We start from the raw sequence: 134,270 nt of genomic DNA, 5'->3' as shown, positions 1-134,270 counted from the left end.
GACAGAGAGAGATCACAAGTAGACGGAGAGGCAGGCAGAGAGAGAGAGAGAGAGAGAGGGAAGCAGGCTCCCCGCTGAGCAGAGAGCCTGATGCGGGACTCGATCCCAGGACCCTGAGATCATGACCTGAGCCGAAGGCAGCGGCTTAACCCACTGAGCCACCCAGGCGCCCCAAGGACGGGTTTCTTTTCACTTGGCATATTTTCAGGATTCAGCCATATTATAGCACATCAATACTTCATTTCTTTTTATTACCAAATAATTTATTGCATGGATGTTTCCACATTTTGGTTATGAGTAATGCTGCCATGAACTTTTGTGTATGATATTTTGTGTGGATATATGTTTTCATTTCTCTTGGGTATATACCTAGAAGTGGAATTTCTGGATCGTAGGCTAACTCTATGTTTAACCTTTCAGATGTTTTCCAAGGCTGCTGTGACGTTTTACATTCTCACCAGTACTGTGCGAGGGTTCCAATTTTGCCAAGAATCGCTATTATCTTTTTATAAAGCCAACTGGGTGGTGATAAGTGGTATCTCATTGTGGTTTTATTTTGCATTTCTCTATTCTGAAGCCAATTTTTTATAGTCTGAAAACTAAGAATGGTTTTTACATTTTTTACGTGTTGAGAAAAATATTTCATGATACTTAAAAATTATCTGAAATTTAAATTCCAGTTTCTATAAATAGAGTTTTATTGGAATATAGCCACACCCCTCATTGTGTATTGTTTGTGGCTGCTTTCCTCCCTACAGTGGAGTTTAGTTACAACAACGACTTTATGGCCTGCAAAGCCGAAAATATTTACTGTCTGACCATTTACAGAGAACATTTACAAACCCTGATATTCAGTATAGTTGGATGAGACCATCTGGGGAAAGAAGGAGGAAATGTGACTGCCTTGTGGGAATGAATTTCTTTTTCTCTTTCTCTCCCCCGCCCTCTTTCTTTCTTTCAAGTAGGCTCCACACCCAACATTGGGCTGAAAAACTCACAACCCTGAGATCAGGAGTCACATGCTCTACCAACTGAACCAGCCAGGAGCCCTGGATTTTTTTTATTCCTTAGTGAAAATAGAATGCAAGCTGGCAGAATAAGGAGAAAAATTAGGATATTTTGGAACTTAGGTAGACCACCGTATTTCCACCTGGATCACTATTATAAGATCTTCCAAATCTGGGCTCTCCCTTTCTTACAAATTTCTCCTAGAATTCTGTTCCTAATCTGATGCTCTGATCATACATTGTTTATCAGAATCCTCTAAGGGTTTCCCACATCCGCAGGCTCTTAGGACCATTTAACCAGGGTCTGTATGATCTGACAGCATCCTAATTTTCCAGCACTCACCTTTCTTTTCTTTTCTTTTTTTTTTTTTTAAGATTTATTTACTAGAGAGAGAGACAGAGGAAGAGAACAAGCCAGTGCACAGGAGCTGGGAGAGTGTGGGGAGGAGTGGGAGGGGTGCAGAGGGAGAGAACAAGCTAATTCCCTGCTGAGCTGGGAGCCCAACTCGGGGCTCCTTCTCATGAACTGAAACCAGCAGTCAGACGTTCCACCAACTGAGCCACCCAGGGACCCCAATACTCACCTTTGACTAGACCTTTGACTAAACCACCCAGCCAGAATTTCAGGATTCTGTGTTTGCTTTTCTTTTCTTTTTTTCTTTATTTTTTTTTTTAAAGTAGGCTTCACATGGAGCCCAACATGGGGCTTGGACTCAGGACCCTGAGATCAAGACCTGAACTGAACCCAGTAGTCTGACACTTAACCACCTGAGCTACCCAAGTTCCCCCAGGATTCTGTGCTTTCATTCATAGTTTCTCTTCTACATGGAATGCTTTTCTCTTTTCCAAACCCTAGATACACTTTATTATTGTTACTGTGAAATGTTTCAAGTATACAGAGAAGTAAAGAGAATAATACAGGAATATCTGTGCACTCACCAACCACTGAGCTTTGTCAAATCTTACCATTTTCCATGTTCTGTACTGTTAAAAAATTATCACAGACTTAGGTATCTTTAAAATCTCCTCAAATACAGAATCTTCTAAATAGGCCTCCTTGAGACTATGCTAAGTGAAATAAATCAAGCAGAGAAAGACAATTATATATGGTTTCACTTATTTGTGGAACATAAAGAATAGCATGGAGGACATTAGGAGAAGGAAGAGAAAAATGAAGGGGTGGAAATTGGAGAGGGGAACGAACCATGAGAGACTAGGGACTCCGGGAAACAAACTGAGGGTTTTAGAAGGAAGGGGAGTAAGGGGTTGGGTGAGCCTGGTAATGAGTGTTAAGGAGAGCACAGATTGCATGGAGCACTGGGTGTTATACTCAAACAATGAATCATAGAGCACTACATCAAAAACTAATGATGTACTGTATGATGACTAATATAATAAAACAATTTTAAAAAATAAATAAAATTACACTGTATGTTAACTTAGTGGAATTTAAATAAAAACTTGGGTAAAATATGAAATAACATAAAAATAAAATTTAAAAAATAGGTTTCCTTGATGTACCCAATCAAAACTAAACTCTTCTTCCTATGATTTCCTGTAATACTTTCTTTGTGTCTCTTATCATCTGACCTGTTTTGCCCTTATAAAATATTTTTTTTTAGTACCTTCCTACTCTCATTCTCATAGTGGGGTACAAAGATTATTTTAGGTAGTCAAAGAAAAGGACATATAAAAATTTAAAAATTGTGTTTATTTAAAAATGTACATTTGAGGGTGCCTGGGTGGCTCAGTTGGTTAAGCAGCTGCCTTCGGCTCAGGTCATGATCCTGGAGTCCCAGGATCGAGTTCCATATTGGGCTCCCTGCTCTGATCCTCCCCCCTCTTGTGCTGTCTCTCTCTGTTTCTCAATCTCTCTCTCTCTCTCTCAAATAAATAAAATCTTTTTAAAAATGTACATTTGAAATATATGTGCACTTCCAGACTCTTTCTATGAAGCCTGCATTACCCTGACCCCCAAACCAGGCAAAGACCCTACCAGAAAGGAGAATTTCAGACCAATATCACTGATGAATATGGATGCTAAGATTCTAAACAAGATCCTAGCAAACAGGATACAACAGCACATTAAAAAGATTATCCACCATGACCAGGTGGGATTCATCCCTGGGCTACAAGGATGGTTCAACATTCGCTAATCAATCAATGTGATAGAACAAATCAATAAGAGAAGAGAGAAGAACCACATGGTCCTCTCAATTGATGCAGAAAAAGCATTTGACAAAATCCAGCATCCGTTCCTGATTAAAATGCTTCAAAGTATAGGGATAGAGGGAACATTCCTGAATTTCATCAAATCTATCTATGAAAGACCCACAGCAAATATCATCCTCAATGGGAAAAAGCTTGCAGCCTTCCCGTTGAGATCAGGAACACGACAAGGATGCCCACTCTCACCACTCTTGTTCAACATAGTATTAGAAGTCCTAGCAACAGCAATCAGACAACAAAGAGAAATAAAAGGTATCCAAATTGGCAATGAAGACGTCAAACTCTCTCTCTTCGCAGATGACATGATTCTTTATATGGAAAACCCAAAAGACTCCACCCCCAAACTACTAGAACTCATACAGCAATTCAGTAACGTGGCAGGATACAAAGTCAACGTACAGAAATCAGTGGCTTTCTTATACACTAACAATGAAAATACAGAAAGGGAAATTAGAGAATTGATTCCATTTACTATAGCACCAAGAACCATAGATACCTGGGAATAAACCTAACCAAAGAGGTAAAGGAACTGTACTCGAGGAACTACAGAACACTCATGAAAGAAATTGAAGAAGACACAAAAAGATGGAAGACCATTCCATGCTCTTGGATCGGAAGAATAAACATTGTCAAAATGTCTATACTGCCTAGAGCAATCTATACTTTTAATGCCATTCCAATCAAAATTCCACTGGTATTTTTCAAAGAGCTGGAGCAAATAATCCTAAAATTTGTATGGAATCAGAAGAGACCCCGAATCACTAAGGAAATGTTGAAAAACAAAAATAGAACTGGGGGCATCACGTTACCTGATTTCAAGCTTTACTACAAAGCCGTGATCACCAAGACAGCATGGTACTGGCATAAAAACAGACACATAGACCAGTGGAACAGAGTAGAGAGCCCAGATATGGACCCTCAACTCTATGGTCAATTAATCTTCGACAAAACAGGAAAAAATATACAGTGGAAAAAAGACAGTCTCTTCAATAAATGGTGCTGGGAAAACTGGACAGCTATATGCAGAAGAATGAAACTCGACCATTCTCTTACACTGTACACAAAGATAAACTCAAAATGGATAAAAGATCTCAACGTGAGACATGAATCCATCAGAATCCTAGAGGAGAACTTAGGCAGTAACCTCTTCGATATCAGCCACAGCAACTTCTTTCAAGATATGTCTCCAAAGGCAAAGGAAACAAAAGCGCAGATGAACTTTTGGGACTTCATCAAGATCAAAAGCTTCTGCACAGCAAAGGAAACAGTCAAAAAACCAAAGAGGTAACCTACGGAAGGGGAGAAGATATTTGCAAATGACAGTACAGACAAAAGGTTGATATTCAGGATCTATAAAGAACTCCTGAAACTCAACACACACAAAACAGACAATCATATAAAACAATGGGCAGAAGGTATGAACAGACACTTCTCCAATGAAGACATACAGATGGCTATCAGACACATGAAAAAATGTTCATCATCACTAGCCATCAGGGAGATTCAAATTAAAACCACATTGAGAGGGGTGCCTGGGTGGCTCAGTGGGTTAAAGCCTCTGCTTTCAGCTCAGGTCATGATCCCAGAGTCCTGGGATCGAGCCCCGCATTGGGCTCTCTGCTCAGCAGGGAGCCTGCTTCTTCCTCTCTCTCTCTCTGCCTGCCTCTCTGCCTACTTGTGATCTCTGTCAATAAATAAATAAAATCTTTAAAAAAAAATGAAAAACAAAAAAACACATTGAGATACCACCTTACACCAGTTAGAATGGCCAAAATTAGCAAGACAGGAAACAACATGTGTTGGAGAGGATGTGGAGAAAGGGGAACCCTCTTACACTGTTGGTGGGAATGCAAGTTGGTGCAGCCACTTTGGAGAACAGTGTGGAGATTCCTCAAGAAATTAAAAATAGAGCTTCCCTATGACCCTGCCATTGCACTACTGGGTATTTACCCCAAAGATACAGACGTAGTGAAAAGAAGGGCCATCTGTACCCCAATGTTTATAGCAGCAATGGTCACGGTAGCCAAACTGTGGAAAGAACCAAGATGCCCTTCAATGGATGAATGGATAAGGAAAATGTGGTCCATATACACTATGGAGTATTATGCCTCCATCAGAAAGGATGAATACCCAACTTTTGTAGCAACATGGGCAGGACTGGAAGAGATTATGCTGAGTGAAGTAAGTCAAGCAGAGAAAGTCAATTATCATATGGTTTCACTTATTTGTGGAGCATAACAAATAGCATGGAGGACAAGGGGAGATGGAGAGGAGAAGGGAGTTGAGGGAAACTGGAAGGGGAGGTGAACCATGAGAGACTGTGGACTCTGGGGAACAATCTGAGGGTTTGAAGGGGTGGGGGGGTGGGAGGTTGGGGGATCCAGGTGGTGGGTATTGGAGAGGGCACGGATTGCATGGAGCACTGGGTGTGGTGCAAAAATAATGAATACTGTTACGCTGAAAAAATAAAAAATAAAAAAAAAAAGAAATATATGTGCACATAAGTATTTAAAATATATATCTAGAACATCAACTCCATGATTTCCCAAATATCCTTTAGGACATGGCCAGAGTAGGTAGACAGAGTAGAAAATTATTTAGTAAATAATGATGTTAGAAAAATATTGAGTAAATAAAAATGCAGACGATATGGCAAAAATTTTGAGGATTGTACTCATGATTTAGCTTAGTAAACTTAGCTTATTAGAGCAGGGACCCAGTTTTTATTTTTTTGTATGCCCTAAGTACCCAACAAACTCAGAAAAGATGCTTATTGAATTGGATGGATTTCTCTCTGGGACGAAATCCTTGAAAACCATATGGAACCTCCTAAACCTTTGACAGACCACGTCAGACATTTTGCTCACATCCAGTGCCCCTGGCACATGTGTCAGAGACAGATGGTACTCTTCCGCCTTTCCCGTTCCTGTCCATTATGATACGCTGTTCCAGTCATGGCTTGATGAAGTCTGAAATAATGCTAGTGATAGTCCTGTTCTGAAGGAACGAGGAACCCAGCTTGCCAGAATGCTCTCATCAGCATCACTTCAACAGCCCAATCTCAACAAATGTCAGCCCGCGGACTACTTTAGTTCTTGGACCTGACCCACTACGCACACACACTCTTTCTCTTATGCTCAGCATACTTTATGTTTTAGAGGAATATTTCTTGGTCTCCTTAAAATTCACTATTTTGTGGCATCTTTTCATTATTGTTAACACTGAACCATCCGAAGTCACATTGGCAGCTGAATTTAGTCTTGAGACTTGGCAATGAGGAATCATTTTGTATAACCCAGTGTACAATGTTAGCCAAATTATGTCATACGGTTACAAAACTTCTGTCCTATCTTCCAGCTTTTCTGAGTAAATGTGGCTCTTTGAGAAGTTTCACTCCTCCTACCCTGAAATAACCTTACATGCTCTCAGATAGCAGATGATCCTAATGGTGATGAAATCTTTCACTTTATTTCCTTTCTTGTAGTCTGCTTTTTGAGGTGGTGTTTTGAAAGAGTGGGGAGTAGTGGGAACCCCTAAGACCTCTGAGTCACAGAAGGAGATCAGAACATGTCTGAAGTTTGGTTTAACCCCCAAAGCTTCACTCCTATTGGACTAGATAAGCCTCTGGGAGAAGCCTTTGAAACTGCTGTATGTGGCTTTAATGTCTTTGCTTCCTAATTCCTACTGCTAAGGCACAGGTCTTTGCTGATCTTAAAACTCCATGCCAGGACTAGCTTATAACCAGGACACTTTTATAAATGAAACGGGATACTGGGAAGAAAAAGGCATAAACCACACTTAAGTCCCCATATTTGCAACAGTTTGTGAGCTCCTTATTCTCTGTAGGAGACCCTTTCAAATTGGGGACTAGTTTTCAACTCGGAAGTCTGTGGGGTTTCTTAGAGAATTTAATGTTTGGTTTTCTTTTCAGTGAGATGCCGGTGTTTGCATTGTTTACACTGATCCATTGTCTGCCCATAACTGGGAAAACTTTAATTGTCCCTGGTCAAAAGGAGAACAGAAGCAGACTCTACTTAGAGATAGGGAAATGTTCAGGCCAAGCAAAGTCAAAGGACAGCATGGCCTGTAAATAAAGACATATAGTAATTCTGAAAGAGGAGAGTGAAATGTGGTAGCAGGATACTGAACTCAAAAGCCTATGTCGTACATTCTACCATATTCATTTTGCAAGAGAAGATGGAGTTTCAGCAAAGTGGCAGGCACTGCATTAACCATACTAATTATTAAATTTTATAAACTTTTCAATCATAAATTTATGTGGATTTAATAAGAGCATAAGGAGTTTTCTTACACCTAGATTTATGTTAGTACATATTTAAGAAGCATGACAACAAAAAAATAATTTTGAAAGTCCACAGGAATTTTAAAAGTTTAAGAGTCAATTCTCCAGCTTAGAGGAAAGTTTTGCTTTTATTTTTGTCATTCTAATACAGCTGTGCCCTCTGGTGGTTGTAGTTGCTAATAGAAGTAAAACATTCCCTTTATAAATAAAATTCCCTTTATAAAACCTTTTCACATTGGTTTGTAGGTCAGCTGTGCAGCAGACAGAATCATTTCTCTGTAGAAACATTATAAACAATGGCAATTACTGCAAGAGAGCCCACAGAACCCCACAGTTGCTCTGTGTCACTTGATCTACAACCTCCTTCTCCCTCCTCCGCCTTCCTCGCTGGCCAAACAGATCACTGTATCCACAGTCACTGCCACCACTACAACTCTGTCCCCGTCGCCTTCCGGAGTAGAAAGAGGACGAAGTAAGATAGTGCTTTGGTCAATTCTAGCATCTTTACTTATAGGCGTAACTTCTGCTCTGAAACCTCACACCTCTCCCAGGGCCTTCAGAGCGGTGGGCCACCTAGAAGGACACTTAGGTCCTTGTTGCCTTTTTCAGGAATTTTGGGGGCACATAATCTTGCTTCCTTTTCTTTTGCCTTTTTGCCTTTGCCTTCTTTTATCCAGAGTCCCTCTTACTTCTTCAGGGTCAGAATCACCTTCCAAGGAGAAAGCAAGAGGAAAGGAAAAGCAGACTAGAATGAAATGGAAAGAAAAGAAGATCCTTTCACTCAAGGTTTTCCCAAGCCCAGAAGCCAGAAATCTCTCATATCTGACCAATTAACCTTCAAACACCTCGTCTCCTTCATGCTTGAAAACCTTCCCTTACCAGGCCCTTCTAAGCACTGGCTGGATGAGGAAGGGTGGAGGGAAGACTCAATCTCGGTCGGCCTGGTGCTTATCATACCCTCAGCACTTACAGGAGATTCCGAAGGCCCCTCCCCGGTAAGGGACAGTGCCCATGTGGACCCTGCCTTATCTGAACAGATAGAAATCCTGTTTTATTTTGTTTTGTTTAAAGATTTTATTTACTTATTTGACAGAGAGAGACACAGTGAGAGAGGGAACACAAGCAGGGGAAGCGGGAGAGGGAGAAGCAGGCTTCCCGCCAAGCAGGGAGCCCGATGAGGGACTCGATCCCAGGACTCTGGGATCATGACCTGAGCCGAAGGCAGACACTTAACAACTGAGCCACCCAGGTGCCCCAGAAATTCTGTTTTAAAGGGACTAGAAGAACTCTTTGGAATACTATTGAATCCATTTAATAGTGACAAAAGGGAACATTTATATGATTTTAACAAAGTAGGAGAAAATAGCAAGAACGTACAGACGAGTGAAATGCTTTAGCTAAAGAACCTGACTGTGGTGAATGACTTAATTTGTAATTACCCTAACACTGCCATTTAAAATAAATGAAACTGTTTTTGATTGTTTTGTTTATCTATTGTTATTTAATAAACCCCTCCAGGGAGAGTGGGAGATTGTGATATGATTTTTTCTTTTTCTCTATCATTCCTGTAGGTAAAGAAAGGAAAAGAAAACAGGAAACATTGGAAAGATAAATGGAGTCTTTCCTGTGAAGGTGAGCTTCATTATTTGTCTGTTGAACTTTGGGAAAGCAGCAAGGGTTAGATTAATTCATGATTAGTAACAACTGAAGATTAGTGAGAATGAGTAGAGTTCCTATTACTACCTAAATATTTGTATTTAAATTTTTCTCTGCATCATGTATCCTATTTGACAATAATGTTTCTGTAAAGTACAACAACGAGAACAATAAAATACTTGGGGGTATGAAAAAATAAAAAAAACAACCAATCCAGAACTTAGACGCCTTAAACAACCCTTTATTTAAAAACAAAACAAAACAAAAGGTTGAGTTCACAGAAGCAGAGCAGAAAGTGGTTGCCAGGGGCCAGAGCACAGGGGAGAGAGGGAGAGATTGCTACTTCTCCCAGCTTTCAAGGGTACAGACTTTCAGTTGTGAGATGAAGAAGGTTTGAGAATCTTGTGTGTGATATGGTGACTGTAGTTGGTAATACCATGTTATATAAGTGAACTTGCTAGGAAAGTAAAACTTGAATGTTCTCCCCCAGAAAACCCAAACTAAGTAATGGATGGATGGGGGAATATCCTTTCACCCTGTCTAGGCAGATGAAATCATCACATGGGACACTAGTAAATAGCTTACAGTTTTGTCAGTTGCATTTGGAGAATGAAAAGAAAGGAGAAAACCAAGAGGTTTGTCAAGTTTCTCTTTTGGGCAGTGGGATGAATGATGTACCATTTATGGAGAAGACGGGGGAAGAAAAGATTTTTATTTTGGGGGGAGGCAAGGAAGAAAATATAAAATTCCATTTGAACATGCTTAAGTATGTTATGCCCACTCAATAATATGTAATTGAGCTAGATAGTTTAAGGTTTACACAAACTATACAATAATAAGCCAGGTTATAACAAAATGCAATATCATCTGGAAAATTAGATGATTAGTATTTAAAGTATGAGTTCATCAAGCAAGTTAGTGTGTCTATTAGGATGATAGCTACAATTTATTGAGGGGCCCTTATTTGTTTGAATTATATGAAATTGTGGATATTGACAATGCCATGTGGTTTGTCCCAGTATATAGTAGCCATAGAATTATTTGTTTATATATAAATGAAGGACTATTCACAAAAAGCCTTGAGGTAAGCTTTTTCTTATTGTATAGTTGATAAAGCAGAAGTTGTCAAAGAGGTTGAGTAACTTGCCAAAAGTCTGGTGACAAGGAAGTAGGCAGGAAGGAATCAAAACAAGGTCTTTCTGATGTAGCATCTGGACTCTATGCCACAGAGTTATACTACTGAGATTTCTAGCCAAGAAGTCGTGCTGCCTTCCAAATGGAAAAATCTTCAGACCCCAAATCACAGATATGCAGATATAGGAGTGCTGGGTCTGACTGGATGGAGAGTTGCTGACTGTCTCCCTCCTATAGAGACCCAAGTCCAATTAGACCTTACAAGCCAGCTTTGCATTTTAGAATGCAATGGACAACACAATGAACAAAAAAAAATCAGATAGTTAACACCATTAAAAGTTGCTTAGAAATTGCCATCAAGGGGCGCCTGGGTGGCTCAGTGAGTTGAGCGTCCAACTCCTGATTTCAGCTCGGGTCATTATCTCAGGGTTGTGATTTCGGCTCCATTCATTATTTCAGGGATGAGATCAAGGCCTGACTTGGGCTCTGTACTCAGTAGGGAGTCTGTGTGAGATTCTCTCTCCTTCTGCCCCTCCCCCTGCTCATGCTGTTTAAGTCAAAGGCTAAAAAAAAGTTTACATGATTAAAACGCTTTCCGTCTATCCTTGGAAGAATATTTCCCATATAGCTCTTGCACTGATAGTATCAGTTAGAGCCCACAGTCCTTCATGGTGGTAAGCCATAGAAATGGTCATTTGTCCATCAAGTCACACTCCTGCTAATAGAAAGTTGAATTTTTAAATTTAATAACCAAATGAATTGTTCTTCAATGTTATATTGATCAGGGGCTCTCTGAGTATAATAGCTAGTCCCCCAGTTGGTCCAAAACAATAAAGCCAGTACATTTATTTGTTTGCTTATTTTAAAGGCCAGTACTTATTAATCTATAAGTTCTTATCCAGCTTTGATATTATTTTAATAATATTAATGATAATGGTAATAATAATAAATATCATATACTGAATCCTTATTACATGCCACATACCATGATAAGTGCATTAACACCATCTTTGCATAAAAGCTCTTAACAACCCTAGGGATAGGTTATACTATCTTTGTTTTGACTGAAACATAGAGATAGTAAGGAATTTCTCAGTGTCCAAAACCTAATGCAGAGTTGAAATTTCAACTCAACCATTGAGGGGTACTCAGTCGGTTAGGTGTCTGCCTTTGGCTCTGGTAATGATCTCAGGGTTATGGGATCCAGTCCTGGTTCGGGCTCCCTGCTCAGTGGGGAGTCTCCTTGTCCATCTCCCTCTGCCCCTCCCCCTGCTTATATGCCTGCTCTCTCTGTCTCTCTTTCGAATAAGTAAAAAAAATAAATAAAATCTTAAAAAAAAAAAAACAAACCTCAACCATTTAAACTTAACTTAAACTCATTTAACCTCGGGCATCTGGTGGCTCAGTGGGTTAAGCCTCTGCCTTTAGCTCGGGTCATGGTCTCAGGGTCCTGGGATCAAACCCCACACTGGGCTGTCTGCTCAGCAAGGACGCTGCTTCCTCCTCTCTCTCTGCCTGCCTTTCTGCCTACTTGTAATGTCTCTCTCTATCAAATAAATAAATAAATAATCCTTAAAAAAACCTCATTTAAACTCAAAACCCATGTTCTTACCCCCATTATAGATATGTGTTTACACATACAATGCACACATATATTATATACAAAGTGGTAGAGCTTACTACCATTAATTTACTTTTAGTGCAGGTGGTAAATGGCAATACTTGTGTATTATAAAAGTGGCCAAAGAGTCTAGAATCTTCAGCCCAGCCTTAAAATTAGCTATGTGTGCTTCCATTTTTGATGACCCTTTGTATTTGTAAAAAGTTATATACGTGATTTTCATATGCAAAATTTTTCTACAGTTAGATTTCCTAAAAGCATTCTGTAATTGAAGTCAATATTTAGTCAATCAAATGTGCCTGATCACTAAGAGAGACGGATTATTTCATGACTTTCTTGGCTTTGGCAGCAGTGCAAAAAAGAGTGGGAAAGAACTGTAGCAGGATAACCCTTTCAAGTGTTGATTTGGGGGTTCCCCTCCCACACTGTGCAAACAAATAGACAAATGCCATAAGAAAATCAGGATGACAAAAATGCAGCCATTAGCTTTCAAGAATGCCACTGATGGAGCCCTACATGGAAGGACGCAGATGCGTTCTGACAGAGCTTTCCTCCCATGGATCTGATAAAGCATGCTCTCAAAGGAAAGAGAACAGTGGGAGAGAATAGGCATCCTGCACCTCAGACAATGGGAGGGAAGCCCAAGCCCTCTCTGGAGCCGGCACTGCTACTGGCCCAGAGCCAAGGCGCTGTTTAGAAGCTGAGGCAGAGCTGAGTTGACCCTCTTGTCATTCTGTGGGTTCCGCCATTTACCAGTGGACAGCCCACTGTCCATCATTAGTCCAGTTTGAAGTCTTGTTGCCTTTGTCCCCAAAATCTTTTCATATGCTTCTGACTGACCATCTTCCTGGGAGCATTCCCTCATCTGAGAGCCCAGGACACTCACAGACACCATTCCATGCCCTCCATCACTGCCCTCACACTGGAAACTAGACTTGTAGTCCTTGATAGGTGATGGTGGAGAGGGCTTGGATGCTTTATGGGCTGATGTTGGGGACAGCTGAAAGGGAAATGTTCAGTCTGAAGAAAGCAGGATTATTTGGAATCCACGTGAAGTCACCCGATGAACCAGGATAGCAGAGGAAGGCACTGCCCCATCACAGAGCATTAAGAAGGGGGAATGTTGGAGCTTGCGGAACATCTCGTCCCACCCTTCCACACAGCAGAGTAGACTACTTGTTTGGGGTCAAGTAGCTGGTTAATGGCTCAGCTACAATGCATTACCAGATGTCACGAGTGAGTTTAATTCTCTCTACAGTGCACGGCCTGGGCACATCTGGTTTGGAAGCTCTTTCTTTGGGGTTTTCTCTGATCCTCCTTCAAGTCATGGTAGGTCAAATAAAGGACCCACTTTCTAAGTTCTTGAAAGTCCAAATTCAATAGCTTAAAGTGAAGTTTTTGTTGGATTATTTTATTGCCATAAGATATAGTGAAGACATTTTTTCCGAATGGTTGGGAGAGCCATAACTGCTTAGAGATTTCTCCTCTGTGGAGACTCTATGAGATCGCTTGCACTAGCCCACAGGTGCCTGAACTGAGACCAGAATGCACTTAATTGTGTTGAAGAAAGTCCAAGCTTCCTTCCCTAAGATAAATGAGGACCTGACCTTCCTTACAGTTATGCCTGTGTTCTTCTGCTCATTCTCCCATGAATACTTATTTCACTAGAATTTTTACAGATGGAGAAGGAGGGTGTCAGCCTGCTGCTCGGCATTTCTTGTAATGATCACTTTGTAAACCACAGTTTATCTTTGGACATTTCAGTGACTTTCTACCGCTCACCGTTATGACACTAACAAAACTGATCAGGTTGTACTTTCTACAGTTGTTCTCCATGGCCTTCTGTTCCCTTTGTAGTTTTTTTAGGAACTTTTTGAGAGGAACATTTGTTTCTAGCATCACTTTACGAGTGTCAGTGTATTTAAAGTTTCTTTTTCGTGGCAGATAAACTTTCAGGACTTCTCTTACAGGAATTGTTGGAACATTCAAAAAAAAATCTGTTTATGAGACACAGGGATATCCAGATATTAAACAAATCAAACAGGTTTTCTCATAAATATTAGGTTGACTCCTGGTTAACATTTTAGATTCTTACTAATATTTTACACATTGTTTCTGTTCAACTAATTTCAGAACTTCATGAAAAAGTTGAATGGTAGGTTGGGTAAGAGGGTACCACAATGGGAGCCTTTTTTCCAAGGCTGGCATGTGAATAAAGTACCTGCAAATCATAAAAAGAAACAAAATAGCTTTAAAAACAAGAATTTCACATTGGTTACATCGGCACGTATACACTCACTGGGGTAGGGCTGTTGGATATGGTGGTTTAAGCTGCAAGATTTGGCCAACATTTTCAGTTGTTTGATCTCCCCTGTTGGGTGACCTAGATCTCAGACATGTGTGCCTTTTAGCTCATTGAGACACTTGACGACAGCAAAGGAAGTGAATTTCATTCACGATGTATCCCTTATCAAGGCATGAGTAGGGAAGCCAGGACTGTCCTCACCACAGTGTGGGCTGAGGCTCCTGCTTCTTGTTTCCTTGGGCAATACACAGGAAATTGAAATCAGAGGGTCAGATTGTGAAGGGTAGGGTTCATCCCCACCGCCTTAGTAAAAGTTTGGGAAAGGCCAGGCGAAGAAACGAAAGGGAGAAAGCCACAAGCCGTCTGGTGATGGGTTAAAAGACAGGCTCTCAACCCCTGGCTGCCTGCGTATTAGAATCACCTAGGGAGGTTTTTTAAATGTCAATACTGGGCCCCACCACTGAAGGTTCTCCATGAGACCTGGGTATCAGTATTTTTTCATAGTTGCTCTGCTGATTCGAATGCACGCAAGTTAATAAATCAATTTAAAACAAGGATCACAAACCTAAACGCCCAAGGTAACCCATTGGGAGGAAGGTCAGGTGAGAGTGGAGGAGGCAGGGCCACTAAGGGGTGCAGGGGGCAGCTGCTAGTGGGCTCCTGTCAACTGTTGTCACTCAGGAATGTGACACTGTTTTGGCAGTTGTTTGGATTTTCTTTTATTTTTTTTAAGGATTTTATTTATTTATTCATGAGAGACACAGAGAGAGAGGCAGAGGAAGAAGCAGGCTCTCCAAGGAGCAGGGAGCCCAATGCAGGACTTGATCCCAGGACTCCGGGATCATGACCTGAGCCAAAGGCAGACGCTCCACCCTCTGAGCCACCCAGGCACCCAGTTGTTTGGATTTTTAAATGTGCACAACTAACACTGGAAAATTGGACTGTGTGATACGGGCCACAACATGGATGCAGCTTGAAGACATGATGCTAAGTGAAAGAAGCCAGACACAGTAGGAGTAAGCCATGTATCTTATGATTCTGTTTGCGTGAAATGTCCAGAATACACAAATCCTCAAGGAGAGAAGGTGGATTCGTGGTTGCCAGGGACTGGGGGAGGGGACCATGGCATGTGACTGCTTAATGGGCACCGGGTTTCTTTAGGGGTGATGAAAATGTTCTGCAATTAGACAATGGTGATGGTTGCACAACATCGTGAAATGTATTAAAAACACACTTTAAAATAGTGAATTTCACGCTCTATACATTTTACCTTTAAAAAAAAAAAAGAGGAAAAACAAATAGGTTGTGTGGACCAATTCGGAGCAGGCTAAACAAATCCCTTTTATAGGAGCCAGAGTGGAACCTAGGGTGTAAAACCACATGGAGGAAAAACAAGGTCCACAAATTGGGCCAGAATGTTTTAAAAATCCATTCTAGGGCCATAATGTATGCCTCTACAACCTTTTATGTCTGCACCAGGACTGGGAACAAAGCTATGCCGGCTGTACCCTTTTCATCTTGAGTCCGAGGCAAGCTGGGTGTTTCCTGATAGGTGCTGATGTGGAACTGAGCAGCTGCCCGCCTAGAAATAGAAGGAGGAGGCCCTGAGGTGTAGAACCCCCGGGGTGGTGAAACCCAAGCTCGTTAACCGTAGCTCTTCCTTACTGTTTGCTGACTGAGGAAGAGAGGGGTGAAGGAGACAAACAGAAAGTAGTAACCACGCTTGTTAATTGTTTCTCCTTTATCAGCTGTGGTTTGCTTCCCCACACCCCCAGTGCTTCAGTTAAATTCGCCATCCCTAACTCGTCATCCCTTTCCGTAGGGTTTGTTCCTCTTGATTCCTCACAGCATGTGAAAATCATAACTACTTCTGGGAGGGGCTGGCTGCCACAAAGACAATGAGACAGGAACAGTTCTTCAGAGAAGAGTGTGAGGTTTCCTTAATCTTTTCTAGCCTGGGAATATACTTCAAATGGCAGTGGTTCTTAGAGCTCCCCCTAACCCTACCTTACCATAGGTCAAATTGAGATGCTATTAAACACAAAACCAGAATTGCCCATCTTTGCTTCTTCTGAAGATTCTGCCTGAAAACCAGAAATGAGCGGATGCTACTGCAGATTCGATTCAGACTTTTCTTACCTGAATTCTTCTCCATAGTCGTTCTTAATATACTCAGCTAAAGTCTTGCTGTGCTGCAGGCAGCTCCTGAGGATGTAAAATTGCTGATACAGCAGAACTGCTTGGCTCGGACTTAGCAGCGGAAATGAAGCTGAAAGCCCCTTTACCATTTGTTTCACAATACTGGCCACGAAAGTGATCTAAATGAGAAAAAAGCAGTTACATGTAGGGTGCATGCCACCCATAAGGCACCTGTTTCACCTGGGCCCTCACCTCTAAAGCTAGGCCGAAGTCCTCACCATCCCTACACCAGTACTCTTGCACTGTTTCTCATGGAAACTGCACCAGACCATAGACCAGTTGGGTTTACTGTTCACCCTCCTCTAAGCAGAAGCAGAATGAATACTGACTGTCAAGGAACTTTGGCTCCAATGTAAAAGGAGAACATTGGATAGAAGGGGAGCTTGGAAGGGTCCATGGCCTCCTCCAGGGTGGAAGATGGTTTCTCTTCTCTTCTACTGTGAAGGACAAATGGCCCACCAAGATAAACTTCCTGTGACTTTGAAAGAGGGCTCCAAGGTGGTTGTTCTCAAAATTTAGTGTGCATAAAAATCACTTAGGCAGCTCAATAAACATGCGGAATTCTGAGTCCCACCTCAAGATGTTTACCATAAACAATTCTGATGCCTTTGTTCCTCAGGCAACGCCTTGAGAAACACTAGGTGAAAAAGCAAAGAAAACCAGGCTTGACACAAGCAAGTGATATTGATGTCCCTGTTAGCTGGGGTTTTCATCAAGAGTATGTCTGCTATCATTTCTGAGGGGGAAATTAAAATGGAAATAGTAGCAATAATGTGAAGTTATTGAGTTGCTGCTTCTCACACACCCATAAAGAGTCATTTATAGGGGCGCCTAGGTGGCTCAGTGGGTTAAAGCCTCTGCCTTTGGCTCAGGTCATGATCCCAGGGTCCTGGGATCGAGCCCCGCATTGGGCTCTCTGCTCCGTGGAGAGCCTGCTTCCTCCTCTCTCTCTGCCTGCCTCTCTGCCTACTTGTGATCTCTCTCTCTCTCTCTCTCTGTCAAATAAATAAATAAAATCTTTAAAAAAAGAAAAAGTCATTTACAACAGAACCAAGGGGCATCTGGCTGGCTCCATTGTTAGAGCATTTGACTCTTGATCTTGGGGTCATGAGTTCAAGCCCCCACATTGATGTAGAGATTAGTTTAGAAAACAGACACACACACACACACACACACACACACACACACACATACACAAACAGAACCAAATAACAAAAACCAAGAATAATGGATTCCACACGTCTTTTTTTTTTTTTTTTTTTGAGGCGGGGCACATTTTTAAATAACTACCCATAAATGTAGGTACTATGAAAACAGGAAGGCACTCTAGTGTCCTTTCAAGCTCTAACCAGGTCCCTTTGCATGCCCATTAAATTAGTATCAATAAATATGTTGCCTTTTCTATTGATGTTGCTATTGGCCTTCTGAAGTAGGACAGGTGGTTTGGAGTGGGTTCTCCCCAGTCTAGATCTGTTTACCCGTATTGACTAAATACTGCATCAGGGAAACACAGATTGAGGTTGGGGAGTCTGGAGTAGTAGAACAAAGCAACGACCATTTGGGGATTAAATCTGTACCTTCTTTTGCATCTTGCTCTTACCAAGCAAGAGAATCAGCCAGAGCTGACTGACATACAGGTAGATTCAATGATCACAACAGTTTTCTTGCTTGCACATTTCTCTCAAATGACCAGTTTCTACCATACTCTTTAGAATGGAGTTAATATTGAAGCTTTCAACAGTATAGTGGTTCTTTTGCCACCTTTCATCCTGGCATACTTTATGGTCACAGACTGGCTTCATACTCAACTCAGTTCCTTTGGTGAACCAACCCTAGAGGTTGATAAAGAAACTTCCCTGTGGCTTGAAGTCTTTAGTACCCCCAGACTTCACACATCAGTTCAAATGATAGAGTCTGCAACGACTGTACAGAAAAAGGAAGGGTCTTGCATCTTGCACATAAGAGCTTCTGTTGCTATGAATGACTAGAACTTTACGATACTCCTTGAAGTGAAGAGAAACTAGTTACCATCTGTGTGCTGCTAAAGGAGCCAAGTCTATGGGCTCAGTCTCTGTATAAGGTAGCTGGCTGTTAAACTGACAAGGGTACCCTCTGGCCCTAACCAGACTTTTGTAAACATATGCCACAGGGATCTGGCAAGAAAATCTGCATTCCCGAGGACATGTTCAGCATAACTATAGAAAATACCCAAAGTAGGGAACCACTGATGACCAACATGTTTGTATATGAAAAGAGAACATATTATGTCATGTCAAATCCTCCATTAGCAATGAAAATTTAGTTGGGTTTACTACTTTTTGAAGAGCTCTCCAATTAATGTATGTTGATTGGATATATGAATATATGAATGAATAAAAGAAAATTAAATATGGGGAAATGAGAAGAGATTAAGGGATGAAACTTTTTTATAGAATTAATTCAGAAAGTTTTTTACTGAATATCCGTTATGTGCCTACCACAACAGACATAGCTCCCTCCCTTGTGGCGCTTGGAGTCTGTTGGGGGAGAATGACATCGTGTCAGTCTTGACAGACTAGGTTGTACTGTGGTAACAAATTTCACAACAGTTTACTACTTGCTCACATTGTATGTCCCTTATGGGTTGGCAGGGGGTTGTACTCATCGTAGTCACTGAAAACTCTCAGTGCTGCCACTCAACATGCCAGAAGGAAAAGAGAATGCAGAGAAGCTTGCACGTGCTCTTAAACCTTCTGGCACGAAGTGACACAGGCTACTTATGCTCACATTACATTGGCAAAAGCAAGAACAGAGACCTATCTAATTTGAGGTGGGGAGGGCAGTACAATCCTACTGTGTGCCTGGAAGGAGAGAGAGCCAGAATGTATGTGGGCACTAATGTCTACACAGGAAAGAACCAGATAGTAATGCCAACAAATGCCAACTGCAACAGTAACAAGTCCTATGAAGGGAAGGAAGAGGTCTTCTTCCCAAGCTATGACTATGTGTGCCGATAATGGGGAATCTGATCTGGTCAGAGGTGAGAAAATCATCCCCCACCCTGTCCCAGGAAGGGACACTGAGGCCTAAAGGATGAGTAGGAGTTAACGTGGAAAAAGGAGGGAAAAGCATTTCAGACAGAGGAGGAACGGTGAAGGTCCTGTAATGGAGTTGGGGGTGCTGGAGGTGGGCAGTGAGTAAGAGGCCCACAAAGGGAGAGTGAGGGACTAGATGAGCCTTGTAGGCTCTTTTTTATGAGAGATTAAAGCAAGGCATGACATAATCAGATTTTTTGGAATAGATCTCTTTGACTAGTCTGGTGGGAAGATAGGGTCAGACCACATATAGATGTGACTGTAATGTCAAAGACAGAACAGTGGTACTATGGATCAGGATGGCAGTAACCAGGACAGAGAGCCCCAGTGATCCCCAATGTTAATTCATACTCGCCAACTCATGCTCAGTGTTTAACATAAATGTTCAGGGGGTGCCTGGGTGGCTCAGTCGGTTAAGCAGCCTGCTCTCGATTTCAGCTCAGGTCATGGTCTCAGTACCCTGGAATCCAGCCAGGCTCAGTGGAGAGTCTGCTTGAGGAAGCTCTTCCTCTCCTCTGCCCCTCCCTCCTGCTCGTTCTCACTCTCTCTCTCAAATAAATAAATTAATCTTTTTTAAAAAGACAAATGTTAATATTTTCACTTATTTATGCAGCCAATATTTTAATGCATTCTGTTTCCTACAGAATATATCTTGGGATTTTTCATGAAGTGAAGATCACATTTAAGAGATCATTTCAGGGGGTTCCTGGGTGGCTCGGTTGGTTGAGCATCTGACTCTTGATTTTGGTTCAGGTCTTGATCTCAGGGACATGAGATTGAGCCTGGCATCTGGCTCTGTGCTGAGTGGAGCCTGCCTAAGATTCTCTCTCCCTCTCTCTGCCCCTCCCTGCTCATGGTCTCTCTCTCTCTCTCTTAAAAATGTTTTTTTAAAAAGGATATCATTTCAGTACCTTAAGCACTTAGGACCCAAATATAAAAATGCTTTTTTTAAATTAAAGAATAAAATAATCAGATTTACATTTTGCTTCTGCTTTATAAATATCATTACTTATAGAGAAAATTTGCATTTTATTAAGTAAGCACAAGAGCACCTGTTTAATTAGCTGTGAGTGGTGGTCTTGTTTCTGCTTCCTGGTACTTACTGTGGGAGGACGACTCTGGAGGAAGGACATCATCCAGCTAATAGCAAACTTAGTGGTTCCCAATCCAAGATTTCCCTGAAAGACTCGAGGAAATAAACAAGTTGTATTCATGAAGTCCAAATTGTACATGAAAGGATATTCATTCTCAGATACATTTTATCTTGATTAATGAAATCTCTATAATCAGTATTTAGCAAAAAATTTAAAAAGTAAAATCAGGAGGCACATGGGTGGCTCAGTGTTAAGCCTCTGCCTTCAGCCCAGGTCATTGTCTCAGGGTTCTGGGATCGCGCCCCACATCGGGCTCTCTGCTCTGTATGGAGCCTGCTTCCCCCTTTCTCTCTGCCTGCCTCTCTGCCTACTTGTGATCTCTCTCTCTCTGTCAAATAAATAAATAAAATCTTTTTTAAAAAAAAGTAAAATCAGTATTTAGGGAGATAAACTGGATGAGTACTTGAGAGCAAAAGTAATATCACTTAAGTTAGCTGACTTTGGAGACCATCTCTAATACAAGTATATTAAAGGTATATTATTATTCATATGATATAGAATCATAGGTATGTAATAGTCATATGATATATATAACAATCATATAGTATAACATATATGATAAAAAATATGTATGGTACCTGCTGAAAGACAAGAAGTATCTCATATAAAAGTGCTGTAGCTGTGTCTGTATATTCCACAATAAGCTTCTGTAACTGGAATTTTAAATAATAATATAATTAGCAGATCCAAAAAAATGGTAATTTCTCCTGGTTGCCATTAGGTACTTATAAAAGAATTTTTGATTAACTGAAAATAAAATGAGTGTGGTCAGTTTTCCTATTCTGTTTGGTTCAGATATTCTCAAAACAAATGAACAAAAAAATGGCTCATAAAAAGACTACACATTGAATAATGTCTATGAAAGTGGATCAGGGAAAAAAGATATAGAATGCTACTACACAAAAAACCCCTGCACACTTGATTTGCAAAATCATTCAGATCAATAACCCTACCTCATTTCAAAACTATTGAAATATGCTCCCTAGAATTAAGGTGGGGGATTCTCTGGGTAATTTAGGCTTAAGCCCAGCATGAACTACAACTCCCTCTGTGAAATGGGTAAATATAGGGCTTAGAGATTTTTTTCCTTTTTTTCTTGCAAGAACTCCATTTAGTGAGGCTGTCTTCTAGCTTCAAGTAACTCTTCTGGCCCATCCACCACTTGGTGCATGAGAGCTGTGCCTGTGGGCATTGATAGAGGCCAACACATCTTCCCTGACAGTATTCTTTGCAAGAAAGAGCTCTAGCTTGAAGTTCTCCCACTGTGTTAGACCTTGGAACCAAAATGTATATGATCTGCTCATGGCTGCACTAATAGCCCAGGCGCAAAAGATCACCAAGTCCAAAAGCAGGAAACTCAGACCTATCTATTCAGCCCACTACATATTTTTATGGGGATATACCATAGGCAATCAAGTAAGCTAATCCAAAACCAAATTCATTGTTCCCCTTTTGAACCTACTCTTCTTGCTATAATTCTTATCTGATACCCAGCCAGAATCTAAAAGTCATCCAATCTTCACAATTTATTTTCAACATCAAACTATCAGTGCAATTTCCTAAAAATTTCTGGGATCTATTCTCTTTGCAACTACCATCCCTTTTCTTTTCTTCATTAATTTACTCAACAAATATGTGTCCGACACTGTGCTAAGTGTTGGGGATACAGTGGGGAGCAGCAGAGACATGGACTGTGCTGTCATGGAAGATAGTCTAACCACAGTCTAACAATCAAATAAATAAATGCATTGTTGCTAACTGAGAAAGAGTTCTGAAACAAGAGTATAGGAAGTTAGGAGAGCTCTAAAATGAAAGCCTAAGTCTCGTTTTGGGGGTTGAGGATAGCTTCACTCTGGCCTCTATCATTCCTCACATGGATGTCTGCACTAGCTTCTTAGCCCTGCCTGAGTCTTGCTTCCATCCCAGTCTTTAAACCCTAATGTTACTTATTCCACTGTTGAAAATGGTATCATAGATACTCCATATAGTCTCTAATATTCATATATATGAATAGTTCTATAATATTCACACACATGAATATTATATTCATGTTATATTTAATTAACATCTGTCTCTCTAACCAGACTATAAACCAGTGAGGGCAGAGATTGTGTCTGTTTTGGTTCTTGTTTGGACCCCACTGCCTAGCACACTGTTTAGCTCATCACAGAGTTTCAATAAATATTTATTGAATGAATGAATAAATTTAAGAGTTTTCTAAAACATAACTCTAATTGTTTGTCTAAGATCTATCAAATCATATCCCATCCTTTAAAAAAAATCAGAACTAATAAAAATAAACTAATAAAAATCTGATTTATTCTCTCAGAATATGTGCTTTCTAGGTAGTCTGATATTTCTAATGTTTTAGTAAAACCTTGGAAAAACAAGTAATTCTCACTAAGTTTGCACTACTTAGATAGGTAATGAGATGGTAAACTAAAGCAAGAGAGTTAAAATCTCTTAAAGATTGTTCGTTTGGGAGCCTGGGTAGCTCAGTTGGTTAAGCGTCTGCCTTTGGCTCAGGTCATGATCCCAGGGTCCTGGGATCAAGTCCTGCATCGGACTCCCTGCTTCTCCCTCTTTTTGTCTCCCTCCCTCCCTCCTGCTTCTGCTCTCTCTCTCTCTCTCACATTCTGTCAAATAAATAAAATCTTAAAAAAAAAAAAAAAAAAGACAGTGCTTTTTTACTATTAGACCCCTACTGTGGAATTACATATACATAAATATTTTGTATAGAGGCAGATTTATCTAATACATACTAAATCTATTTTATCTAATATATACTAATTATCTAATACATACTAATTATCTAATTAATTATCTAATACATACTAAATACTAATTATTTTCCTTACATACTTTTTTCTTAGTATACATACTTTAAAACATATAAAATAGATATATATTAATATTGACAGAATACCCATTTAAGTTTTGAGGTTAATGGCAAAATATTTACTCTTTGATTTACATTAGAAGACAAGAAGCCAGGGCACGCCTACATATTATATTTAGTCTACCCCCAAATTCTCATCTCACCTTAGCATCAAAAGACATCTCAACTAAAGTTGAATCAGCCACCAACTGGATATCAAACACAGGACAAGATTTTGGAATCCGAGGTTCACTAATTAAAATTACCAAAAGATTAAACAGTGTTCCCCTGAAAAAATAAATAAAAAGCAATTAATGGATAAAGTTTGAAAAGAAAAACAGTAAAGCCAAGTTTGTAGGCATTGAATATAACTAAAAGTATAAAGCATTGCAGACCATTCTTGACTGAACTTTTGGATCCTTGAACATGCAGACAATGGAGTAGTGGTAGAACATTTAAATGAAAATATATAATTTCTTGGTCTTTTGACTCAAAGCAAGTTTTGTGTTTTGTTTTTTTAAAGAGTGTGTGCACAAGTGCAAGAGTAGGGAAGGAGGGGTAGAGGGAGAGAGAGAGAGAGAATCTTTAGCAGGCTCCACGCCCAGCAAGCAGTCTGACAAGGAGCTCAATCTCATGACCCTGAGATCATGACCTGAGCTGAAATCAAGAGTCCATCACTTAACAGACTGAACCACCCAAGCACCCCTCAAAGCAAGTATAGTTCTATAAGTTCACATAGCTTAGAAAACTTAGTAAGTCTGGACTTAAGGGAAATTTGGGTGATTTCAGTTAAAGCAGTATTTTCCAAAGGGCTCTTTCTGTACCCCCACAAAGGGCTTTTTATGGACTATTAATTCCAGGCAATATTATAGTCAAAATAGATTCTGTGATAGAAGAGGTATAGGAGATACTTGGTTAAACCAAATTCATTGAACATCTTTACTGTTGGACTTCTCAGAAGCTTTAATATGCTCCCATGCACTGTTTATCTCCAGGACAAAGAAACTGCTTTATGAAGCATTTCTTAAAATGCTTATTTAATCATAGGGTTTTATTGACTCTAGAACTCTTTTTTAAAAAATTTTTTAAAGGTTTTATTTATTTACTCGACAGACAGATCACAAGTAGGCAGAGAGGCAGGCAGAGAGAGGGGGGAAGCAGGCTTTCTGCTGAACAGAGAGCCCAATGTGAGGCTCGATCCCAGGACCTTGAGATCATGACCTGAGCCGAAGGCAGAGGCTCAACCCACTAAGCCACCTAGGCACCCCTCTTTTTAAAATTTTTTAATTGAAATAGTTGACATGTTAGTTTCAGGTATACAAGATAGTGACTCAGCAATTATATACATTATCAGATTCTTACCATGATAAGCATAGTTACCATCTGTCACCAAATGAAGTTATTACAATATGATTAACTATATTCCCTATGCCATACTTTTCATCCCTTGACTGGCTTATTTTAAATTTGTACCTCTTAATCCCCTTTACCTATTTTACACATTCCCCCCATTCCCCTCCCATTTGGCAACCACCTGTTCTCTGTATTTATGAGTCAGTTTCTCTTTTTTGTTGTTATCTGTTTGTTGGTTTACTTTGTTTTTTAGATTCCACATATAAGTGACATCATATGGTATTTGTCTGACTTATTTCACTTAGGATAATACCCTCTAGGTCCATCCATGTTGTCACAAATGGCAAGATTTCATTCTTTTTTTAAAAGTTTTAAATATCTTTTTTTTTCATTTTTAATACATTTTAAAAATTATTTTTATTAACATATATTATTTGCCCCAGGGGTACAGGTCTGTGAATCGTCAGGCTTATACATTTCCTAGCACTCACCATAGCACATACCCTCCCCAATGTCCATAACCCAACCACCCTCTCCCTAACCCCCATCCCCCAGCAACCCTCAGTTTGTCTTGTGAGATTAAGAGTCTCTTATGGTTTGTCTCCCTCCCGATCCCATCTTGTTTCATTTTTTCCTTCCCTACCCCCCAAAACTCCTGCCCTGCCTCTCACATTCCTCATATCAGAGAGATCATATGGTAATTGTCTTTCTCTGACTGACTTATTTCACTCAGCGTAATACCCTCTAGTTCTATCTGCATCATTGCAAATGGCAAGATTTCAGGTTTTTTGATGCCTGCATAGTATCCCATTGTATATGTATGTATATGTATGCATGTATGTGTGTATGTGTGTGTGTGTGTGTGTATATTCTTCCTTATCCATTCATCTGTTGATGGACATCTAGGTTCTTTCCATAGTTTGGCTGTTGTGGACATTGCTGCTGTAAACATTCAGGTGCACGTGCCCCTTCAGATCACTACGTTTGTGTCTTTGGGGTAAATACCCAGTAGTGCGATTGCTGGGTCATAGGGTAGCTCTATTTTCAACTTTCTGAGGAACCTCTATACTGTTTTCCAGAGTGGCTGCACCAGCTTGCATTCCCACCAACAGTGTAGGAGGGCTCCCCTTTCTCCACGTCCTTGACAACATCTGTCGTTTCCTGACTGGTTAATTTTAGCCATTCTGCCTGGTGCAAGGTGATACCTCATTGTGGTTTTGATTTGTATTTCCCTGATGCAGAGTGATGCTGAGCACCTTTTCATGTGTCTGTTGGCCATCTGGATGTCTTCTTTGCAGAAATGTCTGTTCATGTCCTCTGCCCATTTCTTGATTGGATTATTTGTTCTTTGGGTGTTGAGTTTGATAAGCTCTCTATAGATTTTGGATACTAGCCCTTTATCTGATATGTTGTTTGCAAATATCTTCTCCCATTCTGTCAGTTGTCTTTCGGTTTTGTTGACTGTTTCCTTTGCTGTGCAAAAGCTTTTGATCTTGATGGTCCCAATAGTTCATTTTTGCCCTTGCTTCCCTTGCCTTTGGCAATGTTGATTTCATTCTTTTTTATAGCAAAATAATACTCCACTATATATATATATATATATATATATATATATATATATATGACACCTTCTTTATCCATTCATCTATTGGTAGATATTTAGGTTGCTTCTGTACCTTGACTATTGTAAATAATGTTGCAGTAAACATAGGGTTGCATACATCTTTTTGGATTAGTGTTTTCGTTTTCTTTGGATGACTACCCAGAAATAGAACTGGACCATATAGTACTTGTAGTTTTAGTTTTTTGGGGACCCTCTATCCTGTTTTCCAGAGTGGGTGCACTAATTTATATTCCCAACAATAGCACCAAAAAAAAAAAAAAAATGAGGATGGAGCTTTTCTTTTAAATAAGGCATTTCAGGGCTTACTGTTCCACTGAAGTACTAGATATTAGTTAATAAAACTAATACTACTTTAAGTCTTTTCCATTCAAAACCAGTGTACTATCCATTAACCTACACTAATAACTCAAATTGTCACTATATGTTTGAATAATGTACCCTGTTATTTGAAAAGGAAAAGGAAAAAAAATCACAATCCAGATTGAGGATCCTGAGGGGATGAGGTTTGGCAGTACCATCTTCATATATGTTATATAATTCATGCATAGTTGAAAAGGAACCAAAAGCAGATCACTAGGAAAATCAGCTGCCTAACTGAAGACAGTATCAGAGTAGCTTTGATGATGGGAGCAGTAAAAGAATTTATAGATAGGACTATATAAAAATCCTCTATCACCATAACCATTTTCATAATGGACTAAACGAGACTGTAAACAATCCCTGTTTAGTAATATTTGAGGCTTCCCAATCTTTTTACAATCACTTAAATCATCACCATGATTAGAAGTTCATGATTAACCAAAATTTTAATAAAAACAATTCCCCTCCTTTCTCTAACTCAAAAAGCAAGTTAGTTCTTACATCTACAAAAGAAGAATCATGTCAGCACACTTCTCAAAAAAGCAGAGTATGTCCTACAGGATATTTGTTAATGTTTTATTCAGGCTACTTTAAAATGGCCAATCTTACTTTTAGAAGACCCTTCCAAAATCAACAAAATAGGGCGCCTGGGTGGCTCAGTGGGTTAAGCATCTGCCTTCAGCTCAGGTCATGATCCCAGGGTCCTGGGATCAAGATCAAGAGCCATGTGGGGCTTCCTGCTCAGTAGGGAGTCTGCTTCTCCCTCTCCCTCTGCCCCTACCCCTGCATATGCTCTCTCTCTCTCTCAAATAAATAAATAATCTTTTTTTAAAAAATCAAAACATTTCATTTAGAAGGTTTTCCTAATCTTTTTTTTTTTTTAAAGATTTTATTTATTTATGGGATAGAGAGAGAGATCACAAGTAGGCAGAGAGGCAGGCAGAGAGAGAGATGGGAAGCAGGCTCCCTACTGAGCAGAGAGCCCGATGTGGGGCTTGATCCCAGGACCCTGAGATCATGACCTGAGCTGAAGGCAGAGGCTTAACCCACTGAACCACCCAGGCGCCCCGAAGGTTTTCCTAATCTTAAGTTTGAAATGATATTCCATTTACTGATTTATTTAATGTCCTTTGTTTTCAGCAACAGCTTCTTTTCAAAGTATCATATATCCAGGGTTAAAGGAAGGAACTCTCAAATTCTGGGTCACTTTCTGTGATAATATATGAATTTAACCATAACAGTATTAAAATAAGAATGGATTTATGGCACATTTCAGGAAGAATTCAATGAACTGAATTGAGCCAATAAAATCTTTACTTCTAAAAAAATAAAGAGGAAAATGCTGAAATGAGTAAATGTTTTTTTATTTGCTCAAATGGAATTTAGTTTGAAATCTACTCTTCCTGTCAACACTATTTAAAATCCACGGGGTCAATAATAGAAGAAATCTTAATCTAAATGGTAGTTTCATCTCCAAAATACTTATTATAGAATTGACATCACATCCTTAAAAAGTGGTGTCAAAAATTTTGATACTTTTATTGTTTAGATTGTTATTATTTCCAATGTGAGAATTTTGAATGCATTACAATATATTTTATAATATATATACAGACTTTGAGAGGAAAACTCATGGTCTCATAAGTTACTCTGTGTTGTTTGTGGTTGGCAGAATTCTAATACAGCTTCCAAGATTTTTGCCCCTGGTATATGCACCCTAAATAATTCCTTCCTCTTAAGTATGGACAGGACCTGTGAATATATTAAGCTATTACTCCCTTGTGATTATGTTATGTTAGATGAGAAAGGTAAAGGGATTTTGCATACATAATTAAGGTTCCTAATTTGTTGACTTCTGAGAGAATCAAAGGGAGATTATCCCGGGTGAGCCTGATTATCCATTTGAGCCCTTCAAAGAGTGCTTAGAGCTTCTCTGAGTGCAGAGATAGTTTCTCGCCAAGAAGCAAGCAAGTTTATAAGGAAATTACTTCAGGCCACAAAGACCCAAGTGAGCTTGGAAGATAAGTCCAAGGCTCAGGTGAGACTGCAGCCCTAGCCTGTTGTCACCTTGACTGCCACCTTGTGAAAACCAGGGCAAGGTAATCCAGTTGCGCTATGCCCAGATTTCCTGATCCACAAAAACTGTAGATAAACAGTTGATATTATTTTAAGCCACTGACCTTATAGTAACTTGTTACAGGGTAATAGAAGATTAATGCAGTTATATTAGACATTAACTGTTAGTTAAGGCTACAAGTAACATGACTTGACCCTATGCATATCAAAATTGGCTGAAAAGTTAGTATTACAACCGGACTCTATTATAGCAATATGATATATGCATTGAAATACATGAAAAAAAAAAGAAATACATAAAAAGAATTAGTCATCTCAGGAAAGAGGCTACTATAGTAGGACTGATGTGGCCAAACCAACTTAAGACAGAACAGTTGAAAAAGCAGAGGATAGTAAGAGTAATGGTTCTTCAACTCTGAGAGAGGTAGGGATGAAAAGATGGACAAAAAGGGTAACATAATTGAGCAATAATTCAGTGTGGCTAGATATAAATGTAAGAAGTAATCTTGAATTTCTGTCCTGGAGATTGGGGAAATGATACTATCAGCTGCATAAAGAAGTATACAGAGGGGGCACCTGACTGGCTTAGTTGGTGGAGCATGCAACTCTTGATCTCAGGGTTATAAGTTCAAGCCCCACTCTGGGTTTAGAGATTACCTTAAAAAAATGAAATCTTAAAATAAAAAAAAGTATTCTGAGAAAACAATAGTGTGTGTCTTCCTTGTTTGCTGCAAAGCAGGGGTCAAGAAACTACGGCCTGTAGGCCAAATAGCCCAGAACCCGTTTTTATAAATAAAGCGTTATTGGAACAGAACTGTGCCCATTCATTTATAAATTGTCTATCACTCTTTTTATGCTGCAGTGGCAAAGTTGAGTAGCTGCAACAGACACTCTATGGCCTGAAAAGCCAAAAATGTTTATTCTATGGCCCTTTATAGAAATGTTTGACCATTCTGCAATCAGAGAAAGACAATTATCATATGATCTCCCTGATAATGAGGAAGTTGAGAGGCAACGTCGGGGGTTTGGGGGGTAGGAAAGGAATAGATGAAACAAGATAGGATCAGGAGGGAGACAAACCGTAAGAGACCCTTAATCTCACAAAACAAATTGAGGGTTGCTGGGGGTGGGGGGTGGGTGTTGGGTTATGGACATTGGTGAAGGTAGTATGTGCTATGGTGAGGCTGTGAAGTGTGTAAACCTGGCAACTCACAGACCTGTACCCCTAGGGCTAATAATACATTATATGTTAATAAAAAAATAAAAATTTTTTTAAAAAAAGAAATGTTTGGCTACTCTGGTGTATAGCGTAGTACACCCATAGTCCCTGGCACAGAGTGAATTGCTTAAGAAATGTTCGTGAGGTGTGCCTGGGTGGCTTAGTCATTAAGCATCTGCCTTCGGCTCAGGTCAGGATCCTGGGGTCCTGGGATTGAGCCCCCATTGGGGCATTAGACTCCCTGCTTGGCAGGGAGACTGCTTCTCCCTCTCCCTCTGCTTGTGTTCCCTCTCTCGCTATCTCTTTCTGTCAAATAAATAAATTAAATCTTTAAAAAGAAAAATGTTCATGTTATTATCATCAAAATTCATTTGTAAAGTTCTCTAATAAATAGCCAGGACAAACATTAAAGTTTTTATTCTTCTCCCTGGTTCAAATGTTTTAGAACCCATGGCCCTCATTTTCCTTCCACTTTCTAATACAGAAAATTTAAATAAGCAGTTGATGACAGTGGAAAAAAATTAAGATTATAGTCCGAACACTGGCTCAGGATATAATTCATAGTCTACAAACCATATAAAAAGGTCAAGCAGATATATGAAATATGCAAACACATATTTTCTGTGGCAAAGAATGCTGTTGTCCCCCTACTACACATTATTTCATTCTTCCTTTTAATAATAGGTGTCCCTATCACCATCCAAAGTTTAGCTAGCTACAGAGCCATGCAACTGCAGACACATCCAGCTTCTCTTGCGGCTAGATATGGGCATATGCCTAAAGTCCTCATTAGCAGAATATGAGCAGAAAAGTCTTAGATGCCTCTCTTAAAAAAAAAAATTTGCTTGCCTTCTACTTCTCTTCCTGCATCCCATAGGGTTTAATGAAGTTGTGAAGGTCAGCCAACTTCAACCATAAAGACAGAGATAGCATAATAAAATATGTCAGAGCAAAAAAAGGGAAGGAACCTAGGTCTCTGGCTGATCTCCTAGAGGAAATCTTGACTCTCTACTCTGGACTAGTATATGAAAAAGATGTAAATTTCTATCTTCTGTGGCCCACATATTTTAACATATCTTTATCATAGCAGCTTACTCTATATGTTAATAAACCCTCCCACTGTCACTCACTTCAAGGTCACACAATTATATATTAAATGAAGCTACTATTAACTCCTGCCTCTGCAATGTGATCTTTCTGTTATGTGGGGTTACAAGTACTCTGTAAAATTCTAGTAGAGAACCCCTGGCTTTTAATGTATGATGGGGCATTTGGGCTTTTTTCAAGTTCACCAGACAATGACAAAAGATAAAATTATGCTAAGAGAATCTTTGTGCCCTTAATAATCCAGAAAGCCTGGGAGAACTCACTATGTTCCGTGTTCATCACAGAAGGAAGTGGAAAGACAAAGGAGTTTAATATACTTATAAGGGGTTTGGACAGAGAACTAAGAGAGCTATGAGTTTTGGAAGACACTCAATAGAGTAGTTAATGGTTGTAACTACAAGGTGCCAATGTCTCCTAAAAGACCTTACCTTGGGGCGCCTGGGTGGCTCAGTGGGTTAAGCCTCTGCCTTCAGCTCAGGTCATGATCTCAGGGTCGTGGGATTGAGCCCCGCATTGGGCTCTCTGCTCAGTGGGAAGCCTGCTCCCCCAACCCCGCCTACTGCTCTGCCTACTTGTAATTTCTTTCTCTGTCAAATAAATAAATAAAATCTTTTAAAAATAAATAAATAAATAAAAATAAAAGACCTTACTTCTTAGCTGCCAACGTGCTCAGGCGCGATGACTCAGTTTCTGTTTCTCTGAACATCAGTCCCAGAGTCTGTATAATTTCAATGCATGCTCTAGAAAACAAAGAAAAGAAGCACAGGAGTGGCATGATTGCATGACAAGTTCAGAACTTCACAAAATTAGTAACCCCTGATAAAATTGCTCTCATATCTATATAGAAAACGTATGGGAAGGAAATTCTGTTTGTTAATTGTCAACATTGGTTGAGTCCCTACTCTGTGATTGCTACATAGTAAACACTCAACAATATTTGTTGAGCAAATTAATTAATAGCTGAATGTCAGGATTACAAGTCATTTTCATAGTGTTTTTGGTCCTTAACATTTTTTTCTGATAATTACACACTATTTTAAAATTATTTTTAGGGGAGCCTGGGTGGCTTAGTTGGTTAAGCATCTGCTTTTAGCTCAGGTCATAATCCCAGGGTCTTAGGATCGAGTTCCTTGCTCAGTGAGGAGTTTGCTTCTCCCTCTCCCTCTGCCACTTTCACTGCTTGTGTGCTCGTGCGCTCTCTCTCTCTGTTTCTCTATCAAATAAATACATAAAATCCTAAAAATAAACAAGTAAAATTATTTTTAATAATTTTAACTTTTTCCAATAAGTTTGGAATTTCAAAGGTAAAATTTCAATTTTCAAAATTTCAAAGGTAAAATTTCAAAAATTTCAAAAATTTCAAAAATTTCAAAGGTAAAAAAGGGAATTCAGTGAAAGTTGTTTTCTCTGATGCCTTTTTTTTTCCTTTGGGACAACCAATATTACTAATTTCTTATACAGCCTTTCTTTATTTTTAAGATTTTATTTATTTAAGGGAGAGAGAGAAGAAACAAGTAGAGTAGGAGCAGTGAGGGAAGGGGGAGAAGGAGAAGCAGACTCCCACCGAGCAGGGAGCCCGAAGTGGGGCTTGATCCCAGGACCCAAACACTTGACTGACTGAGCAACCCAGGTGCCCCTATAGCCTTTCTTTAAAAAGTAGAACAGGAACACCTGGGAAGCTCAGTCGATTAAATGTCTGACTCCAGATTTCAGCTCAGGTCATGGTCTCAGTGTTGTCAGATCTAGTCCTGTGTCAGACTCTGAGCTGGGCATGGAGCTTGCTTAAGATTTTCTCTCTCCCTCTTCCTTTGCCCCTCCCCCCGCTACGAAAAGTAGAACAAAATGAGTGCTATTTTTAAAAATCTATGTGAGGCAAAACTGGGATGCCTGGTTGGCTTAGTCGGTTAAGCCACTGCCTTCAGTTCAGATCATGATCCCAGAGTCCTGGGGTCAAGTCTCGCATCGGGCTCCTTGCTCAGCAGGGAGCCTGTTTCTCTCTCTGCCTCTGCCTGCCACTTTGCCTGCTTGTGTGCACGCATAATCTCTCTCTCTCTCTCTCACAAATAAAATAAATAAATCTTTAAAAAAAATCTATGTGAAGCAAAATTTGCAGCACATTAATCATTAGTACAGTATATATTTTATCCAGTGCCTTCCATTTATCTTCAGTACCCTCGGGGGAGAAAAATCTATAATTATCCTGTTGGTACTTACACCAGCTCATCGGCCCTTTGGCTTTTATTTTGAAGTGAGCTCTTATCTCTAGACTCTGGCAAGTACTCATGAAGTTTGTTCACCAGGAAATAGAAAAGGTCACTGGTCTGTGAAAGCAAGTAGGAAAGAAGATGGTCATTAGGTATCAGTTGGTAAAACTCTATCTTTACATAATAAAAATATGAAGATATTATTTATTCTCTGGAACCAAGTGAATTATAATACCTCTCATTAATAATAGCATAACCCAAAGTGAAAACACTTTTTACTTAAACCAGGAGACCACTGTCCTGGTGAACAGAGCCCGAGCTAAAGCCTAGGGGGTGAGGCTAAGATGCGGGGCTCAACCCCAGGACCCTCGGGGCTCAACCCCAGGACCCTGGCATCGTGACCTGATCAGAAGGCAGATGCTTAACAACTGAGCCACGCAGGCGCCCCTGGAAAAACACTTTTTAAACATGTTTGCTAACCTGCAAGTGAAGGCACAGCACTGATATAGCCTAATGAAGACAGTGAAGAATAATACTAATAATTCTGTTAATACAGTGGAAATGTCAATTGTCATCTCTGACAGAATAAACACTGACTTAAGAGTGCGCGAACCAGTTTTTTTGTGCTTCTGTGCAGTCTCATGAGATAAATCCGAGCATGAAATAAGCACTGGCCCATGAAATCAGGCAGGTTGGTACTAATGAGAAAGATAATGTAATTGCTTCTCTTTTCCTTTTCTCTCTTACTCATTTTTCCCCCAGGACTTTTGTCTACTAGTGACAAATTAGACTCTATTTAAAAAGGTATTACGTGTGGGGCGCCTGGGTGGCTCAGTGGGTTAAGCCGCTGCCTTCGGCTCAGGTCATGATCCCAGGTCCTGGGTTCAAGCCCCACATCGGGCTTTCTGCTCAACAGGGAGCCTGCTTCCTCCTCTCTCTCTGCCTACTTGTGATTTCTCTCTGTCAAATAAATAAATAAAATCTTAAAAAAAAAAAAAAAAAAGGTATTACGTGTACCTTTATTTAGGTGCTAAGGCATGGCAAGAGGCTGAGGATGGCAGGGGGAGAGAGGGACAGGAGGAGAAGGAGCAGGGTGTATGCCGGACCCTCTGAGAACAGCTGCCGTTTACCAGGGCCCTGGTAATTGAGCACAGTGTGGTGGCTTTGTACACTAACTCTGAGGTCACACCCCAGCTCTGCCACTGGTTAGCTGTATGATACCTGGCAAATGACTTACACGCTCTCTGACTCAGTTTATGTCTAAAATAGAGTTAATGTCACCTGGTGGGGGTTGCAGTAAGATAATATCTGTAAAGCCTGAACGGTGCTCAGCACATCATAAGTGCTTAATAAATTTATCAGTTACTATTGTGATCTCCCACCTGCTCACTAGTTCAGGAAGTTTTATTTTATTTACAAAGTTTTGTTGTTGTTATTTTTTAAGATTTTATTTATTTATTTGACAGACAGAGATCACAAGTAGGCAGAGAGGCAGGCAGAGGGCGGGGGGGGAAGCAGGCTCCCCACTGAGCAGAGAGCCCAACGTGGGGCTCCATCCCAGGACCCTGGGATCATGACCTGAGCCGAAGGCAGAGGCTTTAACTCACTGAGCCACGCAGCCGCCCCTTATTTACAAAGTTTTATTTGTAAAGTATCTTCTACCACCCTGCAACAACATGGAGAAATCTCAAAACTGTTAGGCCAAAGGAAGCTAGCACAAAAGAGTACAGAGTGTACATTTCTGGGTAAGTGGAATCCGAGGACAGGCAAAACTGATCTGTAGTGACAGAATGCACAATGATTGCCCGGGGCCATGGATGGGAGAAAACTGCCTGCCAAAGGGTATGAGGTTGCCTTATGGGGCTATAGAAGGGGCCTTATGGGTTGATAGAAGTGTTCTAAATCTTAATTGGGGTGGTGGTTATATGGGTTTATACATTTGTCAAAACTCTTTAAACCAAACTCTTAAAATGAGTGCCTTTTATTATATGTAAATTATATCCCAATAGTTTCTCCAAAGAAGAGTTACATATGGCCAGTAAGCACATGAAAAAATATTCAACGTCACGAATCATTAGGGAAATGCAAATCAAAACTACAAATAATCAGAAAATAACAAATGTTGACAAGGCTGTGAGAAAACTAGAACCTGTGTGCATTGTTAATGGGAATGTACAGTGGTACAGATGCTGCGGAAAACAGTATGGTGGTTCCTCAAAAATTAAGAAATAGAATTACCAGAGGATTTAGCAATCCCACTTTTAGGTATAGTCCCAAAAGAACTGAAGGCAAGGTCTCAGAGAGATTGACACACCTATATTCACAGTGGTAACGTTCACAATAGCTTAAATGTGGAAGCAACCCAAGTATCCATCAACGGAGTATGGAAAAGAAAATGTGGTCTTTACATACAATGGAATATTATTCAGCCTTAAAAAGGAAGCGAGCTCCAACACTGATGAACCTGCGAGACATGCTGAGTGAAATAGGCCAGTGATAAAGAGACAAATACTCAGTGATTCCACTTACGTGAGATATTTAGAGAAGCTAAACTCATAGATTCAGAAAGAAGAATGGTGTTGCCAGGGGCTGGGAGAAGGGATGAATGGGGAGTTATTGTTTAATGAGTATAGTTTCAGTTTTGCAAGATGAAAAGAGTTCTGGAGATGGCTGCACAATGAGACAGTGTACCTACTTAATACCACTGGACCGTATGCTTAAAAATGGTTAAAATGGTAAATTTTCTGTTATGTGTATTTTACCATAATAAAAAAAATTGTTGAATTAAGAAAGAACCTCATGAATTAAGAAAGAAAAATAAAGGGTTAGGAAGGAACAGGAATGGAGAACTCTTTCTTTCACTCATTCATTCATTGAACACATAACTACTGATTGCCAGCCATGTAGCAGGTGCTGTGCTAGATAATGAGATACTACCTTGAGCAAAGCAGACATGGTATCTGTAGTCCTAAAGCATAGGTTCAGTCAGTCTACCACAAAATGTTCTCATAATTTAAAATTTACTTGTGAAAAAAAAGAGAGAGAGAAAGAGAGATTACCTGAAAGAAAATTATACCCCATACAGATGATTTCAAATGGGGGAAATTGTGTGTGTGTGTGTGTGTGTGTGCATTTATAATACATAATATATTTATATACAATTATATATATTGTAAGATTTTATTTATATGAAATTATTCTATGTATAATTTTCCATCATCTTGCTCAGGAACCAAAAATTAGAGGTGCCTCTAATCTCCCCACCCCAGTGAAGGTCCCTAAGGAAGCTTCACACAACCTCATGTTCTCCAGGGAGCCCAGCACAAAGTGGGAAAACCACTGCTTAAGTATAAAGCCCTGATAACTGTTTAAAGAAAAAAGCTCCTGGGGTGCCTGGGTGGCTCAGTCAGTTTAAGTGTCTGACTCTTGATCTCAGCTTAGGTCTTGATCTCAGGGTGTGAGTTCAAGCCCCACCCCAAGTGTGGAGCCCACTTAATAAAAAAAAAAGAAAAGAAAAAAGCTCTGAAAGAAGATAAAAATGTTGACTTTTGTGAATTATATATGTTAACTCTGTGTAAACGAATATGAGACTAGATTGTGGTTATGGGTTAGAGAGAGAAAACATAAGGCTACCAGGTCTTGGTGGCATGGTGGTGGGCAGGGGGCCCACACCGTGTGTAGAAAGACCAAAAATAGGAGACTGCCCATATGCCTTTTATTTCCCTCTCTATTCATTTTGGCCTCTAATTTTTTTTTAATCCTTTTTTTTTTTTTTTTAAGTAGGCTCCATGTCCCATGTGGGTCTTGAACTCACGAGCCTAAGATCAAGAGTCATATGCTCTACCAGCTAGGCCAGTCGGGGGCCCCTTGGCCTCTTGTTTTTGATAGCTGAATTAGAAGATCAATTTTAGTCCATCTAAGGACATTACCTTAAAGAACAGCTGCATTGTTTTCTTTTTTTTTCTTAAGATTTTATTTATTTATTTGAAAGAGAGAGAGAGTGAGAGAGAACATGAAAGGGGAGAAGCAGACACCGTGTGGATCCAGGAGCCCGATGCGGGACTCGATCCCTGGATCTTGACCTGAGCCGAAGGCACTGGCCTAACCAACTGAGCCACCCAGGCGTCCTGCAGTGTTTTCAATTAAGCAATAGAACGTGAATGTTCTATTCCTAAACTTCTTTTTCTTTTTTAACTTTTTTACTTAGAGAAATTAACTTTAAAAGACATCTTTCTTTAAATATTTTTAATTCAATTAATTAACATATAATGTATTATTGGTTTCAGAGTTAGAGGTCAGTGATTGATCAGTCTTATGCAATGCTCAGTGCTCATGACGTCATGTGCCCTCCTCAATGTCCATTACCCAGTTACCCCATCTCCCCACCAGCAGCCCTGAGTTTGTTTTCTTTTCCTAGATTTCTGATCAGGTTAATTTTTCACAAGAGAATAGACTTTCAGTTCAGTATGAATTGATTATGGGCCCTGGTATAAAAATAGTATTGTGTGAGGCCTTAGGGAGAGTACAAAGATGAGTAAGACACATGCTTGCCCTGAAGAAGCTTATAGCATATAATGGTAAATAAGAATAATATGCCAATAACTATAGTGAAAAGGAGAATATCTGCGCTAATCTTGAGGGTAGGAACTGTTTCATGCTCACTTTCCTAATGCCTATTCCCATTACCTGGCACAGAATAGGCATGCAGTAAATATTTGTTGAATTGGACAGCATTGTCCAATAGGTAGCCAGTGGCCACGTGGCACTATTTAAATTTAAATTGACTAAACGGAATAAAATTAAAATTTCACTTCCTTAGTCATTGGCCACATTCAGTGTGGTTAGTGGCTACTTTACTAGAACAGCACAGATTGAAGAACATCGCAGAAAGTTCTGCCGTAACAGATCAGGAAGAGGAAGTTTCCAAAGCTCCCCGGGGAGGATGACAGGAAAGGCGGAAGAACAGCGTTTGAGAGATCACAGAGAGGCAGGCAGAGGGAGGGGAAAGCAGACTCCCTGCTGAGCAGAGAGCCTGATGTGGGGCTTGATTCAGGGCTCCATCCCAGGACCTTGAGATCATGACCTGAGCTGAAGGCAGAGGCTTAACCCATTGAGCCACCCAGGCACCCCTGAATGGGTAGGATTTTAACAGGAGACGATGGAAGAAGGATTAGCCTAGAGATGGTGAACAGCAGGGGAAAACAAGGAAGGGCTGGAAAGGACAGGGTATTTGAGTCATCCCTGTGGATGGAGCTTTTAGAGGAAAAAAGTGAAAACGATGCAGTGTGGGGTTGAGTGGGTTAGGCCTAGCTTTATTCTCTTTATCTACATCTTTCTTTTGCTGCACAGTTGAGACCCCCTGCATCAGGCCCATTTTAAAATGAGAGACCCTTAAATGGCCTTCAGACCAACACTCTGGTGTTCAACATCAACACCTCTCTTCCTCGTCTAACCTGTAGGACGTACATCAGTTCTCCTACCTAGCCATCTGCTTTAAACCCAGTCCCCTGATGGTGTCAAGTTTATCTAAATGGACATCTCTAGGCCCTTGCTCTGTCCCTTGCCAATCCTCTCTCGGCTGCTAGGTTTACTCTTGACAACCACCTTTATATCCTTGTCACCTCCCTAACCCCATATTCCATGAAGCCCCTATTGCTAAACTCTAAACAATCAGGTCTTCCTGGTGCCAAATGTTTGCGCAGACATTTGGGTATAATCCACCCACATGCTGGAATGGCCTGATGTTTCATTTTGCACACTGTGTAGACATCACTCTAACCCCTTGAGCACTGTGCCTTCCCTGGGAGTATCTACAGCTGGATTAGTTTGCCCAGGGCCTGCCCTGTGCAGATAGATGTTGGTCCCTTCCTGAAAATACACCTTGCTAAAATAAAGGCCATACCTGTCCAAACGGAATCAGTGACAGTGGTCATTAGTGGGGAGCCTTAAATGCCAAAGCCAAGGTGTTTGTACTCAGTAGGGAGAGGCTTTTGAGCCAGCAGGATCACACAGTCAGTGATGGATTAAAATGATGCCGTGTGTGACGGACTAGAGAGGAATATTTGGGTGGGATATACCAATTTCCTTAGGCTTTCCATGTGGACTCCCATTTCCATGTTCATAATCATTTTGGGTGTCATTTCAATGCCTGTCTATCAATTCTCCACAGTCCTCTGAAGTTTTGGAGTCAGAACCTGAATGTTCTATTCCTAACAGGCTGTATCCAGTAAAAGTCTAAAAAGATTTAGACTTGGTAGCACAACATTATCGTTACCTGTTTCAGTGTTATGGGACATTCGACATACTATTCTATACAGCTAATATGCCCTCTGATTAGGGTGATCAACCATCCCAGTGTATTTGGGACAGTCCTAGGTTTTGTACTGAAAGTCCCATATCCTGCGAACTTCTGCAGTCCTAGGCCAATTGGGACAGTTGGTCACCCAGATCGGGGCAAACCCACATGGTTCGTCATCCTACATGTGAAGCACTTAGAATCTAAGAAATGGCCAGGACTGTCTTGTATGTTGGGGAAGCTGTGCACTTTGCAGCTGCTCAGTAATGAGACCACTGGCCAGAATTAGGATACAACACAGAGCCATCAACATGAGCTTGACCCAAGGCAGGGCTCACCCCCTCCCTTAGGCCTCATTAGCAACACAGCAGTACTCACTGGAGCTTCTGAATTCCTTCACCTGAAACTGAATATGAAATGGAGTAAGTCTTTACAGAGTAAGTCTGTAACTTTCTGCAGTGCTAGGTTGCTTTGACTCCCCAAGAACCACCATTTTAAAAATAACAGCCCTACACTCAAAAGTCACTTTTTTTCATTTTTACTTTTGTTGTAGGGATACCTGAAGGTAAGACTTCTTGAAATCTACTCTTCCATCTCACAGTCCATACTCATGCATCTTGCATGCCAGAAGCTTCCTCTCTAATTATCTGTCTTTGACTTGACAACCCAACCCATCTCAGGTACTGTCTTTTGCTACCATTGTCTTCTTACCCCATTTCCCTGCAACACACATACACAGTGCTGATTAAATCACAATATTTCAAGTACTGAGTCATGACAGCATCAATATTCTTAAAATACAGCTTCCATCAGGGCACTGGGTGGCCTAGTCAGTTAAGAGTCTGACTCTTGGTTTCGACTTGGGGCTCTGTACTCAGCGGGGAGTCTGCTGGAGGATCGTCTCTCTCCCTCTATGCTCTTCCCTCCCACTACATGCTCTCTCTGCCCCCCCAAAACAAAATAAAATACAGCCCTGAATACAAGACATTTATTTGTATTTTACTTTATGCTTGATTATACTGCATCAGATAAACAGGTAGAACAAGTTTCAAAGATTAAAAATAAAACACCTACTTTCCAGAAAAGCCGTTTCAGAATGAAGTTTTTCTGGGCTGCTACTTTAAGTTCTGTAATCAAGTAAAGTATCTTCCTTAAAGTATTGTCTTTAAGAAAAAGTTCAGATTTCAGTTGACTGAAGTGCTTTATTTTCTCCTCAGATCTACAGAAACACAAGAAAAATATTTCCATGTGAAAAATGATCAGAAACAGCAGTTGAGGAATATCAGCGATTATTGACAGGTTTGTAAAACTTTGTTACTAATGGAATTTTAATTAGTTTTGTGCTTCTGTCTTTATCACTCTTTAGTAATGAACCTTGCTTTCCCCAGATTGAAATATTTATTACTCCCACCGGACATACTTTTCCCCATACCCCTTTACTCAAGCGATATCCAGTCCATCAGGAATACTCTCAGTGTCCCTCGGAAACTGTCGTCCCTCTTTCATCACCTAGCCCAGAGTTTGTTCACATACCATTTCCCATACTGCATGAACCATGTGTAATATTATTTGCTTCATATTTTTTCTTTAAATCAACTCACTTTGTGTGTGGGTGTAGAGAAGTTTATTTATGTAAGATTTTCTTTATTTGAGAGAGAGAACAAGCATATGCACTCATACATGGGAGCAGAGGGAGGGGCAGAGAGAGGGAGAGAATCTCACACAGACTCTGCACAGAGCACAGATCCCCACCAGGGGCCTGATTTCACGACCCTGAGGTCATGACTGGAGCTGAAACCAAGAGTCGGACACCTAACTGACTGAGCCACCCAGGCAACCCAAGAAGTTTATTTATATAAAGAAAACTTTATATCACGGCCTTACAGGGAGAACCAGTATCAATTGCATTAATAGCAGGTAACTGTGAAAGTAGCATGAAAGCATCACAAGTTCTAAGTTGATGCATGCATTCCAAGCCTGAGGCTCTCTCTCTCTGATAGAAAGGCCGATGAGCATGAGTTAGAGAGCTGCCATTTCTGGCACCAAGCCGAGGGTTTCTCCCTAATGAGATTGGACTACTTGGAAAAGGAATCACCTTTCCACGATGGAATTCAAAGTTATTTCCTGCCATGTCTGAGTATCAAATGCATTCATCTCTTGTCACTGACCGGTGTGTGTTCCACAGTTCAGGAAAAGCTGACTTTGCTGAAAAGAGGAACACCTTCCCCTTACAGCTTTCCCTAATTCCACCGTGAATGGGGAACCTCTCCAATAGCACTTTTTCCACACTTCTTATATATCACACTAATTCTGTTTTGCCCCATTGTTGTAATTTGTGTACCTGTCCTGGGCACTTATCATGGACTTGTTCATGTCCCACTAAGGGGGTTAGAGCTGGGAATTACTGTTGCATTTATAAGATGTTAGACAGGTTAAGTAACATGTCCAAGTTCATACTGGCTGGCTCAGTCATGACCTTGACTTCAAGGTCATGAGTTCAAGCCCCACGTTGGGCATGGAGCTTACTTCAAGAAAAAAAAAGGGTGTGAAGTAATGCTAGGAGAGGCATTTCATGTTCTGTGGAGGTGATGGAAACTTCTAGAATTTCTGACTTGAATTAAAAATATTTTTACCACCTACTCCATAAATCTTGATACCAACCATTTATCCCAATTCTACTATATGGAATCTTAGCTCTTGCCCACTACCTCCCCTGTGTTTAAAAAAAAAAAAATCTAGGATGTTCTCTATCCAATCAATGAGCCTCCTTTTTTTTTTTTTTTTTTAAGATTTTATTTATTTGTCAGAGACAGAGAGAACACAAGCAGGCGGAGTGGCAGGCAAAAGAAAAAGCAAACTCCCCACTGAGCAAGGAGCCTAGCGCTGGACTGGATCCCAGAATCCTGAGATCATGATCTGAGCCAAAGTTAGATGTTTAACTTACTGAGCCACTCAGGCATCCCAATGAGCCTCTCTTATTAACAAAAACATTAAGACTTCCCCCAAAACAGCCTCTTTTCTAGTGGAGAACATGGAAGAGAAATAATCATCAAGAATTCAGTGACAGAAGTCACAGAGGCAAGGGGTGCCTGGGTGGCTCAGTTGGTTTTATCGTCTGCCTTCGGCTCAGGTCATGATCCCAGGGTCCTGGGATGGAGACCTCACATCAGGCTCCCTGCTCATATAGGAGCCTGCTTCTCCCTCTCTCTCTGCCTTCCCCCCAGCTTGTGTGCTCTCTCTCTCATTCTGCTCTCTCAAATAAATAAATAAGACATTTTTTTAAAAAGTCACAGAGGCAGAAGAACACGATTATAAACATGGGGATTAGATCTGTCTCTACTCAGCTGAGTAATTACCAAAGGCAAATTACCCAGTCTCTCTGTGCGTCAGTTTCCTCATCTGTAAAATGGGGAGTCCCACTGTTTTGATACTTTAGTCTGTACTTAGTTAGCACATAGTAAGTATTTAATAAATGGTTTCTAAATAAAATAGGAATGAGCTTTGAGATCCTGCTTCCCTATACATCCACTTCTAATTACAATCACATTTCATTAAAAAAATAACTATAAAATTCCTCTATTCTCTGAGAACTGCAAAAATAGCAGGAATGTAGTTTTCACAAACTGATGAGCTTAGAAAAGCACAAGCTTGGAAAGAATACCAGCTGAATTACTTTCAAATTGACTTTCCTATTTTTCCCATTCATCAGCAATTTGCTGTGATCCATATAGAAACAATTTTTATCTTGTGGCACCTATGATAACAGACTGTAATACCAAACTTTTCTTTCAAAAAAAACAAAACAAGGGTGCCTGGGTGGCTCAGTCAGTTAAGCATCTGACTTTGGTTAGGTCAAGGTCTCAGGATCCAGGGATGGAGCCTGCAGTGGGCTCCGTATTAATCAAGGAGTCTGATTGTCCCTCTGCCCCTCCTCCCCAAGTAAATAAATAAAATCTTTATAAATAAATAAATAAATAAATGGAATTTCATAAGAAAAAGCACACCTCCTTATACTAAAAATCAATTCATATATGAATTGAGGGCTCATATACATCATAAATACAAGTTAGATTCAGCAGTCTGTATTTCTACAGAGTCACAGTTTTTTTTTTATCTTTCAGAGAACATTTGTCTTTACATAGATGATAAACTTTATTTGACTAATTTAAATAATAAAAAGTCTAGTGCCCGAAGACTCCCTTATTTAATTTCAGAACAGGGGGAGATTTTTCATCAATTTTAACATATATTTTATATTTTCATCAGCTAGAAAACATAAATTCACCCAAATAGTGTGGCAAGAAGGATTCTTCATCTAATGATAAGCTGTTTTTCCTGTATTTTTTTCCATTTTTGTGGATATTTTATATAAATAATACATCTGTATAATGCTTTACAGATGGAAAGGGTTTATCATAGATTATCTCAAAAGCACTGTGTGTATGTTCACAGGGGTCTCTATAAATCTATGTGAGGTTACAGAACTCATATTTGTAACAGTTCTAGTTTGCAAACCCAAAGAGTATATATTTACTCCCCTTAAACTTAAGGTACCTTGCAGGCAGAGAACTCTCTTGTATATCTTATACATATTACCACATTCCTCACAGTGCATTTTAAATTACTGCATTTTAATATGTTGCCTTTAGGAATTAACTTTGCAAGAAATTGCTTTCCCTGAGTCAAGCTAGTGGTAGAACTCTCCTCACCTTCAATGACAAATTTCAAGTCACGCATATACAAAGTTAACGCCTATTTTATTATCCAGTTAGTTTTAAAATCACTTTAAATTAAAACTGATACTTTTTTAAAGTAAACATATGAAAACATATAGGAATTCTTTTTTTAAAACATGTAGAGGGATGCCTGGGTAGCTCAGTTGGTTAAGCATCTGCCTTTGGCTCAGGTCATGATCTCAGAGTCCTGGATTGGAGTCCTGCATCAGGCTCCTTGCTCAGTGGGGAACCTGCTTCTCCCTCCACTTGCCTCTCCCCATCCTTGTGCTCTCTCTGACAAATAAATAAAATCTTTTAAAAAAATGTAGAAATTCTAAGCCATCCATATTACCATCTTTAAAAAAAAGGAAATCACAAACATTGTTATTTAACCCCTACAAACCTCAGAACACATCACAAGACAAACATTTCTTACAAGATCATCATTATCACATCCAACAAAATTATCAGTAATTTTTTGCTATTGGCTAATACCCAGTCCATACTCAAACGTCCTCTATTGCCTTAGAAATGTCTTTTTACTTTTGGTTTGTTAAAATCAAGATATAAATAAGATACTTGTTATATTTGTTTATTATGTTTCTTAATTAAGCCTTTTAAAAACTTTTCTTATGGAAATTTTTAAACATATACAAAAATGGAGAAAACTGAAAAGAAACACTATGTATCTGTCTCCTAGATCCAATAATCTTCAACATTTTTCCAGTCTTGTTTTATCTATTCCCTTACTTACACACACACATATGCACACACACACGTATTTTAAAATAAAAATAAAATATACATAATATAAAATTTACCACTGTAACCATTTTCAGGTGTACAATTCAGTGGTATTAAGTGCATTCACAGTGTTTTGCAACCATCACTACTATACTCTCCATTTCCAGAACTTTCTCATCTTCCCAAACAGAAACTCTATATTGATTAACTATAGGTCCCCATTTCCCTCTCCCTTCAGCCCTAGTAACCTCTATTTTATTTTTTGTTTCTATGGATTTGCCTATTCTCAATGCCTCAAATAAGTGGAATCATACAATAATTGTCCTTTTGGTCTGGCTTCTTTCACTTAGCATAATTTCTTCAAGGTTTGTCCATGTTGTCACACGTGTCAAAACGTCATTCCTCTTCAAGGCTAACAGGCCCACACTTTTAAGTCAGATTCAGGTTTAATTGTTTTAACAATTTATTCATTCATTCTATAAAGGCAGCCTACTATGTGCCAGTGACCAATGTACAGTCCCGGCCCTTAAGGAGCATCATGTATAATAGGGCAGCACACAATCAAAAAAGCAATCTTATGAGAGACTGTTAAATGCTATAAGATCGTAAGCACAGGATATTATGGAGGAGCCTCTCTCTCTCTCTCTTTTTTTTTTTTTTAATTTTTAATAGATTTTATTTACTTAGAGAGTAGGGAACAGGGAGAGCAGCAGGCAGAGGGAGAGGGAGAAGCAGACTTCCCACTGAGCAGGGAGCCCTACACAGGGCTCAGTCCCAGGACCCTGAGACCATGACCTGAGCCAAAGGCAGATGCTTAACCAACTGGGCCACCCAGCTGTCCCACAGCAGCCCCTCCTAATGCAGCTTTGAGAAATTATTATTATTATTTTTTTTTTTTTGCGAAATGATTTTTAAAGAAAGGGATAAGAAGCTAAGACTTGATGGGTTGAAGTCATTCATGAAGGAGAAGAAGAATAGAGAGTAGGATTCCAGAATAGAGGAAAAAACAAAAAACCAGGAAGCTTTCTGAGACCTGGATCAGTTTCTGAGACTGGATCAGGAGCTCAGGGCAGGAGTTAAGGGGACACAATAGTTGAAAATGAAAAAATGAAGAGACATCAGGAAGATCTCTATAAGCTGTTGTAGAGTTTAGACCTTCTCCTAAGGGCAATGGAGAGCCATTCAAAGGCTTTAAGGCAGGGGATTACATCTTCAGATTTGTGCTTCCAAAAGATTTCTTTGGTTACAGAGAATGGTTTAGAGAGAGGGTCAAGAGTGAAGGCAGAGGCCAGCCAGGAAAATACTGTAGGAGCTCAGAACAAAGTTAATTGGGCTGAGCATGTGACAGTGGAAAGAAGTAGATATTACCCAGATACAGTAGAGAAGAACAGTGAGTCCTGTGACAATTGACTGGCTGCAGGTGTCAGGGGGGCGGTGAAGCAGGGAGAGAGAAGGTAAAAATGACATTCAGGACACTGGCTTAGGTGATACAGGGATAAGGACAGCAGGCCCTGTGTTAGGAGACGCAAGAGGAAGGTCAAGTCCCAGAAGGAAAATGCCAAGTTCCATTTTGAATAGGTTCTTGGAAGACCTATAGAGGTGATGTCCAGTGGGTAATTATGTTTGCAGACCTAAATTCCGGGCAGACATTGAAGTAGAGGTATGAATGTGATGGGCAGCAACAACATGGAGTTAGGAGAGGCAAAGAGAGAACAGTCCCCCATGCAGCTTTGGCATATCATCACTCTTACCTATATGGCTTTTGAGTTCCAATAGCAGGACTGAGCTCACTAACATATAAGGGATCTTGTAAAAGAGTAGCTTTCTAAAAGAGAAAAAAATATGGGAATAGTTAGACTTTTTTTTATTGAAAATCAATTTCTCCTGCTTTTAGTCAGTATCATATATCTGTTCCTTAATTCCTGTTATAATACATGATTTGTTTATGTAAATAAATGCCACAGGGCATTGTTTTTCCTTATAGTTTTTAAAAAGTTTTAAACATGACATTTGCTCATTATAAAATAATCTATCAAAATCAAATAGTCCAAAAATGCATAAACTAAAAGGTAAAATTTCCCTGTCTCTCCCTACCCCTCCCATCCCACTAATCAAAGTACTTTACTACCTGAAACCATAGAATACCATACATTATACTGAGATTAAAAATAACAGTAACAAAAAAAAATAACAGTAACAACAGAGTACCTTACTATATTATTTTCAGCTTGGCTTATATCCTTTTAGGCATATAAAAACATATTAATTATAACATATACCTAGAATGTATACATATTAGATGATATATTTTATAATATACACTTAATACTAGTTAATTTATATCACATATATTAATCTGGAACTTTTTTTCCCACTTACTGTTTGGTTTTTTTTTCCATATCTGTGTATATAGGTTTACTTATCTCTTTTTAATGATTACCTAGTATTCCATGGTATAGATTATAGAATAGTTTTGTTAACTACTCCCCTATCAATAGGGTTATTTTTCCCTTAAATCTTTTTTTTTAATATTTTATTTATTTATTTGACAGAGATCACAAGTAGGCAGAGAGACAGGCAGAGAGAGAGGGGGAAGCAGGCTCCCCGCTGAGCAGAGAGCCCGATGTGGGGCTCGATCCCAGAACCCTGAGATCATGACCTGAGCTGAAGGTAGAGGCTTAACCCACTGAGCCACCCAGGTGCCCCTTTCCCTTAAATCTTTAGTGTTGCCACTTTCCATTCATTCTGGGTCCCCCTAAAAGTGGGTCAGTAGTGTTCAGCAAGTTCTCTAAATAATCTTTTATTTTATGTTGAGGCCTAACAGATGGGTCAGAATTTCTGAAATGGTGCTGATTTATAACTCCAAACAAACTTACCCCTATCTTATTCTTAATATCAGAGCAGGATGGTGGGTCGATGGGCAGGGGGGAAGTAAGTGCTTTTTCTCACTACTTTTGTTTTTTACAATCTGTTTTTTTGTTTTGTTTTGTTTTGTTTTGTTTTGTTTTAAGTCGGCTCCACACCCAACATGGAGCCCAGCCCAGGGCTTGACCTCACAACCCTGAGATCAAGACCCAAGCTGAGATCAAGAGTTGGATGCTTAACCAACCGAGCCACATAGGCACCCCATTTTTGTTTTTTAAAGTAAGCTCTACACCCAGCATGAGTCTCAAATGACTCAAGATCAAGAGTTGCATGCTCTACTAACTGAACCAGCCAGGTGCCCCTGTTCCCCCTCCTTTTATCATTGCTTTCAGTTAAAAAAAATTCCATCTTATTTTTCCTCTCTAAATGTTTGTGTTTATGGGGGTGCCTGGGTGGCTCAGTCAGTTAAGCAACCAACTCTTGCTCTCAGCTCTGGTCTGGATCTCAGGGTTGTGAGGTCAAGCCCCACATTAGCCTACTTTTAAAAAAAATGTTTACATTTACTTTAAATCTAGAATCTTAATTTGGGGGTACTCCTTAGCTATTTAGCTTTCTAGCACCTGTCTTCACAACATATGAAGGGCAAATAATTGCTCTATATTGTTTTTGTAGAATTTGAGATGCTAAAGAACTCCGATGTAATTATTGTTGGTGAAAGTTACAGATAAAATGGGTTACCGAAGGAGACTCAGCTCTTTGGAAACCCTTAAAATCAGAATGAGTGCTAATTTCTCACTGGATGGTTTAGGTTTACCTATAAGAGAGTTAAAATGCCCATTCATTTTTCCCTGGTAGCATTCCCCTACCTCAACGTGAATGATCATTCTGGATCTCAAAACACAAGAGATCAGTTAGCCAAGATAATTCTGACCGATTTAGGGGATGATATATTTTTTTAATTTCCTAAAACTTATGAAGGCATCACCAAGAATAACCAAAGTCATCAACATGATGAAAGAATTAAACAGTGTCACAAAAAAGTCACAACTTTTTAAATGTTTATATTGAATTAATACCTTATTCTTACTAGAATAAATGCTAACTTGATTTATCACTTATGTGTGAAATATTTGCTTACCCATTTTCCATCTTTCAAGGGATAGAACATTATTATTTTTGAAAGGGGGAAATGGCAGAGGGAAAGGGAGAGAGAGAATCTTAAGCAGACACCACGCCCGGTGCAGAGCCAGAGGCGGAGCGTGATCTCATGACCCTGAGATCATGACCTGAGCCAAAATCAAGAGTCGGATGCTTAACCAACTCTGAGCCACCAGGGCGGCCCAGAACATTGTTTTTTAATGATAGTATCTACAATTCAAAGATAACCCCCTTCCACCCACACTTATTTCAGTGGAAAAAATCAGACTACTTAAGTTCAAATCTCAGCTCCATGCAAGTTGTGCAAACTTGCATATATTATTAAATTTCTCAGTGCCTTAATTTCCTCATCTACAAAACGAGAATAACAGTCCTACTCCCAGGGTTGTTGTGCAGATTAAATGAGTTAATGTACAGAAAGCATCAAAGCAGATCCTACCTGTTAATACATGTCAGTTATTGTTACTGATTTTATTATCAAGAGGGCTAGGAGTTTGCCTATCTGACTTGCCCCAGCCATGCCTCTGCAGCAGAGTTAAAAAGTAGTTGAGCCCTGAGTGTTGTATGTAAGGGATGAATCACTGAATTCTACTCCAGAAACCAATACTGTATGTTAAATACCTAAAGTTTGAATTTTAAAAAAATTTTTTTAATAAATGAAAATAAATGTTAATCTTTTGATTCACTATCATTACACTAATAAACCTTAACCATCTTATTAAAAAATAATAATAGTAATAATAAAATAAATAAAAAGTAAAAAGTAGTACTAAGACAAGGAGTTAGTCAAGTCAGGGAAACATAAACAGTCATTTTGAAATATTTAGATAGATTACGTTTTGGTTTTCCTATTAGAACATATGTGGCCTCCTTTCAATAGGCCAGGGTTTACCCTCTATCTGTGATTTGTTTACATTCTTAATTTGGAAAGTACTGTTTAAAAATTTAGGAGCCCCTGGCTGGCTCAGTTGGTGGAACATGTGGCTCTTGATCTTGGGGTTGTAAATTCAAGCCCCACGTTGGGTGTAGAGATTACTTAAAAATAAAATCTTTAGGGGCGCCTGGGTGGCTCAGTCAGCTGAGCATCTGCCTTCAGCTCAGGTCATGATCCCAGGGTCCTGGGATCGAGTTCCGCACTGGGCTCCAGTTCCGCACTGGGCTCCCTGCTCAACGGAGAGCCTGCTTCTGCTCTGCCTACTTGTAGTCTCTCTGTCAAATAAATAAGTAAAATCTTAAAAAATAATAATAATAACAGGGGCACCTTGGTGGCTCAGTCATTAAGCGTCTGCCTTAGGCTCAGGTCGTGGTCCAGGGTCCTGGGATTGATCCCCGCATCAGGCTCCCTGCTCAGCCGGAAGCCTGTTTCTCCCTCTCCTGCACCCCCTGCTTGTGTTCTTTCTCTCAGTGTCTGTCTCTCTGTCAAATAATTAAATAAATATATATATGTATATATATATAATAAAAAATAAATAAAATCTTTAAAAATAAAAATTTAAGGAGGAATTTTGAACATTTGACATTTAAACATGAACCATTCTGAACTGTGCTATGAGACAAAACTTGAGTTGCCCTGAAATCTTTCAGTTTTTAGTCATTCATAAAACCTCCTGCTTCCCTAGCTGCTTCTGAAGGAAAAGAGCCTTTCGTATTTCCTTAATATTATTATGTTGGCAGATCAATAATAAAAATTATGTATCTTTGAAGATAATTGAAAAGGATCATGTTATTCAGGTGTAATAAATTACTTATTTTTAAACTGATCCTGTTATATAAGAAAAAGGTCCCTTAATGAGAGTTCTGACTCTCATTAAACCCACTCTATAATCTTGAGTAAGTCACCTAAAATATTCAGTTTTCTCATTTATAAAATAAGGTACTTAGACTAGATAATCTCTATAAAATTACCTGCTCCTGTAACAGTGACTCCCATTAACCTACTTTTTCAATAGTGCAGCTAAGAAATACAGAGACAGGGTGCCTGGGTGGCTCGGTGGGTTAAGCCTCTGCCTTCGGCTCAGGTCATGATCTCAGGGTCCTGGGATCAAGCCCCACATCGGGCTCTCTGCTTAGCAGGGGGCCTCTTTCCCTTCCTCTCTCTCTGCCTACTTGTGATCTCTCTCTGACAAATAAATGAATAAAATTAAAAAAAATACAGAGACACATTGATAATGTTGAACTTTTTGTGGGCTCTACGCTCTCTGAAAGCAGAAATGGCTGAGAAATCACCCCAGCCAACTGAAAAAGACCACCCTGCTCACAAATATTTCAAGACCTTCTCCAGGATTCCCAGGAGACCCTTATCAACCCATCTCTGTAAAACCCCTGGTCCATCTCCCTTTTTTTTAAGGCACTCCTCATTAATGAGCATTTTCCTTCTTGCGCTAGCCTGAATACAGTCAAATCCTTAATTGTCCAGTGTGTTTATCTTTCATATTATTAAATTCCAAGGGTAAATTTCCAAAATGGACATTTTGGGAAGCAGGAAAGGCGTGTTTGCTTAAAAAATACTCGAGCCAGGGGCGCCTGGCAGGCACAATTGATTAAGTGGCCACTCTTGGGTTTTGGGTGAGGTCATGGGGGATCTTGCTGAGGACAGGCTCCCAGCTGAATTCTCTTCTTCCTTCTGCCCCCCACCCCACCATCCCCCTTGCTTACACTCTCTCTAAAATAAATAAATTAATCTTTAAAAACAAACAAACAAAAAACACTACTCCAGTCAAAGTTAACTTATGAGCACACTTACTATAATATAATTGTTCCATGAACTTTTTAAGTGCAGAAATATTGATGAGGTTGTGGAAATAATGTACAAATGAAGTTCTGATGCCTTTTTCTCTAGGTTTGGGTTGTTCTGTAAAGGGGAGGCCAGGGAGGAATTTCCTAAGTGAAACTCATTTCCGTTCCCATTGCACTTGAAAGGGATTTCACTTAGAGAACCTTTGTGATCTGGAAGTCCCTTGGGTTCTTTTGTGTTGGTTGTGCAAGATGGCCTGCTGACAGCCTTTCCAGAAGCTGATGTGGACTGACAGCTCCTCCTGGAGGGGGTCGGTAAGGGTCGAAGGGCACTTTGGCTATGAGAAGACAGATTCTTGAGGTCTGAAGGACAGAATGTAGAGTCCTTGGATGGTGTTCTACTCTCTTGGTGGTACCTGTCAGGTAGAATTTAGTATTAAACATAATATTCACAATTTAACAGTAAGGAACAAAGAGAATCCAGTGGCCCAATTGCAGCAATTTAAGACTCTGAAGGTAAATTAATGTTTTCAAATAAAAAGAAGACTTATTAAGAGAAGGGAGTGATTTAATCTCAGTTGCTTACCTACTGACCTGGTTGGAGGTATAGTACAATTCTTCATTATACTTTCCTGCTTTCAGAAATAAAACTGTACCCAATGTCATTTAAAGCACTTTCTATATCTAAAGGATTGTGCCTATCCTTCACAGAACCCCAGGATTTCCAATGAAAGCACTTTTTTTTTTGAAAGCACTTTTTATTCTGCTTTTGAAACCTGACTCTTCTTTCATTGTGCATTTCAAATGGATCCTGTAAAGAAAAAACTACTCATATGGAGTTAGGAATTGAGATTTTTTTTTAAATGGTGTTTTCTTGAATTCGTGTCTTGCTAATAGTCCTCTGATTTTCCAGTGTCATTCCAAAAGCATCAGCACATTTTTCAGAATCAGTCCTGTGTTCTACCCTCATTTTCCTTGCTCTCCACCTTGCCATGACCATTTCTCTAAGTCTGCTACGTGAGGAAGCAAGTGGGAGAGGCTAAGAAGTTGTAGGGTCATGATGACATCCAAGGTCCAATCCTGGCTCTGCCACTCAGTGGTTTTGTGACTGTGGTTGACCTCAGCTTGCTTCAATCTCCTAATTTTAAAACAGGAACCAATAATAGCACCAATCTCAAAAAGCTTCTGTGAAGATTAAATAAGAAAATATATGCAATGTGTTTGTAACACTGGAAGCACTCTGGAGGTGTACTATCCTATATTGCCTTGTATTACTGGTTTATCATTTTAGAGTAAAATATGTTGTCCTCTTAGAAGATTGGAACCTTCTTGAAAGTGGAAAGCCACTTTGTTTTTCTTAGTCCTTAAATTAATTTTAAGCATGTATAAAATCCATTCATTCTCTATACAGTTTTATGAACTGTGTTGAGTTCCAGCCCTCAGCTCCCCCTGCCCCCAGTATTGCAGGTGCATGTGCATGGACACACGCACACACGCGTGTACACACACACCTATAAAGTAGCCACCTCAGTTTGTTTGTCCAAATTCCATCCCCTTAAACAGCCCCCCCTTGCCAAACCCTCAGGCTTAAGGATATGCACACTGGCTTTGTGGTCCCAGCATGCGATCTGTTTAAGAGCATGAGCAATAGCTTCCTTCCTGCATCCTTCTTGCCCTGGGATCAGCACATGGCATGGCCAGATTTTAAACACACAACTGAACAAATTCCCATTTAACCCACCACCCCCGAATGCTGCTCAGTAATTTTCTTACCTTACCCTGTTTTTCCGTAGGATTCTAGTATTATGCAACAGTATTATGTAACAGTATTATCCAAGTGTCTAAGAATAGAAGATGCTCACAGTAAGGATTTTCAGGTAAATGAATATCTCCAGCTCAGACATGGATGATACGTACTCCAGTTCTCTTTTTAAAGAGGTAATTTCTCTTTATTCCTTCAGATAATATATTCTAAAATTTTCTCTATGGAAATTGAAGAGCGTTAAATAACCAGTATGTAGGTTGTGCTACAAAATGTTATAAAATTATGTTAAAATGTTCATTTCAGGCACAATCTATGTTTCATATAAAAGCCCAGCAAAAAATAGTTTCAGGAGGTTACAGAAAATCTCACTTAAAGTGACTGTTACTTATTCGGTTATGTGAAAGATCTATTATTTTGGAGGGATAAAAAGGATTTCTAAAAAGGATTACCTTTTTGGCAGCGTAAATGAAACTACCATGGAAATTATAGCTTCACCAGTTAAGCAAGCCAACTCATACAACTAAACTGTATTCTTCATTTGAAATTCAGTAATGCCCATCTTTACTAGTCTGATTAAAGAGTAGTTTGTTACTAAGCATGAATTCTAGAGCCTTGAATTTGCACACATGTCAGCTTCATATTTATAGAGCTAAGTTGCTAAATGTCAAGAGTTCTCCTAGTGAGCTGACTGTGTATCTCCAGGGAGAGCCCAGCCACATTAAAGGAAGAGATGAGAGTAGGAAAGAGAACTCCAAAATCAAAAGTATGCACAAATGACTTTTTCCCCCTTTTCCCTCTGCATCAAATACAGATAAACTCCTTGAGACTGAAAATGTTGGGTCACAGTCCAAAAAGCAACAGGAAAAATGGAACCACTTCACAAAAACCTGTTAGTCTCAAGTTCAGCTAAGAATAGGAAGTACACACATGCTAGCATATTGATACTCTATGAAGAAATAAAGAAAAATGGTAAATTAGAAAAGATGGGTATTTGATTTAAGAAATTCTTGAAAAGGATAAGAAAGAAGTTAAAAGAATATGAAATGGAGAGTTTAGTTTTCACAGCTAGAAACCTATCACATTGAAATAGATGGTCAGATTAATATGCTAAAAATAAGAAACAAGAACAATGATTCTTCTATAAGAAGTCCTATGCAGACCTAGATCTCAAGATTTCTTGAATAAAAAATTCCCCTATGAAGAGGTGCCTGGGTGGCCCAGTTGGTTAAGCATCTGCATCTGATGGTTAAGCATCTGAGCTGAAACTCAGGTCATGATCCTAGAGTCCTGGGATGGGGTCCCACATTGGGCTTCTTGCTCAGCAGGGAGCCTGTTCTCCCTCTGCGTGCTGCCCTCTCTGCTTGTGCTCTCCCTCTGTCTGACAAATAAATAAATAAAATCTTAAAAAAAATTTCACTGAATGGGCTCATTAAACAGTATAGAAATGACAGAGAAAGAGTTGATTTTGAAGATAGATGAATAGACGTTCTCTGATCTGAATAACATAGAGAGTAAAGATTGAAGAAAAACAGGAACAGAATTTTGGGTGACTGTCAGGCAATATGAAAGGTCTAAAATTCATGTCTTCAGAGTCCCAGAAAGAAAGGAGGAAAAGCATGGTACAGAAAAAAATATTCGAGGAGTCATGGCCAAAAAGTCTCCAAATGTGGCAAAAGACATAAACTTACAGATTCAAGAAACTCAGTAAATCCCCAAAAGATAAACTCAAAGAATTACTCACCAGACACATCATAATCAACTTGCTGAAAATAATAAAGGAAACTCAGAGATACTAAGAACTGAATGGCAGTACATGTCAAAATACATGTGACTCAGATAAAATATATTTTACAGAAAAATCTATAGCTGCTTTTAACTCTGAATCCTGTTTAAGTACTAAGGAGAAATAAAATTAAAGGCAGTCAACTGCTGTATGCATTCTATTCAAGATTTTTACTTGCATTCAGGGGGAGAGATGGCGTGAAGTACACTTACTCTATCTTGACCAGAATCAAAACCTTAATTAATTTTATTACATCAAAATTAAAATTCTGTTCAGTAAAAGATACGACACAAAGCTAAGAGATAGCTGACAAAATGGGAGAAGATAATGTCTAAAATCAACAAGCAGATTCATTGATAGAATGAACGAAGCACTTCTGAGTATCGATCCCATGGGAATTTTCAGACAGGTCCATGAAGGGAGGAAAGGAGGAGGGAAGAGGAAGAGAGTAATGTGGGAGAAGAACCCATATTGATTCTACCCCGATGCTCAGTATGTATTTTTATATTTTTATAAATGTAACTGAGCAAAGGATACTAATAATGATAAACTATGAGCAAGTTATGTACACAAGAATATAGCTGTGTCATGTTTTCAGAGCCAGTTTTGAGAATGATGAGGATGTAAAGATGTATTATAAAAATAGTTTTTAGAGGCCTTGAATCCTGTCTCTTGAGCTTCGAAACGTTCCAGGTCCCTGTACTTACACATATGGTATATTTACATAAACACAGGACTGGTCTTCTAAGAGAACAATAGCAACTATTTCGGAAGAAATTCTTAGAAAATTAATATTAAAAAAAATTAATACAGATGGTAACTTGTGCCAAATTATTGCACAATAGCATTTTTATTGTTTAAATACAGTAATGTTATTAGAATAGAAAAGAGGAAAATTATTCCATTTCCAAGGCTTGACAGAGATCACTAGTCTGAAGATGCCAAATAAATGATTGCTCAGTGGCTGACTTACTGATAATCAGCAATAACAGAAAAATTAACTTTTAATAAGTACTAAGTGTCACACGTAGTGTAAGTACTTTACACGTGCATGATCGCGCCCTCACATATCACCCCTCTGAGAAAGGAGCTGTCATGAGCTCTAGCCTCCCCCTGAAGAGTAAAGTGTGGGGAGGATAAGCCCAAGGCAGTCGGGTTTCAGAGTCAGTCAGTGTGACTGCAGAGCCTTAATGCTTATGTACTACGTGGAGAGAGAGAGCACAGCTCCCCTTTTCTATTTCCTGTCAAGAAGTGCAGCTCCTTAGAGAATAAGATTCACGTTCTTGGTTTCTCCCCTTCCTTCTAGTTTGCTAATGGTGTACGATTAACCATAGCACATTCTCATTCCATTAGGACTGTCAGCCCTACTTCCATTTATTAAACAGATCAGTGTCTCCAAAAGCTCATATCCTTCCCCTTGCCATGCATGATGCTTAGAAAATCTACTTTTAAATTTTCACTAGCCAAATATCAGTAGAGACTATACACATCGATGTAAACTCAGATCAGAATCCACTCTCATGTGTATGGGCCTGACAAGACCTGGTCTGAGACTGAAGCATTGTCGCTATTTCTTTTCATGGATTATTCAAGGTGAACTCAATTAAATTTATATAAATCTTCCTCTGCACTGATGCTGTAAAAGCGTTCTATTGATCTCAGCCTGTCTGTCTGTTTCTTTGCACTCACAAGCAGTAGGCAGTCTTTTTCCCCCCTGCAGCTCTAGGGAACTTTTAAGTAGGTCACAATACTTTATTTCTACTTGAAATAATCTAGTTGGGTTTTCTCCTGTAAAATGGAGCCATCCACTGGTGAAGAAGTACATTAAAGCTAGAGAAACCTAAATACTGAGTCTCGTCATCAGAGATCACTAGTCTGTTTTCCATCCCTCAGGTGTTAAAAGACCTGCTGTTTACTATTACCCTGAAAAGGAATCATACTTATGTAAGTCTGATGTCCCAAGATAACTGCATCCTTCTTATAACCTGCAGCTTCTCATAATTAGGCCTAAAACTTTACACCTCAGAGGTGTTTCAAAGCTCTGTATATGATAACATTCTTTGGTCTTCTAATTACTGTTTTCTATCCTAGCCTGCCTTTTGTTTACGCTTTTGACTCAGGTGTTTAATTATGGAGATGATCATGTTAGAAAGCTGTGGGATGGAGAGTAGACCTGGCTCCCCCTCATCCCCTTGATTTGGAAACTACTCCTTCCCTCCACACATGAAACGCCCAGAAGCTGCCGTGTTTTTAAAACATCTCTGACCTCTTGGCTGGGGTGGATATTTTTCAAGCTAGGGCATCAGAGACCCTCCAAGGATTTTAAAATTTGATGCAAGAAAGTGTGTGAGGTAGCCTTTGTCTGGTGGTGGGAGCTGTAATGTGAATTTAAGATAGCTGGTAACTTTGTTTGTTGCCCCATGAAAGACATGGTATTCCCTGAGACAAAATGAGGCTGATCTACCAACATCAGAGGGTACAAAGTCCTATGCCCATTCAAGTCTCCAGTTCCTGCTATGCCTCATTCTTACCGTTCCTGCATTCTATTGTTTGGCTTCTACCCTTTGCTGATTTCGCCCACTATTGAAAATCTAAAATTGAACACAGAACCCAGCAATTAAAGTGTGCCAGATTAAACAAGTAGGTAGGTAGATCTACATTTGTGTCTGTATTTATGTCTATTCCTCTATACGTCTGTTGAATGAGTGTTGAATTACCTGAGTGGTCCCAGTTATTCCAGTAAATTCCCCTTTTAATCTAAGCTGGATAATTGCTACTTCTAACAGTTCTGACCTCCACGATAACCTAAAACAACTACTGCATTACATAACATTAATTAGAAACCTCTTTTATTTTTCTAAATTGGAAGAAAACAAGGAGAGTATCAGAGTGGTCTAGAAAACCTGGGACATCAATATGCCAAAATGTGAAATGAAGGATATTGAGTCTGAGAGCATGCGGATGGCTGTTAGTGGGATCGCCTTTCCCTCACTACTTCTAGTTACGAAGGCCACGTTGGCAATTTACTTAGTGTCCTGTGACAACAGACAACAGAGACCCTTCCTCCCAGAACTAAGAAGTCACAGCACTTAGGGCAACAATGGAATGCATCAACCCCTTTAAGACATGCTTTATTATTTCATGGATTTAGATAAAATCATGCTTCTCCAAACCTATATAATAAAAGCCAGGCTAGGTTGTAAAGAACATGATGAGTCATTCAACAAATACGAACCAGCTATGATGTGCCAGGCACTAGGCCAAGCACTAGAAATATATCCGTGTGCAAGAATGTCCAGGCCCCTGCTCTCACAAGGCTTACATTCTAGTGGGAAACAGGAATTAAGGTATAGACACGTAATAACTCTATGTTACATTTATGACGGGTCTATGACATAAACAGAGCACTCTTAGAGCACCTGTGTGCATCTGTTGGAGGGTCGAATGCTTCGGACAGGTGATTAGGCAAGACCGTCTGAAATGTGGGCATTCAAGCTAAGACCTGAAAGATGAGAAGGAGTGAGCCATGTGAAAAGGCAGTGTTAAGAGGAGAAAGGAAGTGGAAAGGCCCCGCAGTGGAAGAAGGGGGAGGTGCCCCAGCCTGTGTGGTGAGCATGGGGTAAAAGGACTGGAGATGAAGCTGGAGACAGAAGCAAAGACCAGGTCTTGCAGGGCTGTCTAGATGTGTAAAAAGTTTTATTTTGGGGGCAATGGGATACTGCTGAAAGGTTTTAAGCAAAACAAAAAGGGGGGCGGGTCATTTGGAAAATGCCAATCACTTTGGCTTTAAGGTGAGTAACGGATTCAGGAGAGGCAGGATGGTAGCTTGTTTGCACTGTTATCAAAGCAGTCTGGCCACAGACTGGGTGGCTTATAAAAAAACAGAAAATGTACTGCTCCCAGTTTGGGAGGCTGTAAAGTCCAAGATCGGGGTGCTTGGTGTGGTCGCCTTATGGTGAGGACCCTCTTCCTTGTTCCCAGTCGGTTCCTTCCTGCTGTGCCTTTTCACCGTGGAAGGAGCTAGTCAGCTCTTTGGAGCCTTTTCTCGAAGAGCACTAATCTCATGTCATGAAGCCTCCACCCACAAGATTAAAGCACCACTCAAAGGCTCACCTCCCATTACTGTCAACTTTGGGGGTTCAGATTTTAGCATAGGAATTTGGGAGGGACATAAACATTCCAACCGCAGCAGAGACCAAGAGTGGAGAAGCAAACCCAGGTGAGAGAGGACAGTTGCTTACCTAGAGGACTGTGAAAACAGAGAGCAGTTGATGGATTATAGATACATTATGGTTGTAAAACTCAGGAATCTCAATAATCCGGGAGTCGATTGACTACTTAACCCAGGATTTCCTGAACCTTGGTAGCTAGCTAACAGTATCATCTAGGGAGCTACCAAAAATGACTGTTGAGTCCCAGCCCCAAAGCTTAGGATTCAGTAGTCTGAAGCCCAGAAGTCTGAACTTTATGAACCCTTGAGAGATTCTGGCACAAGGCCAGACTTGAAAAATGTCTGGATTTGTGGTGTTATTCCAGCTGACCTTTATCCCCAAACCCTGCTTTGGGCTGTCTCCTCACATCCTCACATGGCCAAGCCTGTGTTCTCATCTCAAAGCAGGAATGACTCTTTAGGAAGCAACAATGAGCATCCCAGATTTTGGCTTCCTGACAAGCAGGTTCAGGCCCTGTAGACAATCTAACCTCCAGCAGCTTGGTGAAATGAGCTCTGCTATTGAACAGACTAACTAACTAACTCTTACTAACCTTGTTTGGGATATTTAACTTTGTTGAGAAAGTTTCCCAAAAATGTATGGTTCTATTGTCTTGTAAAAGGCAGAATAGCTATCCTATGCATAGGCATAGTTGGGGTCCTTCTGCGCGTCACAGGGCCCTCATTATGGTAGTCTAGAACTGGAGCCAGTGAATTGAATTGGCCTCAAACAGCAGGCTCCCAAAGGCAGAGGCTAAGGGGAGAGTGGGCTGGCTTTCTGCCCCTCATTCCGTCAGGTCTTCAGTAGTTTCCCACCATTAGCAAGCCACCAAAAAGAAATGCATATACTGGGTGCCTGGGTGGCTCAGTAGGTTAAGCCACTGCCTTCGGCTCAGGTCATGATCCCAGGGTCCTGGGATTGAGTCCCGAATTGGGCTCTCTGCCTTGGCGGGGAGCCTGCTTCCCCCTCTCTCTCTCTGCCTGCCTCTCTGCCTACTGGTGCTCTCTGTCAAATAAATTAAAAAATCTTAAAAAAAAAATACATATACCGCACAAAACAGCTGGTCTGTGCCTACCAAAGGGAAAAGAGTTTCCTAATCACCACCACTCCGCCTTTGCTGCCCTTTTTAATGGAATCTCTTTTATGAAAATTCTGGAACTATCACTGGCTCCAGGAAGGATTTGAAACCAATCCAAATCCTCCTCCATATATACTAGTGCAGAGATTAAATTTCTACTAATTTTTTTTTTTTTCTGATTCAGGCCAGGATGAAGTAATAGGGACTAAATATGTACTCTAACCTGAAAAAAACAAAAACTGGGAAAACGTACATAAAAAAAAATAAAAACAGCTTTTAAGACACCAGGCGTTGGACAACATAAGACAATCATCTCCAAGAGGTGGGAAACAAACAAGGTGAGACCTAGCAACTGCCCCAGCTTACTGTCTTAAAAAAATTTCTAGGACATAATGCAGGGAGGGAGAGATGTTGATAATGGTGATGCTTTCGTGGGGGTACACATCGGAGAAAATGTATCAAACTGTATGTTTTATTGCAGTTTACTGTGTGTCTGTTTTTGTTTTGTTTTTTAAGATTTTATTTATTTGAGAAAGAGAGAGAACACAGGGATGGGCAGAAGAAGAGGGAGGAGCAGGGTCCCTGCTGAGCAAGGAGCCCAATGTGGGGCTTGATCGAGGGCCCTGGGATCATGACCTGAGCCTAAGGCAGATGCTTCACCAACTGAGCCACCCAGACATCCCTACTGTATGTCAGTTTTACCTCAACAAGACAAAATTCTACGAAGAGCTTCTTTCCTTGAGCTTCTGGCTTGGTTTCCTATTAAAATGGAAATCCCACTAAAGCGGGAACAGTTTTAAATTCATATCATTACGTTATCACACTGTGGTGTTCCTAAGATTTGAAGCACAGACTTTCATAGGGAGAGCAAGGGATACTACTAGGAAAGGTGAGAGAGGATTGCAGAGAGAGGGGAGAGAGAGCACCGGGCCCCGGGAAATGCAAGGAAACTTGTGTTGACAGATGGAATTAGCAGGGGCGGTTTGGTGGAAATGTGTGCTGGTGGGTTTTTCATTGCCTAATAAAATGAGGAGTGTTACAGGAATTTCGTGGACAAGAGCCAGGGACGCTTTGGTCCCACAATGGGCGGGAGTTGTTTCATGACAATAAGTGCTCCCACACAGAATGCCAATAGCACCCTGCTGAGAAACCCTGGTGAGGGAATTCAGTGGTGCAGGCTGGTGGTCCCTCCCCCATGCCCAGCATTACAAAGGGGTCTCAGAGTGCTTTCTGAGCTACAGTTTGCAATGCAAAATAGAACACTTACTGCTCAATCCTGTTTTAGCCAGTTAAGTTTCCTGATGTTACAGCTGCAATTATAATCAGAACCTCTGAACCCTTGTGAACACTGACAGGAACACACAGATCATTTTTTTTTTTAATTTTTTAGGGTTTTTTTTTTAAAGATTTTATTTATTTATTTGACAGAGAGAGAGAGAGCCCACAAGCAGGGGGAGCAGCAGAGGGAGAGGGAGAAGCAGGCTCTGGCTGAGCAGGGAGCCCAATGCAGGACTCAATCCCAGGAGCCTGAGACCATGACCTGAGCTGAAGGCAGATGCTTAACCGGCTGAGCCACCCAGGCTACACTTATTTATTGATTTTTAAATTTTTTTTCTTTAAAATAACCTCTATGCCCCACCTGGAGCTTGAAGTCATGACCCCAAGATCAAGTGCTGCATGTTCTACTGACTGAGCCAGCCGGGAACCCCAGGAAACTCCTTTTTAAGTTTACACCCAGACTTCTCTCCTGCCTACCAGACTGAAAGGTTAATTGCTCAATGAACTGATCCGCACCACCTGAGGCCTACTAATACCTCAGTCTTTTTTTTTTTTTTTAAAGAGAGAAGGGGAGAGAGCAAGCACAAGCAGGGGGAATGGCAGGTAGGGGAGAAACGGGCTCCCCACTCAGCAAGGAGCCCGATGTGGGCTTCGACACCAGGACCCTGAGATCATGACCTGAGCCAAAGGCAGAGGCTCAACCAACTGAGCCACCCAGGCACCCTAGGACCTCAGTCTTAACCTGTCTAAACCAGCCTTGGGTTTGCACCCCTCCTGCCATCCTTATTTCTCTGAAAGGCAACCCCTTGCAGTAACCTCAGCTTGAAACTACAGTGGTTTCTCTCCCATCTCTCTCGTGTTCAGTTGCCAGTCTTGCAGAGTTTGCTTCTGAAATATCTCTCCGTCCATCCCTTTTTCTTTTTTTCTTTTTTTTTAAAATATTTGTTTGTTTGACAGAGATCGATCCCAAGTAGGCAGAGAGGCAGGCAGAAGGAGCGGGGGAAGCAGACTCCCTGCTGAGTGGAGAGCCTGATGCGGGGCTCGATCCCAGGACCCTGAGATCATGACCTGAGCCAAAGGCAGAGGCTTAACCCACTGAGCCACCCGGGTGCCCCATCATCCCTTTTTCTTTACTCCCTTTGCCACTAGACCAATGCAGATTGTCATTACTTCCCACCAATCTGGTTTCTCCTTGCTTCAGTCCATTTGAAGCACAACTAGTTATTTTATCAATAGTTTCCTTACAACCTAAGAAAGGACATACAAAGTCTTGACCTGGACTTTAAGATTCTCTCAATTATGGGCCTAGTTTTACTTTCTAACCTTATTCATGGTATTCGTGTTCTATTTTAATTTTTTTTTTTACTTTTTATTTTATTTTATTTTATGTAAGCCCAGTGCCCAAAATGGGCTTGAACTCACAACTGAAATCCAGAGTTGCATGCTTTGCTGCTGGAGCCAGCCAGGCGCCCCCCCCTGTTGTATTTCTGTATCACTGCAGACTGCTTCCCTTTCCTGATACATGCTCCATTTTTTTCCTGCCTCTTAGATTTTATTATCACTTCCAGCTGCAATATCTCCATCTCCATGTGCACTATTTTTTCTTCAACTGTCACTCTGACATCTTGACTTCCCCCCCAAAACTGAATATAACCTTTCCCCTCTTCAAAGCTCTTTGGCAATTCGCTCAAACTCACTGATGACACTTAGCATGTGTATTCTGTATTATCTACGTTTGGGCAAATGTCACATATTCTAGTTAGAATCAGCTTCCCAAGGACAGGAACTATGCCTTACTCATCTTCTTTTTTGTTTGTTTTTTTACAGGGCCTAACATAGTGCCCTACACAGAACAAGAGCTTAGTAATTTTTTTTTTTAATTTAACTTTAGTTATTTAGATACATTGTGAAATCTATACATTCCATTGATATGAGAAATATTATATTTCACTATTTAAACTAACTGGATTTGAATTTAGAAGAACTCCCAAACTATCTTCTTCATTATTATATATATGAAATAAACAAAACTCAGTCCAAAACCATTAGTAGAGAAAAAACATTAAAATGAGCAAAAAGATAAGTTTTGGTCAGCAAGTTAAAAACATACTCCAAACAAAATCTCACCTGAGAGAGGATTCATTCAAATTTCTGGGCTCTTTGCCTCTCCAAAAGACAGAGCCATTAATCTCTTCTTTGACTAAAAAAAAAAAAAAAAAAGGATAAATAAGTCATTTGATAATTTATTACATAATTTGATTGAGTTTGTTTAGAAATTATAATTACACATACTGATTTGATGACTGTTCATAAATCCTCGCAAAAACTTGCAAGTCCTGGGGCATCTGGGTGGCTCGGTTGATTAAGCATCAAACTCTTGATTTCACCTCAGGTTGTGATCTCAGGGTGGTAAGATCAAGCCCCACATCAGGTCGGTGCAGGTGGGGAACCTGGTTAAGATTCTCTCTCCCTCTCCCTCTGTCCCTCCCCAACCTCCTCCAAAAACAAAACAAAACAAAACAAAAACCTTGCAAGTCCCAAAGTATAAACTGGGCAGCATGATGGGACAAAAGGAATTTTGGCTTTGATGTTAAAACATGTGCTTAAGGGGCACCTGGGTGGCTCAGTGGGTTAAGTCTCTGCCTTTGGCTCAGGTCATGATCTCAGGGTTCTGGGATCGAGCCCCTCGTCAGGCTCTCTGCTCAGCGGGGAGCCTGCTTCCCCCTCTCTCTCTGCCTGCCTCTCGGCCTACTTGTGATCTCTGTCAAATAAATAAATTAAAAAAAAAAAAAGGAAAACATGTGCTTAACTTCAGATTCTTGTAAAAAGTTACTTTGTAGTTTGCAAGACTTTCCAGTTACCTTTTCACTCTGGACTCAGTATATTTTTTTTTTAAGATTTATTTATTTACTTATTTGACAGACAGAGATCACAAGTAGGCAGAGAGGCAGGCAGAGAGAGAGGGGGAAGCAGGCTCCCCACCGAGCAGAGAGCCTGATGTGGGGCTTGATCCCAGGACCCTGAGATCATGACCTGAGCCGAAGGCGGAGGCTTAACCCACTAAGCCACCCAGGTGCCCCACTGGACTCAGTATCTTAATTTACAAAAAGGAAGATGATAATTCTGTGAGTGAAAATAAGATAATGTGCATAAAAAGGACTTGTGTGGTGCCTGGTAGAGTAGTTATACAATATACCTTAGTTTAATTTAAAGTGAAAATCAAAGAGCCAATCATAACATCAAGAACACTGTCGTGTCCTCCCAATTATGTGTGTAGTTTGTTTGGAGGGACAAACAATAATAGTATCTGAGAAGTGTTCTGCATGAGAACCAAATTTACATTTCTGTAGGCTACTGCAAGATGTCAGTATGGTCCTCACATTCTAAGCTCCAGTGGAAACTCCGTGTTCCCTGTCACCATCTCTGCATCCCTGCGGAAGGGTTGGAGTTAGGGGATGCACAGGCCAAACAAAGAGCCAGGGAGAGAAAGAGAGAAAGCCCTGCTCCCACAGAGAACGCCTTCTGGGGATTTCCCTGGCTCTGTCCGCAGCTTCCTTTCTTGACTTGCTTGCTTCCCTTTACTCCTTCCTCTCTTTTAATTTTTTCCGTTTATTTTTAAGTCAAAATTTACATAAAATGAAATCAAAATCGTAAGTGTGTTTGCACTGTGTTTGACCCCTTTCCTTTTGAACTGCTCTACAAAATTCTCTTTCACTCCCGTGGTTCTGAGAGGATCCCAAAGCACCTCCATGCTTAGAAGAAAGAACCCTTTTACCAAAGTGAGCCAAAGGTGATGCTGGAGGGGATTCTATAAAAAGATAGCTGGAGGCTGTGGGCGGTTTTCTGGCTGGCTCTGATCTAGACAGATGAGGTCAACACAGCCCCCTTGAAGTCTGGCATATTTCATGAGATTTGGAGATCACCTGGGGATGTGAGGCCGAAAACCTGATAAGTGGGAAACTGAGGGGCGCTTGGCTGGCTCAGGGGTAGAGCATGTGACTTTTGATCTCAGAAGTGTGAGTTTGAGCCCCATGTTGGGTATAGAGATTACTTAAAAATAAAATCCTTAAACACACACACACACACACACACACACACGAAAGTGGGAAACCACAGCTATGCCGTGACTAATGGAAGGACTAAGCTAGAGTGGTCTTCTGACTTTTTGTCTTCCCAGCACCTTCCCTTCTTTAAGGGACTGGCCTCTTCTACAGTATGGGTGCCCCATCTTTATTAAAATCAAAACAAAACAAAAACTGCTCTTTCCAATGAAATTAATGATAATTCAGCTCTAGTGCCCCTCACTTGCACGAGTTCCTTCCAAAGTCTTAGGAGAGGCCTTAACAATGTGTGTGCATGGCCAAATGTATGGTTTTTTTGTGTTTTTTTTTTTAAGATTTTATTTATTTATTTGACAGACAGAGATCACAAGCAGGCAGAGAGGCAGGCAGAGAGAGGGGAGGGAAGCAGGCTTCTTGCTGAGCAGAGAGCCTGATGTGGGGCTCGATCCCATGACCCTGAGATCACGACCTGAGCCGAAGGCAGAGGCTTAACCCACTGAGCCACCCAGGCGCCCCTGGCCAAATGTTTTTATTAAATACGTAAAGGGAAGACATTTTAGCCACAATCATTCAAGATCACAGGTCCTTTCCACTTCAGTTTTCCTTCTGTCTCACTTCCTCTTGTCCATAGAGGAACATGTTTGTGATTTCTTCTGCCTGTATTTCTTGGAAGTACTGCAGTTGTTATGATGTGGGAAACAAAGGCAAAAGAAAAAATTAAATTTTCTTGCTACTTACAGCCCATTGACAAGTCCTTGAAACAGGTAGAGTGACATTCCTCTAGGGATTCAGCTGTCTCAATGTTAATATACTTTGTTAAGGGCAAAAGGCAATCTTAGCCCAACTGCCCCCAGGATCCTATAAGTCTTCTTTAACATATAAAAATTCCTTTGGAAACTTCTTTTATTTCTACCCTCCGAGATATATGGCACCAATCATCCTCCAAGTATATGACCCACTGATATACATCTGAAGGGTCTCATGACTAAGGTTTGACTAGACAGCAATAAATGACTTTTTCCTAACGACAGCTAGCCCCCTCAAGTTCCTGGAAAACTTGTTTCCAAAATTCCTTAGAGACTTACGCTATCCCTAAACCCTCCCAACTTGAAAGTATGTAATCAGTTACCCATCACAACCCCGTGCAATTCTTTCTGCCATCAGGTCCTGTCCCCATGTTTAAAACAAAGCAAACAAACAAACAAACAAAAAAACCCCAGCTTTTTGCGCTGAAGATATTTCAAGAATTCTTTCTTGACCATTTGCTCTGAACCCCAACATTTCCAGATCAATTGTATTTGGTGTCTTGACTCTTTTTCTTAAGGAAGGCTCTGCAAATTGTATGAGTTTTTAGTCCCCACAAAATCTGGATCCATCCCTATCCAAGCTGTAGCTGAGTGGTCTGGGGGTGGGCTCCGACCCAAGTTGGGCTGATCAATGTCTCCCTCTAGGATTGTGACATCTGGACATGACAGGCAGAGCTGGGAGTCTTTGCAACTGGCCATATTGAGAAGAAAGTCCCTCACAGGCTGTTCAGGCCCAGGAACAGGCCCCCGGGTTTCTGGTCTTCCACTATTGGGTTTCTTCTGTTTCCTCTTGATTCCCTAAAAGACTCAAAATCCTTCAATAAATTCTCTTTGGCATTAAGTTAGGCAGAATGAGTTTTTTCTACTTGAAAGTGAAAAACTTCTGCTAACTACATAAGTTTAAGACCCTGGTCATCATAGAGACTTCTAATAGTAGGCTTTTCACAAATGTGGGCACTAATTGTGATATAAATAATGCCTTTGATCGTTGCTGGAATTAAGTAGAACGTATTAGCATTTGTGGCACAGAAGTCAGCAGGTTTGAGCCTCTTGCCTCAGGACCACATATTATGGACTGTCGGGAACGTGAACCACAGGGTCCTGGGTATACAGCAACACCTCAGGCATTTTGGAGAAGAGCTGGAAGGAAATGGAGCACAGCACTGCGGGCTTGCTGGGAGGGGAGAAGAAATCACTGAGTCTTTTCTATTAGGAAGCTGGTATTACCTAAACAGTCAGCCTTAACTGTCTCTTCAACCTGATTTCATTCAGGTTCACCAACCTTGAACTTTCTTTTTTGTGTGTGAGGCCATCAAAGGTTATGACAAAAAACAACTTTAGGGTCAGCGTCCCTGCCCCTCTCTATGTTAGCTTTACGTTTCATTGGTAACAACGGTGTTACCGTTGATGATCTTAGGATCTTAGGATCATCTCTGCTGTCCACTGAAAAATGAAGTACAGCTTGATCTCTGTTTCTACATCGGCTGGAAGGGCTGGTCCCCTAGGTGCCAGTGGCCAGAGTCTGGCAGGTGTAAGGCCATAATGAAAAGAGAGCCTGATTACAGATAGCAGATGACAGCGTTTTCTGCCACTACGTTCTCTAGGGTGCACAGAGCACCTCACAGTCTTCTTCAGTAGCTTAGATATGAAGTCCTTCTCCCATTTAGCACGGTGGATGCCTGGCGACATGTTCAGTAGTGCTGATCAGCTGAGGCACATTTTTAGAAAGGACACTACCAAAAAAATGCAATGCTTTCTTAACTGCAAGAGATCCGATTATATTTGTCAAAACCCTATTCCTATGGGGAAGACTGCCAAGCCTATGTAAAAATTATCCACTAAACCTAGAGACTCATCAGCCCCTTGTTTTCATTTTCTTCCACCTCAATCATTTTAAAAAATATGTAGGTTTTAGGTATAAAATAAAATCTTATATTTGTATAAAACCTGGTTCAGTGTATGTGTCATCAAATTATGATGTTTCACTCTATTTTGGGGATTAGTCTACTTCATGTTATGCCAGTGTTTCAAAAGACACCACCAAGGCCATTAAAGTCTTTTCTATGCATCTAGAACTGCAGTGACTGATTCTATAGCTACTAGACACCTGTGGTCATTAAAATTAACATTAAATTAGAATTCAGTTAGTAGCACTAGTCACATCTTAATTGCACAGTGGTCACAGGTGGCTGTTGGCCACTGTACTAGATGTAATTAGACTACATACAGAACAGCTCCATCATTGCAGAAAGTTCTGTTGGACATTGCTGTCCAAGAATGTACTTGAGGGTGCCTGGATGGCTCAGTCGTTGGGTGTCCGCCTTCAGCTCGGGTCATGGTCCCAGGGTCCTGAGTCCCCCTTTCTGCTCTGCAGGGTGCCTGCTTCTCCCTCTCCCTCTGCCTCTCTCTCTGTCTCTCATGAATAAATAAATAGAATCTTAAAAAAAAAAAAAAAAGAATGTACTTGAAACTAAGGGGCTAATCAGTCAATTCATTCTAGAGCATTAGCAGCTAATACAGTTCACCACAGCCGCTCTGCTCCTGTCAGCATTGTTCATTTAGAGTTTAATAACCATCCCCTTTCATCTACACATAAAAAGTACAATTTATTTATTTTTTTAAAGATTTTATTTATTTATTTGACAGAGAGAGATCACAAGTAGGCAGAGAGGCAGGCAGAGAGAGAGGGGGAAGCAGGCTCCCCGCCGAGCAGAAAGCCTGATGTGGGGCTCGATCCCAGGACCCTGGGATCATAACCTGAGCCGAAGGCAGAGGCTTAACCCACTGAGCCACCCAGGTGCCCCAAAAGTACAATTTAAAGTGCTACCTCTGACCCATATAAGGACACATGTATACTCTAGAGAAAAGCCTCTTTTTCTGTATATCTCCAGAAAAGTAGGGCATAATTAGGAAGCCTATTGAAAATGAGATGATGAAACTAAGTATTTTTACTACAAATGATTCTCACTTTTGAGCTTCCTTTGTTAAGATAATCCAGTTGGTTTGAGTGTGAGCTTTGCCACATGACACAAATATTCCCTAGGCTTTCACCCAGGAGGTTTGGAGTAAGTTCTAATAATTATCTTTATTTAAATGCTGAGCAGTTAATGTGAGCTACTTCTCTGAGCATGATATCATCAGTATTAACATTAAAGCCTCTAGCAATGACTGTTGTCAAGAAGATAGACAGGTTTGAGCCTCTCTTTTGCTTCAGGTCTGCATATTACAGACTGTCTAGGAGGTGAACCCCCATGGTCCCACAGGGTATATGGCAACACTAACCCAGGGAAGAAGCAGCTTGGTGGAAAACCGGCATCAGAGTGCAGGACTGTTGGCATTCTAGAAAGGGGGAATGCTTTTATTTCTGTAATGTGCGCTATGTATGACTCCTTGTGACAGTAGCAGTTTTGGGTTTTCAAAACTCCCTACACCAAAGTGTCAGATGAAACATTCAGAGATGAAAGTGAAGAAGCAGGAGTGGAGGAGAGGTATAATTTTATGAACAGCCATGTGCGTGAATACAAGTTTTTTTTTAAAGTATCTTCACTGCTTTTAACATCATTTGTGAAGTTTCTAGGAATTTAAATTTCATAAAACTTCTGCCTGTAATTAGCTTCTTTAACGTGTGTTTTTTATCTTCTTATACATCTTGGGGGAAAAACAAACCAAGAATAATTATGCTTGTGGACAAGGATAAATATGCATTTAAGGCAACCAACGCCAGTTAGGTACTCTAATTAGGGTGGCAAGAGACCTGGGGAGCAACCAGGGATTTAGTAAGTCTAATTACAACTTCTACAAACAGTTGCCATGCCATGGAGTGTCAGTGTGGAAGGGTGCTTGTCTATGAGAGTGTACAAACACTGGATAGTTTTCTCACACTTTGTAGTTATCCGGTACTCCAAGAGCTCTGTGTCTTACCTGGAGGGAAGCCTAGTGAAGAGCCAGTTGACTGGTGTGCACTGGTCTAGCTCCACTGCCTAGAGGCCAGAAGTGGAGGGGCCTATCCAGGAGCCCTGTGGGGACTTTATTCTGACCTTCCTCTAAGCCAAGGATGTGATCTCAACAGCTGACTGCTTTCCTGCTATGTGCCCAGCCTTGCCCACATTATTTCATGTAACACAAAAACCCTGTGAAAGTAGCAATAGAAAGACAAGGAAACTGAGGCTCACAGATAGACAGTCACACAGCTGGAAAGGTGGGAGCCAGGATTCAGATGTCAGCTTAGCGAGTCCAAAGCCCATGCTTCTCTGCTTTTGACCACCTCCCGGTTATGTGGATTGCATATAAAGGGCTCCTTTAGATATAATCACATTTTATGTACATATGTAAAATAAGACCTCAAAATAAAGAGTATAATGCTGAACTATATATTCTATTTTTATCTATTTGTCCTTGGATTTTTAAAACTTACTCACTAGAAGGATGTACAGCCCAAAATGTGAAACATAAAAGCACGGGAGCTCTGGTTGAGCAGGGTGAGTCCTGGGAGCCCTGACTCCTCACCTCCCCTTTGTCCCCACCCCACTGTGGATTTTCTAGATCTCCTTGTGCCCAGTGGGGAAATCATCTGCATCAGATGCTGAGCTCCCTAAACAAAATTAAAGGTGGCTTTTCATCTTTTTTTATCTAGGTGTGAATCATAGTTCTTGGGTGAACAAGTTCCCAACACTATTTTTGAATGAAGAGTGAATGCTGTTAATAACCACAATAAACCATAATTATTGGAACAGGACCTTGTGGCTTCCCTTGCTTGTGGGAGCCCAAGATTTACAGAGATGACTATCAGGAGTTTTCCTAAAGCCAGGTTCACAATGTTTCTGGTTATCCCCTGTACTTCTTGATCAGGTTTTTCATTAAAATATGTGGCTGTTGGGGGCGCCTGGGTGGCTCAATCGTTAAGCATCTGCCTTTGGCTCAGTTCATAATCCTGGGGTCCTGAGATCAAGCCCCACGTTGGGCTCCCTGCTCAGCGGGAAGCCTGCTTCTCCCTCTCCCACTCCCCCTGCTTGCGTTCCCTCTCTCACTATGTCTCTCTCTGTCAAATCTTAAAAAACAAAAAGAAAAAAAAATGTGGTTGTTAATAAGGTTATGAAAATTAAACAAGAACTGACCAGGGGTGCCTGGGTGGCTCAGTGGGTTAAGCATCTGCCTTCGGTTCAGGTTATGATCCCAGGGTCCTGGGATGAAGCCCTGCATCGGGCTCTCTGCTCAGCGGGGAGCCTTCTTCTCCCTCTGCCTGTCGCTCCCCCTGCTTGTGCTCAGTCTCTCTCTCTCTGACGACTAAATAAATAAAATCTTAAAAATAACTTAAAAAAAGAACTGACCAAATGGAATCCAGATTTTAATTCATTCTTTTTTTTTTTTTAAGATTTTATTTATTTGACAGAGAGAGATCACAAGTAGGCAGAGAGAGAGAGAGAGAGAGGAGGAAGCAGGCTCCCTGCAGAGCAGAGAGCCCGATGTGGGACTCGATCCCAGGACCCTGAGATCATGACCTGAGCTGAAGGCAGAGGCTTAACAACTGAGCCACCCAGGTGCCCCTTAACTCATTCTTTTTTTATGACCAGTATTTAGTGAACACACTTCTTTCTCTCTTTTGTTTTTCTTCATTTCTCCCCCTGCCTTCCCTCCCTTTCTTCCTTTCCATTCTTTTCTTTCTTTCCTTTTTTCCCACATATGCTCATGTATGGCAAACTGTGCTGAGAATGGATGGATCAGCTCATTAATCATCATGGAACTGAAAATCAAAACCACAATGAGACCTCACAACTGTTAGGATGGCAATCCTCAAAAAGCCAAAAGATAGCAAGGATTGGTGAGGATGTGGAGAAAAGGGAACCCTTATGCACTCTTTGTAGAGCTGCAAATTGGTACAACCACTGTCGAAAACAGTATGGAGGCTCCTCAAAAAACAAAAATAGGACTACCATATGATCCAGCATTCCCATTTCTGGGTTTGTATTTAAAGGAAATAAAACCACTATCTCAGATAACTGCCCTCCCTATTCATAGCAGCATTATTTACAGTAACCTTAGTGTCCAGCAATACATGAATGGATAAATAAAATGTGTGTGGGTGTCAGGGGTGGGGGTGTGTGCACACATGCATATACACACAATCTAATATTATTTAGCCTTTTAAAAAAGGAAAATCTGGGATGCCCGGGGGACTCACTCAGGTGAGTGTCCAGCTCTTGATTTAGGCTCAGGTCCTGATCTCAGGGTCCTGGGATCGAGCTCCAAGTCTGGCTCCCTGCTCAGTGAGAAGACTGCTTGTGGATTCTCTCTCTTCTTTGCCCCTACCCTCCCCCACTGCTCATGTTCTCTCTCTCTGTTTCAGATAAATAAATAAATCTTAAAAAAAAAAAATCCTGGGGCACCTGCCTGGCTCAGTCAGCAGAGCATCTGGCTCTTTTTTTTTTTTTTTTTAAGATTTTATTTATTTTATCATCTGAGAGAGGGAGCACAGCAGGGGGAGCAGCAGGCAGAGGGAGAACCAGGCTCCCCCCTGAGCAAGGACCCAAATGTGGGACTCAGTCCCAGGACCTTGGGATCACAGCCTGAGCCAAGGGCAGCCGCCCAACCGACTGAGCCACCCAAGCATCCAAGCATCCGACTGTTGATCTTGGTGTCATGAGTTCAAGACCCACATTGGATGTAGGGATTACTTTAAAATATAAAGAAGTAAAATAAAATCTAAAAAACAGAAAATCTTGCATTTGAGACAACATGGATGAACCTGGAGGACATAATGCTAAGTGAAATAAACCAGACATAAAAAGAGAACCACTACATAATCTCACTTATGTTGAACCCAAAAAAAGACAAACTCATAGTAACAGATAGTAAAATGGTAATTTACCAGGGTCTGGGGGCTTGGTGGGGGGAAAGGTAGATGTTGGTCAAAAGGTAGATGTTCATTATAAGACAAATAAGTTCTGGAGACCAAAATGCACAGCATGATGACTATAGTTAACAATAATGAAGGGTGTGCTTGAAACTTGCAAAGAAAATAGATCTTAAGTGTTCTCATCGCTTATACAAAATGAAAACTATGTGGGATGATTAGCCTGATTGTGATAATCATTTCATAGTGTATACATAGACTAAAATATCACAGTTAACACCTTATATATAATTTTTATTTGTCAGCATACCTCAGTAAAGCTGGGGAGGAAAAAAGAACATTCTTTTTTGTCTTATAACGTAATGCATCTTTTCTTGTGTCACTTTAAGAAATATATTGCATACCTTTTTTGTTGTCAGAAGTACCATGATGAAATGGAAATGAGAATTTCTTGACACCTTTTGATTTTTCATGCTCTTTTTTTAAAACATTTGAAGAATGGATGATACGAATATGTTGGTTGGTTTCTCTATCTGGTGGACTCAAAAATTGTGGGTAATCATCAATCTGAAAAAAATATAATTAATTAAGCTAATTGAGGGCAAATACAACTGTTTCTCTGTCCTGTGATAATAAATCCCCTAAAGCTTAGGGCAAGTTTAAAGCACATTCTTTCTTATTTTTTTCCTGGGAAATCTTTCCTCTTCTTGTCAGGTTTCTCAATTGTTCCTCTATTTCTTTTAGTCTTTACTAAAAATGCATTTAGCAACAGACCCTAAGACATTATTTATACTACAGGATTGCTAAATAGTAATAGTGTTTTTGTTTGTGAAAATATATCCCTCACCCTTTCATTTTGAGAACAGATTTTTTTAAGTCTTAAAAATGTATAATTAATGGCCTTAAACTAGGATTTTTCTGTGCAGTGGAAAATGTCCATTTGCAGGGGACAGTACACAAAAATTCTAGGAATACAAACTTCCAGGTTTGAATTATGGAAATTTCCTGCTCCTAAATAGCTTTCTCTTCTCTCCAAAGTGCTCTGTTTTCTATTCTTTTTTTTTTTAAAGATTTTATTTATTTATTTGTCAGAGAGAGAGAGAGAGAGAGAGCAAGCACACGCAGGCAGAGGCAGAGGGAGAAGCAGGCTCCCCGATGAGCAAGGAGCCCGATGCGGGACTCGATCCCAGGACGCTGGGATCATGACCTGAGCCGAAGGCAGCTGCTTAACCAACTGAGCCACCCAGGCGTCCCTCTGTTTTCTATTCTTGATTAAAAAGAGAAAAGGTCTCAATAAATACTTGGGATTTTTTTTTTTTTTTTTTTTTTAAGGAGGCTCCACAGCTAGCATGGAGCCCAAAACCGGGCTTCAACTCACGACCTCAGGATCAAGACCTGAGCTCAAACCAAGAGTCATATGCTTAACTGACTGAGCCACCCAGCCACCCCAATACTTAGAATTTTTAGATCTTTAACAATCTACTTCCCTTTTTATGACAGGTAGGCAGCAATAACATCTGACTGAAAAGCCAAGAGTAAAGCCAGAGAATCACCAGAGGCATATTTAAAACCTTTAATCCAAGCATCAGGAGGAATACCTTTATAGGCTTTTTGCAAAGTTACTTAGAATTTGGATAAAAATATTTCCTGTGATCATCCGGTTTCATCCTTCTCTTTTCACAAATATATGAAGGAAATATCAAATAATTTTTTAAAAATCTAACTCAGGGGAATTAAAGTTGGAAGGTAAACTAATGAAAAGGTATCAGAATCTACTCAAATTTAATTTTTAAAATTATTTTCAAATATATAGAGTAATTCGAACCAAGCTAATGAAGCATAGCAGGTCTTCCAATGATGTGTTTTCATTAATTATAAAAGCTTATAGTTAGTAGAGGTTCCTCTTCTGAACAAGATTCTTCAGAAACGGCTTAAGCTATTTGATACCTGCAAGGATATGCTTATAAAATTAGAATCCTATTATACACATGGCTAAGGTTTTTGTTTGTTTTATGTAACTCTGTATTTTATTTTTTTCTCTTGCTGTGGTCAGGAAAAATTATAACAGACTTTGAATTGGGCAAAAAAGATGATCTAGGTGTTTTCCATCATTTATTGCCTTTGCGCTATTTTAAAACACTGTAAGTGGGGGCGCCTGGGTGGCTCAGTTGGTTAAGCAACTGACTCCTGATTTCAGCTCAGGTCATGATGGCAGAACTATGAGCTGGAGCCCTATAATGGGCTCTACCTCTGCTTGAGGTTCTCTCCTCCTCCCTCTGCCCCTCCCCCCACTCAAGTGTGCTGTCTCTCTCTTTCTCTTCTCTCTCTCTCAAATAAATAAATAATTCTTTAAAACACTTTAAGTGTTTTAAGCCAGTTGAGTCACTGGCTTAGTAGGTAGAGCCTGTGACTCTTGATCTTAGGGTTGTAAGTTTGAGCCCCACGTTGGGTGTAGAGATTATTTAAAAATACTTAAAGAAAACACTGTAAGTTGTAGAAAACTGGTAATAGTGAAAATTATTCCAGTTCATACTGATACAAGTTGATTGTGTCCAGTGGAATGCAACTGATTACCACCCTTTGATTAAGAGAACAGTTGTTGGATATCTGAACCAGTGAGATTGCATGTTTTTGTGTTTACTGATCTGAAAATATATGCTCTCTACCTAGATGTCTATAATTTAGAAAAGCCTTTACCTCTTATTATGGTAGTGGGTAATACTTTCCTCTTTCCAGAGGCTATTAATAAATTAATTATAAAGACTAAGGAGCTCTGTTTTGATGACTTGCAGAAATAAGCCCTTATAGAAGAAAAATGTTTCTATAATTCCCCCAAAATAAGGAAATTTAACATCTAATACTTTATTTTTATTTACTTTTTAAATTTTTAAAAAAGATTTTATTTATTTATTTGACAGAGACACAGCGAGAGAGGAAACACAAGCAGAGGGGGTGGGAGAGGGAGAAGCAGCCTTCCTGACCCGTAGGGATCCCGGTGTGGGGCTCAATCCCAGGACCCTGGGATCATGACCTGAGCTGAAGGCAGACAGCCAAAGACAGAGCCACCCAGGCACCCCTACTTTTTATAATATTTTATTTTTAAGTAATTCCTACACCCATTGTAGGGCTCAAACTCATAACCCTGAGATCAAGATTTGCACACTCCCCCGACTGAACAGCCAGATGCCCCTAACATCTAATACTTTATTTTTTTTTAATTTTATTTATTTATTTGTCAGAGAGAGAGAAAGAGAGAATGAGAGAGTGCGAGCAGGGGGAGAGACAGGCAAAGGGAGAAGCAGGATCATGACCAGAGCCGAAGGCAGACGCCCAACCGACTGAGCCACCCAGGTGCCCTGCTAGTTTTGGTTTAATGTTGTTACAATCTGGGGCACCTGGTGGCACCATTGGCTAAGCATACCACTCTTGGTTTTGGCTCAGGTCCTGATCTCAGAGTTCTGAGATCGAACCCCACCTCAGGCTCCACACTCAGCAGGGAGCCTGCTTAAGACTCTCAATCTCTCTGTCCCTGGCCCCTGTGCACTTGTGCTCTCTTGCTCTCTCTCTCTAAGTAAAATCTTTTTTTCTTGTAAGATTTTATTTATTTATTTGAAAGAGAGAGTAAGAGAGCACAAGCAGGGGGAGCTGCAGAGGGAGAGGGAGAAGCAGGCTTCCCCGATAAGTAGAGAACCCGATAATGGGGCTCAGTCCTAGGATTCTGAGATCATGACCTGAGCCAAAACCAGATGCTTAACCAACTGAGCCACCCAGGCGTACTGTATATAAATAAATCTTTAGGGGCGCCTGGGTGGCTCAGTTGGTTAAGCGTCTGCCTTCGGCTCAGGTCATGATCCCAGGGTCCTGGGATCGAGTCCCGCATCGGGCTCCCTGCTCAGTGGGGAGCCTGTTTCCCCCTCTCCCTCGGCCTGCCTCTCTGCCTACTTGTGCTCTTTCTCCATCTGTCAAATAAATAAATAAAATCTTTTAAAAAAATCTTTTAAAAAAGTTGTATTATCTTGGCACATTTATATACATATATATGTGATTATATGTAGTGATTATATATATTGTATTTCAGTATTGCTATATTATATTAAAGACTTTCTCCATATAAAAATTATGTTCATTTATTTTTACAAATCAGTTACAAAAATGTAACCTCTTCTTTTTAAGATTTTATTTATTTATGTGAGAGAGAGAGAGAGAGAGAGCACAAGCAGTGGGGAGAGGCAGAGGCAGAGGGAGAGGGAGAAGCAGGCTCCCAGCTGGGCAGAAGCCCCAGGCAGGGGTTGATCCCAGGACCCCGGAATCATGACTTGAGCCAAAGGCAGATGTTTAACTGACTGAGCCAGCCACCCAGGTGCCCCTCAGATGTAACTTTTATTGATGTCCTTAAAAATGGGCTTTGTCACTATTCTTAAAGACATTTTGTCTAATTTTTTGCAATGGCTTTATTACCTTTGTTTTGCATGCCATAGGAAAAACCAAATTTTCTAGTAAGTTGCCTGTTTTTAATGGGCAACTTCATCAGACCTTTCACATTTGAAAGGTTCTCAAAAATAAACCAACCACAGTCATTTGAATCTCTGTCTTCTACGGATAGTTTTTATTTTATTGTGATGCTTGCTTGAAGGTTCTTTTATAAGATAAAAAAAAAAAAACAAAACAAAAAACGGTCTTTTTGTCCTCAACAAAGGACAGTCTCAGAGCAGAACCTCTTGGGAAAAGGATTGAGACAGGCTCTTCAAAGACTTCAGAGCTGAGCTAACATTCCTTAGACAACTCAGACCACACCAGCGGACTGAGTTAGGATTTCCAAGACTCCATTAGGTCAAGAAGCTGGTGGCTTCATCAGACTCCTAACTTAAAATGCCCCAGGATGAGACTTAACTTTACAGGACTAAATGAAACTGGTAGAAGTTTTATTGTGGTTATTTGCTTAGAATATTATTAATGTTGTTCCAATGTTCTATTTTCTAAATATATGAGGAAGCTTTTTATCTTCCTTCTTAAATTGTAACTAGTGTGTTAATTTATAATTAATAATTATAATTTAGAGATTCTGCTCTCAAACCAAAAATATTTAAATATCTGATTTTCACTGGCTCCCCCAGAATTCAGAAACTTAATAGATTGAGTTAAGATCTGACTTCCTTTTACCAGGATATAATTGTACACATTGATTGTATATCCAAGGCCTTCTGTTAAGTGTCCTGTTTAAGAAAGATATTCATTTGGGGTGACTGGGTAGCTCAGTTGATAAAGCATCATACTCTTTTTTTTTTTTTTTTAAGATTTTATTTATTTATTTGACACAGCGAGAGAGGGAACACAAGCAGGGGGAGCTGGAGAGGAAGAAGCAGGCTTCCCGCTGAGTGGAGAGCCCCATGTGGGGCTCGATCCCAGGACGCTGGGATCATGACTTGAGCCAAGGCAGCCGATTAACGACTGAGCCACCCAGGTGTCCCAAAGCGTCAGGCTCTTGGAATCAGCTCAGGTCACGATCTCAGAGTCATGGGATTGAGCCCAGCGTTAGGCTCTGGGCTCAGCAGGAGTCAGCTTGGGACTCTTTCTCTTCCTCTGCCCCTCCCCACCACTCTCCCACATGCTCTCTCTCTCTCCCTCTCTCAAAATAAATCTTTTGAAAAGGCATAGGGGGGTGTGGGTTGGAGGGAGTAGATATTCATTTAACGAGATACAGCAAACCATTTTAAGGGCCAAAGATTTGGTGTATTTAAGGAGCCTGTGCTTACAAAGCCGGCCCAGGAAAACTAGCCCAGAGACCCCAGCCTCACAGTTATCAGGAAGGTCACTTCTGACAGGCCAGGCAATTAAGAAATTAAGAAACCTCGGGCACCTGGGTGGCTCAATCGGTTAAGCAGTTAAGCTTAGGCTCAAGTAAAGATCTCAGGGTCTTGGGATCGAGTCCCGCACTGGGCTCCCTGCTCAGCGGGGAGTCTGCTTCTCCCTCTCCCTGCTTGTACTCTGTGTGTCAAATAAGTAAAATCTTCAAAAAAAAAAAAAAAAAAGAAAAGAAAAAGAAACTTTCAGGACCTCAAAATTCACTCAAATTAATAGGTACTACAAGAGAAATCTGGTGGAGAGCCTTCCTTGGGCCTGATTTCCTAGCCTAGGGAAAGCAAATAATAGAGTCTTTTTAAAGTCAAACCTGACGTTCATAAAAACTTCCTCACAGAAGTTTTTGCAAAGCATTTTTTTTTAATTGTGTAAGGCGATGGAAGTTGATTAAGTGAAGATACCAAAAAAGCTCTCAAGAGAGGGGTCCCAACAGGGCTGCCGGCTGAAGGCCTTTAAGGTTGGTCCTTTATAGAAAGCTAACAGGGAACTTAAATTCTTTTAACATCTCTTTTGGCAAGACCCTTCAATGGCTTACTTTCTTTTTAGGCTCTGCTTATTCTTTGTTGGTCACAGGTGATTATCATATAAAGACCCACCCCACATGACCATACGCCTAGGGCAGTGCGGTCCAATTTGCTCCCTTATCTCTGGTTTCCCCACACTTCCATGTTTTTTGGGATTTCTGTGAGCCCCTCACCTAGCACCCCCCTCACCCCCCGCCTAGCCCCGCCTGTCCCTTATTCATTCCTCCCCCTGGAATAGTAACCCTAAATGCCCTTAGGGAATGGGGCGATGACCGCTCTGGGTGCTTCCTGCTGAAATGGGGTGGCGGGCTGTGTGGCAGAATCTTTCAAGCGGTTGGTCCAGGAGTTTGTGGTATGGCTCCAGGGAGGTCAGGATGGGCAGCAAATGGTACATGCATCAGTACGTGCAAAAGGATGAACATAAAACAAGTATTAGGCCCAAAATGATTATCATATCCCTTAGATAAGATCCCCAATTACCAATTTTGTCAAATAGATTATTGGATATCTTGATCTTATTTAACTGATCACAAATGCCCCCTATTAATTGGGAGATCTTGTAGGAGTTAACTGTAATCATGTGAGGAAGTTTTTCATACCCCAAATGGTGTAGCAGTAGTAGACAGGTCAATAGTGGCATGGTTCTCAAGAAGTCCTGCCCTGACTTCATTGAATTCTTGGCTGAGTGCATCCAGTGCCTAGGACGTATCATTTAGAGTCCTGCTGAGCAAGCATACTGCTTTGCTTATTTTATATTGCAGTCCTGTCTTAAGTCCTGGAAGTCCCATAATGAGCTTTGAGGCTGTTTTTACCAGGAGGGCTGTTGGATGCTTGGTGAAAGCCTTTGCAATTGTATTGACAGTAGAGGTGGCTTCTTGGATAAATGACTATGAGAGATGAAACTGTCAAGAAGCCCTTTTTGTTTGAGGTCCAACCTTAACAATATCCTAGTTACAGGGAATCACTGGCAGATGGAACATTTGTCTCAGGAGCTAAGGGCATCCCTAAGTTCATCATCCAATCTAATCATAAAGAAAGTGGGGCCATCCACTATTTCCATGGGGTACGCTCTGGCTTTTATAGAGCAATTTTGTCATCCCAGCCACATAGAATTTGTCAAGGGGATAGCTGAGTTATACAATTGCTGGGGACTCTACCCCATTTCCCAGTTGTTCAAGTAATCATATGACCGTGGAGTCCTGTTATTATCCCCACAGAATAACAAGCAAGATTGCCTATACATGAGCTATTGTGGCAACTTCTTTGAGTTTCACCTCAAGTGATCTAGCTTAGGCAAACAACATTCAAAGACAATCAGAACTAAAATTTAGCATCTACAAAGATGTGTTATTGAAACATAATTTCTCAGGTGCCTGGGTGGCTGGGTAGGTTAAAGCCTCTGCCTTTGGCTCAGGTCACGATCCCAGGGTCCTGGGATTGAGCTCCACATCGGGCTGTCTGCTCAGCAGGAAGCCTGCTTCTTCCTCTGTCTCTCTGCCTGCCTCTCTGCCTACTTGTGATCTCTGTCTGTCAAATAAATAAATAAAATCTTAAAAAAAAAACCACACACACACAATTTCTCTCTATAATAACCCTCATTTGCAAAGATAGCCAAATAAGGCTAATTTGTTTGAAAAACAGGTCCAGTTTTAACAAATGGCATAATTATTTCCATAAGCTCAGCAAGAATGATTGATCATGTAGATCTTTTAGAATCTGTTTTGCTGGAACTTCTATATGGAATCTGTTGGTTGAACTTTTAGTTGCTCCTCTAGGCTGGAAGCCAAGCCAAGTACTTGCCATCAGACATGCCTGCAATATCTGGAGATGTGGGCAGATTCCTCTTCATGAGGTCCCCAGCGTATCCTGAGGTCCTTGCCTCATGCCAGGAAGTGACATTCTTTACTTTCCTGGTAAGGCTGCTGGGAACTTTGCAAGCAAGGTACCAGGTGAGCATTCCCAAGGGGCTTTCTGGCTTTAAGTTTCATGAAGTCAACCTTAGTTTCTTAAAGCTGTCTGGTCATATCTGAGTCTACGCATGTCTTTCAAATATGATATTCCAGTCAAAGCCTTGGTAAAATAACCAGTATTTCTAATGGTGTCCGTTATAAGGAGAACAGATTCGTAGTGAACTTATGCAAATGATTATGATTGCCATGGAAGAAAGCTTATTGAGACCTTTTGAATCTCAGAGGGTTTAGGTAGAGAGAAATGTTAAGTGTTTTAATGCTTTTGTTTACAAATATATATTTTATCACATTTCTGTAAATCATATCTTAAGAGAAAGTTTCCCTAATCTGGGAGAGCAAACATTAGAGAATCAGCAATGTTTTGAACGAAAGTCATGAAAGGAACTATAGTCATTTTTTCCCAATTCACTTAGTCCCATTTTACTATTCTTGTTTAAAATGCAACTTTAGTGAGTTTTGGAAGTTTTTACCCATTTTAGTTTTGATCTTAAAGATACTGAATACCTGTGTTTGTCCTAAAAGTCCTTTTTATGAACCTCCTTGAAGATAAAACTCATTTTGCAAGAGAATAAGAACAATTATAAATGACAAAAACTCAGAAATGGACATTGGCAATGATTTGATAGGAGAGTTCATTATGATATAATTGACAAAGAAACTTAGTCATTTCTGTGTCACATAACACTTCAATAGCCAGAATATTGAGTGATGATGACTTTATACCAGAATGTAACATACCAAACAAACAGGCCTAATTAGTCGAGGAGACTTTGTTCATGATTTAAATCTTGGGCAAGTTTGTTAAAACCTTAGAAAGTTTTAAAGCACACGCCTAAATGGGATTAGGGATTGTCAAAGACCCGATAGAGGCAAAACATAGAAATGGCTTTTCTGGGCAGCCAAAGAGAAAACAGCTGTTTACATTTTCTTATCAAGAGCAGATCAACAATTCAAGAAAACTTTGTCTTTTGAACAGAGAGAGAATTCCAATCTCATATACCACTGTACTTTTTAAATCCCCTTATTTTAATCTTAGTCCATCCTGACCACACCTAAAATTCCTTTCCAAAGATTTCACTTCACAAACCTTCTACAACTTTCTTTTACGTTCAGATTTTGTCCCAAGTCATTTCTTTCCAAACAACCAGTCTCATTGAGAACGTAATTACCTTCTTTTTCCTTCCACAAAAAACGCATTCCAAATCCTTATATCTTTCTTGCATATCTCCTACTTTTCTACATAGAGAGTTGCTGAATTTTGCCCTTTTAGAAATCTTAGCCTCCAGTGAAGCCTAAGTAGTAGCCAGTAGTGACTGTCACACCAGAGTTCTTTAGATGACAAAGTTATGAACTGGTTAAGCACAAAGCATGTTTACCAGCAGATTTAAATATCCTTACTTTCTCTGCAATAAGTAGTCAAATACCACGAACCTATCCAGTAACCAATGATTTAGCACCTTATCTATCCTACTTGGAACAGACCTAGATGTCCAATGAATTTAATCCCAATGACTTTGAAAGCTATTTTAACAATTTTCTATGAAAACTTTGATGGGACGGGCAATTAACCATCATTTTAGTCATCTTTTGGCTAACAAACTGCAACAGAAACAACACAAGCTTATCTGACCTTCAGCAAACCTTGGCAGAAGAAAAGTTTCACCTTTAATGCTGATAACCTTAAAGACATATCTATCTTCATTAAACCAACAAACTTAACTTAGTTTCAATACCCGGTTATTGTTCCAACTAGGTCCACTTTTAAAAGTCAGTCAGCTTGTTCCCCAGTGTCAGTTTTTACCTGAGACGCTGGTGAGGAGATCTGAAGTCAGAGTGTGTCCAGGCCGTACCCACGGTGCAGAAACGGGAGGGGTGGGGCACGCGGAGGAGGCAAAGTGCTACCAGAAGACAGAGAGAAAGTTCCCAGTTCTGAAGCTCATCCACTTGGTCAATGAGTAAACGCCATGTTTATCCACCCAGAAGTGGGATTAGGCAGTCCCTGTCAGGCTCGAGAAGAGAGGGAATATCCCTGAAACAAGGAGTTTTGGCAGCTGCTTGGAAATATTCCTTAAAGTCCCCACCGGAAGGCAGACTAATCACAGTTGGCTCCAGTTACAGTCATTATCCCGGGAAATGAGTGAGGGAGAGGCCCCCACATCTGTTAGGAGAACAGTGAGAGAGAGAGAGAGTCACCGTCCCCTTTGCTAGAGATGACCTGTGTTTCCTCCAGCCACCCGGGTTGATTTGGAGGATGCCTAGTTAAGCCATTCCAATATGACAGGAGGGAGTTTCTGGTCTGGTTATCTCTCAACACGTCCTGCACGAGGCCCTTCAGGCTGGGTCCTGATTTAGAGCCCTGAAAGCCTAGAGGGATCTAGGGTACCTCTGTCTATTCACCCTGTTTCCTGCAGAAGAGACCTGATAGATCCTATTGTGGCCATGCAGGGAATGTTACAGGAGCTCAGTCCTTTCCTAAATTTGCAATCCAAATTGCTTCCAGTGGGTTCAAGGCACTCTCAGGCAGAGTCCTTGAGAACTGAAGAGACCATGCCTTGCCACGAAGGTCACGCCTTATTTTACCTTGCCTTGAAGAACCTGATGTGTTTAACCCATGGAAAACACTAGAAAGTTTTACAAGGGGAAATTACCCAGTTTTGCCCTACCCAATCCAGAGGAATCCCTGCAGAGAATGGTTTGTTTCCCATCTCGAGAACCCGGTAGAAGTTACCCCGTACCTGTAACTATGAAGGCGACCCTACATATTGTCTTTCCCCTGTGAACCCAGGCATCCCATGGTTTCCTACCCAGAGTTGCCTAACATCTTGGGTTAAGGGGGCTCAGGCCGGTAGTAGCCACTCTTACCTGTCCATCACCTGACCCTCCTTTTCTCCTCTGGATTCCCCCCCCAAAATCTGGCCCAATCATAAAGGCTTAGCAAGATTATAGCAAATATGTTCCCTGTGCACTTTTCCTGTCCGTATACCTGGGGTCCCATTTGCAAGCACGGCTCTGCTGAGGGGTGCTGACCCTGAGATTTAGCATCATCATGATTTCATATTTCTGTTGTTGCAACAAGGAGTCTTCAACTATATGCCCCACTTAAGTCCCAGCCACTAATGCAACCAGTCAAGGAATTGCCTGGGGGTTGTATTTCCCTCCTTAGTACCCAAAGAATTCCAACGGGAGTAAATGTCCAATGGGAGGAAACACTGGGTTCCCTCCAACTTATCATAAAAAGAGATAGCTCCAATCCTGCTTGCCGCTAACTTGGGTTTTGACCCCTGGCCGTGACTGAATCTAAACTGTACCTACCAGAAAAACATAGATCTTAGCAGGCCGCAAAAATGAGGAAAAGATTCTCCTTCTGAACTAACTTCTCACGAAAGACACCTTTAAATGAAAAAGGCTTGTATCTACCTAGTCAACACACTTCCTGAAATGAATCCCTGATTAAAAAGGCATTGTGATCACCAGAGACTGAAAGGGCCCTACTATAGGCAAAGTCTCTGAGATGGGAGAAAGCCATTTAAGAAAAGCAGATGAACAGAAAGCAGAACTGGGTAGGGTTAGGCCACTATACCCTTCTTTTGAGGAAGGGGGATTGACCAAACCTTTGTCCAGAAGCTTATCACCTGAGACTTAAGACCAGTGGCCTTTTTTTTTTTTTTTATAATTTATTTATTTGCCAGAGATAGTACACACAAGCAGGCAGGGAGGCAGGCAGAGGCAGGGAGAGAAGCAGGCTCCCCGCCAAGCAAGGAGCCCGATGTGGGACTCGATCCCAGGACCCCAGGATCATGACCTGAGCCTAAGGCAGCGGCTTAACCAACTGAGCCACCCAGGCATCCCAAGACCAATGGCCTTTAACTGGCTGACAGGGGCCCGGTTTTGTTATTCATGAAAAGAGGTCCCCAAAGGGAGAGACATCTCCCAGGAAAGAAAAGAAAAGAGTCCACTTTTTCCCATGCTTGGGTGAAAGTGATCCTGGATCTGGGCACCTAAGTGAAGCGGGAAAGCTAGGTTCTTGCCTCACAGGGTCAAGGGGTGCCTGGGTGGCTCAGTGGGTTAAAGCCTCTGCCTTCGGCTCAAGTCATGATCCCAGGGTCCTGGGATCGAGCCCTGCGTTGGGCTCTCTGCTCCATAGGGAGCCTGCTTCCCTTCCTCTCTCTCTGCCTGACTCTCTGCCTACTTGTGATCTCTGGCTAATAAATAAATAAAATCTTAAAAAAAAAATGAATGAATCTCATAGATTCATGGAGAGTGAGTAAAGCCATAGAAGTTTATTAAGTGAAGATACAGAAAAAGCTTTCAAGAGTGAGAGGGGTACCAACAGCGTTGACAGCGTTGCCCTTGCAAAGAATTTTTAAAGAGACCTATATGGTGAATTAACACTCTTGCTGCACCTATGTAAATAATCAGGTCAGCCTGAAGAGTGTCTTTATTTTGTGACTGAGTGATCTTTTCTTTGAGATTATTATGATGGTAGAGGTGGGACAGAAAGACTTTGTGAAAGACTTTGAAATGGGGAGGGGGGGATTAGTAGGTATTCAATTTAGCTCACCTATGCAGGTTATCTATGCCTTTAATTGTCTTTGTGGTCATTTTACAATGCTGTAATTCTTAGAAAACTCTTTTGTGGGATGCCTGAGTAGCTCATTCCCTTGAGTGTCTGCCTTTGGTTCAGGTCATGATCCCAGCATCTTGGGATCCAGCCCCACGTCAACTCCCTGCTCAGTGGGGAGCCTGCTCCTTCTCCCTCTGCCCCTGCTCGTGTGCTATATGATTTGCATAATGATATAATGATTTGCATAATAATAATGCATAATAATGATTTGCATAATAACACAGTTTATGGAACATGGCAAATATTTTATATAATACTTGTAACACATCTATGAGGTAGTTATCATTAACCCCACTTTGCAATGAGAAAACTAAGGTTCAGAAGAAGTTCAGTTTACAAAACTGGTAAATGGTGGAACTAGAATTACAAGACAAGGCAGTTGGTTCCCAAGGCCAGTTTTATAAAAACAACTAAGGTTTAAGACCACAGCCAGAGGTGGGAATTAGGAAAAATACAAGTCTTCTTCTACAGCAGGGCGGGAGGGGTGCCTGGCTGGCTTAGTCGGTAGAGCATATGACTCTTGAACTTGGGGCCATGAATTTGAGCCCCACATTGGGCATGGAGCCTACTTAAAATAAAGTTAAACAACAACAACAAAAAAAACAGGGCTGGAATCCAAATAGTAATCAAGCAGCTGGATTCATTATTATGTCAGAGTTTCAGTCAAATTATGCTAATTCCTTTATTTGAGACCAAAGTAGAGCCAGACCTCTTTTTTTAGTTGCTATAATCACCAAATTTGGTTAGCTTTGTCATTCAAGAACATAATACCTTCTTTAAATACACTGTGGTCACATTTATTCATATAAAGCATTCCTATAAATTTTTTCTGTATTTATTGGCATGGAAAGATATCCATGACAATGCTGTAAAGTAAAAATAACAGATTATAGAATAATATGTGCAATATGATTCCATATGTGTTAATGCATGGAACACAATTTGGAATGTCATACACCAGATTTTCTTGTTGGGTGGTTGACTGTGGTTATCTCTGGGTGGTGAGATTTGTTCAAAGATAAACTGAGGCATATTAAAAATTTTTAAGAGTCTATTTGGGCAAAAATCTGTTCAAATCTGGCAGCATCCAATCTTGCAGATAGGAAGGAGCTCCAAAGAGCTGTACAAAATGAAAAACTTTTAAGCAGAAGAGAGTGGGAACAAGGAAGTTACACTTGGCAAAAAAAAAAGCAGGTCAGTTATAGCAAAGTTATTTCCTTTAGGGGATCATAGGGGTCTAGCAGGCAGATTACCTACGTGGTGCTGATCAGGAGATTCCTTTTTTTAAACAAATATTTTATTTATTTATTTATTTAGAGAGCAGGGGAGAGGGACAAAAGGAGAGGGAGAGAATCTCAAGCAGACTGTCTGCTGAGCGTGGAGTCTGATTGGGTGCTTCATCTTACGACCCTGAGATCAAGGCCTGAGCTGAGATCAAGAGTCAGACACTTAACGAACTGAGCCACCCAGGCATCCCACAGCAATGTGACTTTTTTTTTTTTTTAAAGATTTTATTTATTTATTTATTTGACAGAGAGAGTAAGAGAGGGAGCACAACCAGGGGGAGTGGGAGAGGGAGAAGCAGGTTCCCCACTGAGCAGGGAGCCCGATGTGGGGCTCGATCCCAGGACCCTGGGATCCTGACCTGAGCCAAAAGACAGACTCTTAATGATTGAGCCACCCAGGTGCCCCAGCAATGTAACTTTTTTCTTTTAAAGATTTTATTTATTCACTTGACAGAGAGAGAGAGATCACAAGTAGGCAGGGAGGCAGGCAGAGAGAGAGGAGGAAGCAGGCCCTCCACAGAGCACAGAGCCCGATGCGGGGCTCGATCCCAGTGGGATCATGACCCGAGCCGAAGGCAGAAGCTTTAACCCACTGAGCCACCCAGGCGCCCCCCAGCATTGTACCTTTTAAAAGGACATTTCCACGCACATACAAGGCCTCTGTTACTCTGAGGGAGATGGCAGATGATTACACAGATGCCAGCCACACAGCCAAGGGGACACATCTGTTGTCTGTAAAAGGGTGGATGAGGGCAGATAAATGGGCAGACAGTAACTATGAACAGCAGTAGGGCCAAAATGATCTATCACTTTTCACTTCTCCCATTCTCTTATTGGTTCATCTAACAATCATAATCTCAGTTGCAAAGCCTATGACTACAATATTGTAGTTAGAACCAACTCTAATAACATTTAATTCAACTTGGACTTGAATTAGAAGGACAAAGTGTTAGACTAAGGAAAGTGGTTTCTCTCTTTCTCTTTTTTGCATTTAGATTTTTTAAAAAATAAAAATAACCTTTTGTAAACACCACAGCATGTTTGTGAAGCATGAGAGGGCCACTCAGGAGCTAAGCAAGGCTAATTTACACATCCATGGGACGTAAAAAGTTTTCTGACTGGGAAGCTTCTCAGCTGTCAGGCAAGGAGACTGGAGACTTGGTCCAAACAACATGCTGTCGGTGCCTGAAGGAAAAAAAGAAAGTTCTTAAATGGGACACAGCTGAACTCAATCCTATGCTAGCAATTTATTTTAGGCATGTTGTTATCTGAAAATTTTCGCATTTACTCCAGAGACATCATTAGGAAACTCAAAAGCCAGAGTTTCCATTTAACCTCAAAGCATGGAAAGATAGGTAGGTAGGTAGGTAGGTAGGTAGATAGATAGATAGATAGATAGATAGATAGATAGATAGATAGATAGAAGATAGATAGATAGATAGATAGATAGAAGATTGACAGATAGATGGATGTAACGCTCCTTCAGAACTACTTTGTTAAAATTTTCTAACTAGGGGTGCCTGGCTGATTCAGTCGGTAGAGCATGTGATCTTGATCTCGGGGTATGTGAGTTCAAGCCCCATGTTAGGGGTAGACTTTACTTTTTCTTTTTTTTTTTTTTAAGATTCTATTTGTGAGAGAGCGAGAGAGCACACAAGCACATGAGTGGGGGCAGAGGCAGAGGAAGGAGGAGAAGTAGACTCCCCACTGAGCAGAGAGCCTGAATGTTCAGGCTCAATCCCAGGACCTGGAGGTCATGACCAGAACCGAAGGCAGATAATGCATTGAACCACCCAGCCGCCCTACATTTTTTTTTTCTTTAAGATTTTCCCATTTATTAAAAAAAAAAAAATTTACCCATTTATTTATTTTATTTCAGAGGTGGGAGAGGGTTAGACAGGTAACCAGCTGAGCCACCCAGGCATGCCTGGGGTAGAGTTTACTTTAAAAAAAAAAAAATTAAAATGTTCTAACTTTATGTCTTAACATAAGCTTTAGTATCTTATTTTAAATATGCTTAAGTTTCAGGGGTACCTAGGTGGCTCAGTTGTTAAACATCTGCCTTTGGCTCAGGTCATGATCCCAGGGTTCTGGGATAGAACCCCCACATCGGGCTCCCTGCTCAGCGGGAAGCTGCTTCTCCCTCTCCCACTCCCCCTGCTTGTGTTCCCTCTCTCACTGTGTCTTTCTCTGTCAGATAAATAAATAAAATCTTAAAATAGCTTAAAATAAGCTAAATAATATGAGTTAAATTTTATTTTGTATATGAATATTTAACTTTTTAAGTTGGAAAATGTTCATTGGGTCATATAGCATTGAATTTATGTTTTTAGAACATAAGTTGAAAGAAGTGCTTATACCCAGACACCTTCTAGCATAGGTAATAATATCTGAATATCTACATGAAAATAATTTTAGAATTCCAAATCAGTACACAGGACAGATTTCTTTATGACTTGCTGACATAACAAAGTTTTATATAACAATTAAACAAACTATTTACATATATTTTATAAATCACCTCTTTTAAATATGATTACTGTTGACCCAGTGCTGTGTACTCATACTTCGATACTAATATAAATGGTATGTTTAGCTTGTCTTTTCTCATTAGAAACTGAGGCTGGCAAGTTAGTTATTGGCAGACGGCCTCCTAAGTTCTTCCTCCCTGTCAATATTATAAATACTCTAAGACCATCCATAAGTTGTAGCACTTTCTAATGCCTGACCCGACTTTCTCTGCCTCTGAGAAAGGTGGTGTCTGTTATATAACCACCCTTACTGGTGGTCTGGAGCCATGTGGTACACCAACTGTAAATTTGGGGCCTTGGGGAAAATCTTTAAAAAACAAACAAACCTGGGGCACCTGGGTGGCTCAGTAATTGGGCATCTGCCTTCAGCTCAGGTCATGATCCCAGGGCACTTGGATCAAGCCCCAAGTCAGGCTCCCTGCTCCACAGGAAGCCTGCTGCTCCCTCTCCCACTCCCCCTCCTTGAATTCCCTCTCTCATTGTGTGTCTCTCTCTGTCAAATAATAAATAAAATCTTTAAAAAAAACAAAAACAAAAACAAAGAAAACCCCACCAAAACCATATTGGCTCACCAGCGCAGTACAACTTTTCTCAATCTGTGATGTTACAAAGGTAGGTAGGTGTGCAGATAAAGGACTGCCTCAGCAGGCCTGGGTTGCTTATACCTTGCACCACGAAAAAACGGCCTATCTTCAGGGACTAGCCCTTGCCTGATCTTAGGAGATAACCAGTGAGCGTTGGAATATTCTGACAGTCTGACACAAGTGTGTATGTCTGAGACCTTGGGCCATGCTGTACTAGTTTGAGCAGATAAACTTATTCTGACAGTATCTGACAGTATCCTCTATGGTAAACACCTGTTTTTCTGGGGGTGAAGGCAAGGAGGTCAAGGGGGGCTGGAGTCTGAGTAGCTAAGGTCAGCTATGTAGGCTCTGATGCATTCATGACTGTTTCCCATAAAAACTCTGGACACCAAGGCTCAGATGAACCTGGTAATACTTTGCATATGTTTTAACACGTTGCTGGGGAAATTAAGTACATGAATGATACTCCCCTGGGAGAGGATGCCTGGAAGTGTGCACATAGGTTCTTCTGGATTTTATCTCATGCACCTTTTCCCTTTGTTAAGTATAATCTGTACTGTCTCATTATAATCAACCCTTTGAATCCTGTGAGTCCTTCTAGTGAATTATCAAGCATAAGGGTTATCTTGGGGACCCCCTACATAGTAGGACAATCTGACCCTGGCATAATAAGGTCATTGGCTGCTTAGACTACGATTCTGCCTCCTTTGGGCACTGCAGTTTTGCCCTTTCCCCAGGCTGAGAGTCAGAGAGGGCCAGCCCACCTTCCCATTCTTCCTCTTCAAAGGGTTCATAAGGATTCTGATCCTTGTGGCCAGAGCCTCTCCAGAGCGAAGATAGGGAAGAGGAAGAATTCAATGTTCAAACAGTGTCACGCGAAACAAAATAAAAGATAACATTTATTGAGCACTTACTATGTTTTCTTTTAAGTGCTTTATATATACTGTCTCACTGAATCCTCATACAACCCCATATATCGGTTAAATTACCCCTGTTTACAAGAATTCAAGGAACTTGAGGCTCGGAGAGTTAAGGGACCTGTTCTCCTGCTAATATGTGGTCAACCAGATTCAAAATGAAGCCTGAAGTTAAGAGCCTGTGCTCTTAACTTATACAAAAGTGTGAAACATACATACATACATACATCAAGAAACTAACTATAAAATAAAACTAATAAAAAATAAAACTGTTCCTATTGTGGCATAAGACAATGTTCCCATGAGGTGGATTTTTTTATTTCGCTGTGAGACATTAAGTAGAAGGCTCTGCTACACCAACATGATTCCTGTCATCGCAAATGTCCCACAACCCTCAAAAATTCTGAATTTCCTAATTCCAGAATTGACCCATCTTGCTCAGGTGGCTCTTATTTTTCATGCATTCCAGTGAATTGCCCACCTATAGAGTTCCACAGAGTCCACCTATCAAAAGCCTGACATCAAAGAGGGATTAGAACATGAAAGAGAATCTCAGACTAAGAAAGCCTAAAAAATGAACTCATCATAAAATAATGTACAAAGATTGGATTAAAATCACTTAAATACCAGATTTCTGAGTAAAAGGTACTAAAGTGTCCTAAAGGAAAGCCATCAGGCAGACAGCAACCTAATTAGTATAAATTATTCTAATTAAATTCTTACAGACCAATTCGTTATTTTGTGCCCTAATTGTTAAGTATATCATGACCAAACTAGATAATCATAGTCAACACCCTGACAGAAATTTGGAATGCTGGGGAAACAATATGAATTAACAGTTCAGAAATCTGATTTTGAATATGGCTTTCCCTATTAACTAGCAGTGTGACTTTGATCAAGTTACTTGAGCTCTTTTGGCTTTGATTTCCTCATTTGTAGAATGTGGAATCAATTTAAGGTCTCTTTCAGCTTGAGCAATATATAAATATTTTTTAAGATTTATTTATTTATTTGAGAGGGAGAGCAAGCACGAGTTGGGTGGAGGGCCTGAAGGAGAGGGAGAAGCAGACGCCCCGCTGAGCAGGGATTCCCGATGTGGGGCTCATTCCCAGGATCCTGAGATCATGACCTGGGCCGAAGGCAGACACTTAATCGACTGAGCCACCTGGGCGCACCAATATATATATATATATATATATATATATTTTTTTAATACAAAACTATATTGTAACTTTATAATATTAAAACTTCATATTGGCTGGCTCAGTCAGAAGAGCATGCAAGTCTTGATCTCAGGGCCATTGAGTTCAAGCCCCATGTTGGGTATAGAGATTACTAAAAAAAATTTTTTTAATTAAAAAAAAGTTGGGGCACCTGGGTGGCTCGGTCGTTGGGCGTCTGCCTTCGGCTTAGGTCATGATCCCAGGGTCCTGGGATTGAGCTCCGCATTGGGCTTCCTGCTCGGCTGGAAGCCTGCTTCTCCCTCTCCCACTCCCCCTGCTTGTGTTCCCTTTCTCTCGCTGCCTCTCTCTCCCTCTGTCAAATAAATAAATAAAATCTTTAAAAAGAAAAAAAAGTAAAACTTAACTTGGCCAAAAACTGTATTTCAGGAAATATATTTACATGATCAGGAAGAACCAAATGGGCTGCTCTGCAGAGATTCAGCTAAGGAGTATCTGCAGAGTCCTGTTTGGAAGGAGAGTATATTTATGTAAATCTGTAATCTACCTATGCATTTTGTTAGGAACATTCCTCAGGGGCGCTTGGGTGGCTCAGTTGGTTAAGCGTCTGCCTTATGCTCAGGTCATGATCTCAGAGTCCTGGGATGGAGCCCCAGGTCGGGCTCTCTGCTCGGCAGGCAGTCGGCCTCTCCCTTTCCCTCTGATCCTCCTCCCCACCTGTGCTGTCTCTCTGTCTACCTCAAATAAATAAATAAAATCTTTGAAAAAAAAAAAAAAAGAAGAAGAAGAAGAACATTCCTTATGAAGAATTCAGTACCTATATCCCAAAGAATCTATACTTTGTAAAGGGTACTGCTACTATCAGACCTACGAGAAATACTAAATGGAATTCTTTGTGCTGAAATGAAAGGACACTAGATAGTAACTTACACACACACATGGAGAAATAAAGAACACTGATAAAGATAACTACACAGGTAAAAATAAAAGTTAAATGTATGTTTGTGTGTAACTCTTTTTTCTCCTGTTTAGTTTAAAAAGATACTTGCAGGGGCGCCTGGGTGGCTCAATGGGTGAAGCCTCTGCCTTTGGCTCAGGTCATGATCTCAGGGTCCTGGAATCAAGCGCTGCATCGGGCTCTCTGCTCGGGAGGGAGCCTGCTTCCTCTCTCTCTCTCTGCCTGCCTCTGCCTACTTCTGATCTCTGTCTGTCAAATAAATAAATAAATAAAATCTTTAAAAAAAAAAAAGATACTTGCATAAAGCTATAATTATAAATCTGTGTTGATGGGCACATAATGTAGAAACTATAATGTGTATGATAATAACAGCGCAAAGGAGCAGGGAGGGAAAAGACTTATATTTTTGTGTACTATTGAAATTAAGTTGGTAATAATCTGAACTAGATTGTTACAAAGGAGCATGTTAATTGTACTCCCCAGGGCAAACATTAATTTAAAAACTCCAAAAACACATGGTAAAAGAAATCACAGGAGAACAGTGTGTATACTAGAAGGTAACTATTTGACACAAAGGAAGGCAGTACCTGGGGAATGGGGGGGAAATATGAAAATAAATAGCAGTATGACAGATGTGAACTCTACCTTATCAGTAATTATAATACTATAAATGGACTAAACACTCCAATTAAAGTCAGAGATTGAAAAGATAGATTTTAAAAACATGATTTAACTGATGATTCACTTTGTACCATTATAAGAGACCCACTTTAGATTCAAAAACATGAATAGGCTGGAGCACCTGGGTGGCTCAGAGGGTTAGGTCTCTGCCTTTGGCTCAGGTCATGTTCCCAGGGTCCTGGGATCGAGCCCCACATCGGGCTCTCTGCTCAGTGGGGAGCCTGCTTCCCCCTCTCTCTCTGCCTGCCTCTCTGCCTACTGTGATCTCTCTCTCTCTCTGTGTCAAATAAATAAAAATAAATAAAATCTTAAAAAAACACACAAAAAGCCACAAATAGGTTGACAGTAAGGGATGGAAAAGATATACCGTGAAAATAGTAACCAAAAGAGAGCTGAAATGGTGATAGTACCATGAGACAAAATAAGACAGTGCAAAAAAAATTTTACTAGAGGGGCACCTGGCTGGCTCTGTGGGTAGAGCATGCAGCTCTTGGTCTCGGGGTTTGTGAGTTGAAGTCCCATGTTGAATGTAGAGATTACTTAAAAAGAAAATATTTTTTTAAAAAAGAAAGATATGGGACGCCTGGGTGGCTCAGTTGGTTAAGCAGCTGCCTTCGGCTCAGGTCATGATCCCAGCGTCCTGGGATCGAGTCCCACATCGGGCTCCTTGCTCATCAAGAAGCCTGCTTCTCCCTCTGCCTCTGCCTGCCATTCTGTCTGCCTGTGCTTGCTCTCTCTCCCTCTCTCTCTCTCTGACAAATAAATAAATAAAATCTTAAAAAAAAAAAAAAAAAAGAAAGATAGAAAATTTCCCTAAAAACTAAGCAAAAGAGAGATGGCAACCAAATGTGATGTATGCTTTTTTTTTTTTTTTAGGATTTTATTTATTCATTTGACAGACAGAGATCACAAGCAGGCATTTCAGCCTGTTGTAGAAAGCTGATCAAGCACATGCCATCCTCTCCTTTTGGAATATACTTGTCCTTTATTCAGCTTAGAAACTTCTATTCTTCCTTCAAGACCAAGCTCAGGTTACTTCTTTGGTGAACCTTTATATGTTCATCCCACCCTCCCCTGCACCGCCTTCTCTCACCAAAACGAGAAGTATGTCACTTCCTCTTCTGGGTTCCCACAGTATTCTGTTTATTATATCTAGTCTCACATTTCGTTATAAGTATCTGCTTATAACTGTTTTTCTTCTTTCCCGTCTGCTTACCTTCCTCTCTAAATTATGAGTTACTCAAAAGCACATGCCACTTTTTATTCCCTTATATATTTGTTGTCCCTGGTAATTCAAAACATTGGTAGAATACCCCATATAAAATCTAACATCCATTCAATAGAACTGTGCTGTGTAGAAAGAAGAAAAACATAAACCAGAGAAAAAGTTGAAAGGGAAAAACTAAAGGCCTACATCATGTACTGGGCCACAGTTTGGAGATCACTTTACTTCACAGGACATTAAGTAGTAATTAAGTAATTAAGTAAGGCCCCAAAAGAGCTAAATCGTGAGATATCTTTCAACTTCCATGGTTCTTTCTGGACCTAACTTCCTCTCTGACAGCAGACTCTCCAGTGTCTAACAAAGAAAGGAAAGCAAGTACTAAATTAATTCACTCAGATTTCAATGTAATGAATTACCTGTTCCAAGAGTTTTTCAAAGCAAACCTGAAGGAGTACCAGGGGTAAATCCAAAGGATTCAAGCTACTGATGAGATAGCTAATCAATACAAGGAAGTTTCTTGAATGGATTTCCCTCCAATTAAACCACATTAGCAATACCTATGTCACACTGTACATAAGCCTGTTCCTAAGTAGAAGCTATTTTTACATTTAGCATTTGGCAAATCCTTCCAGTTTCATAATTAAAAAACTCATTGTAGCCTCTACCAGGTGTTTTTTTTTTCCCATTATACTCTACCTGGGCTTTAGTGTACCGATCCCTAAGGAAGTCTGAGTAGCTGAGCTTTTTTTGGAACCTGTGAATATTGCTGGCAAGAATGATCCACCCACATATTCCAAAAACAATTACCAGTTTGGAGAATTGAGCACTTTCCCCCCTAATACTGGAGACTCCTTAGATTATATCATGTGTTAGGCTTGAAAAATCATTGCCTCTGGGATGAGCACCACAGCTAAGAAAGACTAAAAGAAAAAAAGCTTTAAAGGCTTGGCCCTGTGAAAAGGATGCATCTTTCCAACCTCCACCTTTCCAACCAAACCTGTCCTTGAACATCATCAGAAACAGCAATGACACCAGTCTGAACTCTGAAGGACAACAATCTTGAGTACAGGGAGGTGGTATGGGGAATGAAAAAGGTGTTTTATTTAAAATGTCATTCCTGATAGCCAACGCCCAGGAACCATGTAATCTGTATATTATGAGGTAACCATGTTGTCTCTATAGCAAAACCTAAGAATGTCTACGGAAATTTGGAATTCGGAAACCAGGAATTTGTAGATCAGTTGTTACTGTGTGCATAAAGAATGCTGGCTGTAAGATCAAAAGACCTGAGTTTATATTCCAGCTCATGTTTTCTGAATATAACCTTGTGTAAGGATTTCCTCTTTCTCTGCCTCAGTTTTGCCATCTATTAAACAAAAAAAAAGGCAGTATCGCCTTCCTTATAGAGTTAATAAGATTATATGAGTTCTAAAGTATTTGACACAAGGACAGCATATAGTATATACCCAATAAATATCTATTACAATTAAGGACTGACTGTTCATAAGAACCTCAGTAATACAAGACTGAGCCAGATTCATGGCCTACTCGGCCTGGTATTTGTCTCTGATGCTGGCAGCAAGGGCATTTTGGGAGAGAAGAGAGTGTGCTTTTTTGTTATCTCAAATGAATAAGGCTTTATCTGAAAATATCTTTAAGTTCTTTGACTACCTCTAAAATAATGTATCACTCATGAATGGATCTACATCAGTTGTCATATTTATATTTGCAACTGGTAATGAGTTCTCTTACTCTTATCAAAATACTACTTCTAAAATGCAAAGGGATGTCCCTTACATTTTGTTTTTTAATTGAAGTATAGTTGACACTCGTTAATTCATTTTTTTCTAAGTTTTTTAAGATTTTTTATTTGAGGGGTACCTGGGTGGCTTAGTCGTTAAGTGTCTGCCTTTGGCTCAGGTCATGATCCCAGAATTCTGGGATGGAGCCCCACATTGGGCTCCCTGCTCAGCAGGAAGCCTGCTTCTCTCTCTCCCACTCCCCCTGCTTGTGTTTCCTCTCTCGCTATCTCTCTCTCTCTGTCAAATAAATAAATACATAAATAAAAATAAAAAAGATCTATTTGAGAAAGTGGGGAAGAGGCCAAGTGAGAGCGAGAAGCAGACTCCCCACTGAGCTCGGAGCCTGATGCAAGGCTCCATCCCAGGACCCTGAGATCATGACCTGAGCCAAAATCAAGTGTCAGATGCCTAACCAACTGAGCCACATAGGCACCCCGTGTTTTCTATATTTTGTGAACAATTCTTTTTTTGTTTTGTTTGTTTTTTAAAGATTTTATTTATTCATTTGACAGAGAATGAGAGATCACAGAGAGAGGGGGGGAAGCAGGCTCCTTGCTGAGCAGAGAGCCCGATGCAGGGCTCGATCCCAGGACTCTCAGACCATGACCTGAGGCTTAACCCACTGAGCCACCAGGTGCCCTTTGTGAACAATTCTATATTTATCTTACCCTTAGTCTTGATTTCATAGTCTTGGTTCAGATTTTTTTCTATCCACTTTAATTTCAGAGAATAAAAGCACCCTAGGCTTTTAGCAGTTAATTATCTAGTTTCTAATTCATCCAGTTCAGTACATCATAGATACTTTTGAGTTCCTACCACAAGACTGAAACATGCAAAATGTAAGATGGAGTTTCTGTTTTCAAAAAGCTTAGAGTCTCCTGGATAACCTTTTTTTTTTTGTTTTTTTTTTTTTTTTTTTTTAAATTAATGACCTGCTATGACTGAGGCAGCTGTATCTGTAGAGTCAAAGCATTGGTTCTGGAGCCAAACTACTAGGGTTCAAATTCTGGTTCTGCCACTTAGAGAATGATCTTGGGTAAATTGCTTAAGTTCTCTATAATTCAGGCAGGTTTTTTATCTGTAAAGCTAAGCTAAAGCTAAGCTAACAATATTACCTGGGATTATTGTAAAGATAAATTAGTTGTTCCAAGTTAAGCACTTAGAACAGAGGCTGAGTGGCAAACAGTAAGCACTCAGTAATTTGAGGTAGATGTTAGAGCTGTTCACAAATATTCCTATTCTCTCTTGCAGACACATGGAATGCATATATAGTAGGATCACATTCCCCCCGCCCCGCCTTTTTTAAAAGATTTATTTTTTTGAGGGAGAGCAGAAGAGAGAAAGGGAAGGGCAGGGGGAGAGGGAGTAGCAGGCTCCCTGCTGAATGGGAAACCCAACACAGGGCTTGATCTCAGGACCCTGGGATCATGACCTGAGGGGAAGGCATATGCTTAACTGATTGAGCCACCCAGGTGCCCCTTTTCTCCCCCCTTTTAAGTTAGGTTTGGGCCATGTGTCTGACTCTGGCCAATGAAATGTGAGAAGTGACATGTGGGTAGAATCTTAAAAATCAGTACATAATTGGGGTGCCTGCATGGCTTAATCAGTTAAGTGTGTGGTTAAATGTCTGGCTCTTGATCTCAGCTCAGGTCTTGATCTCAGGGTCATGAGTTCAAGTCCCACATTGGGCTCTGCTGTGTGTGGAGCCCACTTAAAATTGGTACAGGATTTGGCAAGTTAATTTCCCTCTGCCATGGTGATTAAGTAAGCATGTGCTGAGATGGTGCCCTGAAACCAAGAGGTGTAACTAAGTATCACATATCTTGTGACTAAGATGAATAGAGCCTCTTGCCAATCCACAATGGACAAGTCACTTGAATGAGACAGATTATGTTGTGTTAAAGCACTAAAGACTTTGGTGGGTTTTCTTAGTGAAGCTTAACCTGGGCTATCTTGATCAGTCCACTATCATTCTGGGTGCTGGGGGTACATCAGTGAATCAAACTGACGAAATGTTGCCCTCATGGAGTCTCTCAGCATTCAAATACAATATCCAAACTATTCTATGCAAACAACCTATTAAGAAACCAAAATGATAGATAAGAGGTTACCATCTCTTTCTTCCTTCCACAGTGAGAGTTTTGAAAGGCTGCAAATGAATCAAAATAGGAAAAAAAAAAACATGCTAGAGAAGAAAAGAAGCATCCATATTATGGTCTCCTCTTATCTAACTCATCCTACCAAAATGCAGGACTCAGGTAAACAACACAGAGATCATCTCATACAAGCACAAAGGAAGCAAGAAAAATGCTGAACAGGAGCATTAAGAGACCTGGGAGCATTTACTCTGGCCCTTCCACTAACTGCCTATGCGACAAATTGTCAAGTCTCCAGGGTCTCTCAACACTTGGAATAAGGAAAGAGGATCTCTCCCTCTGAGAGGTAAATGATATGATGTATCTGAACATCTGTTTATTCATTTATTCATTCTTCTAATTGACAAATAGTTATTGATAATCTACTGTGTGTCAGGTAATATGATGCATGCACAGCGACCCAGGGATGAACAAGACAGACATGACCTCATGGAGCTTACATTGTATGAAAGATACACAATTATAAGTCATTAAACAGATTAATCTTACAATGCCGATAGTGATAAGTGCTTGGAAGCCAACAGATGTGATGAGTGTGACATATGAATGGTACTTTAGATTGGGTGGTCATGCGAGGCATCCCTCTGGAGGTGGTGCTGAATTTGGAAACATGACTGATAAGAAGGAATCAATCCTCTGAAGATCTGGAGGAAGAGTTTTCTGGCTAGGATGGCATGTACAAAGGCCCTGAGGCAGGAAAGAACATAAAGAGTTTAGAGAAGAATGAGAGATAAGTCAGAGATAAAGGAGTTATCATGGAGGCTCTGATAGGCAATAAAGAATTTGAAAGCTAATGGAGATTTTTAAACAGAAGAATGATATAACTTAATTTACAATTTATGTTTAAAAAGATCATCCCAACTGCTAGATGGAGGAATGAGTTTAGAGGCAACTCCAATGGTCTAGATAAGGGATTGGATAAGTGGCATAAGTAGAAGCAACAAGAAAGGTTATGGCTGAATACATTTTGGATGAGAAGTGACAAGGTTCAGAACACACTCCCCCAAAACATAGCACCTTGGTATACTGAATATTTTGAGCGGAAAGAATTTGAGAAAACAGCAGATGCAGGAAATTCTCTCTGACCTTTCTCCACCCTGCTCCCTTGAAGCAGGTCTAAGAGAGGTGCCCTCCCTGTACACAAGACAGGACAGTGAGAGGAATCCAAACAGCTCTTGCTAGTTTTCCCTAGTTTATTATTCTTAGTCATACCCCCTTTTCTGTACTATCCCACTTTTCCATGACTCTCTATTCTTCATCAAACCTAATATTAACACACACAGATTTATTTCTTCAGGTCTTCATTTCCTTATAAAGGCTTCCATGTCATGTAAAATTTGTATTAAATAAATTTGTAGGCTTTTCTCCTGTTAATCTGCCTTTGTCAGTTTAATATTCAGACCCAGCCAGGAACCCTGAGAGGGTCAAGGGAAACTTTTTCCTCCTCTACACAAATCAAGGAGATAGACTGATTGTTGGATGTGGGGAGTGAGAAAATTAAAGCTGATGGAAGATGTTACTTCCTAAAATAAGGAAGGCTAAAGGAAAAGGAACAGATTTGGAGGGTGAAGATCAGGAATTCTGTTTTTGACATATTAAACCTGACAAACCTACTGGGCAGATTTTCAAGAAGGATAAATGAGATAATGTATTTAAAACCCTGAATATATAATCAGTGCTCAAAAAAAAAAAAGTTATTTTCTTTCCAGTTTGCTAAATCTCCTAAATTCAAGTGCCCTAATATAAAAAGAGAAGATAATATCTATATTACAGATTCATTGTGAGCCTTAATAGACTTACTATGTATGAATAAAGGTTATCAATAGTAACATGTAGTAGCTCTTACCATGTGCCAAGTACTCTTTTTTTTTTTTTTAAGATTTTATTTATTTATTTGACAGAGAGATCACAAGCAGGCAGAGAGAGAGGAGGAAGCAGGCTCCCCTAGAGAGCAGAGAGCCCGATGCGGGGCTCGATCCCAGGACTCTGAGATCACAACCTGAGCCGAAGGCAGCGGCTTAACCCACTGAGCCACCCAGGCGCCCCTGCCAAGTACTCTTTTAAGTGTGTTACATTTATTGATGTAAACTCTAAGGAAGGCGCTGTTATCTCCATTTTACAGATGAGGAATGAAGGCGCAGACTAGCAGGTAAATAACTATACCAAGTCTACACAGGTAGAGAGCAAAAGCTGAATGAAAACGTATTATTAAAAAATGAATTATTAAATGCCCACCAATGTGTATGGCAGTTAATAAATGAAGAAACAGGTCATGTTGAGTTTTTAACATATAGTTATTGACCATCTCCTCTGTGCCAGGCAGTGTTCTAGGAACCAGAGATACAGCAGGGAACAAAATGGGCCAAGAGTCCCGCCTCGTGGCCTAGCCAAGAAAAAACCCAGAGAAAGAATGATGGGCTTAGCCTAGAAACATGTCAGCTCTGAATACAGAAGTGGGCAAAGTGGGGATCAGTTGGCAAACTCTTGGAGCCCTTTTAATTCACAGTCTGTGACCTGTTTCTGTTCAAGCCAAGATGTTTTTACTTTTTTTTATTTTTTAAGTAAACCCTGTGCCTATCATGGGGTTCAAACTCACAACCTTGAGATCAAGAGTGACATGCTCTACTGACTGAGCCAGCCAGGAACCCTTGTTTTTACATGTTTTAGAGAGAGAGGAGGAGAGGAAGAGGAGGATTATAAATATGATGATACGAATGACCTTGAAGGGGAGAACATGTTCACCACGAGCAACAGGCCAGGATGTAAAACATACATTTGTTGCCCAGTCGGGAAGCCACAGGGAGCCTGGGATGGCTGGAGAGCCCATACTCCCTGGAAGGAGTGGTGAAAATACAAGGACAAAGACAGGTAAGAGGTTAAGAGGTGAAGGCTGCTGGATTTGACAGATTTGTTTTTCTTGGTAGGTGATGGTATGGCATTGAAGGTGAGTGAATTCATAGAAAATTCACTGCTAGGTAGTAGCTTCTTGCACTTAAAAAATATGTATTTAATCTTAGAAGAGTTTAAAGAAATGTTTTGATGCCCACAAAAGCAGAACATTAGAGAATTCTTCCAAAAGTAACTGTTAAAGAAAATATCAGCGTTTTAATAAAAGCTCTGCCCCAGCAACCTTAGAAACTCTTTGTTTTAGGAGATGAACCATATCAAACACCAATGGAGATTTCCCCGTGCGCTTTAAGCTCATCTTTGCTGAGAAGGAAATCTCAGTTTTATCCAATGCCAAGTTCTAGCCTAATTTTTTTTTTTGTTGCTGTTACCTTCCATTTTTCTTTTGGAAGGGGAGAGAGTGGAATTTTATCTGCATGTTTGCAAATTATATTCTGAAGTGTTGTAACCGCAAAATGTGTCATGAAATAAATAAGGAATCTGATCTAACATGGACCAGGAGGGCTGGGGCGCAGAGGTAATAAAGGATGCGTTGGCTTAGGGGCTTTATTACCATGACAGCTAGAACAAAGGCAGAATGGGAACCTGAACTGGCTGAAAGTTAAATAACCAAATGTGTACAGTAAGATGAGAAAACCTTTGAGAATGGAAAAGGATGTCTAAAGAGATGGCCTTAGAAAGAGGACAGTGCCCTAAAAAAAATAAATAAATAAATAAAAAAGGAGAGTAAACAGTTCATCTTTCAAGGAAGGAGGAACTGGTTCTAAAAAAGCTGCCTGGCACTGAAATCATGTAATTGAGGGCGCCTAGGTGGCTCAGTTGTTAAGCCTCTGCCTTTGGCTCAGGTCCTGTGGTCCCAGGGTCCCAGGGTCCTGGGATTGAGCCCCATATTAGGCTCCCTGCTCCGCGGGAAGCCTCCTTCTCCCTCTCCCACTCTCCCTGCTTGTGTTCCCTCTCTTGCTATCTCTCTGTGTCAAATAAATAAAATTTAAATTAAAAAAAAAAATAAATCATGTAATTGAAGTGACTGTGTTAGCATGGATAAGAGACAAATATATGACATATAAGACCGAAATCAGGAAAATTCTCCCCATTGTGCTATTAAGTGAGGATTTAATGTTCATAGAGGGATGGTTAGTCAACTCCACCTGTGGCTACTAATTGGTACTATACCTAGTACCTTTACCAGCAATTCTCTGATACCTATATGTCACTCACCTGCAAAGCTGTCCAAGCCACTGAACTATAATAACCCTAGAATTATTTCACAAAGCCTCAGGAAAAGAGATGGTTAAGGCATTTGTACTCAACTTGATTATATTTATTTCTCACTGAAACAATATTGTTTAAAAATGATTACCAATTTTTAAAAAAGATTTCTTTAATTATTTGAGAGAGGGAGAAAGAGAGAGGGCAGGGGAAGAGGCAGAGAGTAAGAGTCCCAAGCAGACTCCCTGCTGAGTGGGGAGCCCAACTCAGGTCTCAATCTCACAACCCTGAGATCATGACCTGAGTCGAAACCAAGAGTCTCATGCTTAACCAACGGAGTCACCCAGGCGCCCCAATGATAACCCATTTTAAACAACATTAATAGGATGGGGCACCTGGGTGGCTCAGTTGGTTAAGTGTCAGACTTGTGTTTTCAGCTCAGGTCATGGTCTCAGGGTTGTAAGACTGAGATCTTGAGTTGGGCTCCTCAATGGGTGTGGACCCTGCTTAAGATTTTCTCTCTCCCTCTCCCTCTGCCCTCCTCCCACCCCCAGCCCCCAACCCCTGCCCCCACTCCCCCAGACAGGAGCTCTCTCTCTCTCCCTCAATAAACAAACAAACAACATTAATAAGAAACATTTCTGTATTCATTTGCTCCTGTAACATAGTACCACATAACGTGCGGCATTCAACAACACAAATTTATTCTCTAATAGTTCTGGAGGTCAGAAGTCCAAAATGGGTCTCACTGGGCTAAAATCAAGGTGTCAAAAGGAATGCATTCCTTCTGGATGCTCTAGGAGAAAACCTGTTTCCTGCCTTTTCCAGCTTCTACAGGCTGCCCAGATTCCTTGGCTTCCGGCCCCTTCCACCTTCAGAACTAAATCTGTTGTGCTGTAGCACTCTGCCTCCCTTTTCCGCTTTTGAGGATTTTGTGACAACTGTGGGCCCACCCAGGTAATCCAAAATCTCCCTATTTGACTGACTTATTTTGCCTGCCTTCTTTTCTTTTTTCTTATCTTTTTCTTTTCTTTTCTTCTTTCTTTTTGGTTTCTTTGTTTATTGGACACTTTTTTTTTAATATCCCTATTTTAAAGTCAGCTGATGAGCAAGCAATCTTAATTGCATTTGCAACTTTAATTCCTCTTGGCCATGTAATGTGACATATTTACAGGGTCCAGGGATATCCGTTGGGGGCCATTATTCTTCCTAACACAACTCTATTGTGCAAGATGGACAGCCAGTCTGTCAACAATGCTGAAATCTTAGACTTGTTCAGCTCCTTTACACATTCCTCTATATGCCTGAAAGGTACTTTTTTTTTTTTTTTTTGAAAGGTAAATTTTGTACATAAAGGATTACCAGATGAATTGGTATACCTCTTGGGAAGATTCTTGGCTTGGAGGCCTAGGAAACTTCACTGTACTTTTCAGATTCTGACAGCTCAGAAAGAACAATATATAACAGTTGGAATACATATACTGTCTTGTCAGGGCAAGTAACAATATCCTAAAATCATTTCATTTTGTCAAAACAATAAACGTTTACACTGCAGACAGTAGAAAAAGCTAAACGTTTAATGTTTTAAAAAGCATTTGATAAACGATATACATTTTTAAAATTTTTATTTCAAGAGAATGAAAATAGGAAAACAGCACTTTTGCTTCCAACTTTTACTCAAAAAAAAAAAAAAAAACCACAAGTAAATTTACGTAGTGATATTAGCCCACAGAGATATTTTAAGGAGAAAAAATAAAAGCTTTTTTCTTTTCACTAAATTGTATCCTTTTCTTACAGATGTGTTCCAAACAAGTTATGCTTGTCTTGGCAAAAGAGCCCCACCAAGTCTTGCCAACTTCTCCTTTGGGAGATGCAGGGACTAAGGGGAGGGGGGTGGAGATGGGAGATGAGGCTAGACACCTGTCCCCAGTGGAAAAAGGAACACACCTGGAGAACAGCTCAGATTAAAGGGAGCCAAAGGGGAAAAAAACTGTAATTGGAGAAGAGACTGCTTCCAATGTGTTGCTGGTTTATAAAGTAAATTTATTCCTGAAGGAAAGGAATACAGTAGCAGCACACTAAAAACTGGGACAAGGCGTGTGTGTGCCAGACTGTATCTTCTTCAAGAAGTTTTGAAGCCTAGTTTGGATCAAGTGACCTTCCTGAGATTGCCGGGGGTCCTGTGCTCATCCCATCCATTCATTCATTCACTCACTTACTCATATCGAGCACCTAACGCGCTCTAAGCACTGTTGATAAAAAAGTAAACAAGACATAATAGTACTTAGTACACTGCATTTATTTGCATCGGTTTGGGGCTTTTTTTTCTCTCCCACAGCAGCTTCTGGGAAGGGGCCCTATTTCATTTTTGCATCCTCAGTGTCTAGAACAAGGGACTGGCACAGGCTAGGCGCTTAAGGAACGAAAAAAGTTACTTTAAAGCATAATTTTTACAGGCGGCTATGTTCTCACACAGGTAGCCCTATTTGGGGGGCACAAGGGATAACCAGTACACATGATGAGAAGGGGCAAGGTATCTTTATTCGGAGTACATAAAGCAATCCACAGTTTTCCTGTGGCTTCTAGTCCTAAAGTAAGTTTTTAAAAAGTACGGGAATCCAGGGAGGGATGGGGAAGGTCTGCCTCCTCCTCCCTCTTCCCGCATACTGAGGGCTGGAATTGGGGGACCCAGGAGGGGAGTTCTCACGAGCCCGCCTGTCTGCCCGCGCTCCTCACCAGGTCAATGGCCACGACGTCCCGCAGCGCTAGGGCTCGCCGGATGGACTTGGGCGGGTTCTCGGTCAGGTAGATGAGCCGATCGCTGAGCACCACGTACTTTAAGGCGTGCTTCTCCGACTCGGACACCACAATGCACGGCTCGTAGGCGCGGATGGCGTCGTAGACCTCTGGGGGCAGCTGCCTCCGCAGGAACGCGTCCAGACGGCTATTCGTGTGCGAGGGGAAGCCAGACCTTGCGGGGCCGGCCATGCGCCGCGCCCGAAGCCCTGCCCAGTGCCGGGGGCGGTGGACGCCTCGGCCCGGCCCCGCCTCCGCGCCGCCTGCGATGGAACCCGCGCGCGCCACAAAGCCGCCCGCCCCACCGACGCCGCCACCTCCCCCGGGCGCAGGGCCCCGAACTTGGGTGCGGGTCCAACAGTGGGCGGGGCGAGGCACTTCGGGTAAATCGTCATCGAGCATCCCGCGGGCTGCGGGGCGGGTATGGAGGGGCTCTCTTCGCCCTCTGCTCACAGCAGCCCCAGCACCCCCGCCTGCCTCGGCTGTCGAGGACCACGCCGTTTCTAACAGCAGGTATTAATAAGGGAACCCACAATTTCAAACTGGGTTTCTGTTAGAAACGCGTTGAAATTTACCGATTTCTTTTAAATAGGCAGAACAACCCTAGAATCCTATGAAGACCAATCACACAGATTTAGCACTTGATTGTAGTATTGCCTGATATAGCCTTCTAGTTATTCACGGGTAGATCTTTTCTCCAACTAGAAAGCGCTCTCTCTGAAGGAAATCTTATAAATTGATTTGGCACGCCCAAGCCTTGGGGGTAATGCTTGTCTTCCCAAGGTCCAGGAAAAAGCCCCGTAGACCATCAGAGCTTAATCTGTGTAGGATGAATGAATGGTTGAGGCTGGCATCTTGAAAAGCTGAAGACCGGAGGTGGAGGAATGCTAATTGTGCACCCTTAAAAGTGCTGCGTCCTTTTTTACAGATCAGGAGTCACTTACTATAAATTAGGTTAGCGTGATGAGAAGGGCATAGCAGAAACTTGTCTCTAACAACCCCAGGTAACAACTTTCATTTTAATTTCAAATTCATTGAAAATTAGAAAAGTCATTCCCGCTGCCCATTCATCCAGAGGAATGGTACACATTTATGTGTATTTTTGCTCCAGTTACCCACAACTCGGAACCAAATTGTGTATTCTTTATTGCAGTTCCTGTTCTCCTCCTCATATTTTGCCATTGTACACTGTATGCTATAAACAACTTCAAATCTCGTGGGAAAAGTATAAAATTAAAATACATAAAGAGACACTGTAGACTAAATCACTGTGAAAAGGAACCGGGGAGAAATGTTGGGGTGGCTAAGCAATTCTGAGGAACTCAGTAGAAGCCAAGAAAAGCAGTATTTCTTTTATTGGAGAGATTGTATTTAGTGACTAAGGAGAGAAGTGCCGCCTGCTGACAAAATCTTAAATGACTAGCATTCCAAGTTTTCCTAATAATCTGAACAGAGATCTGTCTGACTCTTCCCAACTTCAAAGGTGGATAAGAAGGGGGCCCCAGAGACGCGGACTGTTTCCTCTAAAGACTATCCCCTGTCTAAACCACTGGAAACAGTTTATTGTGTCAAACCAACAGAAAGGAAAGGCCTTTTACCTTTGCCAAAGAGCTGCCAACGCCTGGGTGGCTCAGTGGGCTAAAGCCTCTGCCTTCGGCTCAGGTCATGATCTCGGGGTCCTGGGATCGAGCCCCACATCAGGCTCTCTGCTTGGCGGGGAGCCTGCTTCCCCCCTCTCTCTGCCTGCCTCTCTGCCTACTTGTCATCTCTGTCAAATAAATAAAATCTTTAATTAAAAAAAAAAAGAGCCATTCAGAGGTGAATGGCTAGGTCAGAAGTGAAATGTGAAGCCCACGGAAGGGGAAAGACCTCACTCTAAGTTGCTCTTTAGTGTCCATCAGGCTTTTGCTCCGTCCGCAGGACTAACAGATACAGAATAACAGTAGCAGAACTAGAAGAGACAGTACACCTGACCTATCCGCTTGGTGATGAGGCCACTGGACTTGATAAACATTAAGAGGAAGCGCATGCAGAAGGGAATTTGATGAAAGGTTTGGTGGCTAAGGTGACCTCAGTTAAACTTTCAGTTTTGCGGCAGACAGAAAAGGCAGTGTCATGGTTTCCAGGCACTTAGTGTTCTCTACTGTTGCCAAGGTAACAATAAAGTTCAGATTGCAGGAAAGGGTGTTCATGGAGGGGATAGATCCAGAGCAGGATAAACCTTCATGGCCCACCTGAAATCACCCACGCATTCCGCGACCCTCATGGACACAAACTCCAGCCTGAGTGACCGCCCAACACCTGCCCTAACTTCAGATCCCAGGGAGCTCGCCTCAGCGTGTGTAGATCGGACCTGCCATGCCCTAGGCCCTATCCCTAACCCTAACTTGGGTTTTCAGGCATCCGTCACCAGAGGCCTGGCATTGAATCCCTCCATATGGGGACCCCTGAGCCAAAAACCAGAACTCCTGATGCTCCCCAGGAGAAAACCTTGCTATTTGGAACTGGGTAAAACACTCAGAGTAGGAGAAAACTTCATGGGCCCTGAGGCCACGACCACTAGCAGAGGTCGCCCTGGATACAAACCCACATTGTGACCCTCAGCCTGAGCCCCATTTTCAACGGAATCCCCTGGGGGGCTCACCCCAGAGCCAGCAGAATAGGGCCTGCCTATCCTAACCCTAGGGTGGGTTTTCAGGCATCCGTACCCAGAGGCCTTGTCTTGAGTTCTCCCATATGGGGGACCCCTGAGCCACAAAACAGGACTCCTTCGGTCCCCCAGAATGAAGCCTTGCTATTTGGAGCTGTGCAAAACACCCAGAGCGGGAAAAAACTTCATGGCCCCCTGAGTCCATCTCCTAAATCGGCGGCCCTCATGGACACAAACTTCAGCTGGAGCCACAGACTGACACCTACCCTAACTTCAGATCCCAGGGAGCTCCCCTCAGCATCTGCAGATTGGGCCTGCCATGCACTAGAACCTATCCCTAACCCTAGCCTGGGTTTTCAGACTTCAGTCCCCAGAGTCCTGGCCCACAAGCCCTCCAGATTGGGGACTCCAGAAACATACCACAAGACACCACCTGCGATCCAGAAGGAAACCGTGCCCTATGGAGGTGGGCAAAACCCCAGATTAGGTGAAGCCTACAAGGACCCTGATGTCACCCTGACATTTGGAGGCCTGCTGTGGACGCTGCACATTCTGACACTCATCCTGAGCCCACCCCAACCTGATCGCCCAGGATAGCTCACCTCAGGGCCAGCAGATCTGTCCCACCATGCCCCAAGGCCCTAATCCTAACCCTAGCTTGGGTTTTCAGGCATCCGGCCCCAGAGGTCCGGTGTCGAATCCCTCCATGTGGGGGACCCCTGAGCCACAATACAGAACTCCTTCTGACCCCAAGAAGGAAACCTTGTTATTTGGAACTGTGTGAAACCCTCAGAGTAGGGAAAACCTTCATTGCCCCTGAGGTAACCCCCATTTTTGGAGGCAGCCCTGGACACAAACCCACATTGTCAAACTCAGCCTGAGCCCCATTTTCATCTCAGCCCATTGGGTAGCTGGCTCCAGAGCCATCAGATCGATTCTGCCATGCCCCTAGGCCCTAATCCTAACCCGAGGTTGGGTTTTCAGGCATCCATACCCAGAGGCCTGGTCTTGAATCCCCCCATGTGGGGGACCTCTGAGTATAAAACAGTACTCCTCCTGTCCCCCAGAATGAAACCTTGCTATTTGGAGCTGCACAAAACCCCCAGAGCGGGATAAACCTCCTTCACCCCTGAGGCCGGCACCATATTTGGCGGTCCGCATGGACACAAACTCCAGCCTGAGTGACTGCCTGACACCCACCCTAACTTCAGATCCTGGGGAGCTTACCTCAGCGTCTGCAGATCGGGCTTCCCATGCCTTAGGCCCTATCCCTAACTCTAGCTTGTGTTTTCAGACTTCAGTCCCCAGAGTCCTGGCCCACAAGCCCTCCAGATTGGGGACTCCGGAGCCACACCACAGGATTCTGCTTGCCCTCCAAAAGGAAACCGTGCCCTATGGAGCTGCACAAAATCCCAAATTAGGAGAAACCTGCTCGGCCCCCGAGGACACCCCCACTTTCAGATGCTCCCCATGGACACTAATGAACATTCTGACACTCATCTTAAGCCCCGCCCTCCCCTCAGCCACCCATGTAGCTCATCCCATAGCCAGCGGATAGGGCCTGCCATACCCCTAGGCCCTAACCCTAATCCTAGCTTGGGTTTTCCAAGCATCTGTCCTCAGAGGCCTGGTGTTGAATCCCTCCATCTGGGGGACCCTGAGCTACAAAACAGGACTCCTCCTGTCTCTCAGAATGCAACCATGCTATTTGAAACTGCACCAGACCCCCAGAGTGGGAAAAACCTTCATGGCCCCCTGAGTTCTCCCGCACATTCAGCAGCCCTCATAGTCACAAACTCCAGCCTGAGTGACCACCCAACACCCACCCTAATTTCAGATCCCAGGGAGCTCACCTCAGCCTCTGCAAAATGGGCCTGCCATGCCCTAGGCCCTATCCCTAACGCCAGCTTGTGTTTTCAGATTTTGGTCCCAGAGTCCTGGCCTACAAGCCCTCCAGACTGGGGACTCTGGAGCCACACCACAGGACTCTGCCCTCCAGAAGGAAACTGTGCCCTATGGAGCTGCACAAAATCCCCAGATTAGGAGAAACCTGCACTGCCCCCTGAGGGCACCCCCACTTGGAGGTCCTCCATGGATACAAACTCAAGCCTGAGCCACAGCTTGACAGCCGCCCTAAACGCAGACCCCAGGGAGCTTGAATCAGCGTCTGCACATTAGGCCTGCCATGCCCTAGGCCCTAACCACATACTTCTGTCCCAGAGTCCTGGCTCCCAAGCTCTCCAGACTGGGGATCCCGGAGCCACACGGATTACACAGAGCACCGCATTCTTCCAATATTCCATCCTCAGAACAAAACTGTGACTGTCCTCGTCAGTCCTGTGTGCAAGCTGACAGCCCTGCAAAAGCCAGACACCTTCTTGAGAGCACTCAGCCTCTCACGCCTGTCCTAGCAGGTGGAGGGTGCTGTCTCCCCGACTTCTGTACCAACTAGAGAATACTTGGAGCAAGTCTTGCCATACTCCATGCAAAAGACATATTCTCCATCTGCAAAATGATGGACAGTGAAATGCCAAGGATTCCCCACACCTTCTTGAACCTAGATAAGTTGGAGATACATCTTGGCCTATTATCCCCAACCCCTCACGGCCCCACCCCCGCACCCTTCCCTTGTGCACTCCAGACCAGTGTCCATCCACCTTGTTCCTTCTCCTGGCTCTGCAGAGTAGTACAGTTGTCCTCAGATGCTGGGACTGAGGTGCTAGGTGCTAAGCCAGCACCTTGGACCCACTTACTATCAGAAATTAATACTCGTTTTATTAAAAGATGCATCCCAGAAGATCTTTCACCATGGCCATTACAAAAGTCATTACCACAGAGGTCCTAACAGCCTGTTTCCACGGATCCACTCCCCAGCTCCAGGGATTGGCTCATCCATGAGCATGTGACCTGGTCTCAGCCAATGAGGTGGGAGGGACCTGGGGTCTCAGCCTGCAGAACGAAACATGGGGTGGACTACCCAGGCCTGGGGCTTTTCCATCACAACTGCAGAAGTAGCCTAGGCCGGCCTGAGCCAGTGTTACAGAGGGCCCAGGAAGCCAGGTGCTCCATATCATTGCTGAGGGCTCAATCAGACTCGTCCTGAAGCCCACGCATCCTAGATCCTCCACTAACTCGGGAGAACCCTAAATGTGCTCATGGTCTTGGCCTGAACAAGATGACCATCTGTGTGGTACATAACCCGCAAGATACACCCACCAGGCAATTGGGACTGATTCAGCCAAACAATACCCACATGGAATTCAACCACAGACAAACGTATTGTGGGAAGCTTGAGGCCTACAGAGAAAACTGGGAGAATTCCTCAGGCCTTAATTGTTGGCCAATCTCTCTCATCTTTTTTTCCTTTCGAGTGGAGAGGTCAGGGATCAGGCAAGATAGATCCCAGCGTACTCCTACCCAGCCACTGGAAAATGTAGTCCCACTCTGCCATTGGAAAGGAAGAGCCCTCTCCCCCATCTTCCATCATGTTGCAAATCTGGGGTGTGGGAAACTACTACCCATGGGCCAAATGAGGCTTCCCAATGTATTCTGTCAATCAAGTGTGGCGTTACTTATGGATGGTCTGTGGCTGCTTTCAAGCCACAATGCAAGAGTGGAGTCATTGTCAGAGAGCCCTCGTGGACTGCGACACCTAACAGAAAATCTTTACAGAGGACTTTACAAAGAAGTCTGTTCCGATCTCCAGTCTCAGGATCATGTCCCCTCCTTGAGTAGAATGTAGCGCCTTCTGGGTAAATTCTAATTTCTTCACCCCCAGAGGCAAGGACTTCCATCCTCTTAGCCAGAACACCATGTCATGCCTCCTCTATTGACACCTTGAATGACGCATCTACAGGTCTGCAGCCCAGTGAGAATTCACTGTCAATTACATGGCAGTGATGCTCAGAAATGGAGGTGTAAGTGTGAACTTGTGAGTGTGAGCGTGTGTTTCCTCTTTGTTAGCCACCGTGTGCAAGGAGAATACAATACAGTAGCATGATTTCTGTCCCACAGGAATGTCCACGCAATGTGCTTTCAAAATGATCTCAGAAGGAAGCCACCTTCATAGAACAAACTTCTTCTGGGAGGACTTCCAAATCCCTTGTCCTGGACAGTATGATCCACCGAGCCTGGGGGCACAGAGAGGGACAGAGACTCCCCCTGCCCATCAGGGTTTTGAAGGACGCCTGCTCTTCCAGGACAAAAGATCCTGAAACCATTCATTCACCAATCATCCAGCCAGGAATCTGTGAGAAAGATCTACTCCAAGCAGAAAGGACAGAGCTAGAGAACAGCCTTGTGTGACAAGTGCCACTACAGGGGACACTCAGGAGGACGGGGGGTGTGCAGGGTTGGCCACAACTGGGGGTAGGTGGACGGGGAATACTCCAGGAGGGTGATCACAGCTGTGTCACGACGGGGGATGCTCGGGAAGACTGGGGGTGTGCAGGGTTGGCCAGATCAGGGGGCAAGAGGACCAGGGGTGCTCCAGGAGGATGTCACAGCTGTGCCCTTGAGTGGCTACATGTGTCAGTGTGACTGGGCAGTGGCCAGAACAGAAATGACAGCGTGAGCGAGGGGCGGTGTCCCTAAACTGTCTTCTGCAAGGCAAAAGTTCAGTAACAAGATTTCTTTCAGTATGATTACATGTCACATGCACCTATGAGTTCCTAAAGCTGATTGTGTAGAACATGAAGTACGTAGTTGGCCATTGCTTTCAAGCCCGAGGTCCTGGGGGCAGAGCACACTTGATATTTCTTTCACTGCTTTCAGAGTAGGATGACTTTTCCTGCCTTAATCTCCGACCAAAGGACAGGGAACAAAGGCAACACAGACCTAGACATCAAAATGTCAACAGAAATCTGCAAACCCAAGTTCTCCCAGGAGTTAAAGGTTCAGGACCAGGCTGACAGAAAGGGGAGGCAGAGAGCAAGGAACCAAAAGAACACGTCACGTGTATATGAGCTGGCCCACTTGTATACCTGTCGGAAGCAAGCCATGCCTGACCGGAGGGAGCCCCACCTGTACCTGGTCCGTCTGTTTGCTGCCCTTGAGCAGAGCAGAGGATGGGCTGAGCTGGGTGTGGCTGTCGGAGGGAGATGGCCAGCTGGCCACAGATGCTACCTGCCAAGTAGCTGTAGGACCAGGTCCTGGTCCTCAGCTAAGATGAAACAATCATTATGTGTAGTGACCTATTTCCGGGGACAGGTCATACGCTCAGTGCTTTGGTGACTATATCCTCTCCCATTGTATTTAAAAAAAAAAAAAAAAAAAACTTTAGGCAGGTAAGATTGACCTACAATGTATGTAACTTTACCCTGACCCTAACCCTAATATCTAGTTAAGATATACTCGATTTAGAATATTGCCCATAAATTAGAGGACGGTTTTGAGGAGCTAAGGAATTCAGGGACCAACCTTCTGTCTTATTTTCCCTCAAATCTGGTAGATCAGAACACATTCAGCCACGCGCTATCTCGACAGTGGCCACACAGGGGCAACAGTGGCTAAACATTGCCGCAAAGCCCATTCTTCATCCCGTACAACCTTGTTCATTCAATGTTTGCAGAAAGTGGTAGAAATGATGAAAAGTGTGACTTTGCTGAATTTTTTTAAAAACCAAACTAATTCAATCTGTTAAGAACAGAAGATGTTTTCTAAAATCTCAGAGTTGGCACGCACATGAAGGCCCAGGGGCCTGGGACAGGGCTATTACTGTGGAATCTATTCAGGCCTACTTGGGAAACAAGGATGGCTTCTATTCCGCTTCTCTTCAGGAAGAATTTGTGTCAACTACCAGCCCTGAATCCACACAAAATAGTGCAGCTCCGAAGAAAACAAAGGAGAATCAACAGCCTCCAGAAGCAGAGAAAGAGCCATACCCAGGAACAAAGAAGACAGACCACGGAAGGTTCTGCTCAGGCCAGTTTGCATTTCTGTGGATCCTCTGGAGCTAGAATCCCTCCAGGGCCCCTGGGGGTCCTGGGTCAGGCCCAGCTCACATCCTGATGCTGCACTGTTGGAACCCATGACAAGCCTCCTGATCCCTTCCTTCAGGAGACACCCCCAACCCCTGACAACTCCAGCCTGCTTCTTGGAACTCCCATTCCCCTTTCTGACCCTCAACCCTCACTTTTTCCATCACTGCCATAGTATAGAGTACCTATAACTACTTACTATTCTGTCATTTAAATGTTTTTTGTCATGTTTGCTGGGAAATAATACCTTGCATCAACTACCCTGATGTAGAATCCCTTGTCGCATTGCCCGACTTAACTGTGGACTCCGAGTGCCCTCGCGGTGTCATGGGGCTAGTGTCCTGGGCAAGTTGGCTCAGCTGTTGCAGTGAAGGCCTGACCCAGGCACTGCTATTCTTGTGCAAGACACCACAGCCAAAACCTTGCTTTGGGTTCAGAATTGCTCATGGCCCCTCAGCCACATCCGATGGCCTGGGGGCACACCCTGGAGACATGTGCTAGTGCAGTGTTGTCCTGGGGAATCTCCAAGGAACAGCCATTGTGTCCACTGGGGGAACTCCATAGGAGCAGGGATGATGGGAGTTAGAACTCCTGAGGTAGAATCCATCTTGGAGACTGCCCAGAACTTCCTAGGAGTTCATTCCATAGTCTTGCATGAACCAATTAATCTAAAAACACTCCTCATTTTAGAAAAGATGAGCCTGAAGCTCCAAGGAAGTGACTCTCCTAGGTCACATTGGCAATCAGCAAAAGAGCCAGACTGAGATGGGAGACGCCCTCCAGCATGATCTCCCAGAGTGGCTTGAGCTACAGCCGCAACCACCCATTGATCTTTCCTGGACTCCCACACTCTCCTGAGACTCCTCACGGGGCATATTCCGGGAAAAAAGGTCATGTCCGGGCCCCAGAAACCTCTGACACTGGATATAACAAGACTCTGGGATGTCATTGGAGTCCCAAGCCATGGGCCCTCTCAGAGTTTGTCTGCAAAGATAGGGTTGGTGGGAAACCCACATGCTGACAGAGGGTAGAGGAAGATGGAAAAAGCTAGGGAAAGAGGGGGTGCTCATGTCACATCTGGCCCCAGATGACACGGTGGTGTCCAGCAGGACTCACCCCCAATTTGCCCCCCAGTGCCTTCACAGAACTCACCCCTAAGGTTTGAAGCTGAGCTTCATGTATGGGTCATGAGCGCTCCAGCTAGCTCAGGGAAGCAAGGCATAGGATATAATCGAGCCACAGCCTTGACAGATGTGTATTCATGGAGCAATAGCTTTCTGCAAATATATTCTGATATGGTAAAAAAAAATTCACAGATAAAACATGGATATTTTTGATTAAAAAGAAAGCCATACTTGTTCAATTAACAAATATTTATGGAGTGTGTACTTAGTGCAAATGTATGGCTCTAGTCCCACTTTGGGGCTTACAAAGAGTGTGGGATATAATCAATGGATCGAAGATGGGAGGGAATGCAGGCTAAAGGCTAAGAGAGCCGTTCTATTCAGAGGGGCTGATTAAGGAAGCCCCCTGAGAAGATGCTTTTAGTCAAGACCAGAAAGGGCCAGCGAATTCATCTGGAGGAAGAGTCACAGAGCAACTCAATTTATACTTATTTTGACCACAAAACATAAATGTCAAGAAATATTGTCTTAAGTGTTGCTTTGGAACATTTGGTTCCTCTCCGTAACCATTTGAGTTACATGCTAACCTTTACTCACTGTAAAATACTCTTAAGACAATGTCTTATTTAAGCATGGGCATCTTGTATTAAAAGGCCGATAAATTAAGCCTAGCCAACCCTAGCAAACACCACAGAACATCACAGGGCAAGGGAGGGAAACTGAATGGGAAGTCATCAGAGAAGGAGAAAAACCACTCTTCATTACAGAAACAAACTGAGGGTTGCTGGAGGGGACGTGGATGGGAGATGGGGTAACTGGGTGATGGACATTAAGGAGGGCATGTGATGCAATGAGCACTGGGTGTTATATACACCTGATCCATTATTGAACACTACATCTGAAACGAATGATGTACAATAAATTAGCTCATTGAATTAAAGTTAAGCAAAAAGAACTCAAGAAAACACTCCTAAAAATTTGTATGAAATCACCAAATATTCCGAACAGCCAATGTAATGTTGAGAAGAAAAACAAAGCTGGAGGAGTCATAATTCCAGATTTCAAGTTATACCTCAAAGCTGTAGTCATCCTAACAGTATGGCACTGGCACAAAAATACACACAGTGACCAAGGGAGCAGGATAGAAGCTCAGATATTAACCCACAATTATGTGGCCAATTAATCTTCCCCAAAGCAGGTAGGGTATTGAAAAGGAAAAGGACAGTCTCTACAACAAACAGTGTTGGGAAAACTGGAACAGCTATGCAAGGAAGAATGCAATTACTCTGCTTCCTTACACCATACAGACACATAAGCTCAAAACAGTTTCAAGACCTCAGTGGAAGACCTGAAACCATAAAAATCCTACAAGAGGGCACAGACAGTAACTTCTTGACATGGACCAAAGCAACATTTTTCTAGACTGTCTCCTGAGGCAAAGGAAATAAAAGCAAAAATAAACTACTGGGACTGTATCAAAATAAAAAATTTCGCTACGGCAGAAGAACTAGGAAGAACTAATAATAATAAGACAACATACTGAAAGGGAGAAGATATTTGCAAATGTCCTTATGCAGTAAAGGGATAGTGTCCAAAATATGTGGAGTGGATAAAACTCAACACCCAAAAAAGAAACAATCCAGTTAAAAAATAGCCTGAAGACATGAACAGACATTTCTCCAAAGAAGAAATACAGATGGCCAACGGTCCCATGAAAAGATGTTCACCATCACCCAAGCTCAGGGAAATGCAAATCAAAAGTATAATGAGATATTAGCACATACTGTCAGAATGGGTCCCATCAACAGCACAAGGAACAGCAGGTGGTGGGAGAGTGTGGACAAAGGGGAACCCTCGTGCACTGTTGGTGGAAAGGCAACCTGCAGCAGCCACTCTGGAAAACAGTATGGAGGGTCCTCAAGACGTTACAAATAGAGCTACCCTGGGATCCAGCAACCACACTACTGGGTATTTACCCAAAACATATTAAAACAATAACTCAAAAGCATACATGCACCCCCATGTTTCTTGCAGCATTATTTACAAGATCACAATATGGAAGTAACCCAAGTGTCCACTGATAAAGTGCTAAAAGAGCTGAGAGAGAGGTGTGTGTACACACACACACACACACACACACACACACAGAGTGGAATATTACTCAGCCATAAAAAGAATGAAATCTTGCCATTTGCAGCCACACGGATGGATCAACAGAGGATTATCCTAAGTGAAAGCAGTCAGTCAGAGAAAGACAATACCATATGATGTCACTCTTGTGTAGAATTGAAGAAACCAACATACATAAGGGAAAAAAAGAGACTAACCAAAATACAGATTCTTTTTTTTTGAAGATTCCATTTATTTATTTGACAGAGAGAGGTCATAAGTAGGTAGAGAGGCAGGCAGAGAGAGAGGGGGAAGCAGACTCCCCGCTGAGCAGAGAGCCCAATGCGGCACTCGATCCCAGGACCCTGAGATCATGACCTGAGCCGAGGCAGAGGCTTAACCCACTGAGCCACCCAGGCGCCCCAAAGTACAGATTCTTAACAACAGAGAACAAACTGACAGTTACCAAAGGGGAGGTGAATGGAGGGTTGAATGAAATGGATGAAGGGGACTAAGAGTACACTTTTCTTGATGAGCAGTGAGTGATATATAGAATTATTGACTCACGCTACTGTACTCCTGAAACTAATATAACACTGTATGCTAACCGACCAGAATTAAAATAAACAATAAACAAGACTTTTCTTTCAGTGATCTATTAGAAAAAAACTTTGATAACCATTGTTCATTTGTCCTACTTGGGAGTATTTCGTCATCAATATTTATTCATTCTATGCCTCGAATTCAAATTTCACTAAACTTTTATACTTTACCTGTTAATCCTAGCCCACAGGAGCCATGGTCACTTTTCATCCAGGATCAGCACCTATGCATTCCAGAGAGTGTAAGTAGAGAAAGATGCCATGTCATAATCCAGAGAGCTATCACTGTTTCTGTTTTAGTATGAGATGGTCACAGAGTGTGGGACAGGTTTCAGAGCTGGTTTGTTCTCTATCCTGGATCACTAACTCAGTGGTCATGACTCGGATCCATTTGGCTGCTAGATTTCCTGTGGGCGAGCTTGCTTCCAAGCACATCCATGGAAGACACAAAGGTGGGTGGGCTCAGTGCTGGATAGGAAGAGGGTCAAGTACAGACAAGGGTACGATCCTTCCCCTGATTCAGGAAATGCCATGAGTGCGGGTATGGGAGACAGAAGCAATGGGAAGCCACCAAGCTCACCAGCTGAATGCTGGAGGCACAGGTGAAGGGATCTTGTGATGTGGAATGTGGAGGCTGCTCTGAGCTACCTCTGGGTGGGAGAGGGGGAAAGGAATAAGGAAAAGAAACTGCCTGCCTCTGGCCCATGCCACCTGCCCACCGCTCCTGGCACACATCAGTCTACACTGCTGACACAGCCTGGACTCAGGATGGGCTGGCTTGGGTCCCTCAGCACTCAGTGGGACAGCTGGCTGCAGGGCTCAGGGACATGCAGAGGGCAGTGGCAGGGAAGGCTGGCCCTCTGAGCTCATCCCCTCTTTGAGCAGACAGCCCTGCAGGACTCTGAAAACCCACTGAGTCGTTTAAAAGACATGCCATAGATGAACTCAGGCATGGAGAAACACAAAACAATATTGGTTTTTAAGGTCAGAGCTGTCACCTGAGGAAGGATGACAGCTTCCCTGAGGAGGACTGAGGGGAGGGCCGGCCAGGCTGAAAAGGAAGACGTGGCTCCCCTGATTGGGGATCTGCAGCCTCTTCCAGGGCAGGGCATCGTCTTCACCTCACAGGGGACCGATAGAAGTGTTCCATCAGGGGACTGACAGAGCTGCCTCTTGAGAAGGCTACCGTGGCATTGGCTTGCACAAGGCAGAGGATGAGGGCCAGATGGAGGGAGGGCAGTACCCCAGGGGCCATGGGGCAGGAGCAGAGGCTCATGACCATGAAGATGATGAAAAATAGGAGGCCACAGCATGGGAGCCCCTGGCATGAAAGTGCCATAGGCACAGTGCCCACAGTTACAGTGACTGGGCACCTTCTGTGCCAGGCATAGTTCACTTCAGTGGGCTCCAGTTTAGTGCTGACCACAACCCTAGGAATTGTGCACCACCACCGCCCTCCTCTCCCCATGCTGCTGCTAGGAATCACAGTCACCAGATCCCAATCAGTTTTCATGGAAAAGGAGCACTGGCTCCCACCACACACTACCCCTCTGGTGTGACCCTCCTGCCTGGCCAGAGACTGCTGTCTACCTGTTTCCACACAACTCAACAGACAGGAGGGTTTCCCTGAAGTCCACAGGTTCTGATGAGACAGACCACAGACCCCACTACCCCACCCACCACCAACACCCAGTGGGTCACTTTGGACCTCAGCTATTGTCATGAAACTCACCATGCCCTGTTCCTGTTGCTTCCAACAGAAAGTCAGATTCTGATGCCCCAATTTACCATATGTCCTGGTTTATGACTTGGGGCCATGCCATGAACCCACATGGCACATTTCTGTTAGAGAATGCCACCTTGAACCTCCTGGAAAATGTTTCTAAGGAAGTACATGTGCATCAGGGCTACAGTGTGAACAGTGGTACACAGCTTACATGGTAGTAACCAATAATTCTAACAAGGGTTGACCACTTCTTCCTACCCAATCTCACAAAATCTTCCTCTGTCCCCATGGAAGTTATGGTCTGCCCTCAGAAAATACCCCAGGGAACTAACCTTTAAACTGAATGCTCCCTTCATGCTCTGGTTCAAATCTTGTCCAACCACAATAGTATGAAAGTAGAAATCAGTCACAAGAAGAAAATGGGACAGTCACAAATATGTGGAAATTCGACAACATGCTAATAAACAACCAATAGTCAAATAAGAAATCAGAAGAAAATTTAAAAGTACCTTGAGACAAATGAAAAAGAGAACCTATGAAAAGTTATGGGATATAGCCAAAGTAGCTCTAGGGGGAAGTTCATAGAAATTCAGGTCCTTGTCAATCCATCTGAAAGCTCTCCAATAACCAACCTAATACACATGGGAAAGAAGTTGGGGGGGGGGGACAAGCAAAGCCTCAAATCAGTAAATAGAAGGAAATAACAAAAAGGAAAGTGGAAATAAATCCAATGGAGACTAAAAAGACAAAAGATCAATGCCTTCTTTGGAAAGTTAAACCAAACTGACAAATTTTTAGCTAGAAAGAGAGAGGGCTCAAATACAATGAGGAAAGATAATTGATTCCTGTCTCACATCAAAATCCTAGAGGAGAATAGAGACAACAACCTCTTCAGCCTTGGGCACTGCAACTTCTTGCAAGACATGTCTCTAAAGGCCAGGGAAACAAAAGCAAAAATGAACTATTGGGACTTCATCAAGGTAAAAAGCTTCTGCACAGCAAAGGAAACAATTAACAAACTGGGTGTGGTGCATAAACAATGAATTGTGGAAAACTGAAAAGAAACTTTAAAAAAATTAATTAATTAAAAAAAAAAAACAACCTAAAAGGCAACCTACAGAATGGGAGAAGATATTTGCAAATGGCCTGACAGATAAAGGTTTGGCATCCAAGATCTACAAAGAACTGCTCAAACAGCCCACAAACAATGAAACAACTCAAGAAATGGGCAGAAGACAGGAAGAAACACTCCTCCAAAGAAGACACACAAAATGCCAACAGTCCATGAAAAAATGCTTCCCATCAATTGTCGTCAGGGAATTCAAAACCACAATGAGATACCACCTTTCAGCATTTAAGATGGCTAAAATTAACAGGACAGGAAACAACAACTGTTGGCAAGGATATGGAGAAAGGGGAACTCTCTGACACTGTTGGTGGGAATGCAAGCTGGTGCTGTCACTCTTGAAAACAGCATGAAGTTTCCTCAAGTTAAAAGTAGAGCTGCCCTACCATCCAGCAATTGCACTCCTGGGTATTTATCCCAAAGATACAGATGCAGTGAAAAGAAGGGGCACATGCTTCCCAATGTTCATAGCAACAATGTCCACAAGAGCCAAACTGAAAGGAGTTGAGATGTCCTTCAACAGAGGAGTGGATAAAGAAGATGTGGTACATACATACCATAGGATAGTATTCAGCCATCAGAAGGGATGAATGCCCACCATTTGCATCAACATGGATGGAACTGGAGGGGGTTATACTAAATGAAATCAATCAAGCAGAGAACAACAATAAGCATATGGTGTCACTCATATGTGGAACACAAGGAATAGTGTGGAGGACCACAGGGGAAAGGAGGGAAAACTGAATGGGAAGAACTCAGAGCGGGAGACAAACCATGAGAGACTTAATCATAGGAAACAAACTGGAGGAGAGATAGGTGGGGGGCAGGGTAGTTGGGTGATGGCTGTTAAGGAGGGGACATGTGGTGATGAGCCCTGGGTGTTATGTGCAACTAATGAATCATTGACCATTACATCAAAAACTATACCTTGGCTAACTGAATTTAAATTAAAAAATGTGAACAACTTTTAAAAAAAGAAAGAAACATGAGCTATTACAATGACTATCACAAAAATACAAAGGATCATTAGAGAGTACTATGAGCAAGTAGAGGCCAACACCCTGGACAACCTAGAAGAAACAGGTAAGTTCCTAACAACAACCTAGAATGAACGGTGAAGGAAAAAAAAATCTGAACAGACTGATCACTAGTAAAAAGATTGATTTGATAATCAAATCCTCCCAGGAAACAAATGCCCAAGACCAGACAGTTTCATTGAGGAGTCCTAACCAGACAGTAGAAGAAGAATTAATACCAACCCTTCCCAAACTGTTTTTAAAAAAGGAGAGAAGGTCATACATCCAGACTCATTTCATGAAGGCAGCAGTACCCTGCTACCAAAACAAGACAAGGATACTACAAGAAAAGGAAAGGCCAATATCCCTCATGAACAGAGATGCAAAAAATCCTCAACAAATTATCGGCAACATCAATTCAACAATCCATCAGGAGAATCACACAACGTGATCCAGTGGGATTTATTCCAGGGATGCAAGGATGATTCCACATCTGCACATTCACCAATAGCACACACCACCTTAACAAAATAAAAGATAAAAATCCTAGGATTGTTACAACAGATGCAGAAAGAACACTTGACAAGATTCAATATGCATTTATGATAAAGACTCTAAACCACCTGGGTACTGAGGGAACACACCTCAACCAAACAGAGGCCCTATATGAAAAGCCCACAGCTGACGTTATACTCGAGGGTAAAATGCTGAAAACTTTCCCACGACCAGCAAAAACAAGATAAAGATGCCCACTCTTACCACTTTCGTTCATCATTGTATTGAATGCCGTAGCCAAACCATTTAGACGAGAAAACAAAACAAAACAAAAAAATATATGAAATCTAAATAGAATAAGAAAATGGTCACTATTTGCAGATGACATGATACTATATGTAGAAATTCCTAAGAAGTCCATAAAAAATAAATTTTTTATTAGAAATAAATAAATTAGAATAAATTAGAATAAATAAATTCAGTAAAGCTGCAGGATACAAAGTCAATATACAGAAACATGTTGCATTTCTTTTTTTAAAGAATGTATTTATTTGACACAGAGAGAGACAGAGAGAGAGAGCATAAGCAGGGGGAGCAGCAGAGAGTCAGGGAAAAGCAGACTCCCTGCTGAGCAGTGAGCCCAGTGCCAGACTCATTCCCATAATCCCAGGATCATGACCTGACCTGAAGGCAGACACTTAACCGACTGAGCCACCCAGGCGCCCCAACTTGTATTTCTATATTCTGATGACCAACTTTCACAAAGAGATTAAGAAAGCAATGCCATTGACAATTGCATCACACAAAATCAATCAATCAATCAATCAATCAATCAATCTAGGAATAAAAATAACCAAGAATGAGGAAGACATGGTATACTGAACACATGGTGGAAAAGGAAGGAAAAATATGTGCATGTTGGGTAAATGTATGGGCAAAGACTTGGAAGATGACACAAATAAATGGAAGCATATGTCATGTGCATTAACTGGAAGAGTTAATCATCTTAACATGTCCACTGTACCCAAAGTTATCTGGAGAAAGAAGAAGAGAGAGAAAGTCCAAGATGGCAGAGGACTAGGATGCCTTCATTTCATCTGGCATGAAGAATTTGGCTAGAGCTATCAAACCATTCTGAACACCTGCAAATTCAAGCATAGATCCAAGAAAAGAATAGCAGCAACTCTACAAACAGAAAAGCGACCACTTTCCACAAGGCAGGAAGTAAAGAAAAGTGAGTCTAAGCTGATAGGTGGGAAGATAAACTCTGCAGGGAGGGATCCTCTGTCAGCTGGCTACTGCCAAGTGCTAGGGGCAGCAGAGCACAAAATCAGAACTTTTGGAAGTCTTCTCTGGTGAGGAGTGTTGCTCTGGCAGCTGGGCAGGGGGTGGAACCCTCAATGGGACAGTGTAGTCTCAGGATCCCCGGAGTCCCAGGAAGACCAAGGGCACTTGAGGGCAGCAGAGCTCCCAGGTATTGGAGAGGGAAGCCAGCTGCAAAGAGTGAGCCCAGGAGTGGGCTCTAAGCTGGAGGTTGCCATAAACTGTGATCCACAGCACAGTCTGGCCAATGCTCTTTGAGAAGGGGCCCAAGAAGGGGCACAACTGAGGAGAGTCCCCTTCCTCTCCCAGGAGGAATGGTGTCTGAGCATGCTGCAGGAGTCTGCTGGGTTTGGAGACTCCAAACTGGGTCATGTGCCAGAAACAGAAATGCTTGGGCACAAGTCCGGTGAGCAAAGTACAGACAGAGACCAGGGGGACACAAAAGATTGACCGATTTTCTGTGAGGGCACACTGAAGAGTGGGGCCTGAGCTCTCAGCTCCAGGGCCAGAGATAGGGAGGGGGCCATGTTCATTCTCATCCCAAAAGATTGGGATCATTCCCTGCATATTTTCAAACCACAATGCTTTGAAAATGAATTTCAATCACAAGAGGAAAGGTGAAAAGAACTCAAATGCATGGAGGCTAGGGAGCATCCTACTAAAGAATGTATGGGTCAACCAGTCAATTCAAGGTGAATTTTAAAAATTCATGGAAACACAGGAAAATGAAAACACAACCACTCGGTATCTTTGGGATGCAACAAAGGCAGTCTTAGGAGGGAAGTATATAGCACTATAAGCGTTTCTCAAGAACCAAGAAAGGTCTCAAATACACAACCTAACTCTACACCTAAAGGACCTGGAGAAAGAGGAGCATAGAAAGCCTAAACCCAGAAGGAGAAGAGAAATAATAAAGTTTAGAGCAGAAATCAATGAAGTAGAAACCAAAAGAATAGTAGAATAATTCAACGAATCTAGGAGCTGCTTCTTAGAAAAAGAATTAATAGGATTGATACACCGTTGGTCAGGTTTCTCAAAAAGAACACAGAAAGGATCCAAATAAATAAAATCATGAATCAAGAAGGAGAGATCACACCCAACATCAAGGAAATACAAACAAGTATAAGAACATAGAATGCCAAGCCTATGTCAACCAATCAGGCAGTCTTGAAAAAATGCATGCATTCCCAGAAACATAGAAATGACCAAAACTGAACCAGGAACAAAAGGAAACCTGAAGAGACTCATAATCAGCAACAAAATTGAAGCAGTCATCAAAAGTCCTCCAGGAAACAAGAGTCCAGCACCAGATGGCTTCCCTGGGGGAATTCTACCAAACATTTAAAGAAGATTTAATACCTCTTCTTCTGAAACTTTTCCAAAAAACAGAACTGGAAGGAAGACTTTCAAACCCTTTTGATAAGGCCTGCATTACCTTGATCCCAAAACCAGACAAAGACCCCACCCAAAAGGAGAATTACGGACCACTATCCCTGATGAATAAGGATGCAAAAATTCTCACCAACATACTAGCCAATAGGATCCAACAGCCCATTAAAAGGATGATTCATCACAACCAAATCACATTTATTCCTGGGCTGCAAGGGTGATTTGACAACCACAAATCTATCAATGGAATTCACTACCTTGATAGAAGAAAGAACAAGAACCATAGGATGCTCTCAAAAGATGCAGAAAAAGCATTCGACAAATAAACGCATCCCTTCTTGATCAAAACTCTTCACTGTGGAGGGATAGAGGGTACATACCTCCACATCATAAAGGGCATCTATGGGAAGCCCACAGAGAGTATCATTCCCAGTGGGGAAAAACTGAGAGTTTTCCCCTTCAGGCCAGGAACATGACAGGGATGCCCATTCTCATCACTATTGTTCAACATAGTATTAGAATTCTTGGCCTTAGCCATCAAACAACAAAAAGAAATAAAAGGTGTCTGAATCAGCAAAGAGGAAGTCAAACTCTCACCCTTTGTAGACAATAGGATACTTTCTGTGGAAAACGCAAAAGACTCCACCCCAAAATTGCTATAAATCATCCAGGAATTCCATAAAGTGGCAGGATATAAAATCAATACACAGAAATCACTTGCATTTGGCTCAGCAACAATGTGACAGAAGAAAAAGAAATTAAGGAGTCCGTCCCATGTATAATCACACCCCAAACCATTAGATACTTAGGACTCCATCTAACCAAAAAGGATCTGTACTCAGAAAACCATACCATAGTCATGAATGAAATGGAGGAAGACACAAAGAAACGGGAAAATGTTCCATGGTCATGGATTGGAAGAACAAATATTGTGAAGAAGTCTATGCTATCCATAATTATCCACAGATTCAATGCAATCCCCATCAAAATACCATCCACATTTTTCACAGAACTGGAATGAATCATCCCCAAATTTGTATGGAAGCAGAAAAGACCCCAAATAACCAAAAGGATGTTGAAAAAGAAAACCAAGGCGGATGGCAATGCAATTGCAGACTTCAACTTCTATTACAAAGCTATAATATCAAGACAGTATGGTCCTAGCACAAAAACAGACACACAGATCAGTGGAACAGAATAGGAAAACCAGAAATGGACCCTCAACTCTAGGGTCAACTTATCTTCCTCAAAGCAGGAAAGAATATCCAATGGGGGGAAGAAAGTGTCTTCAATAAATGGTGCTAGGAACACTGGATAGCCATGTGCAGAATAATGAAATTGGACCATTTCCTTATATCATACACAAAAAATAGACCCCAAGTGGATGAAAGACCTCAATGTGAGACAGGAATTCATCCAAATCCTTGAGGAGAACAGAGGCAGCCACCTCTTTGACCTCAACCACAGCAACTTCTCGCTACATACATCTCCAAAGGTGAGGGAAACAAAAACAAAAATGAAGTGTTGTGATTTCATCAAGATAGCAAGCTTTTACACAGCAAAGGAAACAGTCAACAAAACCAAAAGACAAAAACAATGAGAGAAGATATTTTCAAATGACATATCAGATAAAGGGCTCACATCCCAAATCTAGAAAGAACTTACCAAACGCAACACCCACAGAACAAATAATCCAATCAAGAGATAGACCAAAGACATGAACAGACATTTGTCCAAAGAAGACATCCAAATGGCCAACAGACACTTTAAAAAGTGCTCAACATCCCTCGATATTGGGAAAATACAAATCAAATCCATAATGAGATAACACCTTACACCAGTCAGAATGGCTAAAATGAACAAATCAAGAAATGACAGATGTTGGCAAGGATGTGGAGAAAGGGGAACCCTTTCATACTGTTGGTGGGAATGCAAGCTGGTGAAGCCACTCTGGAAAACAGTGTGGAGGTTCCTCAAGAAAGTGAAAATAGAGCTACCCTACAACCCTGCAATTGCACTGCTGGGTATTTACCCCAAAGATACAAATGGAGTGATCTGAAGGGTCACCTGCACCCCAATGTCTATAGCAGCAATGCCCACAATAGCCAAACTATGAAAAGAGTCTAGATGTCCATCAACAGATGAATGGATAAAGAAGAGGTGGTATAGGGGTGCCTGGGTGGCTCAGTGGGTTAAAGCCTCTGCCTTCGGCTTGGGTCATGATCCCGGGGTCCTGGGATCGAGCCCCACTTCAGGCTCTCTACTCAGCGGGGAGCCTGCTTCCCTTCCTCTCTCTCCCTGCCTGCCTCTCTGCCTACTTGTGATATCTGTCTGTCAAATAAATAAATAAAATCTTTAAAAAAAAAAAAAGAAGAGGTGGTATATATATATATATATATATATATATATATATATATATATTATGCAACCATCAAAAACCCTGAAATCTTGCCATTTGTAAAGACGTGGATGGAACTAGAGGGTATTACACTAAGCAAAAATTGTCAGTCAGAGAAAGACAATTATCATATGACCTCTCTGATACGAGGAATTTGGGAGGCAGGGCAGGGGGTCATGGGAGGTAGGGAGGAAAAAAAATGAAACAAGATGGGATCAGGAGGAAGACAAACCATAAGACTCCTAATCTCACAAAACAAACTGAGGGTTGCTGGGGGCTGGGGGTGGGTAGGAATAGTATGGTTGGGTTATGAACATTGGGGAGAGTATGTGCTATGGTGAGTGCTGTGAAATGTGTAAACCTGGTGATTCACAGACTGATTTCCCTGGGACAAATAATACAGTGTATGTTAATTTTTTTAAAAAGGAATAAAAAAAATCTTTGGAAATAAATAAACTTCTCTTACAATGTGCACACACCAATCTGCAGGGACATAAGCTGGAGCAAAATTGAGATTCTTCCTCATATCTAGTCACCAAAACTTCATTCTTCATTGTATATACTTACTTTACCATTAATTCTTCTGTTTATGAAAAAGTAAGATAATATAATAAGAAAATACAATTTGGCCTTCCTCCCCTCCGATTTTTATATACAGAACTGACTGTAGTATATTTCAGCCAATAATAGTAATTTATATTTATTAATCATTTACTACGTGTTAAGCACAGTTTTAAATATCTTATATCCTAATCAATCCTCACAAATACACGAAATATTTACCGAACTCTTCAGTCCCACTTAAAGGTAAAGGAAATAAGTAATTGAGAGTTTAGGTAAATTTCCCAAGACATCACAAATAGTAAGTGGAAGAACTGAGGTTTGAACCAACGCAGTCTGGGTACAGACTCTTTGCTGTTCATCTTCATTCTTTTTGTCTAAGTTAGACTCTACAGTAGGAATCATGAATACAAACAGAAGGCAAATTCAGACTGTGGAATTTAGAAATGGGTATATTGGTTAACTGTCAACAATGTTTAGTGATTGAAGTCGTTATGGCCAAGATTGTCCAGGGTTATTCCCTCTCTTCATTACAATTAATAGTGCGTCTTTTATTCTTTTATTCTCAAATTTTCCTTGTTTGGGAAATTAATTACAAATGCATCTTATAAATAACGTATTTGTGCTCTTAGAACATAAGCTAACATTTCAAGGTTATCAATAAACAGGACTTGACTTGTTGAAATTAAGTTTATCACAGACTCTCTTTTATTCTTTGGCGGTGAGTCAGTCATTGTACTGCAAATTAAATCAAATTAAATATAAAAACTATTTGGGGCAAACATACAGGTAGAGATTACTCAATGATATTGTTGATGGAACTGATGTGTGCTCAATATGTTTCTTCACATATTTATACAACAGGGAAGGTAGTCATTGACTTACTTCCTGTTTTTTATTTAGTGATGCATTTCAGTTTATCCACTGTGGTTTTCAATCTTATATTGATGAGCTATGAAAGATACCTAAAGCTAAAAGAACAGATTGAGCTTCCAGCTTGAGAAAAATACATTGTATTCATTTGAAATATTTTTTAAAGATTTTATTTATTTATTTGACAGAGATCACAAGTAGGCAGAGAGGCAGGCGGAGGTGGGGGGGAAGCAGGCTCCCCGCTGAGCAGAGAGCCCGATGTGGGACTCCACCCCAGGACCCTGGGATCATGACCTGAGCTGAAGGCAGAGACTTAACCCACTGAGCCACCCAGGTGCCCCTCATTTAAAATATTTTTAAATTCACCATCATTATTCAACTATAGGACCCTTTATTGGAGACATGACATCGAAAACTTTAGATGCCTTTTGGTAAGGAGAGATTATGACATTATTTAAGTGGATTATAGCTGCCATAAATCTATTGTTATATCAACTGAACAACCTTATCAACCCCTCCCCTCTCCAAGAAAAAAGGTAGAAAAACTTTTGGGGAGTATCTTATGGGGCAAGAATTAAATAATAAAATAAATCTCTCATTCATAGAACATGGCAATTAGAATAAATTATATCTTTTTAAAATTTGCTCCTCAATATATTCAAGTATTTATATATAGACCAAAAATATTTAATATTTTTGGTACTTAAACCTGATTATATAAAACCAGTAGGCTGCATAAAACAAGTAGCACACATAGAAAAAAAAAGATTTTTTATGAAACAATAACAAAATTTTGACAAGGTTGCTCTAAAAACTAAGCATGAATGTATGCAATTTGCATTGGGTCATTGGTACCATCACTCGGGGCTGTCTGACAATAAGTTTTTATATGTATGTATGTATGTATATTTTTTGTTTTTTGGGTTTTTTTTTTTTTTTTTTTTTTGACAGAGAGAGAGATCACAGGTAGGCAGAGAGGGAGGCAGAGTGAGAGAGGGAAGCAGGCTTGCCGCTGAGCAGAAAGCCCAATGTGGGGCTCAATCCCACGACCCTGGGATCATGACCTGAGCCGAAGGCAGAGGCTTTAACCCACTGAGCCACCCAGGTGCCCCGCATGTATGTATTTTGTAAATCTCATGTTGTTTTTCATGTTTCCAATCTGCTTTGTCTTGTGGGTGATGGTCTTTTTTATATAAGGTTAGAAGTGATGTTAATGGGAGCACCTAACAGAAATACAGAAAGTATCCACCTTGTCATTACTAGGGCACAAGATAAAAGTTCCCTCTTAGCAAAGCACAAAGAGGAAATCAGAAGAAGTGATTTAGTATTTTCAGCAGGAAACCAAAAAAAATGCGTTTTGCAATTTACTGTTTCCAAGTGAGAAAGCAAAGCATGAGTGTTTCATCATGGGCAAGGTTCTCTTTTAACTTTCCAAAATTTATGTACATTTCTATTAATATCGCAAGTAAAGAGTGCTAGCAACTCAAATTCAAAGCAATATTGAAGAGAAAAGTTAAAGGTCAACATTCAGTAGTATTTTTGTTGAAATACTATCAATAGAAAATCTCCATTTTAGACTCCTCTAGTTCATAGATATGTTACCTCTAAACATTGTATTTCTTCCTAAAGATGATATTTCATTTCACCTTCTATCTAAAAGAGTAAGGATTTTCCTCCCTGATAAGTGAATGTAATTAAAGTGAATATATTTAAAAAGGGACGCCTGGGTGGCTCAGTGGGTTAAAGCCTCTGCTTTCGGCTCAGGTCATGATCCCAGGGTCCTGGGATCAAGCCCCACATTGGGCTTTCTGCTCAGCGGCAAGCCTGCTTCCCTCTCTCACTCTGTCTGCCTCTCTGCCTACTTGTGATCGCTCTCTGTCAAATAAATAAATAAAATCTTAAAAATCTTAAAAAGCCTCCCTTTTAAAATAAAGCAAGTAGTAACTCTATCCATTTTAAGCAAGCTATCTCCCTATATTAATGCATGTGTTATGTTTCTCTTTGCACGTCTGAAAATGTCTCAGTGAGTCTTCTTTGTCAACTGGTTATTAAAAATAGAGCATGATTTTCTTCCACCTCGCTGTTCTACTTTACAATGCTTTTAGAATCAGACCAGATCAGAAGTAGAAACAGTGTACAGATAAGTGGGAGAGAAGGATGGCATAAACAAGAATAAGCACATTTTGAAACTCATCAAGAACCTCAGTAACTGGTCATGAACATTCCAAAAGAGGTACAGGAATGATCTAATATGTACCAGCAGGAGTACAACGGTGCTTGCTTAAGGGTGTCTGTCAGGGCAGAGAGGGACAGAACTTGAGGCTGCGTAAACAAGAGTTCATAGACTCGGGGGCACATTCCCAATGTAGAGTTTAGCAACCAGTGAAGACCCAGAAAATAGGACAAGTTCACTGCTAGAGCGGCCCTTAAAAGCCTCGAGAGAATGATTGTCCACATTGAACAAAGTGGGATGGGAATGCCTGAGTTTCCCTGGGATACAGTTCTAGAAGGGGTCAAAATGGCTCAGTGAAACCAGACCACTCCATGAAGGATGCCCAGAGGCATATCCATTTACCAAAGTCATCAGGAACACCACTGGTGAAAGGGGCACTGGTACCATTTTGTACTGTAGAGACTTTCTTCTGTAGGCCAGGACTGATGGTAAGAAAGACGATCACAGAGTTTGGCTTGAGAGCAGTAGAAAAGATGGAATACCAAAGCAACAGTGAAGAGGTGGGAGTTTATAACTTCCAGAAGCCAAGAGACCACAATTACTATAGTGACCTGCATATCAGAAAGATCAGCAAGGATCTCCACCCCCAGGAAGTTAAGGAAATGGTTAGTAAAACAGAATGTCTTGGAAAGCAAAAGAGTTGGGCAGAAAATGGATTTGGATGCAGGTAGCTTTTTCTGTTCATTTCATATCACTTGTCTTGTATTTGTGTATCTTTTCCTCTCCTTCAAGGTATATTTATTCTCACAATATAAACATTTCCAAGATTATATTTGACAGAAATGTGTATATATCATATACACAGCCATATCCGTATCCTCCACCAAACTGAGAAAAGTCTAAGGGGTAAAACAAAATCACCAGCGTCCATTTTTCTCTTTATAAATTCTACCTTCATTGCTTGGTGTTTCTCTCCACCATTTCTTGGCACTCAATAACCTTTTCTGCCTTTATTCATTCACTCAGCAGATGTTCACTGAGGGTATATCACATGCTAGTTTTACTGGAGACACAAAAGTGAACAAAACAAAATTTGTGCCCATTTGGCACTTCCATTCTCGGAGAGAGAGAGAGAGAGAGAGAGAGAGAGTAGAGAAACAATCACATGAAGTACCAGGCAGTGATTGCTGCTCTGGAAAAATTCAATTGAGGTCAGTGGGATGAGCTGGCGGGGAGGTGTGGTTTTGTCGTATTCTCTTCTCCTCTCTGTTAAACAGTGGTTTTATTTATTTATTTTTTTAAAGATTTTATTTATTTTGACAGACAGAGATCACAAGTAGGCAGAGAAGCAGAGAGAGAGAGAGAGAGAGAGAGAGGAGGAAGCAGGGTCCCTGCTGAGAAGAGAGCCCGATGCGGGGCTCGATCCCAGGATCCCGGAATCATGACCTGAGCTGAAGGCAGAGGCTTTAACCCACTGAGCCACCCAGGCGCCCCTAAACAGTGGTTTTAAAAGGAACAGTTTTCATCTCAGTTTGCGGAGGTTGAAAAAGATTACTAAGGGAGAGTAGTATTTGTGATTTTCATTCATGGTGAAATGTAAGATTCCATCCTTTTTGGGTCCAGGAAGCATTTGAAGAGATCAGACAAAAGAACCTACTTCTTTTCTTTGGAC

General features: G+C 41.4%; 1 protein-coding gene across 2 annotated transcripts; it reads right to left on the bottom strand.

The window, feature by feature from the left end:
- Positions 1 to 13,016: 13,016 nt before the first annotated feature.
- Positions 13,017 to 107,252, bottom strand: LOC111159743 (chromosome unknown C12orf56 homolog). 2 transcript variants are annotated; one of them, XM_022522324.1, is made up of 13 exons: positions 106,996 to 107,252; positions 74,250 to 74,412; positions 64,256 to 64,328; positions 52,024 to 52,429; positions 47,009 to 47,082; positions 40,873 to 41,017; positions 33,514 to 33,620; positions 31,950 to 32,039; positions 23,725 to 23,848; positions 21,261 to 21,335; positions 20,632 to 20,706; positions 16,395 to 16,573; positions 13,017 to 14,171 (listed from the first exon to the last, which is right to left on the bottom strand). In XM_022522324.1, the coding sequence occupies exons 1-13, from the start codon at positions 107,245 to 107,247 to the stop codon at positions 14,045 to 14,047; spliced, it is 1,890 nt and encodes a 629-aa protein (XP_022378032.1). In that variant the 5' UTR covers positions 107,248 to 107,252; the 3' UTR covers positions 13,017 to 14,044. The 2 variants fall into 2 exon arrangements, with proteins under 2 accessions (XP_022378032.1, XP_022378033.1); XM_022522325.1 differs by lacking the exons at positions 47,009 to 47,082; positions 52,024 to 52,429.
- Between the last annotated feature and the right edge of the window lie 27,018 nt (positions 107,253 to 134,270).

The sequence above is a fragment of the Enhydra lutris genome, unplaced genomic scaffold (genome assembly GCF_002288905.1).
Source record: "Enhydra lutris kenyoni isolate GAN:26980312 unplaced genomic scaffold, ASM228890v2 scaffoldscaffold69, whole genome shotgun sequence".
NCBI lineage: Eukaryota > Metazoa > Chordata > Mammalia > Carnivora > Mustelidae > Enhydra > Enhydra lutris.
Note: the sequence above shows the minus strand (reverse complement) of the source record. Positions and strands in the feature narration are given on the sequence as shown.

Bases quoted from the DNA above. Each gene is read 5' to 3' on its own strand.
- LOC111159743 (XM_022522324.1), bottom strand. From the start codon at position 107,247: ATGGCCGGCCCCGCAAGGTCTGGCTTCCCCTCGCACACGAATAGCCGT. The intron at 74,413-106,995 runs GTGAGGAGCGCG...TATTTTTTTCAG, and splicing joins ACGTCGTGGCCATTGACCTG to ATTGATGATTACCCACAATT. The intron at 52,430-64,255 runs GTGAGATTTTGT...TCTACCTGACAG, and splicing joins TTGAATGAATCCTCTCTCAG to GTACCACCAAGAGAGTAGAA.